The sequence below is a fragment of the Dama dama genome, chromosome 28 (genome assembly GCF_033118175.1).
Source record: "Dama dama isolate Ldn47 chromosome 28, ASM3311817v1, whole genome shotgun sequence".
NCBI lineage: Eukaryota > Metazoa > Chordata > Mammalia > Artiodactyla > Cervidae > Dama > Dama dama.
Window position 1 is genome coordinate 61,454,332 of NC_083708.1, and position 143,421 is coordinate 61,597,752.

At 40.9% G+C, this 143,421-nt stretch overlaps 1 long non-coding RNA gene and 1 other non-coding gene across 9 annotated transcripts; one reads left to right on the plus strand and one right to left on the minus strand.

Annotated features, from left to right (window-relative positions):
- The first annotated feature begins 57,420 nt into the window (after window positions 1-57,420).
- On the plus strand, window positions 57,421-121,483 carry LOC133048293 (uncharacterized). 8 transcript variants are annotated; one of them, XR_009690990.1, is made up of 7 exons: window positions 57,467-57,548; window positions 58,110-58,179; window positions 60,767-60,918; window positions 68,280-68,390; window positions 112,986-113,114; window positions 118,089-118,190; window positions 120,174-121,483. It is a non-coding gene; the product is annotated as an uncharacterized LOC133048293 (long non-coding RNA). The 8 variants fall into 8 exon arrangements; XR_009690984.1 differs by lacking the exon at window positions 58,110-58,179 and having other exon boundaries at window positions 57,421-57,548; XR_009690986.1 differs by lacking the exon at window positions 58,110-58,179 and having other exon boundaries at window positions 57,421-57,548; window positions 68,280-68,377.
- On the minus strand, window positions 60,764-60,926 carry LOC133048333 (U1 spliceosomal RNA). The gene has a single exon (XR_009690999.1). It is a non-coding gene; the product is annotated as a U1 spliceosomal RNA (small nuclear RNA).
- Window positions 121,484-143,421: the final 21,938 nt, after the last annotated feature.

Genomic DNA, 143,421 nt, shown 5'->3' on the forward strand with positions numbered 1-143,421 from the left:
TTTTAAAGAAATCATTCATGTGTTCATGTGTTCAAAAAGTATTTGAACATGTATTGCATTCCATGTACCATGCTGGTTGATATGGATATAAGAATGAGTAATATCTTACCTTTGAGATATTAGAAGGGCTTGCCAGGTGGCGCTAAGTAAGTAAGTAAGTGAAGTCGCTCAGTCATGTCCGACCCTTTGTGACCCCATGGACTGTAGCCTACCAGACTCCTCCGTCCATGGAATTTCCCAGGCAAGAGTACTGGAATGGGTTGCCATTTCCTTCTCCAGGGGATCTTCCCAACCCAGGGATCGAACCCGGGTCTCCCGCGTTGCAGGCAAACGCTTTACCATCTGAGCCACCTAACACAGAACAAATTGAGAGGATGCAGGTCAAACACCGCTGAGCTCCACTCAGCTCAAATCAGACGAGTCTACTGCCTCCAAAGCTGCTTTCCTAACGTGGGGGTTTCAGCAGCATAAGATAAGATTTGCTGAGCACCAGAGTAATCTTCCAAGACACTGATCAAAAACATGGTCCTATATTTTAAAAGCCCCAGAAGTGGTTTTAAAATGGCAGAAGCACCTCAGCCACTAAAATAAGCAAGATTCTAGTAAAATTACCCACACAACAAATCTTTTAACAGTTCAGCAACCAGTAAATGGAAAATGTTCCTTAAAATCTGCTATTTCCAATTATTACAAAGAATCCTTCAACTGTAGTTAAGCTCTATGAAAAATAATTAGTTGTCATAGAGCTTCTGACCACGTTGTGTGTTTCTTAGGAAAGAACACTGGTCTGAGCCAAGCATGGTGACCTTGGACCAGGCACACAGTAGGTGCTTCCAGTTCTGAGGCGGTGGTCTCCTCCTGAGTAGTGTCTGACAATTGGGCAAGTGTCACAAGACTGTACAGCCTGACATAAAAGCGATGCTAACACTCAGCTCTCCTAAAATCAATCCAAGAAAGAGATGACTAGTGTTAAAGGCGTACTACAAATACACAGGCCTGAAGCTTCAATAAATTAAAACAGCCCTTGTTAACATATACTGAACACATCAGCAAATACTGTTATATTGAAGTGTATATAGTCAGACAAATATTATGTTACCACCTTTAATATATTAGAAGGTCTTGCCAGGTGGCACTAGTGGTAAAGAACCCGCCTGCCAATGCAGGAGACATAAGAGGCATGGGTTTGATCCTGGGTCAAGAAGATCCCCTGGAGAAGGGCATGGTAACCCACTTCAGTATTCTTGCCTGGAGAATCCCATGGACAGAAGAGCCTGGTGGGTTACAGTCCGTGGGATCATGAAGAGTCTGACATGACTGAAGTGACATTGTGTGCACGCGCACACACACACACACACACACACACACGAATTAGATATCTCTGGGTAAGACATAAACAGGTTAAAAAAAAAAGAATTATAATCCCACATGCTAAGTACACACAGTTTAAAATGCCATTCAAATATCGTCCAGGCTACCTTTTATGATCATCTGTTTGTGGTGACAAGATAGCTACACTTACTCAAAACTTGGTTTGAGACTGATGGTGGGACATAGGCACCAATACGTTTTGAAAATGTTTGTTGCTTACATAATCAGCTTTCTGTGGGTAGCAGGGCAAGCCTCCTACCCTGGTAAAAAAAATGATTTGAGAGATCAAGGCAAGGAGGTGAGTTTGAGATTTTTATGGGATTTAAGGGGTATGGTTAGGGTGGCGCTATTGGTAAAGAACTTGCCTGCCAATGCAGGAGACAGAAGTGATGCAGGTTCCATCCCTGGGTTGGGAATATCCCCTGGAGAAGGAAATGGCAACCCAATCCAGTATTCTTGTCTGGAGAACTCCATGGACAGAAGAGCCTGGTGGGCTACAGTCCATGGGGTCGCAAAGAGTCAGACACGACTGAGCAACTTTCACTTTCACTTTTTCAGGGAAAATGTTCTTGAACTATCCATAACAAAGGAGGAAACACTCAAGTCTGCTTAGAAGTTTGCCCAGATGTGGGGCAGGGGGGAAATGAGAGGTGTTTGGCTTAAAAACTGTCAGCAGTAGTCACATAATGGAGTCTTAAGTCTTTTTTACAATTCACCCAGTTTACATTAGATAACTACCCATTCCTTCCTCTAAGGTTTTTATTTATTCCTTCCTCTAAGTATTTTATTATAATTGTTCATTTATATGCTTTTAAGGTAAAGCATCAGCTATATAGTAATCATTGTGTTCCTGGTTCAGTGACTGTTATGTTTAATATGTGTTTGTTGAAGGAATGAAGGAAGTGATAAGTCAATCAAAATTAACACTATCTAAAGATATTAAAAACCTAGGAATCAACTAAGAAAAAGAAGTCCCTTCAAGGGACTCAAAAAGCCCATGTGTTTAGGAAAGAATAAAAATGTCAGTGATTTGAAGTAATTCTGGGGAGATAAATAGAAATTTCTTCATGAAAAGGCTACTTTCTCTATTGAAAAATGTAAGCATGCCAGTTTCTAGTGACAATTACACTGCAGGGTTCTAACCTTGACTCCAGAGAACTAATCTCTAGTTTCAGGTGGAGTAAGCAGGTATCTGTAAGATGCCATCTGAGGGGGAATCAGAAGTTTCAATTCTTCAAATACTTTGCCAATTTGTGACAGTTCTCAAAATTTTTACCAATAAAACTCTTCTTTTCCAGTAAAGCATTAATTCCATATGTCATCAATAAAAATATTATAATATGAAAAGCAAAAATTAAGATATTAACTTACTATTACAATATACTATATTTTATTGCCTACCAAAACTTGGGACTGGGGTAAGTGGAACTTACAGGTGGGACATATTGGATCAATAGAAATATCTTTTTGGCAGTCAGTTGTAGTATGTTAAATTATCCATTTCTTCCTAACAAACTAACTCCAAAACATAGTGATTTATCATTTCTGGTAGTTCTGTCTGTCGGCTGGATCTGCTGGGCTCCCCTGGGCTCACTCGTGTTGCTGTGTTCCGTTGCTGAGTTAGCTGAGGGCTGGGCTTCTTCACAAACCTGGAAGTCGTACCATCCAAGACAAGGAAGGCAGCAGTCTCAAGGTCTCTTAAGGCTCATGATCGGGAACTTAAAAATGTCACTTCCACCACCTTTTTTCCACCACAAGTCCAGCTCAATTTTAAGAGACTGGAGAATGGAGAAACAGACTCCATCTCTGTGTGGGAGGAGCAGCAGAGCCACTTTGCAAAGGAATGTGCACAATGTTCATCGCAGCTCTGTTTATAATAGCCAGGACATGGAAGCAACCTAGATGCCCATCAGCAGATGAATGGACAAGGAAGCTGTGGTACATATACACTGTGGAATATTACTCAGCCATTAAAAAGAATGCATTTGAATCAGTTCTAATGAGATGGATGAAACTGGAGCCTATTACACAGAATGAAGTAAGTCAGAAAGAAAAACACCAATACAGTACACTAACGCATATATATGGAATTTAGAAAGATGGTAATGATGACCCTATATGCGAGACAGCAAAAGAGACACTGATGTAAAGAACAGTCTTTTGGACTCTGTGGGAGAAGGCGAGTGTGGCATGATTTGAGAGGGTAGCGTTGAAATGTGTATATTATCATATGTGAAGCAGATCGACCGTCCAGGTTCGATGCATGAGACAGGGTGCTCAGGGCTGGTGCGGTGGGATGACCCTGAAGGATGAGAGGGGGAAGGAGGTGGGAGGCGGGTTCTGGATGGGGAACACAAGTGCACCCGTGGCTGACTCATGTCTATGTTTGGCGAAAACCACTATAATATTGTAAAGTAATTAGCCTCCTATGAAAATTAATTAATGAAAAAACATAAATGTGGGCAGGACTGGGTTGATGAGGGTCCGTAGGCACTTGCAGCTGCACTCTGTGCTGAAAGGGGTACAGGAGGATTTGAAGGGGTCAAAGCTAAAAGTAGAGTCTGACCATTAGGGAGAAACACATCTGTACCCGCCAGGGGTCTCAGGCCACTAACTGCATCAGCAAAAGGCATTCTTCCAGTTTTCATATCAGATGAAGGCAGAGTAAAGGTTGCAGGAAACAGATCTCGGACACATTTCTTACTGGAAGGCTAAGGCTCGGTCATCTAGAAAGGGGTGGGTCCTAAGATGGAGCTGACAAAATGGAGACAGGTTAAGCCATATAAAAGAGTGTCTAAAATGTTTATGAGGTAAAATATAAATGATCAGTTTTGGTTTACCTCCTTCAAAATATTATAGTAATTTAAAGCCTAAAGCAACTCTGTGATATAGAAGGTTTTCCTCAAAGTTGTTCTTCTTAAACTCTGGTTAAGATAACCAAGGATTTGAACATTCTTTTTTGAAAATTCTAGGAATATCCACGTTTTCTTCTCTGTATTTATCTTTATGTGTATCTATTTATTCTAAGGGAAAATAGCTGAATTTATACACAATTTTGCTTTATTTTGTGCTTTCCCCCCTTCAGTGTAGTTAGTTTATGCTTGGGGGGTACTTTCTTAAAGTTAAGAAGTTACAGAGCTTAAAAGCATTAGTTTTCAAACCACAGAGACATTCTGAGATAAAAGTTTTAGACTATCATAGAAGATATGATATATTTAAGAATCTCTTCTCCTTTTTCATATAGATATAAAATAAAGATGAGATTGTAAGAAAAATATGACATAATATTACAAAGCTTCCCTCGTAGATCAGTTGGTAAAGAATCTGCCTGCAGTGCAGGAGACCAGGGTTCGATTCCTGGATCAGGAAGATCTCCTGGAGAAGGGAATGACAACCCACTCCAGAATTCTTGCCTGGAGAATCCCATGGACAGAGGAGCCTGGCAGGCTACAGTCCATGGGATCACAAGAGTCAGACAAGACTTAGCGACTAAACCACCAACCACCAAAGGTTTTGTGAAAACTTTTTATATAATTTTTCCCTATCATATAAAATGCTCAGATCCAATAATATGGGAAATGCTATGTCACCAAATATGTAGATGCCAATATGCAAGTGGTCCCTATTTTATTAAATTTCCCCAACATCCCAAAGGTCAATGACTATTCAAGATCACTGCAGATGGTGACTGCAGCCATAAAATTAAAAGATTTTTGCTCATTGGAAGAAAAGCTATGACAAACCTAGACAGCATATTAAAAAGCAGAGACATTACTTTGCCAACAAAGGTCCATATAGTCAAAGCTATGGTTTTTCCAGTAGCCATGTGAGTAGTAGATGTGAGAGATGGACCATAAAGAAAGCTGAGCACTGAAGAATTGATGCTCTTGAACTGTGGTGTTGGTGAAGACTCTTGAGAGTGCCTTGGACTGCAGGGAAATCAAACCAGTCAATCCTAAAGGAAACCAGTTCTGAATATTCATTAGAAGGACTGATGCTGAAGCTCCAATACTTTGGCCACCTGATGTGAAGAACTGACTCATTGGAAAAGGCCCTGATGCTGGGAAAGATTGAAGGCAAGAGGAGAAGGGGATGGCAGAGGATGAGATGGTTGAATGGCATCATTGAATCAATGGACATGAGTTTGAGCAAGTTCCAGGAGTTGGTGATGGACAGGGAAGCCTGCTGTCCATGGGTTCATAAAGAATTGGACACGACTGAATGACTGAACTGAACTGAATGACTATGGGAAGACAGCAACATAAAGACATGACCTAAAATCATAAAGAGATGACATATGAGAAGCGATAGTAGTATTCACACTATATAGGGTTTTGCTTTTGGCAGAGGAAACTGTCCCAGTCAGCTTGGGCTACTATAAACAAAATGCCACAGTAGGGGTAGCTTAAACAATAGGAATTTGTTTCTCAGAGTTGTGGAGACTGGAAGTTTGAAGTCAAAGTGACAGAGGATCAGTGTCTGGTGAGAGCTCTCTCCTTGGATGTGTTAAAAAAAAAGAAAAAAAAAAAAAAAAAAGGCTCAATGTGAGAGTTGTGAGTAGTTTTATTTGGGGCAAAATCAGGGCTGTAACCTGGGAAACAGCAACTCAAATAGCTCTGAAAGGCTGCTCCAAGGAGGTGAAGAGAGGAGCTAGAACACATAGGAATTTTGTAACAAAGGGGAGCTAGTCAGGAATGCCATAAGATTATTGTTAGTTAAAGAAAACCAGATATCTCAAGTTAAGCAATTTAGTGCTTTTCTATGTATGGGAAGATGCAAGAGTCTGGGCCCACTGAAATCATTTTTTAATATTCATCTCACCTATCTGGGGCCAATATCTTTATTATCACATCCTGAGTTTCCCCAGGATTCACAGCTGGGGGCAGCATCAGATATTCTTTTTCACCCTGCCTTTCCGCAGAGTTCACCAGCTCATGTAGGAGGGCTGCAAACTTTGATGACTGTGGCATCCTTTGTTTACTGTTATGGCAAGAACTGTTCCATTTTTCAGGTTTTTGGTGTCTGCCTTCTTCCTGTGTCCTCACATGGCCTTTCCTTGGTGCCTTCCATTGGAGAGAGAGAGGAAGCAAGCCCTGTGATGTCTCTTTTTATAAAGGCACAAATTCCATCATGAGGGCTCCACTCTAATGAAGGCTCCACATCTAAACTTAGTTTGAGGGCAGGAGGAGAAGGGAGAGACATAGGATGAGATGGTTGGAAGGCATCATCAACTCAATGGACATGAGTTTGAGCAAACTCCAGAAGATAGTGAAGGATAGAGAAGCCTGGTGTGCTGCAGTCCGTAGGGTTGCAAAGAGTCAAACACAACTGAGGGACTGAACAATAACAACAACAAAGCTTAATTAACTCTTAAACGCCTTATGGTTAAATATCTTCACATCGGAAGTTAGAGCTTCAATATATGAATCAAAAGGTTGGGGGGGGGGTGGAGCCCAATTCAATCCATAAAAGAAACTTCATCGCTTTCTCTTTTAAAAACAACCCATATATCCTGTACATCTGTGTCTCTTTTTCTTTTTGCATATAGGGTTATCGTTACCATCTTTTTAAATTCCATATATATGCATTAGTATACTGTATTGGTCTTTATCTTTCTGGCTTACTTCACTCTGTAAAATGGGCTCCAGTTTCATCCATCTCATTAGAACTGATTCAAATGAATTCTTTTTAATGGCTGAGTAATATTCTATAGTGTATATGTACCACAGCTTCCTTATCCATTCATCTGCTGATGGGCATCTAGGTTGCTTCCATGTCCTGGCTATTATAAACAGTGGGAGAAGGCGAGGGTGGCATGTTCTGAGAGAACAGCATTGAAACAAGTATACTATCAAGGGTGAAACAGATCACCAGCCCAGGCTGGATGCATGAGATGGGTGCTCAGGGCTGGTGCACTGGGAAGACCCAGAGTGATGGGGTGGGGAGGGATGCGGGAGGGGGGATCGGAAGGGGGAACAAATGTAAATCCATGGCTGATTCATGTCAAAGTATGGCAAAAACCACTACAATATTGTAAAGTAATTAGCCTCCAACTAATAAAAATAAATGGAAAAAAAATAAAATTAAAAACAACCCATATGTCCTTACTAGCTTAAGTTAGAAGCCTCAGTAAAATACAGCAAAGATTCCTTTCAAATTCTAACCAAAGCTCCATCTAACAAACTGCTAAGGTTCATGCAGCTCTAACTCATACTGAGGTGTTAAAAGAGAGAGAGAGTTTTATTCCCAGGGCTTGTATATAGCAGGAGCTATATATACGGGGGAGCATGTGTCTTGCCTTTTTTCCTTTCTTGATCTACTTTACTCCAAGTTGCCGAAGAGCTACTAAGCTGAATATAGATGATGAACACTTGGGAGAAGTGGCGCTAAAGAGACATTGAACAGGATTTTGTATTGGTCAAAATTGTGAAAGAGCCTTTTAAAAAACACAAACAATTCTAAATATCTATGCCAAACTGATGCTATGAATCTGTGAGTTTGTCAAATGGGCACATAATGGAGAAGGTCCAGGTCTGAAGGCCTACAGAATTGGCTGGCTTTGGATTTTACCATAGGCATTTATTCGCTGTGTGACCAACAGCACGTTGTCCTCAGTCAGCTCACAGGAAGACCATTCATTAAATGGGAGAATTAATGCAAGGCATTCAGAACATTTTCTCATCTAATGAATGGTTATTAAGCACACCAGTCATGGGCCAGGTTCCTTGTTATGTGTTGTGTATTGATTGGGGACTGAGAAGGAGCTGGAACCTGACTTTTACTTTATTATAGTAAAGAAGAGACAAAAATAAATAAACTGGAAAGTGCCTTGAGGAACTAAACAAGTTACCACCATGGTAGAGAAGAACACAGCTTGGAAGGAGGAGGAGAGAGGAGCAATTGACTGAGACAGTTGCGAACCTAACACTTCTCAGAGGAGATGATTTTAAGTGAAAATTTATGGAGAAGCGGGAGATACCCCCCCAACCAAAAAAAAAAATAAGTCTAGGGTGGGTGAAGCTGACACAAGATGACTCTAAAACAGGAAAACTCAGCGGCAAGAAAGAGCACAAGTGTTAAATGCTGAAAGGACAATAGCATGGCTTGAGGGTGATGGTGTGGGGGTGAGAACAGAACCTGGCATGAAGGAAGTATCTACAAATGCTTTTAGCTTTTTTTCTTGACATTTTTATGAGAAAGAAACAAGATAATGCATGAAAACTATCTAGTATAATGCTTGAAACATAATGGGTGCTCAATCAACAGAATTCATTGTAGCTGTTATTTTTAGCAGTCCTAGTAGCTTTGCTATTTTCTGAAAACAGTTTTTCTTGATTTGGGTCATATGCAGCAGTAAGCAGTGGCTAGAAGTAGGATCTTAGTTCCCAGATTGGAAGTCCTAACCACTGGCCCACAGAGACCAGCTGTGAGGGCCTGAGTCCCTCATTTATGCCTGCTTTGTCAAGAAAGAATTCAGGTGAGGAGGTAGAAGGTAAAGAGAAAAGTAAAATTTATTGGAAAAGAAAAGTGCATGTGGAGAGATGCACGGAACTCAGAGAGAAAGGCACCTTTGAGGAGTTTAAATCCTTTAAAAGTGTTGGGTAGTTAGAACAGGAGAAAGGAGTCCAGAATGGCGGTGGCTAAAAGACAAGGAAGGGAAAAACCCTCGAAAATAGAGCAAAGGAAGGTCTGAGGACTGGAGTGAGGACCTCAGGTAAAACAAACAGTACTCCTGGCTAGCCCAGTTTACATAGGGCAGACCCAGGGCGAGGAGAAAAAACACGTAAAAAGAGGAGCCAGAATTGGGCTAGGGACCTTTCTTCTCTTTGTGTCTTTTGGGTGAGCATGCCCTCATGCCTCGAGGGTGTATTTTCCTTTATTTTCTAAATAAAACTGAGCTCTAACACGGAGCTGTAACACTGGTCTGGCCGTCGCTTCAAATTTTTGCTACGATGAGACAGAACCGAGGAAACTACACACTCCCCCGACAAAAGGAGCAGCCTTCCGGATCTTTGTCTTCTTTCTGACCAATCATTCTGTTTTGACCCCTGTGGCTAATTTGCCTCTGGACCCTCCCCAGGGTGTGCTGCACCCCTCAGTTAAGATGAATCCCACTGTGGAGACTTACGGCAGGGGATAGCAAAACGTGTATGTCTGGCATCCCCTGCCTTTTTGACCCCATGAAGGATTTTGTGCATGCATAGTGTCCCCTTTGTGCTAAAGATGGGGAGTGTGTGACTTCTTGACCTTTCAACAGGGTTTAGTCCCACTCTGTCCTTGCCATTAAAATGCCCAATGTCTGGTCACTTACCCCATTAGTATTGATGGTTTTTATATCAGAGTGGGCTTGCTTGGAGAATCTCCATGGACAGAGGAGCCTGGCGGGCTACAGTCCATGAGGTCTCAAAAGAACTGGACATGACTGAGCGACTAAGCACAGCACAGATCTCAAAACATAGGCAGGAGTTCAGTCCTAAACACGACGTCCTGGAGTCCTTTGTCTTTTGCCTCAGGAAATGTAAACGGAGGGCTGGTAATAAATGTCCTGCCTGGAGCTCATCTTCTCACCCCAGGAGAGGTGACCAGGAGGCCAGTTGTTAAGTACCTAGCCTGGAGCCCATCTCTCTTCTGCCTCAATCTCACTTTGAATGTCTCCTTTTGATAATCCTCTTATCTGTCTGTCTGTCTGTCAGTCTCCATGACTCTCCCTCTTGCTTTTCGTGCTTACCTTCAGAGTATCTATCTTAAGCTATCATACCCTCTAGGTATTCTACACATAGTTGGTAGACTCTTTGGAATATTTGTTTCTCAAAAACATTTACACTTTTACTTTTTTATTTGTTTATTAAAACCTATTTTTAAAGAGAAAAGACTAAATAAAAATTTTAAAATCAAGTTAGTTTGATCAGATACCCTATATTTGGTACTGAGAGGAATGATCATAACTCTGATTATCTGACAAAAATTAGGAGCCTTGGTCTTGTGAGTGGGATTTGGGAACGCCCCCAAATTTGTCACTTTTCAAGCATAGGGATGCCTGCTCCTCTCTGCAAACTGTCATGAATGATTGATTTGAGATTCTGGATTCTTCAGAGCTTCTTCCAAATGAACAAAAGACAGTCATGCTTGGAGTCTTGATGGCATTTAGTCAGCCCTTTAATGTGATTCTAATGGTTTGTGTGTGTGTGTGTGAAAATTAACAGTAAATTCATTATGAAAACCTATTTACCACAGGGTTGACACCAGCAAAAGCCTGAGGCAGCTCAGCGAATTCTGGGACATGCCATCTGTTTCACTGAGCACAAGTCAGATCGTCCACATACAAGCTCACTCACTGGGGCTTAATAACTTCTTGCATAGCTCCTTCTCTCCTTGGGACATGCACATTCAGACACAGAAAACCATAAAGGCCAACTGTCTTCTTTAACCCTCCAAGGCTTAGTTAGATAAAGGGGAACTGTCAAGAGCCATAGCAACTAGCTATGTGAAAATAAAACAATAAGAAAAAGAAGAAAGAAAGAAGTCAATTTGATGATTTAATTCACGATCCTATATTTCCTTGTATTGATGCTTTTGCATCAAATTTTTATGTATATTTAAAATAGAAGGTATAATTTGATTATACCTACTTGTTATTTTTTACTGTTAATAAGTTTGTTGAAGTGTAAATGGCCTCATATACTAATTGGGTGTTCTTCCTGTGACATATGCAAACTGACTTAGAAACTAACATATGCTGTTATTACTCATAATACATCAGCTTTGTCTGAAATATTTGTGCCCAAAATTACCATTTGGCATGTCTCCAAATTCAAACCCACCTTCTGCCCTGAGATGAAATTCAAGGATTTGTTTTCTGTTTTATATATTTTGGAGAGGCTGCTTTCACTGCTATAATAAGGTGTGTTCAGTGTTTACATTATAATGACTATTTATGGAGGTTTAATATGTTGCTTGTTGCAAATCACATCCGACGGAAGCTTGGCAAAGCAGCGCAGAGATGTGGGACCACATTCAACTATATTTAATATCATATCATGCAGTTGATCTTTTGAAAATCTATTTGCATTCCCACTAGCAGTACAAGAGGGTTCCCTTTTCTCCACATCCTCTCCAGCATTTGTTTGTAGGCTTTTTGGCGATGGTCATTCTCACTGGGGAGAAGGCAATGGCAACCCACTCCAGTACTCTTGCCTGGAAAATCCCATGGATGGAGGAGCCTGGTGGGCTGCAGTCCATCGGGTCGCTAAGAGTCGGACACGGCTGAGTGACTTCACTTTCACTTTTCACTTTCATGCATTGGAGAAGGAAATGGCAACCCACTCCAGTGTTCTTGCCTGGAGAATCCCAGGGACGGGGGAGCCTGGTGGGCTGCCATCTATGGGGTCACACAGAGTCGGACGCGACTGAAGCGACTTAGCAGCAGCAGCGTTCTCACTGGTGTGAGGTAGTACCTCATTGTAGTTTTTATTTGTATTTCTCTAATAATTAGTGATGTTGAGCATCTTTTCATGTGTTTGTTGGTCACCTGTGTGTCTTATTTGGAGAGATGTCTTGGGTCTTCTGCCCTTTTTTCTTTGATTGGGTTGTTTGTTTATGTGATGCTGAGCTGTATGAGTTGCTTATTTATTTTGGAGATTAACCCTTTGTCCGTTGCCTCGTTTGCAATTATTTTCTCCCATTCTGAGGGTTCTCCTTTCATCTGGTTTATAGTTTTCTTTGCTGTGCAAAAGCTTTAAAATTTAATTAGGTCTCATTTGTGTACTTTTGTTTTTATTTTCATTACTCTAGGAGGTGGGTCAGAAAAGATTTTGCTGTGGTTTATATCAAAGAATGACCTTCCTATGTTTTTCTTTAAGAGTTTTACCATGTCATCTTACATATAGATCTTTAATACATTTTGAGTCTATTTTATGTATGATGTTAGGGAGTGTCCTGATTTCATTCTTTCACAGACACCTGTACAGTTTTCCCAGCACCACTTATGAAGGGGCTCTATTTTCTCCTTTGTGTGTCTTTCCCTGCTTTGTCATAGGTGCCCACAGGTGCCCGGGCTTATCTCTGGACTTTCTATCTTGTTCCATTGGTCTATATTTCTGTTTTTGTGCCAGTGCCATGCAGTCTTAATTACTGTAGTTTGTAGTACTCTCTGAAGTCAGAGAGCCTGATTGCTCCAGCCCCGTATTTCTTTCTCAAGATTGCATCAGCTATTCAGGGCTGTTGTATTTTCATACAAATTGTAAGATTTTCTTGTTCTAATTCTGTGAAAAATGCCATTGGTAATTTGATAGCAATTGCATTGAATCTGTAGGTTGATTTGGGTAGTACAGTCATTTTCACAATATTGAATCTTCCAATCCGAGAGTATGATATATCTCTCCATCTGTTTGGTCATATTTGATTTCTTTCATCACTGTCTTATAGTTTAATGAGAATAGATCTTTTGCTTCCTTAGGTAGGTTTATCCTAGGTATTTTATTCATTTCGTTGCAATGGTAAATGTGATTATTTCCTTAATTTCTCTATCTGATCTTTCCTTATTAATGTATAAGAATGCGAGAGAATTTTGTGCATTAATTTTGTTTTATTCAGCTTTACCAGACTTCCCTGGTGGCTCAGATGGTAAAGAATCCTCCTGCAATGCAGGAGATATGGGTTTAATTCCTGGGTGAGGAAGATTCCCTGGATGAGGGCATGGCAACCCACTCCAGTATTCTTGCCTAGAGAATCCCCATGGACAGAGGAGCCTGGCAGGCTACAGTCCATAGGGTTGCAAAGAGACACGACTGAGTGACTAACACTTTCACTTCCTTTAATTTTCAACTTTACCAAATCCATTGATTAGCTTTAGAAGTTTTCTGGTAGCATCTTTAGGATTTTCTATGTATGTCACCTGCAAAACGTTTTGCTTCTTTTTTCCAATTTGGATTCCTTATTTTTTAAAAAATTAATTTATTTCTTTTAATTAGAGGATGATTGCTTTATAATATTGTGATGGTTTTTTGCCATGTATGAACATGAATCGACCGTAGGTATACATGTGTCTCCCCCATCTTGAACCCCCCTCCCATCTCCCTCTCCGCCTTATACCTCTGGGTGGTCCCAGAGCACCGGCTTTGGGTGCCCTGCTTCATGCGTCAAACTTGCACTGGTCATCTATTCTACATATGGTAATGTACATGTTTCAATGCTATTTTTTCAAATCATCCCATCCTCGCCTTTTCCTACTGAGTCCAGAAGCCTGTTCTTTATATCTGTGTCTCCTTTGCTGCCCTTAATGTAGGAATTTGGCACTGTCTTTCTAGATTCCATATATATGCATTAGTATACAGTGTTTGTCTTTCTCTTTCTGAGTTACTTCACTCTGTATTATAGGCTTCAGGTTTGTCCACCTCATTAGAACTGACTCATGTGTTCCGTTTTAAAATGGAGTAATATTTTATCGTGTATATGTACCACAACCTCCTTACCTATTCATCTGCCAATGGACGTCTAGGTTGCTTCCATGTCCTATTTATTGTAAGCAGTGCTGAAATGAACTTTGGGGTACATCTGTCTCTCATTTCTGATTTCCTCGGGGTGTATGCCCAGCAGTGTAATTGCTGGGTCATAAACAGTTCTACTTCCAGAGTTTTAAGGATCTCCACACTGTTCTCCATAGTGGCTGTACCAGTTTTCATTCCCACCAACAGATGTAAGAGGGCTCCCTTTTCTCCACACCCTCTCCAGCATTTATTGTTTGTAGACTTTTTGATGATGGCCATTCTGATCAGAGTGAGATGATACCTCATTGTGGTTTGATTTGCATTTCTCTAGTAATGAGTGATGTTGAGCATTTTTTCATGTGTTTATTAGCCATCTGTATGTCTTTGGAGAAATGTCTGTTTAGGTCTTTTGCCCACTTTTTGACTGGGTTGTTCAGTTTTCTGGTATTGAGCACATGAGATGCTTATATATTTTGGAGATTGTCAGTTGTTTCATTTGCTATTATTTTCTCTCATTCAGAAGGCTGTCTTTTTCACCTTGCTTATAGTTTCCTTAGTTGTGCAAAATCTTTTAAGTTTAATTAGGTCATATTTGTTTATTTTTGTTTTTATTTCCACTTCTCTGGGAGGTGGGCCATATAGGATCTTCCTGTGAGGATGTCAGAGAGTGTTTTGCATATGTTTTCCCCTAAGAGTTTTATAGTTTATGTCCTTAGATTTAGGTCTTTAATCCATTTTGAATTTATTTTTGTGTATGTGAAAGGCAAAGGAGAAAAGGAAAGATATACCCACTTGAAGGCAGAGTTCCAAAGAATATCAAGGAAAGATAAAAAAGTCTTCTTAAGTAAATAGTGCAAAGAAATAGAGGAAAACAATAGAATGGGAAAGACTAGAGGTCTTCAAGAAAATCAGAGATGCCAAGGGAACATTTCATGCAAAATTGGTACAAGAAAGGACAGAAATGGAACAGACCTAGCAGAAGCAGAAGATATTAAGAAGAGGTGGGAAGAATACATGGAAGAACTGTACAAAAAAGATCTTAATGGCCCAGAATAACTACGATGGTGTGGTCACTCATCTAAAGCCAGACATCCTGGAGTGTGATGCCAAGTGGGCCTTAGGAAGCATCACTACAAACAAAGCTAGTGGGTGTAATAGAATTTCAGCTGAGTGATTTCAAATCCCAAAAGATGATGCTGTTAAAGTGTTGCACTCAATATGCCAGCAAACATGGAAAATTCAGCAGTGGGCACAAGCCTGGAGAAGGTCAGTTTTCATTCCAATACCAAAGAAAGGCAAAGCCAAAGAATGTTCAAACTACTGCACAATTACACTCATTAAACATGCTATTAAAATATGCTCAAAATTCTCCAAGCTAGGCTTCAACAGTATGAGAACTGAGAACTTCTGGATGGTCAAGCTGGATTTAGAAAAGACAGAGGAAGCAGAGATCAAATTGCCAACATCCGTTGGATCATTGAAAAAGCAAGAGAATTCCAGAGAAGCAGCTACTTTTGCTTCATTGACTATGCTAAAGCCTTTGACTGTGTGGATCACAACAAACTGTGGAAAATTCTTAAAGAGATGGAAATACCAAACCACCTTACCTACCTTCTGAGAAACTTGTATGCAGGCCAAGAAACAACAGTCAGAATTGGATATGGAACAGCGGACTCTATCAAAATTGAGAAAGAATTATGTCAAGATTGTATATTGTCATCCTGCTTATATATAACTTGTATGCAGAGTACATCATGAGAAATGTCAGGATGGATGAAGCACAAGCTGGAATCAAGATGGCCGGGAAAAATATCAATAACCTCAGATGTGCAGATGATACCACCCATATGGCAGAAAATAAAGAGGAACTGAAGAGACTCTTGATGAAGGTGAAAGAGAGTGAAAAAGCTGGCTTAAAACTCAGCATTCACCAAACTAAGTTCATGGCATTCAGTCCCATCACTTCATGGCAAATAGATGGGAAAACAATGGAAACAGTGACAGACTTTATTTTCTTGGGCTCAAAAATCGCTGCAGATTGTGACTGCAGCCATGAAATTAAAAGACGCTTGCTTCTTGGAAGAAAAGCTAGGACAAACCCAGACAGCATATTAAAAAGCAGAGACATTACTTTGCCAACAAAGGTCCATCTAGTCAAAGCTATGGTTTTTCCAGTAGTCATGTATGAATTGTGAGAGTTGGACCATAAAGAAAGCTGAGCACCAAAGAATTGATGCTTTTGAGCTGTGGTGCTGGAGAAGACTCTTGAGAGTCTCTTGGAGATCCAACCAGTCCATCCTAAAGGAGATCTGTCCTGAATATTTATTGGAAGAACTGATGCTGAACCTGAAGCTCCAATACTCTGGCCACCTGACTTGAATAGCGGACTCATTGGAAAAGACCCTGATGCTGGGAAAGACTGAAGCCAAGAGGAGAAGGGGATGACAGAGAATGAGATGGTTGGATGGCATCACCAACTCAGTGGACATGAGTTTGGAAGCCAGTCATGCTGCAGTCCATAGGGTCACAAAAATTCAGACACCACTGAGTGACTGAAGAACAACAACATATGATCTTAGAAAGTGTTGTAGTTTCAGTCTTTCCACATAACTGACCAGTTTTCCTAGCACCACTGTTGAATAGACTATCTTTTATCCATTGTATAGTTTTGCCTCTTTGTCAAAGGTAAGTTATCCATAGGTGCATAGATTTATCTCTGAACTTTCTATTTTGTTCTATGGATCTATATTTCTACATTTTTTTTTATTTCTTTCATCAGTGTTTTATAGTTTTCTCTATACAGGTCTTTTGTTTCTTGAGGTAAATTTGTTCTTAAGTATTTTATTCACAAGATGACTAGCATAGTAAATTTCAAATTAGAAGAGGGTGGCAGACAATGAGATGATTGTGTAGCATTACCAATTCAATGGACGTGAACTTGGGCAAGCTTTGTGAGATAGTGAGGGACAGGAAGGTCTCGCATGCTGCAGTTCATGGGGTTGCAAAGAGTCAGACACAGCTTAGTGACTGAATAACAACAACTCTGCCTATTAAGTAAATAAGCAAGTTGGCGATATACAGCCTTGATGTACTCCTTTCCCAATTTTGAACCAATCCATTGTTCCACGTCTGGTTCTGTTGCTTCTTGACCTGCATACAGGTTTTGCAGGAGGCAGGTGAGGTGGTCTGGTATTTCCATCTCTTTAAGAATTTTCCACAGTCTGTTGTGATTCACACAGTCAAAGACTTTAGTAGTTGTCAAAGAAGCAGAAGTAGATGTTTTTCTGAAATTCCCTTGCTTTTACTATGATCCAACGAATGTTGGAAATTTGATCTCTTGTTCCTCTGTCTTTTCTAAACCAAACTTGTACTTCTGGAATTTCTGTACCACGGAAGCCTAGCTTGAAGGATTTTGACCACTACTTTGCTAGCATGTGAAATGAGTGTAATTGTGCGGTAGTGTGAACATTCTTTGGCATTGTCCTTCTTGGAACTGGAATGAAAACTGACCTTTTCCAGTCCTGTGGCCACTGCTGAGTTTTCCAAATTTGCTGGCATATTGAATGCAGCACTTTAACAGCATCTTCATTTAGGATTTGAACTCGCTCAGCTGGAAATTGATCACCTCCGCTAGCTTTGTCCTTGGTAATGCTTGACTTCACACTCCAGGCTGTCTGGCTCTAGGTTAATGACCACACCATGGTCGTTATCTGGGTCATTAAGGTCTTTTTTGTATAGTTCTTTTGTGTATTCTTACCACCTCGTCTTAATCCCTTCTCCTTCTATTAGGTCCTTACCATTTCTGTCATTTGTTTTCTCCATCTTTGTGTGAATTATTCCCCTTTGCATGAACTATTCATCTTTGCATGATATCTCTAATTTGGTTTGCCATATATGGCTTTTATTATGTTGTGATAGTTTCCTTCCATGCTCACTCTGGAGAGTTTTTGTTCTTTTTTTTAATCATAAGTGGGTGTTGAATTTTGTGAAAAATTTTTTCTGCATCTACTTAGATGATCATTTTTATTTTTTGATTTGTTAATATGCTGTATCATACTGATTGATTTGTGTTATACTGAAGAATCCTTGCATTCCTATGATACATCTCACTTGACCGTGGTGTATGATCCTCTAAATGTGTTGTTGGATTCTGTTTGCTAGTATTTCATTGAGATTTTTTATGCCTATTGTTCATTAGTTATATTGATGTGTAATTTGATCTCTTTGTAATAGTTTTGTCTGATTTTGGACTCTACTTTTTTTTAACTGCTAATGCTTTGGTAAAAATATTCAGGGACACTCATGACTCCTGCCAGTTGCTTTCCCTGACAATATTATTTTCAAGAATCAACAATATTCCTTTGAGGTTAAACACTAGCTGGATATACTATTGTTTACATGATCTGATTCAGTGATCTTAACTCTTTCAAAATCTAGAACATTTAACCTGTTTACACAAATTACAGCTTATGAGATGATGAAGAATCTACTTCTTTTCCTATGTGTCTAAAAGTTTAGATTTTACAACTTAGTGCAATATTTCAAACTGGTATAGTATAATATAAACTGCTCTTGTACAAACCAACCATTTCATTTTGGCTATTGTATTATTCTTTCCCAAATACACATCCCCCACCCGCCCCTTTAGTTTCTGCCTCCATCTTTTACTCAGCCACAGGGGGATGTGCTAACAGATAAGACAAAAACACAAAAGTCCAATAACAGTCCACAAAGCAAGTGTCCCTGAATACTCCTGCCCTGTATATAAGCTACAGGGTTTATCCACGTTCTGACCCTGAGCACTCTTCTTAGTTAGACACACGGGCCACTAAGGAGGTCCAGATGACCCAGGTGGCCTCCTTCCTAGTGGAAGGGAACTGCTGCTCGCTCAAGGATTGCTGCTCCCTTGGCTGTGGGCCTCCATCTGGGCCCATGGGTTGCCCACAGGACTCGGGGGCCCAGGATCCCACACCACTGTGCTAATGTCCCTGCCATGTGCTCTGCTGTGAGTGATAAACTGTCTCATCTACATTTGACATCTATGGAATGGTAGCACCTTGTTTGTTCCCTCCCTTTCTCTTAAAGACTGAGGTTCCTCCCTGACAAATATATTTTGAAAGATCCTCCCTGCCTCCCAAATTTTGCGCCTAATTATGTAAGGATTGTACATTGGCAAACAAGTATAATAAACAATGGAAGATATTTTACAAAGAATATAGACATCACTCATTTTTAAAAAGCATTGTATAACATTTATTAGAGCAGAGTTAATGAATGAATAATAAATTTCCCATTTATTGGTGTCTATGATGTACATTTTTCTCAATAACCTCATAAGATCACTATTATTATGCTGTTTTTACATACCAGTTTGTATTATTTTTTTTTTCCTGCTACAAATTTTGTGTGCTAAAACATTTATTTTCAGGGATTCAGTCTGTCACCTCCAGGTGTGGCTGTTGTACACTTTTCATTCTACTGCTCTGCCATTCTGAAATCATAAGCTATATTTTTGAGGTAAAATCAGGATTAGAAATCATAATTTGAGCAAACATCACTGTCATGGGATCTGGACTGTTTCTAATAAATAAGGTAAGATGTTTCAGATAAACTTGATTGTTCACATTAGTAAGTAACTAAATAGTCCCCTAAAGGTTGATGTTATTTTAAATAAACTGATTTATGGTGAATTCAATTCACCTCAAATTTTTATATAATAGAATTTAGTTTTGCCAGACTCCTCAATGCAATCGATAAATGATAGAATCTGGGTTAAGTGAAGGGACCAGATGGTCTGAGGTGGATAGGATAGCATAGTCCCCTTAGGTATATTTGATATATCATGTTTAGGATTTTCCCAGTTCTAATGCTGCTGGCTGGATCTACTATAATAATGTAGTGAAAATAAACAAAGCAAGCCAGTTGATTCTGCTGTCACTGTGATTAAATTTATAAAACGTGACTTGCTGTTAAATCTTCTAACTGCAGGCAAATAAATTAATACATGATTGAACATCTACTAGGGCTCTGTAGCATTTAGCCAAAAACTTTAAAAACAGATTCTAGAATGTACTGGGGGAAGTAACAGTTGTGGACCCTTTTGTATCCTAACAAGGATACTTCTAAAATGTTGCTTTGGAAAATCACCATCTTCTGTGCTTAAAATGGGAACATTCTGAGCAGTTTCAATTCTCAGACTAATGCCTGAAGAAAGAAGAGGAAGTTCTATTTATATAAAATGGAGTCTGACTCTGCATACAGAAATAACTTAGGCTGGCCTGGTTGATTGAATCTACTGCCCTTAGGCATTGTAAATAATAAGAAAGTAGGTCTAGGCTCTGTGGGAACTGGAGTTTAAACTATGGGAAGTGACCTCTCAAATCCAGAAAAAAAGATTATGCTATCAGGTACAAAAATAAGTATTTATTCATATTAGGAAAAAAATTAAACAGTTTAAAAATGTGATAAAACTGACAAATATTATAAACACTCCCAAGCTTAGACAAATAACACTATTTTTAGTCAATTAAACCTCTGTATTTACTTCCATAATTTTTTTTTGGCCATGTGTCATGGCCTATGGGATCTTAGTTTTCCTCAGCCAGGGACTGACTCTATGCCACCTGCATTGGAAGCACAGCCTTAACCTGTGGACCACCAGGGAAAGCTCACTTCCATAACTTTTTAAAAGCATTTTTTCCCTGTATACTCTTTAATCACCACTTCAAAATGACAGCAATTATGTAAATTTTTAAACATTGAAAATTTATTATTTCTTTTAACATGGTTGAGTAGAATTTATATTCTTGTGTTGGTAATTTTGAAAATACTTTAGATTTGTAATTTGCATTAATAATGTCATATAGACATTTGGGATACTTGTCAAAATTGTGAAAAATCTCTATCAAAAATTTTTTTTTTCATGTATTAGCTATCTCATTTCAGATCATTTCAAGTTTTCTTGTGCGATGACTACTTTCAAGTGGTCTTTGAATTAACAAAGGGCATTAACTGGTTTGTCATTGGCATTTTTGTTGTACTGTAGAATTTTGAGTATTTTATTATCTTTCCCCTTGTTCATCTTGGTTTAATCAGAAGGTAATTTAAATCTTTTCTTCAAATGTATTAATATGATTTACTTCTTTTCATTAATTGAATTCTTAAATAAACCAAATGCTTATTCATTATTTCTATTTGGAAATGATCCCCTTATGTAAAGAGCTACTGACTTCAGTATTATGTGAGTTTTGTTGTGCTGAAATTCGTCTCTTGTTATAGAAACATTGTCTTAATTTCCTTGTATGTATTTTTATTCTGTTTCCTACTCCATTAATTTTTAATCTGAGCTTAAAAAGCATATTTAATAGGTAAATTATTGGGAATACATGTAAATCCATGGCTGATTCATATCAATGTATGACAAAACCCACTGGGAAAAAAAAAAAAAAGACAAAATATAAAGTCAAATCAATTATCTGTAACTTCCATGTATTTTACTGAAACCTTCTAAAACATCTTTCTCTATTTCGTTCAATATGGCATACCCCAGCTTACCTCTTCCTTAGCCAAATCCTAAAATATGGTCAGGGTATAGTCATAGCCATGCTAAAGCCACGGTCAAAGGTAAAATGTACGTAGGAGTCCTAGGAATGGAAAGATACACCCGTCTTAATCAAGTCAGGTTAAAAGGTCTGACTTTTGAAAAATGTTATTAAAAAGCGTTCCATCATGGAATACATTAATGAAACCTTTCTCAGGGACTTTGAAAGGACTCATGCACATGCAGGGTCTTGAAATTCTACGCTTCAGCAGCTCATGGTAAATGGGCCTCTGCTGCCCACCTGAGGAGGAGTCCAACCAGAAACCATCCCAGAGCACGGGGGCTCTGAAGTTGTAGGTGGCTCCCCTGGTAGCATAGCAACAACTTGGGCTCATTTGAAGATTGTCGCCTCTTCTGTTCACGACTGAGAAGCAAGTCAACAGGACAAAGTTAAAAATACGTGAGTTAGGGCCATTTTGACCTATGCTCCCCTAGTTCCTTACCAAGACAGCTGAAAACAGTCTCAGAATTGAGTAACTCTTGAGGTCAGAGTGCTGGGAGCCTCCAACCTTTCCTAGGTTACACCAGGAAAGGGTCACTTTGGCCTTCGCGTGTCTACGGCTACCTCAAGTTTACTGCAGGCCTGGCCGTGCTGCACCACAAAGACAAGAGGAGCCAGGATTAAGGTTTCTAACAGGCTAGGGGCCCACAGTACTGACTTTTCCAAGACTGAGGTGTTTCCTTGGAGAAAAGAGGCGCATCTCAGTTAAAACCAGGATAGTCCCAGGGGAATCAGGGTGATGGGTCATCTAAATCAGACAGGCTGATCCTTTAAATGGAACCCTATATCACAATATTTTCTAAACGGCAGAATGTGGATTTCGGAGTAAGCTACAGTGAGTATGAATTTAGTTTCTAGTCACAGAACTTGGGCAAGTGGCTTAAACTTTCTGGGCTTCATTCATAAACCGAAGATGACAATGTTCACATCATAGAATTTTTGTGATCAATAAATTACATACTAAATGCAAAGGTTTTAGTATGGTATCTGACACGTTGAAAGCTGGTGACTCCCACATCACTCATATCATCATCATCTAAGAAGTTAGAATTAGTGGGTGAAGCCGGCCACAGTTTCCAGGTGATGAAGACATTTTCAGCTAGGTAAATTGCAGTATCCGGACTCATAGAGTCTGTCCAAATAAAAGTTACTAAATGTAAGGGTCTCTGAGGATGTCTTGGGGGTACTGGTGAACAGGCTTCTGTCTTGGAGAAAGGAACTGGCAAGAATCAGGCAAATGACACAGGTACCAGCTGAATGGACTGGTTTCAAGGGAGCGCATCAACCCTGTTGGGGAATTAGTACCACACGCAGAAAGTTGAAGAAGTCATAATTCTGGTTTTGTGTCCTTGGGTGACAAAAACTTCTCTGTGCCTATACTGTAGAAGAATTTGTTAGTGGAGATTGGTACGAATGAATGCTAAATTCCTGGGACTGAGTCTGAGTCCTGGTAGGCACCAAATCAGTGGAAAAGAAAGGCGATGCAGGTGACCCATCCTCAGCCAACTTGGCTTCGGAGTTGTTACCCAGGTGCCTGAGTGTCGGGCATGCAGAGGTGTCCCGTGGCTGATTCCACATGGGTCCATCTATTCTGTATTGCCAATCGAGTGCCAGGGTGTCTGAGATCAGATCTGCTACCCAAACAGAACTTTGGGATAAAGTCCAAATTCTAGTGAGCAGTTGAGCTAGAGACTCAAGAGGGAGTGCCAATCAGAGCCTTAGCAAGCTCTAGACCTAGATATTTGAGAGGGTGTAAAGTGATAATGGTAGGTAACAGTGACCGAGCTAATCTTTCTGTTTGTTATCTCAACAATGGCAGTTCCCTTCCAGGAGGGCAATATTTGTTTGTTGGTATTGTTTCTGGTGTAAGCTGGGGTGTTTGGAAAGTGTCTATTAGAAGTTGGGGAAGGGAGAGGATGTAACTTCTGTTGGACACTTTCTTGGCTTCGTGGGATAACTGGGGACAGTGAGTACCTAAGACTCCACAGATTTCTTTAGATTGAGGATGGTCCTTTCGTTAAATTGTGGGTTCTGTTCTGGGATCTGGAAGGGCAGTTGGGTAAGCAATGTATCATTAGCGATAAGAGAGTCCAATACCAGAGAGCAGCCACTGTCCTTATATCTTTCTATTCTTGTGCTTACTGGTGTTGAGAATGCCAGAGAAGCACGCTTTGGGCAAAACTGAGGGAACCATTTGTGTTAGAGGGAGCTGAGACTTCCTAGGAAGAGCATCCCGAGACCTTTGGGGAAAAATATGTTACCTAGTACAGTGACAAGCTTGAAGAAGGGTCCATTTTTTTCAATGGTTGAACAGAAAATGAACAAATAAGTACTCTGGTTTTCAAATACCTAGGTGATTTTAGGCATAGTTTCTCCATTCAGTGATTGGTTAAAAACCCAGAAAAATCAGAAAACTGAACAAAAACATAAAGTTGTAGAAAACAGAAGGGAATCACATTCCAGCATTTCTTAGTTGTTTAGTCGCTAAGTCATGTCCAACTCTTTGTGACCCCATGGACTACAGCCCACCAGGTTCCTCTGTCCATGGGATTTCCCAGGCAAGAATACAGAGTGGGTTGCCATTTCCTTCTCCAGGGGATCTTTCTGACTCACGGATTAAGCCTGCATCTCCTGTATTGGCAAGAGGATCATTTACCACTAGCCACCAGGAAAGCCCATTTCTTCGTTGCCACACAATTGTTTGACTGAGTGAAATAGGCTGTCTGAAGTTGTTGTATAGATATTGGAACTGAAGAGTATTTCCACTTGAAATTATTTTGACTGATCTTATGAAGCCTTATAGCCACCACAGAATAAATCTCTGGTATTCTGATGTATCTAAGGGAGCAAGATTGGGTTTCTCAGGTGGTGCAGTGGTATAGAGTCCACCTACTAATGCAGGACACTGTTTGATCCCTGGGTTGGGAAGATCCCCTGGAGTAGGAAATGACAGCCTCCTCCAGTATTCTTGCCTCAAGGAAAACTCCTTGAACAGGGGAGATTGGCAGGCTATACAGTCCATAGCATCTCTAAGAGTCAGACATGACTGAGCAACTGAGCACGCAAGAGAGCAAAATGGGTTTGTGGTATATACGGGTTGGGGTTAGCCGAAAATAAAAGTGCAAAACTTCACCCATTATTTTACAATTTTTAAAAAAATGATTGCATTCTAAAACTTTTAAGGGTGAAGAACTTTGCTTTATGTAATTTTCCCACTGCTGTCTTTTATAAGGGCTTATAAAGTAACAATTTTCTCCATTAGAGAAAAACACAAACTTTCTAAATTAATTTAAGCTCTCTCTTTATTGTCCATCACCTTTGGCACATCATGTAGCAAACCTCATACTAAAAATCAGCACGTGGAGCATTATCACAATTTATAAAATCCTCTGGAGCATAACATGCAAAAACCACTTTTCACTAATCGAAGAATCATTGTGAACTTGACTGATGATCCTATGATAAATGACCTTCATTGTTTCTCAGAAAGTATATGCTTTGTAAATACAGTACATTTCACATGATCTGAAACTCAGTATTGAGGAAAGAGGCTCTTTTTAGTCCAGCAAGAGAATGAAGGATGACTTTTTACTTAATTTCTATGCCTTGGAACATGCCTCTAGCAAAACTGTTGGGACTTTCTGTGTTTACATTTGTAGAAGAGAAATCCTAACCTGATTAGTAAGAGTGCAAAAAGCATGAATTTGCACTTGTGATTAATTCAGAAACTTTCTTTGCAGAAACTAATTAAACCATAGAAATTTAGATAGACTGACCTACAAATTTCATTTAATCCAAACTGACCAAGAGTTCTAAATGTACACTATTTTTTTTTCTAGAGTTGGGAAATCCATTCACAATTCTAGCTAATAATGGTTTTGTATTGAAGATTATGAATATGAAGTAGATTAAATCATCAATAAACCATTATTTCTATTATGAGTTTTAAAAGCTAAATAAGAAATTCTCTTGTCTTTGGTCATGATACCTAAAGAAATTTACTTAGTAAGTGGGCAATTTTATCTACTTAAAGACAGATATTACTGATATTACTTTGAAATATATTAAAGAACCAAGATAAGCACCTTGGAAGACATATATTGGACAAATAGTTGACAACCAATATTATTTGTGTAGGATAAAAATGGGAAAAAATGGATTAAAAATATAAATCATTCAACACCCACATGAAAACGTAAGGGAGCATCTACACCCAGGTGGACCTAACTTCTAAGTCCAAGACTCTACCAAACAACCCAGGGGAGGTCAGAGTTCACAGAACTCTGAGACAATGCCATCACACCCTAGAAGAGCTAAAGCCATATTCTGAGTCAGAGTCCCCTTTCGAGAATAAAATATCAGGGCAACAGTGTTATAAAATTCTGAATAATTTTTCTGAGAATTGTATTCATCAAGAAAACAAAATGTTAATAAAGATGTTTCTAAGACACTAGAGATTAATAGTCATGTTGTTTTATTACATTCTTTTTGTTTCAAATGATTCATCTTTCAGAAAAGGAAAAACTCAAAATCCTCCAAATATGATCCATATTGCTGAGTTGGACTATAGAACAATCATTTAAACATGCTGGCTTACCATTTACTCTTTCAATTATGTAACAAATTATGACTGAGCAGTAACTAGGTCAGCTAAAAAGGAAGAAAGACACTCCCAAGGAGCTCACAGTTTACAGTTAAGAGAGGGCTTCCTGGGAAATAAACTGATTAGGAAGCTATGGTTTTGCTCTTGGGTTTGCAAGTCCAGGAGTTTCATTTTTCAGTTTACCCATGGGGCTTCCTAGGTGGCCCAGCAGTAAAGAATCCATCTGTCAATGCAAGAGATACAAAATACATGGGTTTGATCTCTGGCTCTGGAAGGACCTCGGAGGAGGAAATGGCAACCCTCTCCAGTATTTTTGCCTGGAAAAAATCATGGACAGAGGATCCTGGTGGGCTATCATCCATAGGATTGCAAAGTGTTGGACACAACTAAGCAGCAGGCGTGATATAGCATAGGTAAGCTGACTCAGGAGGATAAATGTACGAGACGCACAAACAAAGATAAAGAATCTTGAAAGCATCACAATAAAAAAAAGTCTTGGTATATACAGGGGTTCTTTCATAAAATTATTAGAGGATTTTGTAGCAGAAACATTACAAGCCAGAGGGAGTAGGATGATACAGTCAGAGAGCTGAAAGAAAAAAAAAGCAACACTTGCCAACCAAGAATGCTAAATGGAGTAAAACTGTCCTTCAAAAATGAAGGAAAAATAAGGAACTTCCCAGATAAAACCTGAGGGAGCTCATCACTGCTAGGCTTGCCTTAACAAGAGTTGCTAAAGAAAGTCTTTCAAGTTAAAATAAAAGACCCTAGGCAGGAACACAAAAGGATATAAAACTCTCCCTGGTAAGGGAAGTATATAGATAAATACAGAATCCTTTAATGGTGGTACATAAATCATTTTCAATTCAGATATAGAGCTTAAATTATAAAAATATACTTATGAAATATGTTAATGGATTAAAAATATTTTTAAAAAGATGAATTTTTGACATTGATAACAAAGGAGTGGTGAAGACTTAAAGAAGTAGAGTTGTTATGTCACTGTACTTAATTTGTTATCAGTTTAAAATTGATTATTTTAGTTATAATATGTTTTATATAATCGGTAAAGAAAATACCTGTAGAAAATGCACAAAAGAAAATGAGAAAGGGATCAAAGTCTGTCATTGTGTAAAAATAAACCACAGAGGAAGGCAGTGAGAGGAAAAGAGGGACAACATAATTATACAACATACAGAAAACAATAAACAAAATGACAATATAAAGTTCTTTTCTATCATCAATTACTTCAAATATAAATGATTTAAACTCTCCAGTCAAAGGACATAGAGTGTAGCAATGAGTGAAAAACAAGGTCAAATTATATACTATTTAAAAAGAGCATATATGTTCTTTAGATATAAGGACATGACTAGGCTGAAAGTAAAAGAATGGAGAAATATATATGAAGCAAATGGGAACCAAATGAGAATAGGGATGGATATGCTTATATCAGACAAAATAAATTTTAAGTAAAAACTGTTATAAAATACAAAGAAAGACATTATGTAATCATATATAATCAATTCACCAGGAAGACATAATGCTTGTAAATACTCATGTTCATAGTAGCAGAGGATCCAACTACGTGAAATAAACACTGACACAATTGAAGGGGGAAATAGTGCAGAGTAGCAGCAGATTGCCACACTCTACTTTTAGTAATGGGTAGGTCAACCCAACAGAAGATCAGCAAGTGAACAGAGGACTTTAACAATGCTATAGACTGTTGGACCTAATGGACATATACAGAATATCTCAACCAACAAGAGCAGAATAGATATTCTCATGGACACATGGAACATTCTCCACATATTAGACAACAAAACAAAATAGCTGTCCTTTCTGCCTCCTTATGCCTAGGCATATAAGGCATCTAGATATATGCCTTATATCTAGAAAGGCAGCTCCTTTCTGCCTCCTTATGTCTAGTAAGAGAATCACTAGCCCACTTCAACTGGAAATGTACCAAAAAGATAATGGGAATATAGTTCAGTCAAACAGGCAGTTTACAAAGTCAACAGTCATGCATTAAGTCTATAGAGTTCTATGCAATATGCTTCTTATATTCTCATTTTCACAACTGCAGATTCAACCAAACATAGACCAAAAATATATTTTAAAAAATCAAGAAAGTTTCTGAAAGCAAAACTTGAATTTGCCCTGCACCAGGAACTATTTATATTTTTTATTTCAGAATTTACTATTTACTATTTATTTCAAAATTTACCTTGTGTTTACAACTATTTGCATAGCATCTACATTGTATTAGGCATTATATTAATAAGTAATCTAGAGATAAGTTTAAGTATATGGGAGGATATGTGTAGGTTATATGCAAATACCACATGATTTTGTATGATGAGTTTGAGCATCTGTATGGGGTCCTGGAATGAGTCCCCGAGAATTTCAAGGGACAATTGCATTTTGTTCTCTTTTCTCGCCTTACATATTCTCCTGGCCACCTCAGTCTTCTCTATGACTTTGACTACCATGTCTAGATGAATATTCCCCAACTTTATATTCCCAGCTTGGATGACTATAGTCTTCTCTATAGTCTTAGATAACCAAGATGCTGATAGATATCACCTCGATATCTCACTTAATCTTCAATTTGTTCAGGCTGAATTTGTCTCTTTCCTCTTTGTCTCATTTTGGTTAACAGTACCATCATGTACCTAGCACTCAAACCAGAAATCTTCTAGTCATTCCATACAGTTTTCCTTCCCACACACATATGACTAGTGAGTACTAGTCCCATTTACTCAATTTCTCCTAAATTTCTACTGCTGTTATTCTGATTCAAACCATTATCATCTCGCATATAGATCAAGGCAACCATCTCCTGCCTCCCTACCCTCTCCTGTTACCCCATCATTCTTTGTGCTTTAAGAATAGAAACCAGATATATTACTCTTCTATTGAAAGCCCTTCACTGATCCCCTTTAAGATAATGGGTGAAATCCAAATGTTGCATAGCTTAAACCATTCTCAATAATCCGACTATGACCTACCTTACCTGTAATCATGTTTGGAGCTATTATATTTGCTTCCTTTTTTAAGACTCAGACTGGACCTATTTTATTATTACTCCTTCCCTGGAGGTTCTCATTCTGCAGCTGGAAGAGAAAAATCTTTCTTCTCTCTTGATGGAGTTATCAGCATGTGGGACTCTAACTCCCTGTGTTCGTGTTCTTCACCCTGTAGAGAGACCCCGGCAGAGTGAAAAAGAACAAACGATAAGATGCAAAACAAAGAAGAGATTAGAAACAAAGATGGAGAAACAGAGTACTAACAGAAGTTGTGTCTCTGGATCCCGTTGCCCTGAAGATTACTGTTGACTTTCTGCAGTTCAGATTTTTCTTATATGTTTAAGTTCACTTGAGCTGTATTTCTCTTGCATCAGAGTAGTGATTTATATACATAATTGAAACTCATACATTCAACGTGTAGCCATAAAGTACCACATGAACACATTCCCATTATATGTCACTGTGTCTGATACAGCATTTCTCTTCATTTTTTAGGTGAATGAGCTTGAAGAATAATTCTTCAAGATTCTGTTTAAACATCAAATCTTACCAAGTTACTTCTTGATAACTTCAGATTAAGCTGACCATTATATTTTGAGAGCCTCTTCATACATACAGAATTTACCCTTTTATATTTATTCATATCCTTTATTAGGTGGTAAAATTTTGGAAAAAAGGGACCCTTCCTTCTTCATTTTTGTCATTGATCATAGTGTCTGAGATAGAGAAAGTGCCAAATTAATATTTGTTAAATGATGGATGATTTTGCAATTAATGTTTACTATTTTAAATGGGAATTATTTTTGTGTTTGGGGATGTTTTATCAATTTGCTTTTGGACATACTTGTAGGAACCTTCATATTATCACTTTATTTATACACTATGGGAACAAAGAAAGGAACAAATGCTATTGCTTTCATTTTATACAAAGTATAAATAAGTCAATTTATAGTATTTTGTCAACATGTAAGTTAGAAAAATAAATGGGATTAAACCAAAAGGAAATCGCCCTTAGGACATAGGTTCCTAAGCATTGTGAAGGGAGACTGATATTAACAAGCAGCAATCCAGTGGAGACTAAGCCAAGTGTTGAGGTAAAGCTTTTAGAGTAGATACCCTTACAATTGGGCTTCCCTGGTGGCTCAGACCGCAAAGCGTCTGCCCGCAATGCGGGAGATCCGGGCTCGATCCCTGGGTTGGGAAGATCCCTGGAGAAGGAAATGGCAACCCACTCCAGTATCCTCGGCTGGAGAATCTCATGGATGGAGGAGCCTGGTAGGCTACAGTCCACAGGGTTGCAAAGAGTCGGACACGACTGAGCAACTTCACTTCACCCTTACAATTATCAATTTTTTTTCCATTTATTTTTATTAGTTGGAGGCTAATTACTTTACAATATTGTAGTGGTTTTTGCCATACATTGACATGAATCAGCCATGGATTTACATGTGTTCCGCATCCTGATCCCCCCTCCCCGCTGCCTCCCCATCCCATCCCTCTGGGTCATCCCAGTGCACCAGCCCCGAGCACATGTCTCATGCATCCAACCTGGACTGGTGATCTGTTTCACACTTGATAATACACATGTTTCGATGCTGTTCTCTCAATTTCAAATCTGGTATGTGCAATCACCAGACTTAAGCCTCATATTCATTTTTCAAAGATTAACAACAATAAATTGATGTACCTATACACAACTGGGGCTTCTGTCATAGCTCAGTTGGTAAAGAATCCCCCTGCAATTCAGGAGATCCTGGTTCGATTCCTGGGTCGGGAAGATCCCCTGGAAAAGGAAAAGCCTACCCACTCCAGTATTCTGGCCTAGAGAATTCCGTAGACTGTATAGTCCATGGGGTTGCAAAGAGTTGGACGTGGCTTTCACTTTCATACACAATTGTTCGTAGAAAGCTCTGTAACTTCCCAATTTAAGTCTGTTTTCTAATATTCAAAATAAAACTCTAAGTCAGTTTGCATGAACTTGCATCAGACAGCCTCTGTATTTCATTTTCAAATTATGTTGTATTGTTCACTTCAACCAACCTCCAAAAGCAATTTTAGTAATTTAATATTATTTTATTTTACTTGAGATAAAACAATCTCCAAATTGATAAATAGATGTACATAATTCTAGCCAACTAGATTGATAGCAAGTAATTGTAAACAGTATTTTAATTCTAATAGAAATAGAAATAGAAATATATATATACATATATATATATATATGCTTAGTTGCTCAGTCATGTCCAACTCTTTGCAACTCCACAGACTGTAGCCGACCAGGCTCCTCTGTCTGTGGGATTCTCCAAGCAAGAATACTGGAGTGAATTGCCATGCCCAGGGGATCTTCCCAACCCAGGGGTCAAACTCCGGCCTCCCGCATTGCAGGGAGATTACTGAGCCACCAGGGAAGCCCAAGAATACTGGATTGGGTAGCTTATCCCTTCGTCAGGGAATCTTCCCAACCCAGGAATCAAACTGGGTTCTCCTTCATTGCAGGCGGATTCTTTATCAGCTGAGCTACCAGGGAAGCTCACATATATGTACACACACATACACACACACACACATATATATATATATATATATATATGTATATATTCAAAAGTTTTTTATAATTTTAAAATATTGTCCTCTGTCTTAAGCCAGGTTGCTTCAACAAAAATACTGGGTGGCTTATAAACAACAGAAATTCATTTCTCACAGTTGTGGAGGTGGGAATCCCACGATCCAGGCTGGCAGGTTTGAAGTTTGGTGAGGGCCTGCTTTCTGGTCCATAGGTGACTATCTTCTCACTGTGGCAGAGGGGAGCAAGAGAGCTCTCTGAGGTCTGTTTTGTAAGGGCACTGATCCCATTCATGAAGGCGCCATCCCCGTGCCCTAATTACATGCCATGGGCCCCGCTTCCAAATACCATCCCCTTGAGAGTTAGACTTCAGTATATGAATTTTGGGGAGCACAAACATTCAGTCCGTAGCAGTTTCTGATCTATCATTTACTGAGAAGCTGCATGAAACTCTGCCCCCATTTGTACAGATTTCTGAACGAGTATTGTCATTCTATCCGTTTTAAATTTCATATATTTTGAAGCAATGAAATTGAATGAAATGATTTTTGACATTTTATGTTTCCAGATAATTGTTCCTTTTATTCTTATAGTGTCCACCTTTCTCCCTAGCAACGAATATTCAACCATTCCTTATCATAATAGCTAATGGTTATTTAGTGCTTCAAATGACTAGATGGGCTTCCCTGGTGGCTCAGTGGTAAAGAATCCACCTGCAATGCAGAAGATACGGGTTTGTCCCTGGGTTGGGAAGGTTCCCTGGAGAAGAAAATGGCAACCCACGCCAATATTCTTGCCTAGGAAATCCCGCTGATGGAGAGCCTGGTGGGCTGCAGTCCAGTGTCACCAGGAGTCCAACATGACTTAGCGACTACACCAACCGCCATATATTTGCAGGTTTACAGAGAGTTTTAGCCCAGTAATACAATGCAGTGCTGAGTTTGATGGAATCATAACATAAAATTTTCTTCATTGATTTTCAAAAAAAGCTGTGAATCAAACCAGTTCTTTCACTCATCTGTACTCAACACCATTGTGTCCATTTTCCTTTCTTTTGAGGTTTTTAGCCAAAAAAGAAAAAAAGATCTAGGACCATCTGATTTTAACCCCATAGGCAGAGATGACCATTTACATCGATGAACTCGGATTCTTTCCTTTGGTTGCTGTTCTTCAGTCACTCAGTCGTGTCTGACTCTTTGTGACCTCACAGATTGCAGCACTCCAGGCTCCCCTGTCCTTCACTATCTCCTGGAGTTTGCTCAGAATCATGTCCATTGAGTGGGTGATGCTGTTTAACCATCTCATCCTCTGCCGTCACTTTTCCTTTTCCTATAGGAAAGCTGAAAATCTTTGAAAAATCTATTTATAGAGCATAACATAACATTTCATTTTATTTAACCTGATAATTTGTTCCATTCCTTAGATATGTAGTTCTGATCAAACTGATAAATTCTTCCACCAACCCCATAAACTTCATTCTACTCAATGTGGTTCTGACTTGGCCTAAGATTTTATATCTCCTATAGCTCTGTGGGATAGTTTGGAGTTGTATATTCAAATAAGATTTTTTTTTTTGTTTTTTTTTTGGTTTGAAGGTATCAAAAAAGTCTATAACCTATTTGAACTAAATAGTAACTACTGTCTCATGAAACTTAGAATTCTTGGAACAGAGCCAACTTCAGATAATAGCTGCATCCTGGCAATCAGAAATTGTCATTAGGGTTCTCCTGTACTCTTTTGCTTGTCTCTACTTAATTTCAATCTGCAGGCAGGGGCTCTTCTTGTGATAGTCAGAACGACTTCCTGGACTCCCTCTTAGCTCTTAGGAAACACTATGACTGTTCCAGTAAAATCATATGACCATATTGGAATAACCAGCCTTGGTCATACCCTGTATATCCTGTGCCTAAGAGAAGATATGATATGCTTTTCCAAAAGAAAAGAAAAAACAGGATGATATAAGCAAAGAGGAGGAAATGGAAGCCCGTTCCAGCATTCTTGCCATCGACAGAGGAGCCTGGTAGGCTGCAGTCCATGGGGTTGCAAAGAATCAGACACGACTGTGCACACATGCATAAGCAAAAAAAGGGCATAGGATACACCCTGTGATGACCACATCATAGCTTTTATAAGATTACTGTTCTAGAAAACATTCATCTTATCTGTGCAGCCCATATATCCTGAACAAAATGGTACAAAGAATAATGTTAAAAACAGTCAGTTGGAGGAAAGATTGTTTAGGAAAACTATACACTTTTTGACTTATAAGATGTTTTAATGTCTTATACAAGATTTTGAAAAACAAACAAACAAACAAACTCATGGTCTCAGAGGTGCTCTTAAAATATACCTGATGAGAATTTACATTGGTATAACATTTCTGGAAAACATTTTTGCCAATTCGTAACCAAGATAGTAAAAGATCTAATAATTCTTAACCTAGGTATTTATCTGCTTCTAGGTATACAGCCTAAGGATAAATTAGAAATAAAGACAAATATGTATCAGAATGTTAGTCATAGAACATCAGTCCTTAAAACTGATGAAACATTCACTTCAGTTCAGTTGAGTTCAGTTGCTCAGTTGTGTCTGACTCTTTGCAACCCCATGGACTGCAGCACGCTAGGCCTCCCTGTCCTTCACCAACTCCCAGAGCTTGCTCAAACTCGTGTCCATTGAGTCGGTGATGCCATCCAACCATCTCATCCTCTGTCGTCCCCTTCTCCTCCTGCCTTCAATCTTTCCCAGCATCAGGGTCTTTTCCAATAAGTCAGTTCTTTGCATCAGGTGGCCAAAGTATTGGAGTTTCAGCTTCAACATCAATCCTTCCAATGAATATTCAGGACTGATTTCCTTTAGGATTGACTGGTTTGATCTCCTTGCAGTCCAAGGGACTCTCAAGAGTCTTCTCCAACACGACAGTTCAAAAGCATCAATTCTTCGGCGCTCAGCTTTCTTTATAGTCCAACTCTCACATCCATACATGAATACACAACAACTCTCACATCAGTACATTAAAACCATAGCTTTGACTAGACAAACCTCTGTTAGTAAAGTAATGTCTCTGCTTTTTAATATGCTGTCTAGGTTCGTCATAGCTTTTTTTAGGAGCAAGAGTCTTTTAATTTCATGGCTACAGTCACCATCTGCAGTGATTTTGGAGCCCAAAAAAATAGTCTGTCACTATTTCCATTGTTTCCCCATCTATTTGCCATAAAGTGCCGTGATCTTAGTTTTCTGAATGTTGAGTTTTAAGTCTACTTTTTCACTCTCCTCTTTCACCTTAGGAAGATTAAATGTACTACAGTAGAAGATGGTTTAAAAAAATCATAGCATATTTCAAATAGTGTAATATTATGTAACCATTGTAACTTAAATGAAAAGAAAAATGCTCATATAAAAACCAGATTTGAAGCTACTTAATACAAATTTAATCTTTATTTGGTGTTTGTAAATAGTTGTATCTATAGAGTTACACAAAAATTTCAAGTTTTTTTTTCCCTGGTGGTCAAGATTACATGTGGTTTCACATTCATATTTTTTTTTCTAAGTACATAATTTATTGTTACTATTGATTTTTTAAAGAAAAATCTTTCTTCCTGAAAACTGTAACTTATTTAAAACTCAATATTCAAAAAAAGAAGATTATGGTATCTTGTCCATCATGGCAAATCTATGGGGAAATAATGGAAACAGTGACAGACTTTATTTTCTTGGGTTTGCAGATGGTGACTGCAGCCATGAAATTAAAAGATGCTCACTTCTTGGAGGAAAATCTATGACCAACCAAGACAGCATATTAAAAAGCAGAGACATTACTTTACCAACAAAGGTCATCTAGTCAAAGCAATGGTCTTTCCAGTAGTCATGTATGGATGTGAGAGTTGGACCATAAAGAAAGCTGAGCACTGAAGAATTGATGCTTTTGAGCTGTGGTGTTGGAGAAGATTCTTGAGAGTCCTTTCGACTTCAAGGAGATCCAACCAGTTAATCCTAAAGGAAATCAGTCCTGGATGTTCATTGGAAGGACTGATGCTGAAGCTGAAGCTCCAATACTTCGGCCACCTGATGTGAAGAATGGCCTCAGTCGAAAAGACCCCAGTGCTGGGAAGGATTGAAGGCAGGAGGAGAAGGGGATGACTGAGGATGAGATGGTTGGATGGCATCACCGACTCAATGGACATGAGTTTGAGCAAGCTCCGGGAGTTGGTGATGGAGAGGGAAGCCTGATGTGCTGCAGTCCATGGGACTACAAAGAGTCAGACACGACTGAGCGACTGAACTGAAGTGAATTGACTATTAGACACTATGAATTAAGAGTTTTAAGCGCCTTTTTAGTAGCTATGTTACAATGCCAATATAACTAACTCCTTCCCATAGTGCAACAAAGAATATCTAAGAACTGCTCAGATAACATGAGATACTTAAGCGTGTTGGTAAACCAGCAGGGAGAGAGCCACTTGGACTCCTAATGGTGCCAAAGGATGTCAGCTTCCTGAGGCAGGGGCAGGGTCCACTGTCCCCAGCACAGTGGCTGACACAGACGCGATACTCATGGAATTGCTCATCAAACACATTTTCTCACTCATGCAAAATAACAACTCAACTAACTATAGCAGATAACTATGAATACAACTCACTGGCTACCTGTGTCTTTGAAATCTTTAAATGCTGGCACATATGAAGAGAGGCTTGTTAGTTGGCATTTATGGAGAAAAGGATGATACAATATGAGACCTGGAGGTTCTCCTGGAGACTCCCACCCCTTCTGATGCTGTGAAGTGATTGTCATACAAATGGCACTGAACAATAACTGCACCACACTAACATCAAACAAAAGCATTTTGGATTTTCTGACAAACCAGAAATAATTTTCCAGGTGTAGGCAATATACTCATGTTGGCATTTGTAAGTTCTTACATGTGGTAATAAATATTGGGAAGCAGCCATGCCAGTTGTCTTGGGGGTGGTGGAACCATAGTTATTGGATTTATGGTGTTCCAGGTCAAAGCAGAAACTACGTTCTTGCCTTAAGTTCATGCAGGGATTCTTGGTAATATGTGGGGTCAGAATGGAGCTTACACTAACCTGCTTTCCATTAACTTTTACTCTAGCATTTGGTTCTGCAAAGAAACTGAAAATGACTAAAGGCAGCAAATAAAACTTGCGGCTCGATCACAGCTCTGCAGTTGTTTGCCAAAGGTTAGGCACACCGAGTGAATAGCAAGAGGAAAACAACCTAGGAATCTACAGATTGAAAAGATTTAAATGCACTTGTTTCAGCATGTACCCTCATAGGCCTTCTGTTAATAGTAGGATAACTGGTGTGCAGGGTTGCATGTTATAGGGATATTTGGTATATATGACAATCGAGAGAAATGGCACCAAATCCTACTTGGAGTAAAGCCCGACACTCATTCTCTTTATTTAGCAGATTCTCAGCGTGCACATCAGAGTTGAGATGTCTCAACATCACTTAGGGGTTTGGAACAAAACTGAGAGTGGGATCATTTGATTTCAACAGGGTGTAAGGGAAACAGAGCTGCCCAGCCCTCAGTGACTTACTACTGATCTCTTGACTGTATTTAAACCACATGCTGCTGGTCAGGCCACAGAGGGAATGCCTGGAGTAACCCTGAACAGGATAAGGAGGGAATATGTGAACAATATTAATGCATAATGTCTGAAGTCTACAAAGTTAATGTTCCCCCAGGCTTATGGTCCTGAGGTAGAGTGAAGGAAACAGAAGATAAAAGTGGAAGTTACTTTGGCAGGTAATGGATCATGGGGAGAAGAGCCATCATACCTCTTCTACGGGAATGCTGCTTCCTGAAGGAACTTCTAAGGATTTCTGATGGACACTGGGGTCCCTGTGACTTTGGCCACACAGAGGATGCTAATGCAATGACAGCCAAGCAGACAGGGGAAAAAGTGAGAAAATGAGTCCACTCAGCCTTGAGTCCTCCACAAGCTGTCCTTGCTTTGCTCAGAATCACTCTATCATCTCCTTTGAGAGGTTCCCATCTTGGAAAATCTCAGTGGTTCCTTTATAGCAGTGGTTCTCAAACTGTACTGCTTCAAAGCAGTCTGGGTGACTTGTTAAAGCATCCATTTCTGGGCCCTTCCCTGAAGATTTGATTAAAAAGCTCTGTAGTGGGACTTGAAAATTTGCATTTCTAAGTTGCCAGTTGATAATGGTCTTGCTGGTCCTGGCAGCAAACTTTGAGACCCATTGCCTTACAGGACACTAGCTAAGATCACGGCATCTGGTCCCATCACTTCATGGTAAATAGAAGGGGAAAAAACGGAAACCATGAAATTAAAATATACTTGCTCCTTGGAAGAAAAGCTATGACAAAGCTAGTGAAAGTGAAAGTCAGTCATGTCTGACTCTTTGCGACCCTATGGACTGTAGTCTGCCAGGCTCCTCTGTCCATGGAATTCTAAAGGCAAGAATACCGGAGTTGGTTGCCATTCTTTTTTCCAGGGAATCTTCCCAATTCAGGGATTGAACCGGAGTCTCCTGTGTTGTATACAGATGCTTTACTGCGTGAGCTACCAGGGAAACTCTAGACAGCATATTGAAAATAGAGGCCTCGCTTTGCCAACAAAAGTCCATATAGTCAAAGCTGTGGTTTTTCCAGTACTCACTTATGGATGTGAGCATTGTGCCATAAAGAAAGCTAAGGTCTGAAGAACTGATGCTTTCCAATTGTGGCACTGGAGAAGACTCTTGAGATTCCCTTGGACAACAAGGAGATCAAATCAGTCAATCCTAAAGAAATCAAGCCTGAATATCATTGGAAGGACTGATGCTGAAGCTGAAACTCTAGTGCTTTGGCCGACTGATGCAAAGAACTGACTCATTGGAATAGCCTATGATGCTGGGCAAGTTTGAAGGCAAAAAAAAGGAGGGGGGCTGCTGCAGAGGATGAGATGGTTAGATAGCATCACTGACTCAGTGGACATGAATTTGAGCAAACTCTGAGAACCAGTGAAGGACAGGGGAGTCTGGTGTACTACAGTCTATGTGGTCACAAAGAGTTGGACACGACTTAGCGGCTGAACAACAACAAATTCTGCTGTCTCCCGTCTCTATCATGATGGTTTTTCTAGCTTCCCATCTCAAATGGCAGGACCAGATTACTGGAAGCTTGTTATGTCAAACCTCCAATCTTCCCTGTAACACTATTGCTATGCCACCAGAGCAGCAAAGAAAATTCAATGTGAATGACTGGCAAAGATTATACATTTCTCAAGAGACTCTGATGCATTTTTTGCACAACCAGCTTAATTAAGAATCCTTGGCAGTATATTAACCACAAGCTTATGGATCTCAATATGCCAATCAAACATAATAAGATAAATGCAAATGTCAAAGTACAGACTCTTTGCCCAGGAAGTTCCAATGGCTTAAAGCTGTGTCTTCAGTCAGTTGGCAGAAAGCAATGGGAATAGCTGGGTCTGGTGAGGCTGGGGTCTGCCCATTACAATTTAAATATATATGGCATGGCCTCCAGGACTGAGCTATGCTGTATCCACGTGGGGTTTCAGGGTGTGAGTATGCAGATAAAAGTCTCTGGCTCACAAACTCACGTTAAGCTGACGACGGCAACAACAACAGGAACATACCCCAAGAGACTTTTAGAAGACAGGCCTGTAAGTCAGGAGCCAGAATCAAAGCCTGCACCCAGGTCTGCCTCTATAAGATAACAGACAAGTCAAATGCCAGCTCTGTGTCTGAATGTCTAATAGAATAGAAATGATAGTAGCTGCCTGTGTTTGTTTCATAATAATTCATATCAGAAAAAGAGAGCAGTACATTTAATTATATTAATTTGTCTTTTCAATGACTGCACTAACAAACTGCTACACTATAGAACTGTTATCTACTTGGTGTATCTGGTTCTTGGCTAGATTTGATGATCTATTAACAGTTGAACAACTTGAAACTTAAAACAGGCTAACAGATGGTTGTTAACCTGGTGGTGTTTGCCATTCTTACTGAAGACCTGAATTGAAAGTATAGATAACACATTTATGTGTGACGCAAATTTGGAAGAGATGGGCACTATTTTCTATGAATAAATCAGGAGCCAAATATATTTTCTTTTTAATTTGACTATAAGGTGAATTTAATCAATTGCACTTTAATAGAGTAAATATAAGGATATTCACGAAGATACAGAAAAAGAAATTCAAACAACAAATTCCACCCTATGGACAGGTGACTTAAGAATATTTTAGGTGGAAGAGACTTTAAAATTTCACTGTGAAGCATTAATGTGTTTCAGATTCTAAAACAGTTAATGTGATCTTTGTTGTCTTTAATGGATTATAATGTACAGAATGAAAGAAGTGATGATGTTGCTGTAAATTAGACAGACTATCTCTGGAGTATCCTTCTTAGCTCTGGATACCATGCTGTTGAGTAAAGAGACAAGCAATCAGGTCAAGGAGACAATGGTTTCATATAACGTGCAGTTGAATGAAAAGGGAGGTTGTAGCCCTTATACATGCAAACTGAAGGAAGAAGAAGATATCTGGTTTAAAGTACTTGAAAGATAGTCAGGATGAAGAGAAACAATCAATACTTTTATATGTTGAGTCATAAGGAGGATAATTAGGACCAGAAGGTAGAGAGGCAGATAATAGGTCAGAATAAAAAAAAAAGGAAATTTTCTTTCAACTGCTTAATACTTAAAAAAAATGTTTATTAAAATAATTCATGCACACAGTTTACAGAGACAAATAACAGTGCAAAGCATGTAATTTAAAACAACAGCTATTTTCCTTCTCTTCATCCTAGTCCTTGCTTCCCAGAGCAAACATTATGGACTGTTTTCACTTATTCTTCCAATATTTCCTTCTGTTTTCTAAATGTTATGTATATTCTGCTCTAAAAACATTAAATCTAAACACTTTTACTATAGAACATGGGAATTTGGGTGTCTATCATCTCCCCTCCTTTTCTCCCAGCAAGTTAAATAACTGTTTCTGGTTAAATCAATATTTAGAATGTTATTTTATATAAATAGCTCATGACTGAGTCACATAAAGTATTGAGGATATTTTCTGTTTTACACAATGTTTTGTTTTTCTTAGAATTAATGATTATCCTATTTTTGCTATTTCCCCTGGGTGCTTTTGTTAATTCATCCTCCAGATTCTCCATCAGAGCTGTAGGGCTTCAATCAATGCAGTAAACATGTTGGTCAATCTTTTAATGCCATTTTTTTTCTCAGGAAAATGCTCTTTGGAGCCTTGAGCTCACTGACTCCTATCTGGCAGCTGTGGGTCTTTTCAACACTCCTTACTTCTTTCTGAAATATTACGTATCCTATGTCTTGTTCTATTTCCCTATTTCAAAGGAACATTTTCCCCAGTAAGCTTCCTCAGAAGGGATGTGTGATAAATAAAAACTTTGAAACCTGACAATCTGTTTCTGTTCTTTTCTGAAGTTGATTAAGAGTGTTCCTGGGACTAGAATTCTGGATTGGAAATTACAGTCTTTCAAATTTTAAAGGCATGGTTTGATTTATTGTTTTCTAACTTTCAAGATTGTTGTTTAGAACCTGAGAATATCATTTGCATATACATTACATTCATTTTTTTATTCTCCTGGAAATTTTTCAGTAAATAATCTTTATACTTTGTTATTGTTCAGTCTCTCAGTTGTGTCTGACTCTTTGTGACCCATGACTGCAGCATGCCAGGCTTCCCTGTCCTTCACCTCTCCCAGAACTTGCTCAAACTGATGTCCACTGAGTCGATGATGCCATCCATTTTGCTCTCTGTCGTCCCCTTCTCCTCTTGCCTTCAAATCCTTCCCAGCATCAGGGGCTTTTCTAATGAGTCAGCTCTTCACATCAGGTGGCCAAAGTACTGGAGGTTCAGCTTCAGCATCAGTCCTTCCAATGAATATTTGAGATTGATTTTCTTTAGGATACATGTTTGATCTCCTTGTTGTCCAAGGGACTTTCAAGAGTCTTCTCCAGCACCACAAAAGTATCAATTCTTTGGCGTTCAGCCTTCTTTATGGTCCGACTCTCACATCAATACACGACTACTGGAAAAACCATAGCTTTGACTATATAGACATTTGTCGACAAAGTAATGTTTCTGCTTTTTAATATGCTGTCTTGGTTGGGCATAACTTTTCTTCCAAGGAGCAAGTTTCTTTTAATTTCATGGCTGCAGTCACCATTTTCAGTGATTTTGGAGCCCAAGAAAATAAAGTCTGTCACTGTTTCTACTGTTTCCCCTGTTTCCCCATCTATTTGCCATGAAGTGATGGGACTGGATGCCATGATCTTCGTTTTTCTGAATGTTGAGTTTTAAGCCAGTTTTTTCACTCTCCTCTTTCACCTTCATTAAGAGACTCTTCAGTTCCTCTTCACTTTCTGCCACAAGGGTGGTGTCATCTGCATATCTGAGGTTATTGATATTTCTCCTGGCAATCTTGATTCCTGCTTGCGATTCATTCAGTCTGGCATTTTGCATGATGTACCCTGCATATAAATTAAATAAGCAGGGTGACAATATATAGACTTGATGTACTCTTTTCCCAGTTTTGAACCAGTCCATTTTCCCATGTCTGGTTCTCACTGTTGTTTCTTGACCTACATACAGATTTCTCAGCAGGCAGGTCAGGTTGTCTGGTATTCCCTTCTCTTTAAGAACTTTCCAGTTTGTTGTGATCCACACAGTCAAAGGTTTTAGCATAGTCAGTGAAGCAGAAATAGATATTTTTCTGGAATTCTCTTGATTTTTCTATGATCCAATGGATATTGGCAATTTGATCTCTGGTTCCTCTGCCTTTTCTAAGTCCAGCTTGAACATCTAAAAGTTCTTGGTTCACGTACTGTTGAAGAATCACTTGGAGAATTTTGAGCATTACTTTGCCAGCAAGTGAGATATGGAGATGACACAACCCTTACATCAGAAATCAAAGAAGAACTAAAGAGCCTCTTGTTGAAAGTGAAACAGGAGAGTGAAAAAGTTGGCTTAAAACTCAACATCAAGAAAACTAAGACCATGCCATCTGGTCCCATCACTTCATGGCAAATAGATGGGGAAACAATGGAAACAGTGACAGACTTTATTTTGGGGGGCTCCAAAATCATTGCAGATGGTGACTGCAGCCATGAAATGAAAAGACCCTTCCTCCTGAAGAAAAGTTATAACCAACCAAGACAGCATATTAAAAAGCAGAGCCATTACTTTGCCAACAAAGGTCCATCTAGTCAAGGCTACGGTTTTTCCAGTAGTCTTGTATGGATGTGAGAGTTGGACTCTAAAGAAAGCTGAGCGCTGAAGAATTGATATTTTTGAACTGTGGTGCTGGAGAAGACTGACAGTCCCATGGACTGCAAGGAGATCTAACCAGTTCATTCTAAAAGAAATCAGTCCTGAATATTCACTGGAAGGACTGATGCTGAAGCTGAAACTCCAGTCCTTTGGCCACCCGTTGCAAAGAGCTGACTCATTTGAAAAGGCCCTGATGCTGAGAAAGACTGAAGGCAGGAGGAGAAGGGGACGACAGAGGATGAGATGGCTGGACAGCATGACCGACTCAATGGACATGAGTTTGAGTAAACTCCGGAAGTTGGCAATGGACAGGGAGGCCTGGTGTGTTGCAGTCCATGGTTTTGCAAAGAGTCGGACATGACTGAGCGACTGAACAGAGCTGAACTGAGATGAGTGCAATTGTGTGGTAGTTTGAGCATTCTTTGGCACTGCCTATCTTTGGGATTGGAATGAAAACTGACCTTTTCCAGCTCTGTGGCCACTGCTGAGTTTTCCAAATTTGCTGGCATATTGAGTATCGCACTTTAAGCAGCATCATCTTTTAAGATTTGAAGTAGCTCAGCTGGAATCCCACCACCTCCAGGAGGCTTGTTCATTGTGATGCTTCCTAAGGCCCACTTGACTTCACACTCCAGGATGTTTGGCCCCAGGTTAGTGATCACACCATCATGATTATCTGGGTCATTAAGACATTTTTTGTATAGTTCTTCTGTGTATTCTTGCCACCTCTTCTTTATATCTTCTGCTTCTGCTAGGCCCATACCATTTCTGTCCTTAATTGTGCCCATCTTTGCATGAAATGCTCCCTCGTGTCTCTAATTTTCTTGAACAGATCTCTAGGTTTTTACATTTTATTGTTTTCCTCTATTTCTTTGCATGGATCACTTAAGAAGGCTTCTTATTACTTTTTTATTATATTGTATGTATATAATGTATTTTCTATAATATTTCTTATTATTTCTTATTCATATTATATTTTCTTTTTATTATTTCTCTCCTTGATATTCTTTGGAACTCTACATTCAAATGGGTATATCTTTCCTTTTCTCCTTTGGCTTCCCTTCTTTTCTCAGCTATTTGTAAGTCCTCCTCAGACAACCATTTTGCCTCTTTGCTTTGCTTTTTCTTGGGGATGGTCTGGATTCCTGCCTCCTGTACAATGTTATGAACCTCCATCCATAGTTCTTCAGACTCTCTATCAGATCTAATCCATTGAATCTATTTGTCACTTCCACTGTATAATAGTAAGATATTTGATTTAGGTCATACCTGAATGGTCTAGTGGTTTTCCCTACTTACTTCAATTTAAGTCTGAATTTGGCAATAAGGAGTTCATTATCTGAGCCGCAGTCAGTTCCTGGTCTTGTTTTTGCTGACTATATAGAGCTTCTCCATCTTTGGCTGCAACGAATATAGTCCATCTGATTTCAGTATTGACCATCTGGTGATGTCCATGTGTAGAATCTTTTATTGTGCTGTTGGAAGAGGGTGTTAGCCATGACGAGTGCTTTCTCTTGGCAAAGCTCTGTTAGCCTTTGCCATGCTTCATTTTGTACTCAGAACAAACTTGTTTCTTACTCCAGGTATCTCTTGACTTCTTACTTTTGCATTCCAGTCTCCTATGATAAAAAGGACATCTGTTTTTGGTGTTAGTCTAGAAGGTCTTGTACGTCTTCATAGAATCATTCAACTTCAGCTTCTTTGGCATTAGTGGTTGGGGCATACACTTGAATTACTGTGATATTGAATTGTTTGACTTGGAAATGAACAGAGACCGTTCTGTCTTTTTTTGAGATTGCACCCAAGTACTGCATTTCAGACTCTTTACTAGTCTGAAACTTCTTAGTGATTTGCATTAATGTGGAGTTTTTTGTTCATTGTGTGGGATATTTCAGAAACTCTTGGCCTGCAGTTTTGAGACATTTTCTCATGTTCTCTATTAGTTTTTTTTTTTTTTTTTTTGTATTTTTAAAATTCCTTTTCTAGTAAAATGCAGTGCCTCCTGGATCTAATTTTCTCATGCTCTTTCTTAATCTTTATCTTTTTGTAATTTGCTTTATATTCTGAAGAGTTACACAACTTTATCTTTCAATCTATCAGAATTTTTATTTCTATTAATGTGTTTTTGATTCTCAAGAGTTCTTGTTTGTTTTCGGAAAGTTCTGTCTTAGAGCATCTCATTTTTAATTTTATGAATAAAATTTACCTCTTTGAGAAAAATTTAGCTTAATATTCTCTGCGCTATCTTTCTCCTCCAAGTTCCTTTTTGTATCCTCACTTTGAATTGATTTGAACTCATTCTTTCATGTTAGAGTCTTTCCTAAAAATAAAGGCTGGGATGTCCTTTCAAATTCTAGAGTGAGTCTGTTAGATCAGGTTCCCTGGGAAATAGATTGTATAGTAAGTTTACTTGGGATTTTCTTGGGATCAACACCTGAGAGGATGAGAGAGAAATTGGTAGAAATATTGTTTCAATCACTTACCGGGCAATAACAGGGAAAGCTCTGGTACTGGGATGACACCTCAGAGATATACTAAATTGAGGCAAGTGTGCTGGATTTGGGTTTTCCTCTGGGAAAGATTGTAATCATCTACAAATCACTGGATTGGGTTTGTCCTCTGGGCAAGGCAGCTGTCTTCATTTGGGGTGATTTCCAGAAAGGAAATCAGCTATGATCCATAAGCCACTGATACATCCAACAACTGGGAGAATTGCCTCAGCCCTGAAGGGTGAATCCGGAATCCACGAGAGCATGGTAATTAAGTGCTGTGATGTGCATGAGCTTAGGCAAATGGTAGACCTCACCACAAGGTGATCATTTTGGGAGAAAGATCACGTAGGGAGATTCTTAATTGTCAGTATCAGAGATATTTCCCCTGGGCTGTTACATTCCCACAGATGAAATGGGGGAAGGAGTTGGGCGGTGGCTACCGTGTTAGCAGACCAGCTGAGGGGCTCAGTGTTCAGTATGCAGATCTACACTTAACCCCTTGTTTCCAGAAGATGCTTCACAGTCCTCTGTGCCTGGTGTCCAAATGACAATCTTTACAGTTCAACATCTTCAGAATGTAAATCCATATGCCTGGGTGGGAGGGAGAAGAGTTCACTGGCTTTATGAGGTGAGAGAGAGAATCTGGGTGTCTGACTTTTTTAAAAGCAACCTTCCAATAAACTCTCACTTTCAGCCCCATATCACCCCTCAGATGTACCTGAGCCTTTCCATGGTTTGTCTTCCCCCTTGCAGATTTAAAACTCAGCCTCTCTGTTCTGCCAAATCAGCTTCCAAAGTTTCACTAACATCCGTGGCTCTTGCGGGATTTTTCAAAAGCAATGCTATACTTGTTTTACTTGGGTTTTTGGTGATGAAAAAGGAGATAGACCGGTTGCTTAGTATTTCATGTTTGACTTTAGTTACAGTAATTACTTTCTATAAGATGCCATGTGCTATCTCAAGAGATGATGTTTCTCAACCACTGGAGGTGTTCAAGCAGAGAATGGACAATCACTCAAGAGGGATGCTGACAGGATCTTGCCTGATTGGAATTAGGAGATCATTTCACCCAATCCTGGGGCTTCCCTTGTGGCTCAGTTGGTAAAGAATCCACCTGCAATGCGGGAGACCTGGGTTTGATCCCTTGGTTGGGAAGATCCCCTGAAGAAGGGAAAGGCCACCCACTCCAGTATTCTGGCCTGGAGAATTCCATGGACTGTATAGTCCATGGGGTCACAAAGAGTCGGACACGACTGAGTGACTTTCACTCACTTACTAACCCAATCCTGAGCTTCTACAGTTCTGCATAATATAGGAGAAACAACTTTGTTACAGGAAATGGTACATGATAGTCAAAGAACAAGACTTTATGTATTAAACTTCTCCATTTGATAGATAGCCCTTAATATTCAAGGTCCTTTTTGATTTTTCTTCTATTTACCATGTGGGTTCAACTCACAATACTACTCAACACAGTTTATTCCCATCAATCAGATGTACCTAGTAATGTCTGAATATCAGTAGCGAGGGTAATTAACCAACACCCAAGGTGAGATCATATATGCATAAGAAGGGAAAAGTGAATTACGTATTTCAGTTGTGTATATAGACTCATTAATGGATAAGTTAGTCAAAGTGATCAGTGGCCATGGAACTCTCTTTTGGGCTATTTATACTCTAGGAAGTCTTCCCTGGTAGATCCGATGGTAAAGAAAGTGAAAGTGAAAGTCACTCAGTCGTGTCCACCTCTTTGCGACCCCACAGTTCACGGAATTCTCCAGGCCAGAATACTGGAGTGGGTAGCCGTTCCCATCTCCAGGAGATCTTCTGAAACCAGGGATCGAACCATGGTCTCCTGCACTGCAGGCAGATTCTTTCCCAGCTGAGCCACAAGGGAAGCCCAAGGATACTGGAGTGGGTATCCTATCCCTTCTCCAGCGGATCTTTCTGACCCAGGAATCGTACTGGGGTCTCCTGCATTGCAGGGGGATTCTTTACCAACTGAGCTATCAGGGAAGCCCCCAGATGGGAAAGAATCTGCCTGCAATGCAGGAGCCTGAAATGCAGGAGACCTGGGTTTGATCCTTGGGTCTGGACGATCCCCTAGAGGAGGGCATGGCAAGCCACTCCAGTATTCTTGCTGGAGAATTCCACGGACAGAGGAGCCTGGTGGGCTACAGTCCATGGGGTCATGAGTAAGCAACACAAACACACACGCACACACACACACACACACACTTTAGGAATCAAATTTAGATCAAGTTTTCCACTCACATCTCTTGAAATTATTTGGGAAAGTAGACCAAGTGTTCTGTCTGATTTCTGTGTTATTACATTTTAGATAATTCAGTACTAAGAGGTAATATTTATACAGCCCTTACCCTGCCAGACAGAGCTCTAAAGCTTTGCATGCATAAACACATTTAAACCTCACAATAAAGTCTCATAGTAAATTCTCATAATAAAACTGTATGAGATAAGATAGAGTTTTATTCTCATTTTATAGATGATGAAACTGGGTCACAGGAAAATTAAGCAACTTACCCAACACCACACAGCAAGTGAAAGAGCCAAGATTTGAACCACATTGTGATTTTGCTCTAGACTCCAAGCTCTCAACTGCTGGGTTGCTCTGATCTTTGTAATCAAGGTCAGACACTTTTACACAATGAGAAATATTTGATATAACATACTGTGTCATACAATGTATTATACAACAGTGTACAATTCCAACAAGTTCTGCAAGTACTGCTCCCAATTAGACCAGCCGAAAGCAGCGCTCAGTGAATAGCACCTGGCATTAGTCAACAGAAAACATACAGTCTGCCCTCAGGATACTGGAAGACCACATATTTCTTTGATGACCAGACAAAAGCTGTTACAGCTTGACAGGCAAGTTCTGATTCATCCGCCATATTCACCAGATATTGCACCTTCAAATTTCCGTTTATTTTTGTCTTTACCAAACTGTGTTAATGGAAAAATTTCAGTTCCATGAAAGACTGCAAAGGGCATCTGAAATAGTTATTTGCTCAAACAGATAAAAAGTTTAGGGAAGATGAAATTATAAAGTTGCCAGAAAAATGGCAGAAGGTAGTGGAACAAAACAGTGAATATATTGTTCAATCAGTTCTTAGTGAAAATGGAAAAAAAAAAAAGGAGACTTTCCCTGGTGGTCCAGTGGTTGAGATATGGTACATACACATTTTAATATTTGCACATTTATTATGGTCTAGATTAAGCCCTCATGAGCATTTTAAAAGCATGTTTCACTTTTTTACAGATTGACAAACCTCACAAATTTTTCTTGTGTATTACACATATGTAGCTATATTAAATATGTGATGTGTGGATAAATGATTAATACTAATATACAATATATGTCTGTATGTACATTGTATATAATATCATACATAATTGATATATGTGTGTATTATATGCACATATATTTATAGTTAATATAGTATATAGTTAAACATAATATAATATATATAATATGTAGTTAATATAGCACTATAATATATATATTATATAATTAATGGGCTATACATAAAACATATAACATATAATTAATATATGCATATACATAGATATATATATATGAGTATGTTTACATATCTCTGTATTACCATATTGCTTGTGACTTTCAGATTGCATTGCTCAAATAGCTAGAATGATAGAAGACACAAATCCTTGTAATCCGTTTTGGGGCTTCTTTTTTTTTTTTTAAGATTTATTGCTCTGGACTGAAGAATCTCCAGTTCCATTATAAAGGCACACTTTTTCTCTAGGGAAAGAATGTATGTATTTCAAACACTTATTTTGAGGGGATAGATATGTTGATGACTGTCTGTTTGGATAAAACTATTCCACCAGATGTCACTGTTTCCCTTTCAGTGGAAGTGACTTGCCATCAAATAGTTTCTAAGATACTTTAAATAAATTAAAATGAAGTAAAGAATTCCCTTGTATATGGGTGAGTCAGTCAGCACACATTTTGTCTACAAAGAAACGCCTGTTGATATCCAACACAGTCCTGCATGTTAACTTTAATATCGGTGCATACAGCTTTCTAAGCAAAGAGCTTGATGTATATGATATTGCTACACATTAAAGAGAGGGATTCAAGTATAATACAAGGATACCTTTAGCTTTTAAGAAAAATGTAGGTAAAAGTAATTTTCTTGTTAAAAAGTAAGGATTTCAATTAGTTCACGAAGCCTCACTGCCACCTTATTGCTTTATCCTTTATTCTGGGAGGTTGTTGACCCCTTCCCAACCTTGCTGACCCAAATATAGAAGATTTAGTTATAAAAACACCAGAAAAGAGAAATATGCAAATTTCCCAATCTTGTCCTTAAGACCCCTAAATTCATTTGTATCATCTTTCTGTGGGATTATCTGCCATCCATTTCAATTAACCAGATCAGGTATGGAGGGCTTAACTTGATTGTGCATGGGATAAGTATGAGGGTCAGTTTTATCTCAAGCTGTTTTCTTGTCATATTTTATTTTCCTGCCTAAAATGCCTTAGCCATGAGACCTTGAGGGCAGATAAACAGAGTGGGGATAAAACACAAAATAGAACATTTCAAATTGTGTTATTCTTTTTAGGAGTCAGTATTCTTTCTAACAGACATGTTGGAAGACACATAACTTGCTAAGTCAACATAAAAAGTAGTTTGATGATCTTGTGTGAATGGATGACATATATTAATTCTATGAGCAAGTACTTATTTAACTTTGCTACACTTCCAATATTTTGATAGGGAGTGAAGATGACATGAAGACATGAAAGATAAGCTCCCAATCCTCTGGGAGCTTCCAGTCTAATAAGGAAGAAGGACAGGAAAGGGTGTGTAACGTGCCCTTAGGGCAATGGCAGGTGTATTCATATATGTAACACTATAGACTGACTGGTTAAAGTGAGGGGTCTGAGTTCATATTCCAGGAGCCCTAGTTGCCCACTGAGGTTTGCTTATGACGTTTCACTAACAACAGACCTTGAAGGAAACACCTAGTTCAGGATATTAATAAACAGGTAAAATAAAGTTTAAAACAGGTACATTATATAACTGGACTTCCAAGAGACTTATTTCACAATAGTGTTTTATTCCAGCAGAAATAAGTTTATCTTTAGAGATTCCCTAATATGCTCATAGGTTTAACACCACCCCACCTGATTGAATTTAGAAACACACTCTTCTCCACAGTAAGGCATCTGTTTATTTTAATAACATAAATCTGACTGTGGGTAAAGAGAGGATGTCGAGTCTTCTTTTCCTCTGTAGATGCCTAATAGGTGTTAATATAAAATAGAGGATTATTGTGGAGAAGGAAATGGCAGCCCACTCCAGTATTCTTGCCTAGAGAATCCTGTGGACTGAGGAGCCTGGTGGGCTGCTGTCCACAGGGTCGCACAGAGTTGGACACGACTGAAGCGACTTAGCAGCAACAGTAGAGGATTATTGGTCATTTTATTTAATTTTTATAGCTAGATAACTACATAGATTTTAATCAAAAGAAATGACTGTTTTTCTTCCCATAGTAGTATTGTTTTATTTCTTGGCTAAGGTGAGGAGAGTCTTTACTTTAGTTTTGCATTGTTTATATATAATTATATATTTATATATACATATAAACAGTATATATTATATTAATATATAATATGTAAATATATTATAATATTGTATACAATAATATACAATATTATAATATAATATATAATAAAGAGTAATAATATAATATATAATATACTATATTATATAGTATATTATAATATATAATATAATATAAAATAATATATAAAATAATAATTATATAATAATGTATAATATTATATTAATATATACATTATATACAATAATATATTATAATATATAATATAATTATATAATACATATAATTATATATTTATATAAGTATATTATATTTTATATTTTATGATGTTTATATTTTAAATATATTATAATGCACAATATCATGTATTAATATTAATATATAATATATGTATAACTACAATAGTAGAACTATTTACTCAGATCACAATTGCTTTCCACCATTTTTCCTGCTTTGTGACTTTTTAATGTAAAATTGCATTTCTCCATTCACGTGTGTTTGCTCTCCTTTCTCATTTAAAAAAAATATTGGAACATCTAAATTGCCTGTATTTAGACATGGACTCAGAACTGTTTCATGTTGAATAGCTCAGGTTTGCAGGGTCCAATCCTCCAAGGATTTTCTGAACTGCTCTTGCTTTTTGGTGTGTTTTCCTCACATGAAGGAGTGACAGTAACATCTGTTCTTTTCAGAGTGTGGATGCTAATGAACCGACAGGCAACCTGAGAACAGTTGAGAGAACCCGTGAGAAAAAGATCAAAATCTAAACGAAGTGAGTATTCTGAACAGGGTGTCAGATGTAGAAGTATAGATTATATGTAGTACGATTATATGCTACAGAAGCTGGTGAAGAAAAAACATGTAACAGCAGAATTAGACTCACTCTTTTTATTTCTGTACCTCTAACTTTCTATTTTAACACTACAAACTGGCACAAACCACATTACTGAGGAACTGCACTCACTTAGATCACTTTTTGTTGTTCATTTGCTCCGTTGTGTCTGACTTTTTTGCGACCCCATGGACTGCAGCACTCCAGGTTTTCCTATCCTTTACTATTTCCCAGAGTTTCCTTAGACTCACGTCCACTGAGTCGATGATGCCATACAATTTTACAGTCATCTTATCCTCTGTCGCCTCCTTCTCCTCCTGCCCTCAATCTTTCCCGGCATCAGGGTCTTGTCCAATTAGTCGGTTTTTCACATCAGATGGACAAAATATTGGAGCTTCAGCTTCAGCATCAGTCCTCCCAATGAATATTCAGGATTTATTTCCTTCAGGATTGACTGGTTTAATCTTCTTGCTGTCCAAAGGACTCTCAAGAGCCTTCTCCAGCATCACAATCGAAGGCATCAATTCTTTGGCACTCTGCCTTCTTTATGGTCCAGCTCTCACAATCATTTGTGACCACTGGGAAGACTATAGCCTTTACAGCATGGATTTTTGATGGCAGAGTAATATCTCTGCTTTTCAACACACTATCTAGGTTTGTCATAACTTTCCCCCCAAAAGCAAACGTTTTCTGATTTCATGGCTGCAGTCACTATTCCCAGTGATTTTTGAGCTCAAGAAGAGGAAATTTGTCACTACTTCCACCTTTCCCCCCTCTATTTGCCATGAAGTAATGTGGCCAGATGCCTGATCTTAGATTTTTTTTTTTAATATTTAGTTTTAACACAGTCATTAAAATGGCCATAATCCATAACACTGGCAATACCAAATGCTGACTGAGGTGTCAGCAACAGGAACCCTCCTTTGTTGGTGATGGAAATGCAAAATCATTTAGACATTTTTGAAGACAGTTTGATTTTTTTTCTTTTTTACAAAACTAAGCACATTTTTACCATATAATCTTAAAGTTATGTTCCTTGGTATCAGCTCAAAAGAGTTGACAACTTACATCCAGAACAAAGTCCTGCAGACAGACATTCAGTTCAGTTCAGTTCAGTTGCTCAGTCATGTCCGACTCTTTGCGACCCCATGGACTACAGCATGCCAGGCCTCCCTGTCCATCCCCAACTCACAGAGCTTGCTCAAACTCATGTGCATCGAGTCAGTGATGCCATCCAACCATCTCATCCTGTGTTGTCCTCTTCTCCTCCTGACTTTTTCCTCTTTCCCAGCATCAGGCTCTTTTCCAATGAGTTAGGTCTTTGCATCAGGTGGCCGAAGTATTGGAGCTTCAGCTTCAGCATCAGTCCTTCCAATGCAGACAGATAGTGGGTTGGCCAAAATGTCAATTTGGTTTGTTAAGTAAAAATAAAATCATTTTTAATTTTCACCAAGAACTTTATTGAACAACACATTCATTGTTTTGTTCCACCACCTTCTGCCATTTTCCAGGCAACTTCATAGTTGCATCTTCCCAAAACTTAATCTTTGTGAGCAAAGAAATATTTCAAATGCCTTCTACAATCTTCCAGAGAAATAAATTTTTTTCCATTAAAAAAATTTTGTAAAAACCAAAATGAATGGAAATCCAAAGTTTCAGTGTCTGGTAAATAGAGGGGATGTATCAGAATTTACCAGCTAAGCTGCAAAAGTTTTTGCCTGGTCATCAAAGAAAGACACAGTCTTGCATTATCCTGATGGAGGATTATACATTTTCTGTTGGCTAACTTTGAGACATTTTGTTGAGTGTTACTTTGAGTTGGTCTGTTTGGAAACAGTACTTGTACTTTTTTTTCTTGAATAATTTTATTTTATCATTTGGTTTTGGTTTTCAAGGAAAAGAAAGTGTATAGCTTAGCATCTGGAAACAATATGAATATTTACAAAGCTATACTGAGAGGTAATTGAAAAGTTTTTTTGCCTCTTGAATTAACTCATATCTCCAAGTGAATCTTGGTCAAAGATGACTCAATGGATACCTTTGGAGTTAAAGGACATTTATAAATTCAGAAACACTTATCAATAAGCAACAAAGTACATGAATAAATTTTGTACAATACTGGAAGATGACCTTGAAACTAAGCTTAAAATAAAATAATATGCATTATGCTACAGTAAAGTTCTCCTTTCCTCTCTCCTCAGTCTTTCTTTTTTAAATTGAATTCATTTTTAAATGAAGCAAAGATGAATATTTTTAATGATAACAGGTACAGTTCACAAAGAAGATAGACATCATAAATCATTAACTAAAAAACAAAGAAACAAAGATACATAAATCAAAAATCAAAAGAAATGAAGGAAAAAGAAAAATGTTTATAATCATAGTGAGACATATTAACATTTCTCTGAGAATACTTTATCAAGTGCAGAAAAAAGTAAAAGCAACTTGAATTATGTCATTCATAATTTAAATGTAATAAATTTCTATTTCTATTAATTTATATTATTCTTACATACTACACAAAAATATTTAAAATTTTGTGTCTCATACATTATTATCAGGTGTCCATAGGACATTTAGAAAAACTGGCAAAAATATAAACAGTACTAAATTTCATAAAGTAAAATTTTTTGTGATTTAATTATACATATACATATATTATTTTTGAAATTATTTCCCATTATAGGTTATTATAAGATATTGACTATAGTTCCCTGTGCTACACAGTAAACCTTTGTTGTTTGTTGTGTATCTATTTTTCTAAATTAGAAAAATAGCATTTTATTCATAATAAGTCAAGCGAGTGGAATCAAAATGTCATAAATTTTTAGCTAGGCAAAATTCCTAATTTTCTAAAATAGACATTATTTATATGTATGCATACAGGAGATTTTCTACTTTGTTTAATAAAAGTTTGAGAAAGAACATAAAAAAAGTGATGGAGAAGTTGGAAAACATAAACTAAATTAAATGAGAGCATTGAATATGAAATGGGAAAAGTGAAACAGACTAGATAAAAGTAAAACGTCCTCATATTGTCCAGTTGTTTTTAAATATGGCTGCTCATTAGAAACATATCTGGAACTCCAGTCAAAAGAAGAAGCAATACCTGGATGTTTGTATTTTTTGAAAAAACTCCAAGATAATTCTGATACGCATCTGAATTTTAAAAAGTGATTACAGATTTTTCTATAAAGTGGTAGCTTTGATGATATAGAATTCTATTATTTTTCTGTTGACCAATCATGATAAATGGTATTAAATGAGTAATAGTTACGTAATCACAATAGTGAAAGATGTTTATCAGTTTTCACAATCAATAGCCAGACAAAAATAAAAGATAATTAGAATTGCAAGCCATAATAGAACATGATTAGCCTAACAATATAAAATAATTGCATGCAATTTGGAGAGTCAAGCAGAGCGATGGAATTGCATACATGCACATGTTTTCATCTGCTCAGCCAGTCTATGTCTTTTGGTTGGTGCATTTAATCTATTTACATTTAATGCAATTATTGATATGTATGATCCTATTACCATTTTTGTAACTTGTTTTGGGCTTATTTTCTATAGGTAAATATTTTCCTTCTCTTGTTCCTGCCTAGAGAAGTTCCGTTAGCATTTGTTGTAAAACTGGTTTGGTGGTGAATTCTCTTAACTTTTACTTGTCTGGAAAGCTATTGATTTCTCCATCAAATCTGAAGGAGAGTCTTGCTGGGTAGAGTTTTCTTGCTTGTAGCTTCTTCCCTTTCATCATTTTAAATATATCATGTCATTCCCTTCTGGCTTGTAGAATTTCGTTTGAGAAAACAGCTGATAGCCTGATGGGCATTCCCTTGAATATTATTTGTTGTTTTTCCTTTGTTGCTTTTAGTATTTTATCTCTGTCTTTAATTTTTGTCAGTTTGATTATGTGTCTCAATGTGTTCCTCCTTGGGTTTATCCTGCCCGGGACTCTATCCTGCCTGGGACTCTGTGATTCCTGGACTTGGTTGACTATTTCCTTTCTCACGTTAGAGAAGTTTTCAGCTATTATCTCTTCAAATACTTTCTCAGGTCCTTTCTCTCCCTCTTCTCCCTCTGGGGCACCTATAATGCAAATGTCAGTGTGTTTAATGTTGTCCCAGAAGTCTCTTAGGCTGCCTTCATTTCTTTTCATTCTTTTTCCTATAGTGTGTTCTGTGGCAGTGATGTCCACAATTCTGTCAACATTTCACACATCTTCTCAATCTTTGCTTCCATTCTTTTTCTGAGATCCTGAATCGACTTCACTATCATTATGCTGAATTCTTTTTCTGGAAGGTTGCCTCTCTTCCTTTCATTTAGTCGTTTATCTGGGGTTTTATCTTGCTCCTTCAAGGAATCTTCCCAGCCCAGGGATCAGACCCACATCTCCTGCACTGGCAGGCGGATTCTTTACCACTGGGCCACCTGGGAATCCACTTGAGTTGGGGAGTAGGACTAACAGGCAGAGGTTGATGAGGCTGCAGACTTTTAGTTATAAAATAAACAAGGTCTGACGTGCTAACTTTACTATATTTGATAACAATATTCTATAATCAAAATTCACTAAGAGAGGAGAATGTGCTCATTCTCACACACACAAAAAGGTAAAATTATGAAATGATAAACATGTTAACTAATTTGATGGGAAGAATTCTTTCACAATGTATACATATATCAAATCATCACATTGTATCCTTTAAATAACTTAGTTTTGTCAATGATACCCCAATAAAGCTGGAGAAAAAAAAAGAGATCAGGAGGAAACCTTTGGAGGTAATGAGGTGATGAGTATGTTTATGACATAGATTGTGGTGATGGTTCATGGATATCATATATACTTACCTCCAAACTCATCAAGCTCTATTTACTTGAAATATGCTTTTTGTATGGCAATCATACCTCAACAAAGTGATGAAAAAAAGAAACTAAAGAATGGGTGACTATAGATCTAAAGAAGGGAAGCGAACAATGAGATAGGTTAAACTGTGTCTACATAATTTCTAGAATGGATATAAAGCTTAAGATAAATGCAAAAATCATTTTTGAGGGCTAGATGCATGCTGTAATGGACAGCAATAATATTAAGTAAAATTTCACATGTTATACAAAGAAATATGTGTTTGAGGATATGCACATATTTATATATCCAAAAACCTATTTCAGGTAGACCTGAGTTAAAATCTTAGCTTTACCTTTCAGTTTTGTGTGATCTTGGACAAGCCTCAGTTTTCCATCTGTAAAATGAGAAGGCTGCAAGACGCGGGTCCACCCAGAAGCCGTCTCAGCCTTTAAGATGCTGCCCCTTTAAGGAGGGCGGGGTAGCGGAGAAGCGCGCCCCCTCCCTCTCCTCGCGGAGCCTTCCAGACCGCCTGTCTCCGGCCTCGCCCCGCCCCCTAGGGGAGGGGCGGGAGCAAAGGGGGCGGGGAAGGAAGACGGTTTATCTTGCGGGACGGGCGCGCGGCGCGTGCGAACGGCAGGACAGGCCCGCGGCGCTCACTTCCTGGCGTTGCCCCTTCCCCCTGCTCGCCGTTACCCTGTACATCCGGGTCATTTGCCCTCCCCGCTGGCAGGAGCCGCCGCCGCCGCCGCCGCCGCCGCCGCCTGGCTCTCGCGGCTCCGCCGCAGGGGCGGGTGCGGAGGGGTTCCCGGCCCGGCCGCCGCCGCCGCCGCCCCGCTCCGGGCCCGGGGCTCCCCCTAGCGCCGCTGAGGAGCCGCCGCCGCGGCTCGAGGAGGGCGGAGGAGCGGGGCTGAGAGCGCGCCTGGAGGCTCGCGGGGAGGGTGACTGGTTTATTTTTCCCCGTTTGCCTCGCTTCTCTCACAGCCCTGGCTCGTCTGCTCCGCGACCCCATTTTGGCGGAGAGGCGGGCGCGGTGGGGCCGGCGCCCACCCCGGCGCCCTCCCCTGGCGTGCGGCGGCATCTCCGCGGGCGCCCCGGGCCCTCCTCCGCGCCCCGGGCCGCCCTGGCGCTCATTCATTCGGCTGTGCCTTTCTCCGCCCCTGCCTCCTTCCCCTCGCGTCTCCCCGCGCGTGCCCGCCGCCCTTTCCCGTGGCCTTTGGCTCCGGGCGCTTTCCCCTCCCGCGTCTGTGGTCGTCCCCCGACCCGGAGGTCCCACGTCCTTCCCTCCCAGCGGCCGCCTTCCCTCCGGTGCTGGGCCCCGGATCCACACCCCCTTCTCCCTCGGACTCCACCAGGCCTCGCCCGGACACGCGGCCCTCCTGATCACCTGCCTTGAACTTGGTGCCACGATACCGCCCGATTCAGGTGTTGCGTGGACCGCAGATCCTTAGCATTTAAAGTCCCGGTTCTCGGTCCTAGGGTGTGGCCTTAGCTGTGTTTGCAAAACACACGTTTCTACTATAATTATCCAAATGCATGACTGCCAAACTGTAGTGGACTTGGCACTTGCTCTGTGTGTGTGTGTGTGTGTGTGTGTGTTCCTCATGGTTATTCTGTGTGTGTGTGTGTGTGTGGTCCTCATGGTTATTCTGGGTCACACCAAATCTCTCTCTCCTTTTTTTTTCCCCTCCAAAACACACGTTTCTACTATAATTATCCAAATGCATGACTGTCAAACTGTAGTGGACTTGGCACTTGCTCTGTGTGTGTGTGTGTGTGTGTGTTCCTCATGGTTATTCTGTGTGTGTGTGTGTGTGGTCCTCATGGTTATTCTGGGTCACACCAAATCTCTCTCTCCTTTTTTTTTCCCCTCCAAAACACACGTTTCTACTATAATTATCCAAATGCATGACTGTCAAACTGTAGTGGACTTGGCACTTGCTCTGTGTGTGTGTGTGTGTGTGTGTGTGTTCCTCATGGTTATTCTGTGTGTGTGTGTGTGTGGTCCTCATGGTTATTCTGGGTCACACCAAATCTCTCTCTCCTTTTTTTTTCCCCTCCAAAACACACGTTTCTACTATAATTATCCAAATGGATGACTGTCAAACTGTAGTGGACTTGGCACTTGGTGTGTGTGTGTGTGTGTGTGTGTGTGTGTTCCTCATGGTTATTCTGTGTGTGTGTGTGTGTGTGTTCCTCATGGTTATTCTGTGTGTGTGTGTGTGTGTGGTCCTCATGGTTATTCTGGGTCACACCAAATCTCTCCTTTTTTTTTCCCTGGAGGAGTGTGTGATTGATTTGCTCTGAATGTAAAATTTGGCCAAAGATTGTTACTCTTTGAACTCCTCCACATTCCTTCTCCCGCTGTTCCATGACTGATTTGCAACATTACCTGTTAATACTGTTTGTTGGTGAAGCTTCTTGTCGACTCATCTGTCACCAGCAGTTACTGAATGTCCCCCAGTGTGCAGAATACTGATGAAATGCCTGAATTCTTGCAGTGCTACAAAATGCCATTCTGGAGAAGACAAAGACTTGGGGCATTTGTTTTCACTTTTTCTCCCCTCCCTCCTGTAAATTTACTGAGTTTGAAATCTTTTTACTCCTTCATGTGTAATGTGGAGAATGTGTATCAGTTGTTTGTTCTTATAGTCTTGCCATTTGGAAGACTGGCATTCCAGAGGAGTGTTTTGTATAGCTCAAGGAATTTCAGTCACTTGGGTGTTCAGAGACTTATTGCAGATCGTTTTAGACTAATGTATCAAGAAAAATAAACTGATCCTTTTTATTCTTTAATTACACTTAATAATAGAAACAAAAGCTCTGTGTCTGGAACAACTTGGTAATTGGGGCTTATTTGATAGCCTGTTTGTAAAGTGTTGCCGTTAACTAAAGCTACCTGATTCAGCATTCATAAAATGAAATGACAGCAGTTTTTCTAATGTGACATTCATAGTTCATAATAATGAACTCCAAGGAAGGTACTTAATCCTGAAGTGCACCTTCCTGCGTGTCAGTTGGATACAATTGCTGTCAATATTAATAGCATTTGTCTAACAGCCCTTTCTTCTGGAGAGGTAGGTACTAAAAAGGTGGTTGGCTGTTTGTCCACTTTCAGGTTTTGGATGACCACTTGAAGCACTAAGATTACTTAACTTGGAGTCAAGATTGCATTTTTTTTTTTTTGGGGGCAGAGCAATTTTGCTGGGTAATATATATGTTAAATTCTTTAAAACTTTAACAGGTAGCTACTTGAGAAAAATCTTGTTTTGTAAAATGTAGGATAAAAAGTATGAATTCTAGATTGTTTGATGATTGCATTAAGGCTAGATTTTTCTCTCCTAAGAAAAAATGGTTGATCAAAGGAAGGCATGATTAGTAAATTGACCCTAGTTGCCCCAGCAAAAATTCACTTTCAGATGCTGAGTGAAACTGAGTGAATGTACTTTATTTCTGATAGATTACAAGTGACATGTAACAGCTAACTTAAGATTTTCTCAAAACTTTCTCCTTCAGATGGGTGAAAAATAGTGTCATTCTTGATGTTATTTGACTCATTTAAAGTGGTCATTTACCTTTACTTAGTAATTGAGCAGTAGAGACGGATGCTTATTTCATTTAATCCTAGTCTCCTTGGGGAAAATATTGTACTGTCACTTTTATGAAGTTACTTAACTCTTAACTATTAATGCACTCCAGTGTTGGAACATACAATTTACTCTTTTCACTGTTTAAGGAAAACAACATTTCAGGAACATTTAATCACAGTGTTGGTGGCGCCCACTGTCGCTGTGGTCTCGCCTTTCCTGTTACTTTGTAACAGGGTTTGGCCCAGTGCCTGCCTGTGCAGTGGACATGCAGTCAGTGTTCCGACTAATTGGATGAATGGCAGGTTTGCAACAGTTAGACTGTAGCACTTTGTAATTATGTGGCAAAAGTTTTAGAGAAAGATGTTGATTGCTCTCAGATGCAATTTTCTCTGGTAACCTGTAAGTTTTTTTTTTTTTTTCAGGGGAAAGCTCGCACGCAGTCCCCCACTACCATAAATTACACAGTCGAGTTTCCCCTATTTGAGGAAATCGCAGAGGTCAACACACCGGAGTGCAACGGGTGAGCCTCGCCCTGGGAGAACCACCTTCTTGATAATGGTGTCTCCTCTGCCAGGTAAGTATACTTGTAAGTTTTGAGAATTGCTATATATAATTATTTTAAACTGCTTTGAAATCTTTGGGGAGAAACTACAATAGACATATCAGTTTGTGATATGCTTTAGTTCCGTGAAGGGATATGTTCACTGAAAATGGATATTTGTTGTATGTATCTTGTCAACATTCATGACCAATGGTAATTCAGATAATTTCTTGTATATTTAAAGTTTCTAAAAATCAGCATAAAAACTCTTTTGAGTGTGTGAGTTCATCCTATATTCAGTTCACTAAATAAGGTTAATTTTCAAGGAGCATTTTTTCATATAGTAGAAAAGTAATGAATCTGATAATGTGGCAATGTTTACTTAACATTTCAGTGGTGGTGATGATAATGATGTTAATAGTAACTAACACGTAGCTAGTGTGTGCTACTTGCCGGGCAGTGTTGTAAGACATTTAATCTTTACAACACTCTAATTCTAAAAGGTGATAGTATTATAGACTAGGAAACTAGTAAGGTTAGGTAACTGAAGGGACACAGAGATGGAGGACTGGGTCTCTGCTCCTAATTGTTACTCTGTAATAGTGAGCACCTCTGTGCCACGTTCTCTATACGACCGTGCAAGGTGTAGGTTAATTCCTAGTTAATTCTTAAGTAGAATTAGCAAAGTAAGGCTCAAGCTGCTTAGGTAACTTGTCCAAGTACTTGCCCAAGTAGGATCAAGAAGGCTGGCATTTCAACGCAGGCCTCTGTGACTTGTAGTCTTCACTAAAATTATTTCAAAGTACTAATTTGAGGTCCTGTATTTTATGTTATATATTTAGAAGGCATACTTAAAACAGTGAGTCTCCAAACGTTTTCACCTGCCACACAGGATGGATAATGTTCACTCTTCTCTACTGTCTGTGAGCATATACGTTACATGTCAGTTGCATATAACATAACACAGGCAGAGTGAGATGTGACCTGGGGAGTCGCCTGGCTGGAGCACAGTCCTCAGATAAACCAAGGGCCCCTGTGCATGCACCCAGTGACTCGGGTGTGTCAAGAAGAGTTAATTACATCCTATTTAACTCTACATCAATTTAGGAAGCATAATTCATAAAATCAGTTAAAACACAGGCCTCAGATTTTATGCAGAGAAGGCAATGGCAACCCACTGCAGTACTCTTGCCTGGAAAATGCCATGGACGGAGGAGCCTGGTAGGCTGCAGCCCAGGGGGTTGCTAAGAGTTGGACACGACTGAGTGACTTCACTTTCACATTTCACTTTCATGCATTGAAGAAGGAAATGGCAACCCACTCCAGTGTTCTTGCCTAGAGAATCCCAGGGACGGGGGAGCCTGGTGGGCTGCTGTCTATGGGGTCGCACAGAGTCGGACACGACTGAAGTGACTTAGCAGCAGCAGCAGCAGCACCTGTCATTTTATTCAGTTCAATAGACTTTAAAAATAATTCACATCAGAAAATGTAAAAAACGCCACACCTCAGGGTGCCTGCCCATGGGGGAAGGAGCGCGCCCAGCTCCTGCAGGATATTCAGGAAAGGCATCCACACAGGGACCTGAGCACACCGCACACAGGGACCTGAGCACACCGCACACTGGCTGGTTCACAGGACTTATTATCCTATCCTAGACGTCCCGGTCCTATTAGCCCTAGCTGCAGGGACCGAAAGTTTCCTCTGCCCCTTCTGAAAATATTAGATAATGTCAGTGCAGGGGAATAATACACTCTTTCTGCATTTCTACCCTGCAGTGCAGCAACTGTTGCTCTTGGGGATGATTGTGCTAATTCTTAGCTCATTAACGCCAAGTACTACATGCCTACACACTACTCTAACCAGAGAGAATGCAAAAGAGAGTGTGATACATCTTTCTGGAGCATTGAAGTTTAATAAGATTGAACCAAGGAGTTGGCAATAACTATCCTCTCCCCCACCACATGGAAGACAGAAGTGTGGGGGATGGGGACATGCCCCAGGGGACAGTCCAGTCTCTGAAGTTTCACCCAGCAGGGGAGGAGGGGCAGCCAGGCCAGGGTGGTGCCTCTTCTGGTCGCCCAGGTCCCTCCAGAGCATCCTCTGTGCTGGTCAGGGTTTTGGACAGGAGGCTTCCTGAAGGGGTGGAGGTGTCTACGGCCATACCACCCTGAACACGCCCGATCTCATCTGAAGGGGTGGAGGTGCTGGGTTTGAGTCCCATCATCCAGGTGGGAACATGCCCAGGTCCCAGGGGGCTTGGCAGGTCATCCCCTAGGTGTTTCTGGGCTCACTTTTTTACCCCTCTTGCTGGGCAGCCCACAGCAAAGATGTTTAAGGACACCTCTCCATATTCTCCCAGCCACCCCCTTCTTCTTCTGGGTGAGGCCAGGGGGAGTGACTGGAGACAAATTCTGGGGCTGCCCAACAAGGGTGGAGCTTCCCGCATCAGGCACATCTGGGGGGCAGTGGGTTTTACCGCTGATGTCACAGGTGCCCCTGGTGTCCCGGGTGACGGTGGCATGAGGATCCTGGGTGCCGTGGGCACCACCGGTGTCACGGGCGCCTCTGGTGTCCCTGGGGACACTGGCGCTGTAGGCATCGCGGGCGCCACGGGTGTCTTCTATGTCGCAGGCCCCAGTGGCGTCCTGGGTGCTTAGGGCATCATGGGTGAGGCTGGTATCACAGGTGAGGCTGGTGTCGCAGGCGTCTCTGGTGTCCCGCGTGAAGCTGGTATCACGGGTGTGGCTGCTGTCACGCCCGCCGCAGGCGTCACAGGTGAGCCTGGTCCCGCACGTGTCGTGGCGGTCACCGGCGCGATCGGTGGCAGGGGCGCTGCGCTCATCACGGGTGTTGCGAGTGGAGGGGGCTGAGCTGGGGGTGACGGTCCTCGCCTCCGGGCAGGGTGAGGGAGTGGCAGGCTCTCTGGTCTTCTCCCTTGACTCCTGGTTCTCCTGCTCCATGGTCTCCCAAAGCCAGTCGGGAATAAGCGTCGACACTTCAGGGCTGGCGGGAGGCGTATGTTCTTGGCTGCTGAGGTCGAGGGAAACAGCCGGCCTCACAAAGATGGTGCGGGCCCGCACCTTGGGTACATTCCAGTCTCTGCCAGTGCTTGTATGCCTGCCCTGGATCTGGTCCCTCGACCAGCCCAGTGTCATCCCCATTGTCACCCCAGGGTAATCTCCATAGGCTGGCGGGAGTGGCCATTCCAGGCCCACGTTCAGCCAAGGATGATGCCGAACATCATCTAAAGTCGCCCTGTTGGCCAGGTTGAGCCTTAACATACGGCGTATCAAGTCTTTTATTTCACCTGATAGGCCTTCGGGCACACGGTAGTGCCCTGTGCGGATGCAGTCCCGCAGCTCCCGGAAATCTCGTCCCGTGAAGGGGACGGATCCCGTTACCAGGGTGTACAGCACCACGCCGAGGCTCCACACATCCACCTCTGGGCCTGTGTAGGGCAGCCGCAGGAAGAGCTCTGGGGCCATGAACGCAGGGGTGCCACAGAAAGTGTTCAGTTTTCTTCCTGGGTGCCACTGGTCGCTCAGGCCAAAGTCTGCGAGTTTGATCTTGTTCGCCTCCAGGAGAATGTTGCCCGGCTTCACGTCCCGGTGCAACACGCCCCGCCGATGGCAGTGCCGCAGGGCTGAGACCAGCTGGCGGAACATGCCTCGGGCCTCCCCCTCGGTCAGGTAGCCTTGGGCCTCCAGGTAGGTGGCTAAGTCTCCCCCACTGAGGTGCTCCATGATCAAAAAGAGAGTCTCTTCTGTGTCTATGATCTCCACGAGCTGGACAATGTTCCTGTGGTTGTTCATGCTTCTCAAGGCCCTGACCTCCTGAAAGAGTTGCCGGAGGTTGGTCTGCTCTGTCTTTTCGACGATCTTGATGGCTACCAGTGCCTTGGTGAGACGATGCTGGGCCAGTTTGACCTTGGCGGATTGGCCTTTGCCAATGGTATGAAAGATGTCATAATCTGCAATACAAGCCATCTTGTTCGTCGAGATGGCTGTGAAGTCCTGCATCCCTAACTATACTAACTACCACTAAGCTATACTAATGACCTAACTATACTAACTCTACCACTAAGCCCTCACTAAGAATGCTAACTGTTCAAACAATACTGCGTATGCTAACCGTGCTATACAACTATTCTAATGCTAACAACTATGGTAACAGTGCAGATACTAACTATGCTAGGAACCTGTTAACTATACCCACCACACTAACTATGGAGAAGACTAACTGCTGACACTAACTATACTATCTACGCTAGCAAACTAGTAGCTATACCAACTCTGCTATAACTATGTCAATGATGGTCTCTATGCTAACACTAGCAACACTAACTAAAAACAAATAATAAGATAAAATGAGAAAAAGAAGGGGGAAATGGGGAAAAACAAAAAATGGGGAGGGGAAACTAAAACTGAAAGAAAAATGATAAGACACAAATTAAAAAAATGAGAAAAAGAGAAAGAAAAAAGAGAGAAAGGAAAAAAAAATCAACGAAATGGCAAAAACACAGAAAAACGCTCGCTAGCTATAGGTCCAGCCGTCAGGTCACCAAAATCAGCTTCCAGGGCTCTGCGGACCTGCACCAGCTGAGGGCTTATGAAGGGGGTTGGTGAGCTTCCTCGCAGCGATGCCCTGCGAGGTCAGAGCAGGAAATGGACCAATCGTGGCTGGGATAAACCCAGTGGTTTTTCTCCCTTTTCAGCTTCAAGGCCCATTTACACTTAGGTAAAAGGTCCCAAAGAGATTTTTCTTTAAATATATTAGAGACTGGTATTCACTTTGTTAGAAATTAAAATCTGTAGGAGGCTTCAGCAACTTTTTCATTTCTAGTTTGAAAGTTAGTAATAATTCTAAAGACCTCATAATGTCTCCACTTGAAATATTCAATTCTTTTTCCTCAAACTCTGGTCGCAGTGTGATGACTTAACTGACTTGATGAAACTATAGGAAAATGTTCTATTGTGTGAGACACTGGTAAAGCACATTATTAATGTTTATGAAGCTGAGAGAAGATTTGCCAGGAGGATCAAGAGCAGATTTCTCATGGGGAGCCTCAGAAGTCAGATGACATGGGTCAGTGTCTTTGAAATGTTGAAGGAAAGAAGGAAATGTTAACCTTAGTGCTTACAGAAGCACTAAGACCAATTTGAGAATTTTCGAGGTTTCAGCAAATGATGGAGTTGTTCGATTTTTGCCAGTATAGTTTTGATTTATGAAGTGTGGGGGTTTTGTTTGGCCACAGCAGAAAACGAATGTTGTTTATCCTTTTCAAAGCCACAGCATTTCACCATGGTTGACATAAACAGGGGGGAGAATTCACAAGATGCAATGGAATCAAATTTTGCACAGGACGGTTTTTGGTCTGCGGCTCAAGGCTATGGATGAGTTTGCTCTTTCTGTGGGTTATTTGTATTTTTATCATGTATGGAGAGATGGGTGATTCATAGCTAGGTCAATACTCCTCGTTTAACTGCACAACACATCCATTACTTAGTAATACCCTTAGATTCAACTGGCACAAAACTTAATACCTGAAAAAAAATCCACATTTTTTATGTTTTCATATCTCTTATGGTGTATGCAGCCCTCTTTTCTCCTCATGTTGAGAGCTGAGACTAAGGGTTAGTAAAAGCAACCATGTTTTGAGTGCACAACAAATTCCTATCTGTTCCTCACTAGCTTCTGCTTCATGCACCTTCTTCTTTTGCATTAATTGACATGAAAGAGGATTCATCCTTCTCTCTGGGAGAGTTTTACCTGCTCCATGTTTGGATCCCTTTTCCACTCATGATTGTCCTGAGCTTTAACCATCACATTTAGGTTTTTAAGCACTGACAGAGTCTCGGCTATTGATTTGTTCTAGAGCTTTGAGAAAACCCGCAATCACTGGTACTTCAACAGAATAGTCCATCTCACAGTTAGAAAAAGACCACAGATATGGTCTCATAACAGATTCTCTTCTACACCATATTCTAGCACCCAGCGGAATCATCCAACTTTTATTTCAGCACCCTGAGCAAGCTTCTCCAGATATCTGCATATTACTAGGTATCAACACATTATAAAGCTCTAGTAATTAAGATAGGGTGAAGTAGGGGCAAGAATAGACTAGTATATCAATAGAAGAGAATCAAGAGTCCAGAAACATACCTATGTGCATTTGGTGATTTGAGAAAGGGGCGTGCAGTGGGGAATAGGATGGACTTCTCAATAAATCACGCTTGCTCAATAGGATATACACATGCAAGGAAAAAAAATGACCTTGCACATATCTATATACCAAATGTGAAAGGTGACATTTCAGAAGAAATAGAAGAATATGTTCAGGACTTTGAGTTAGGCAAACACTTCTTATACAAGATGCGTGGAATCCTAGCTCTAAAGGAAAAACCTTGCTAAGAGGACGACGTTAAAATTCTGTGTTTCTGTTCCTCATACAACACTGTCAACACAGTGAAAAGACAAGCCACAGAATAGAAGATACTGATATAATAGACATCTGAAAAATGATCTGTATCAAAGTTATATACATAATGCTTGCTGAACAACAAGAAAAAGACAACAGAAAAATTGGCAAGAAATTTACAAAGGTAATTCTTATAAGAGGCTCTACAAGTGGCTGATAAACATGGAAAAGGTACCTAAATTGCAGGTAGATGCAGATTAAAATGGTAATGTCCGTGTATAACTGAGTAAAAGTGTATATTATGATACACTCACTTGCTCAAATACAAAAGGGAGGTGTGGAGCAACTGGAACTCATATACATTATTGATGGGAGCATAGATTTGTTTTCACAAAATAGTTTGGCAGAATCTATGATAGGAAACTGTAAATAATGTGGCCTAAGAATTCCTTTCCTGGGTATATATGCAACGGAAATTCAAAAGTGTTCTCGTTAGTTATCTATTTTATGTCTCTTTTATTCATAATGGTGTACATATGTCAATACCAGTCTCCCTGGCAGTATTTAATTTCCTGAATTCTGATTACACAGGTGTTTTCACTTGATGAAATTTTCACCAAGCCGTATATTTTTGACTGATGCACTTATATGTGTGTTATACTTCAACAAAATTGAAAAATTAAATCTGTTGTGTGTCAGACGGGGAGGATATGGGGAAAGCCAGATTCTAATTAACATCTTCCTTTGCTCAGCATGGTATATTAAATTTAAGAGGGAAGAGTTCATTGACTTAAAAGGGAGTTGAAGTTAAAAAAAATTAACTATGAATCTTCTCTATATACGTAGGAAAATTCCTTTTCTATCTTTGAGTTTTGATGTGGAAGATATGGTGAAATGTAAGAACATTGGCTTTGTGGGGAAACCTGATAGATGGACTTATGTTTTAATAACATGCGTGCCCTTTCTTCCTCTCTAGCCAGATGGATGGAAGAAGACTGACCTTCTGCCAGCATGCATCTGTCCCTTTGGGTCACCTGTGGATGGCACTTAGTGTTCAAGATACACCTGAGCTTTGTAAGTTCACACTGTAAGTAACACATTGCTGCTTGTGTGTTAGTCTTATCTCCTCAGTTAGACTGTGAACATCATGTAAACCAAGACCTGGCATTTCTTATTTCTGTGCAGTCTCCACCATAATTAGGAGAGAATGGACCACAGAGGCTCAGTAAGCATGTTCCATTGTATTCGGTTGGCCAAAAAGTTCGTTTGGGTTTTCCTAATATCATACAGAAAAACCTGAATGAGCTTTTTGGCCAACCCAATAGAATGTCAGATCACTGAGTTTGTGAAATCTGAGGTCTAAGGAGGTAAGTCATTTGCCCAAAGTCACTTGGCATCGTTGTCTTCTAAGTTCCATCCTTGTCCAGCCAAGATCCCTGCACAGCCTTGGTGAGGAGAAACAAACCACGCGCCTTCTGTTCTGTTCCCTTGGTCCTTCCTTACTTCTTAGTGCAGAGATGCAGAAATACAGTAACTCAAGTTTGTGAATTCTGATTGTTCTGCTTGCTGATTCACAGAGCAAATACTGCCTAAATATGAGGCTCCTTGGCTTTGGGAAGGAGGAAAAATGTGCATAGTCTTAAAAAAGTCAAAGACAGTAAGTGACCTGGCTCAATTCAGTGTTCAGATCTGCAAAATGAGAACGTATCAAGCTTTTGTGCACCTTCTGTGCCTTTTCATTTAACTCCAGGGGTGATGATGAAATTCAAATCCTTATAAATCCCGAAAGGTGTTGAAATCTAATCTCAGTCTTTTGAAAAATTGCTTATTGTTTGCTAAGGGTCACTTGAGTTCTTTTCAACAAGAATGCTTCATCCAAGTAAGGATTATTAACATTGGTTTTCCAAAGTATAAAAATAAGGTAATTAGATAAGAAACAACCTGACTTTTGAGGCTCTATTCTGTAGATTCATTAGGGATCTAATCTATAGATTCATTAACTTAAATAATTACTAGCATCTCTTATAGACACAAACAATTAATAAGCACAGACAACACGTTAATAAGCACTATCCAGAAGTGTCACATATGTGTGTGTGTACCTCTACTTGGGGGGAGGTGAGAGTGAGGGATGAGGGGAGAGGGAAGGAGGAAGGGCAGGAGAGAGAATATGAATGTGAATGACTGTGTCTTTTACTGAGCACTTATTACATGTCAGGCACCATACTAAGCATTTTAAATTCCTTATTTTCTTTAACCTTCATACTTATTCCAAAAGTATTATCTTTACTTTATATATAAGGTGTAGCTGATTGCTTTTTCCAAATACCACCACTGCAACCTCTCCCATTCCACATGTTCTTCTTACAATGTGACTTTTGACCCTTGTCCTACTGAAAGGTAGGACAAAGGAACATATGTTCCTTCCTTTCTGATCTGGCTGGGCTGGTGACTCTGGCAGAAGTCTCGGGGTAGGTCATGAGATGTGTTACAGCTTTTGCCTGCTTCCTCTTGGTTGCTTGCTCTTGGGACCTGGCCATCATGCTGTGAGGAACCCCAGCAGAGCTTGCAGAGGGAATGTGTAGGTAGGTGGTCAGAGCAGCAGCCTCCATTGCCAGCCATGTGAGTGAGTGAGCCTGCAGGTAATTCCACCCCCCACTGCCAAGTGATCCACAGCCTTGTAGCTTCTCTATCCGAGGTCTCAGGCATCTGTAAGCAAGAACAAGCCATCCCACTGTGCCTGTATCCAAGTTTCCTGACCCAGGGAATCTACGAGCAGAATAAAAAAGCTGCTGTTTTGTGCCACAAATCCAGGCTTGTTATACAGTAACAGAGGCTCGGAGTTGCAAAGCTAGTTGCCCAGGATCACACAGCAAATTAGTGTAAGAAGCAGAGTTAAGCATAGGTCTCACTCCAGAGCTCATGAGGTTCTTAATTACTCTCTTGAAAAAGCCTCACATAGTTGCAAGTCCTGCAAAACCAGTGTCTGTCACTCTGGGATACAGAGGAAACCATCATAATGCTGACTGCTAAGGAACAAAACCAGGTACCCGGGAGATCAGGAGGGGACTGGTGGGCAGTGTGGTCCAGCAGGAAGAGTCACTGCCCCGGTGATGAGTTTTGCCAGGGAAGCAGGCAGGAGCTCAGATGCAGTTCCTGAGGCTTGAGCCATGGAGTAGCCCTGGGATGGAGTGATGCTGCCAGCGTGCTCGAGTCGTAACTGCACCTGGCAGCCTTCCCTCTCTCCGTGGGAACAGCCTCCAGACTTCCCTCTGGCCAGTGCTGGGCCAGGAGCACATAAAGAACTGCATGTCAGCGAGCGCTGGAAGCTCTTAGCAGAGAGTAAATGATTAGTGGGAGGCCAGGGACAAAGCTGAAAAAAGGAAAGTGGTAACACAAAAGAAGGGAAAGAAAATTAAAAATGTTTGAACTCCTGGTGTATGCCAGGTATTAGGCAACATGCTTTAGCTTCTCTTTGTTCATGTACTCTTATAAGATCCCATGATATTTGTATTAGTGGCCTCTTTTTAAAATTAAAAAAATTTTAATTGAAGTATAGTTTACTTACAATGTGTTAATTACTGTGGTACAGCAAAGTGATTCAGTTATACATACATATATGCATATATATACATATATATATATACGTATATATATACACACACATATATATATACAATATTTTTGTTATATTCTTTCCCATTAAGGTTTATCACAGGATACTGAACATCGTTCTCTGTGCTATACAGTAGGACCTTGTTGTTTATCCATCTCTGTTCAAAGCTTACATCTGCTAATCCCAACTTCTCACTCCATCCCTTTCCCAACTGCTCCCCATGGCAACCACAAGTCTGTTCTCTATGTCTGTAATTCTGTTTCATAGATAGACTCATTTGTATGATATTTTAGATTCCACATGTAAGTGACATCATATGCTATTTTTCTTTCTCTTTTTAACTTACTTCACTTAGTATGATAATCTCTAGTTGCATTTATGTTGCTGCAAGTGGCACTATTTCATTCCTTTTTATGGTTGGGTAATATTCCATTATATGTATGTACCACATCTTTATTTAATGGCCTCTTTTTTTAAAGAGGAAACAGACTTGGCAGTTAAGTTACTGGCTCAAGCCTTACTAGCTAAGAACTGATGAACTAAGATCATGGCTCAGTATAAAGTGTCTGTGTGCAAAGCAGGAGATGTGTGTTCCATCCCTGGGTTGAGAAGATCCCCTGGAGAAGGAAATGGCAACCCACTCTAGTATTCTTGCCTGGTAAATCCCATGGACAGAGAAGCCTGAGGGGCTACAGTCCATGGGGTCACAAAAGAGTTGGATGTGACTTACCAAACAACAACACCAAAGATCAAAACCCAGGTCTGAGTAATTAACAGGATACTTGGTCTTGAAACACAGTCCTACTCTGCTTTGCTTGGGCTCTCCTGCCACAAACCATGTCTTAGCCGAAGCTCCTTCTAGAAGTTCACCTTCATCCCTTGGGACCAGTCCAAGTCCCTCTTTTTCTTCAAAGCTAACCCAGACTATTTTGGGTCTCAGTGATTTTCTTTTCTATCTGTTGACTATAAATCCTGCACTTGGGAATTATTCAGATGAACATTTTGCTTTACTATCTATCTTTTTTCCTTGTTTATCTTGATTTTTGCAAAGTCCGAAGTCTGTACTCTGGTTTCTTTCTTTTTCACACTGGCCATAATGCCTACCACTGTGCCTAAGGCAAAGTTTATATCCTAATGGTCCTCAACGAAAACATTTGATTGATGAATCCTCACTTGAATCTGTAGGAAAACATACCTACAGTAACCAGAAACAAAGCAAGATAAACTCCCTCTTCATTCTCTCTCCCCATTCTCAGAATGGGTACTGCCACAGAGAACAGGGCATGAAAGAGGGGAGATGGATACCAGCTGAGTACCCAGTCAGACTTGCACAGAAGGGAAGGCATCTTTCTGCCTGACAGCCCCTTCTGTCTGCTGCTCGGGAGATGAATTACCTGGCAGCAGCAGTGGCAGGGATTTCTTAAGAGCCAAGATCCTCTGATTCAGAAATTAGACCCTCGCTGACATGGTTTCGTCCACAGTGGACCAAGACTTAACACCAATCAGTAAAGGTGCTCCATGGGGAGTAGGGAGTTACTTCCTGCAGCAACCGAAGAACTGGCCCAGCACTGCCCACTTTAGACTTTCTGTTTCTTGGGTGACACTCTATTGGCTATACAATAGCTTATCAGGCCCCCAAAGTCATGGTATTGAATGCGTCATTAAATCTTGTGAGCTCTGAACCCTTGGCTAATGAGTCCCTAGCGATGAGCGTGATTGACAGGTCCCCCGGCTCAACACATGCCCGCTTCAGTGCCTCTGCTCATAGTGATTCCCCCACCAGAGACTTCCGTCTTCATTTCTCTCTGCTTTTGTGGAAAATCTTAGCTCATTTTCAAGGCACAGTCCAGCGCTTCCCAGAGGCTCTTTGTACTACAACCCACACTAATGTTTCATTTCTCAGAAGAAAACCTAGCATGAGCTCTACATACCACAGAGTTTAGTCCTCAGAGACACATTCCCCTAGTTCCCCGTGTTCCAAAGAGGCAGCAGGATGCAGTGAAAAGAGCCTACAATTTTGGATCAGTGGGACCAAAACCCATTATTCCCCTGCTATGCAGTCCTGAAGATCTTTTCAGAGTAGCACAGGCATCCTTGTTCATCCACCCTAATAGCTGCATTGTCTGCCCCTGGATGATGAACCATCACTGTCTTCAGCTGATGGGCAGCAGGCGAGTTCCAGCTTTTTAAAACAACAGTGAGAGGAGATTGATTCAAGATGGTGGATCAGAAGGATGTGTGCTCACCTTCTGTGAGAGCACCAAAATTGCAACTAGCCGCTGAGCAGCCGTCGACAGGACACTGGAACCCACTCGAGCAATGAAAATTCTTATACATACCTCTTGCCACATGTGCACAACCGTTTCTAGAGGATAATGTGTCGACTCCAGATGGACCATAATTTTAAGGCCATTTGTAATCCTTTTTGCCTTGTCCTTCCTCCATGCAAGTCTAAAATACTACAGGGAAAAACATGCCCTCTCCAGCGTTTGGCTCTGACTCTGGCATCCACCCTATGCCCACAGTCACCTCCCAGCTGAAACCAAGAGACTGGCTCCTCCAAAGTGGCACGAGTTTCATCTTTGCTTTTGTCTGTTCCACCATCTCCCTCACCAGCTGGCCGGGCTGCACACGCTCTGGGTGGGGCGGAGTGCACTCCCAGGGGGCCACCTCTTCTTCCCCAGGAGGTGACTTTTAAGGAAAAAGATACTGTAAGGAATATTAATGGAAAAACTCAAAGCCAGAAAAGTCTGTATATATATTTTTAAAGCTAGAGAACCCCACAGAAGAAAAAGGATGTTTTTTATTTCCATGAAATCTGACAATCCATAGGGAGCCCTGAGGGACCATCAAAAGATTTCTGATCTTGGAAGACAATGGTATCTCAAAAATAAATCGCGAGTCTTTGAATCCAAAAGACACAGGTTATAATCCCAGCTCTGCTAGAAAACCATGAATAAGGGAGTTAATTGTTGTCTGCCTCAGTTTTCTCATCTATAAAATGGGGTTGATATCCCTGAACAGTGGTTGTCATGATAATTAGAGGCAACATCACATGACACTTAAGAGAGTGCCTGATACATAGTAGACAGGGAACTTTGTTTTCTGGATTGGTCTATTTCATTTCCTTTTCTCCCATTCTTCCTGCTTTTCCTCACATCTATTGAGATCCCAGGACTGACTTTCCCCATATTACACAGGTTAGTGACCACCAGAAATTCTCTCTTGAGTTGCTTTCTCTCCATTAAGTGAAAAATGTGACATGGTCCTTAGAAGGCTACTTGTGAAAGTGCCTATATCCATTCAACAAGCACGTGTTGAGTATTAAGAATGCCTAACCCCTGTGTCAGGTTCTGGATGAGTGGCAAGGATAGGTTTTCCGGTTTGTGTTTTGATAAGGAACAGAATTGGGCAACAGTAGCTCAGGATTGAAGATAGACGATGCCCCCAGAGAGGTTCAGATGACAATTTGGCAATAGCAGCAACTATGTCAATAGCATTTACTGTGTTCATCACCTCTGTGCAAAGGAAGAGCTTTCCACACATGATGTCATTTAATACTCAGAGAATACCCTTGAAGTCAGTGTTCTTACTATCTCCACCTTCCAGAAGAAGGAACTGAGGCACAGAGAAGTTATTTTCCTACGCTGACATGGCCAGTAAGTGGCAGAGCTAGGATTCAGCTGGAAGCGGGCCAGTTCCAGAGATCAAGTTCTGTTCCTGCAATGCATAGCTTCCCGGGAGAACTGGGGTTAGGAGGGGACCAATGGGACGTCAGTATTTGCTAAAGAGAGGGTCATTGAGCAAGAAGGATGATAGAAGCTGCTCCAAATAGAGGGAATGGCAAAACTATAAAGGCAGCTTGGAGCTGAGGGAACAGATTGATGCACAACCTGGCCTGGCTAGAGCCTTGTCTGGACCTGGGAATCAAAGGGACACCAGTCTTAGATGGGGGCTGGAGACATGCCAGGTACCATCCTTCTCCCATTTTGAAGAGGGGAAAGTGAGAGGGGTGGGAAGTGACTCACCCAGTGGGCTAGTAGACTGAGCTTTTTTCTAAGATCTTTTATCACCTCCTCCAATCCTGTGGGCACACCTCCTGTGACACAGCTGCTCCTGATTACCCCCTTGGAAAGGGCTCCATTCTGCTCCCAGCAGCTACTGTGTCTCCTCATTTTAAGGTCCTCTTTCCTAAGCCACCAGATTCACATGGTGACTGTCATCACGTAGATCTCTTGTTTCTGTGCTAGAGGAACGCGCTATTTTCTGCTAGCAACCTTGGGCTTCATTCACCTATGATCTTGCTTGAACACACTTGGGTAGAAGCATTCATTTGCCACAGGTGGATGGTGGTCCTTAAGTCATACTCAAACCATGGGGCTCCCCACAGGACTCTGAGCACACATTCTCCATCAATTCAATTAATGATGCTTTCATTGTTCTCTTTTTAGAACTCAGGACTTCTTTCCAGGTGAACGATTGGGTCTCTGGATCTCAGGGTGCTGTATTTCCGGAGGGGAATTAAAAAGAAACAGGGGTTCTCTCCAGGAAAATGTAGATCTCAGGAAGAGATAGGCAAGTCTTTCTGCATATAGAGCTGTGAGGGCTTTGTTTTAATGTAGTCCCATTCACAGCCTGGATTTTCCAAGGTACGTGACAAGAAAGAAAAACACAGCAATCAGATTTTTATCCTTGGAACCAAAAATGAGGGCTGAGAGAGAGGAGAATTCCTTTTAAAAAATCTATGAATATGATATTCTGAGTGTGTCTAAATGCATTAAAGGTACAGTGGTGTTTTATACTCCCCATCATTCTTCCAGGGGTGGCCAACTGCTGGCCCATAAGCTGAATCCAGGTGAACTTTGGCTTCATCTGCAGAGCTCTGCTGGAAGTGACTGTCCAGGGCTGAGTGGGAGTGGTCCCCTTTTAGCTGATGCAGGCTTGCCCAGGTCAACACAACCCCCAGCTGACCCCTGTTTTTGTGTTATTGAAAGTGTTAGTCAGTCATGTCCAACTCTTGGCGATCCCATGAACTGTAGCCCACCAGGCTCCTTCATCCATGGAATTCTCCAGGCAAGAATACTGGAGTAGGTTCCCATTTCCTCCTCCAGGGGATCTTCCAGACCCAGGGATCTAACCTGGGTCTCCTGCACTGCACGCAGACTCTTTACTGTCTCAGCCACCAGGGAAGCTTATGCTAAATATCTCTTCTGAGTCCCTTCCCCTTCCCTGTAAGCCAGAATCTTCATCTATGGAATTGGGATGGGGGTGTGATTACATTTTTTTTTTTTTTTTTTAACTGCCTGCCTCCTCTCACTGGAAGCTAAGCTCTAGGAGGATGGGGGTTTTGTCTGCTTTGTTTGGTGATGTCTCTTGTAGCAACCTGAACCATGTCTGAATGTAACAGGTGCTAAAGAAACATTTCAGGAGAGAAATTGTCCTAAACATCCTTTTCAGCTCGGGAAACACTTTCTGAGTGTTTTCATATTGTGATTTTGGAGGAAAACAACAAAACCAAACACCTTTCTCCTTCAATTAAACTGTTCAAACCCTGGACATCCATGACAGTCTAGAGATTTGACTTGCCCATTGCTGATGGCCAGAACTGCTGGCTGAGGGGCAGAAAATGGTGCTTTTCATTTGCATGTCCAGGGAAGCTTTTACCCTCCTGTCACTGCCTTCATTTGAACACTTGTATGTGGCTTGTGCAGGCTCTGAAAGTTCTACTCCTGTGCTTCTCCACGGTCTGAGAAACTGATCACTGTCAGAGCTTGGCTCTGGGTCTCGCCACTGGGTAGCAGAGGGTTAAAGTTGGAAAGGAAGGAGGCATGGAGCTGGAGTCCCCAGTGATGGAGGATCACTGTCTCTGCCCAGATCACCCTGTCACAGCTGCAGCTCCTGTTACCCGGGGAGATGTACTCTGGTGAGTCCTATAGGAGCTCCTCCCAGGAGCCTGGCCTGTGGAGGGAGCAGGGTCTCTGCAAGGCCTCTGCCTTCAGTGGCCATGCCCAGGGTCTCACTCCTTTGGCAGATAACACATGCAGGGCAGGCAGATGCTGGGCTCAGCGATTGTGGCAGTTGACTAGCGTGATTTCTGGCTGAACCATGGACCTCACTTCTTACACTTCAAACTGACTTAACTAAACAACATCCTAGCTCAGTGGCTTTCCAATTTTAATGCCCACCTGCCCTGGGGGATGAGGAGGGCTTGTGAAATGTGTATTCCTCTCTCTAGATGCAGAATTTCCAGTTCCTCAGACTTAGGGTGGGGCCTGGAAATCCATGTTTTGACAGGCATCCCAGGTGATTGTGATGCAGGAGTCCCAGCAGAAACCCTCATACCTAGTCCTAAGAGCATCAAACACACATTTCTTGCATCATCGCTGTGCACACATCCTTCCTTACAGCACCCAGTCTGTGTCCTAAATGAGGCTTATGTTTTCTAAAGACGATTAGGATTGTGTGTGTGCTCAGTCATGTCTGACTGTTTGCAATCCCACGGACTGTGGCCCGCCAGGCTCCTCTGTCCATGGAATTTTCCAGGCAAGAGTACTGGAATGGGTTGCCATTTCCTACTCCAGGGGATCTTCCTGATCTAGGGATTGAACCCACATCTCCTACATTGACAGGCAGATTCTTTACCACTAGCACCACCTGGGAAGATGAAATATTTTATAAATTCAGGCTGCTTCCATCAACTTCCTTGAATATTTGCCCCCTTTTCTCCCCCGCAACACTTCAGTGACACGAGTATTGGCCAGAGGAAGGGGTTTGCATGACTGTCTCTGGGAGGGAAGTGGGGAGAACAAGAGGTGGAAGGGGGAGATTCCTCATCACCCGTGTGTGCACTATAGTCCTGGTTGCTGTGGATTTGTGTGTGAATGCGAAAGTCAGACTGTCATTGGTTATCAGTTTAGGCTCTGTTCATTGGCTACTCTGTTCCCATGGTGAATCAGTCTCAGGGCCCTCAGCAAGCACATTAACCAGGGTTTGGGGGAAGCAGAGTGGTAGTACAGGGTTCCTGGAGATCTCCAAAGTGCCACCACTCCCCTGCTTTAGAATTCTTCTTGCTGAGAGTGATTATCTTCCCTAGGTGAAGATAATTATCATGCATTCTGTCACATTCTAAGATCAGGAGTAAGAGTTCTGAAAGCTGGAATCATCATTTCCTATTTTCCTCTCTTCCGCTAGGACCTTCCACACCCTTCTCCTTTTTCTTACTAGGTCATCTGATCCCAGGAAAGTGGAAGCCAGTGGGGAGGGGAGAGGGCCATGGGAATAAAGAGTTGAAAGGCTCACTCTCAGTCCATTTGCAGGTGGTGGAGCCTGGGAGGACACTGGAGGGTGGGCAGCAACAGGCCAGAGGCGTTGCCTTGGGGACCTTAGAGAAAATCCCTTCCCGCTTTGGGGCCTCAGTTTACTCCTGTGTAAATGGGGTAGATGAATTAGATCCTTCTCTTGATCAGAGCCAGACCTAAAGGTCCCTGGAAGTGTGGTGCCATGTTTTCCAAGTGCCCCCTTTCTCTTGGAGGCACCACTGACTCTTCCTCTCCTCCCCTTCAGATATCCAATCTATCAGCCAGTGCTGTCATTTCTAGTTTCAGAGTAGACCGCTAATCCATCTCCATGACCATCATAATTTCCATCACTGTAATTGCCCCTAGACAGCTGTGAGAGCCTGCTGCTCAGTCCCTCTGCTTCCCCTCTTGACTATTTTCTTCTTTAATTCATTTTCCTCATAGCTCCCCAGAGTAGCATTATAGCATGTAAATCCATCCTTCTCTTACTTAAAACTCCCCGGGGCCTTCCTATGTATTTAGAGTAAAACTTTCAATCTATGCTATGGCCCCGAGTCTCTGTGAGATCTGGCCTCTGCCTGCTTCTCTAATGATACAGTTCTGTGTCAGCCTAGCTCTTCCTTACCTCTCTGCGCCTCGGAGAAGCTTTCTCAGGACACCCTAAGTAAGTCCCCTTTAATTCCACTTCCTCTATTATCTGTTGCCGCAGCAGTTTCATTTTATTCATAGTGCATCACAGTTTGTACATTCACAATTGTTTATTTAACATCTGTGTTACCTCACTGTACTTGCCAGCTCCCTGAAGCAATGAATCCCATACCCTCATACGCCATCATCAACATATCTTTATATCCTCAGCATCCTGTGCTGTACCTTACAGGCAATTAGTAATATCTGTTGAATAAATAAATGACACAAATAGGGGACACAAATGGGTGGAAAGCTATAGAAATGAAAGTTGTGGGAACTGAAGATAAATTTTGCCTGGGGTGATTTTTGTTCTTTCTTTCTTCATATATCCCTTCTGAAAATGTTCTTATCTATGAAAAAAGAAATCTAAAATATCTATTAAAAATAGGTATTTTGGGCACAAGACATAGGCCTGCAAATGCAATTCATGATGGCATTTCTATCTTACCATTAACCAGATTTAAAAAAATTATTTCTTGTGATCACAGCTCAACTGAGTTTTAACTTTCAAAGTTAAAATAGGCTACACAAAGACAATTTCTCATATAAATATTTTAAAGGGAGGAGGGAAGAATCTTGAAAGCCAATCAGTAGCATTTCCTGGTATACATCATTGAAAGTGCTAATGACAGATTATTTTGTCTGTTTGTGGAACTGGTGTAGAAAACTTCAGCTTGAGGGCATGGCAACCCACTCCAGTATTCTTCCCTGGAGAATCTTCATGAACAGAGGAGCCTGGCGGGCTACAGTCCAGGTCACGAAGAGTCTGAGGTCACGAAGAGTCTGAGGTCACAAAGAGTCTGAGGTCACAAAGAGTCGGACATGACTGAGCGACATAGTACAGCCCAGCATAGGCACCGTGGCCCATGCTGTTGGCTCACTCATCAACGTCCATTCTCACCCTCCCCATTTTAGAGGCTGAAAAACCTTATTCTTGTCTTTCCTACCTTCAGTGCTACTAGAAGTGATCACAGGCCACTGTTCTGACTAATGAGGTGGATAGGAGACGTCTGCTTAGGGTGGGAAGTATATTGCTCAGCTTTTGTTTTCCTGATCCAGAGAGGCAGAACGGGCTGCAGTACTTCCTCCCCGTCTTCCTGCTTGAACCTGGACACGGCACCTGGGAGCTGCCACCTTGTGCATAGGAGTAAACGCCGGGGCAGCCACACAATAGCAGATCCTCATTTCACTGAACCATGAGCTACTGTCTGCCTCCACTTTCCTTTTCATCTAAGAAAGATAGCTCTCCATCTGGTCACATTACTCTGGTCAGATGATTGAGCTACTTACAACTAACTGTATTTGGCCACATTTCATTGTTTTTTTTTTTTTAAATTGTTGTTAATATACATTAATATAAATATTGAACAAATTAAGGGGAAAAAACCAAAGCTACTTGTGTATGCATGCAGATATATGCAATTTAGGTGGAATTTAGTCTCCCAAATTCTAAATTCTGAGAATTTATGATACACTGTTAATAAATAGCAAGAAAAATTAATTGAAGCTGATTTGAAAGGATGTTTGAGTATTAAAAAAAACCCTTAAAAATATAATACCTCCTACTGTAACCCAAGGGTGTCTAGTGCTATGTATATCAGAGGCTCTTAAAGCTCCATGGACTTTGATGTTGTTTGTGTCAAACATATAAACAAAAATAACAGAAGCTTCTAGTTGTCTGCTTGGCCCTGGCTTTCATCACTGTCTTAGCATCCTTGTGTTTTTGTCTGGTCCTATTGACAAGTATGTGCCTTTTTTTAAAAGCATATATTCCCATCAAATGTTGCGATGCACATTCTGACTCTTAGCAGGGTTTCTACAGGCTGCTAAGTGCTGGAGTTGGCCAAGCTAGGCCTGGTAAGCATGAGTCCATCTCACGTGGCTAAAACTCCTTATTCTGGCAGGTTGACTCCTCTCGCTGCCTGTCAGACCCTCAAAACCAAAATGACAAATCCTTCTGCCCAGTCCCTGTTAGGGGCGTCTCAGGCATCCAGGAGTGAGTCACTGCGCCTTTTTGTTTGTGGGTTTGCCCAGGAGAGAGAGGTCCTTTGGCTTTTCATCGTGAGCCATGGCATCCTTCCTTCTAGTGAAGTTTACAATACAGAAATTTGATAGAAGAACTGAAGTAGCTTCTCGTTTATTTTGTTTCCTATGTGTTGTCTAAATAGTGTGTTTCGAGTTCTACATGTTTCGGTCTTCATTTGTTGTCGGGTCATAGTTGTGGCAGCTGGGACCTTCGCTGAATTGTGCTGGAACTTTTATGGTGTACATGGACTCTAGTTGTGGCCCACGAGCTCAGCAGTTGGGGCGCCTTAGTTATTCCATGGCACGTGGGCTCTTAGTTCACTGACCAGGGATGGAACCCATGTCCCCTGCATTGTAAGACAGATTCTTAACCACTAGACCACCAGAGAAGTCCCTGTATCAATCTCTTTTAAACCTCACAACAATCCTAGAGGTTGTTTGCCATTTTACCAGTGAAAATACAGAATCACAGAGAAGAGCTGTTTTATCAACAGTGAGGAGGAAGGAGGCTGGGTACTTTCCTGTTGAGTCTCATCTTCACCTCAAGGTCAGTTCCTAAGATAGCCTCACAGAACCCTCAGGAGCCCTGGAAACACCATATGAAAACCCTCTTCTAGCCAGAAGTCACAAACTCACACGCCCTCTCAGGGGCCAGCTGAGCCACTGAGGAGTGAAGCGGCTCACTGGGGGCTGCGGTCCGTGGGGATGTCATGGATCAGCTCCAGAGGGCAGCTGTCACTCGGTTTTGGAGCGTCATTGGCAGATTGTGCAGGTTATAGAAGCATGCCTGGTAGCAGATTCAGTTTGTGGGTCACTAACTTGAGATTTCAGGAGGAACAGTGGGGTGTGTGAAAACACAGCCTGAGGTCAGACCACACGGGTGCCTCTAGGAGGTAAGATGCCCAGCCAAGAAGGGAATACAGGAGAGAAAATAAGCCCATGGGCCTTCTCAGACACCTGCATGTTTGGATGGCCCGTGACGCTGAATCATTGCTTCCCACAGTTTATCTACTGGCCTGAGTTATTTTTAAGCAAGCCTTTCCCCTGCTGGGTTCTCTCTGCTCTTTACCATGTGTCTGCCAGCACTGGCCAGGCAGCCAGTCTCACACCTCTTCTCCCACACAACGCCCCCCTCCCCCGACTGTCTTCTTATTTAGAGAAAAACAAGATTATAATGGTGACTGATGAGATGATCTAAATTATACAGCAGGTGAAATGAGTCCTGCGGGAAGCTCCTTAGGAAAATTTTATTCCACTGCCACTTAGGAATATTGGCCCTCACTGACACTCAAATGTGAGCCAGACAGGTGGTACCGATGCCTCCGGCACATGTGTATGAGGCCTTCGTATTTATGCAGTTATGCCCCCAGAAAGTGAGAGTGTGTGCAAATCTATTCGTGCAGCCAAGTGCTAAGCCATGTCTCCCCGCATGCTTTAGAAGCTTGGTAATCGATAAGGGACTGCCTGATTAAAGAGCTCATAGATATTAAGCAACTGTAAAAGGAAGTACAATCAGTGCTTATTTATCAGGTAAATTGGAGGGGATTTGTGACATGCACATTCCAGAATATAGCTGAAAGAACATTACACAGAGAGATGGAAAGGGGGACCAGTAACTATGGGAACTGATTTAGATGAAAGTGAAGTGTGTCCGACTCTTTGCAACCCCAGAGACTATACAGTCCATGGAATTCTCCAGGCCAGAATACTGGAGTGGGTAGCCTTTCCCTTCTCCAGGGTGATGGTCAAATTTCTTTTCCCCCCTTCTCCTTTACCTTTTCCCTCCCTCCCTCTCTCTCTTCTCTTCTCTTTCTCCCTCCCTTCCTCCTTTCCTTCCTTCCTCTCTCCCTTCCAAAAACCTTTCTCAAAAGAAATTGTATTCACAAGTCCAATATGTAAAACAGATGAAAATGGAGCTACTCATGTCCAATATGAGGGCTGAAACCTCACTAATTTGGCCACCCCAGTATTCTCAATATGATATCTGAGGCATTTCCAAGAAACTTCATTCCCCAACCACAAGAAATGAATTTACATCACCATTGGAACTAGACAGTTTCCAAGATCTTACTCAGAACCAAGAAAAGAAGAACCATTTTCTCTTAGAGATGAAGACACCAAGGTCTACAAGAGTCAAGTGACTTGTCCAGAGCCACACAGAAAGTGCTAGAACCAGAGCAAGAACCCAGTCAGAATTCAGTGTTCCTTCTGCCACTCAGAAATAGTTTGGGATTGTGGTCTGAGTCTTGACTCACCTAACTACCAGCTGTGTAACCTTGGAAAGATATTCCACATTTCCATGGTTCCTCATTTGTAAAAGGAGGTATCACAAGTGTCCCCACCTAATGCTTCTGTGAGGATTCAGTGAAATAAGGCATGAAGAGGACTCAAAACCTTGCTTAGCATGTGCTCAAAAATGTTACTGGTACAATACCGCCCCCCCCCCCCCCCCAAATCCCTTTTCTGTACTATAACTACAGAGCACTACACAGTGTATGTCAGACAGTGGGGGTGCCAGGGGAATACAATACTGAGAACCTTCCATCATGGAGCTTAGGATCTAGAGAAGGGAGAGAGATGATGTACATGTGAGTAAGATCGTTAGGATCTGAGAAGTGTTAGGAAGGCAATGATATGAGATGACGGGAGTGTGACTGATGGGGCTACTTACATACAGGGTGAAGGAGACCCTCTCTGTGGTAGTAACCTTTGAGCTGAGAAAATGAATCATATGGAGGAGCTGGCCAGGCAGAGGGCCAGGGAAACAGTTTCAGGTGGAAGGAACAGGAAGTAGAAAGGCTCGCAATAAGGTTCAGGAAAATATTGGTGAAATTGAGAAATAAAAAGAAGGCCAGGGTAGATGCAGTGCAGGCCAAAGGAGAAAAATAGTAGCAATGGAGGTGAAGGAGGACACATGTAACTTTCTGAGTAAACCTTAATGCTCCCCTAAGGCACCCAGCACTTCATGTGTGGCTCGGGTACCTGCTGAGCTCTAGAATATCACCTTGTTCAGAGATAGTCTAGGTCTGATTTTAACTGAGCCCTCAGCTCTAACATCCTATAGATAAAAGCAATGGAGAAGAGACACAGTGGAGGGAAAGCTGGTTCTGATCCAGTGCAAAATGGGAAAAGGAAATCTGACTTAAGTGTAGGGGGCTACAAACATGGACCGGTGAGTTCATGGGGTTTGAGACTTCTGCCGTTTCCCTCTACAAATTCTTTCCAATCTTTAAAGGTTCCGCTTAAATGCCACCTCTTCCATGAAGCTCTCATGCTTCCCTTTTCCTAACTGTAGTCTATAAAAGTCTCCATTCCTCTCTTAAATGTCCACAGAAATATATGCCTCATCAATTTTTATGCAGCCCGCATGCTTTATTAGTTTGAGTTCTTTGATTGCAAGGACAGAAATGAATGCATCCTAACTGAAGACAAAAGAAAGGAGGGGGGACCGCCAGCATAAAGACTGAACCTTAGGCAGATGGAAATTGCATGAGATTGGGGAATCTAGGTGTGAGAATTTCATAGATGGTGTCTTCAGAATATCACCGTTGCTTCAGCCATTTGTGATCACTGCTCCACACGGCTCCAGACAGGCCTTTTTCAGAGTAGGAGTCATCCCTTGGTCAAGGGAAGGCAGAGAAACTAGCTAATTATCTTCCTAAGATTAGGTAACCATCTTACTAAGAAGGTATCAGCCAAAGGAAAATGAATGTGTTGTGGACAGAGAGAAGACGGATGTCAGGCATATCAAACCAACTGATGTCCACTACATTTCTATCTGCCAGTATTTTATAATACAAGTCGAAGTCTAAGACCATATTAGGAGCTCCATAAATGTCACAGTCATCTAAACACCACGTCTGTCTGTTTCAGTCATTATTGCCTCTCTACTATGGGTTAGACGCTGTGCAACAGAGTGGTGAATAAGATACATGGTGCCTCTGCTTTCATAAAGCTCATTTGATTCTTTACAATCCTTAGAGGGCATCACACAATGACTACACAGTATTTCTGGTAAATGAGAGACTAAAGACTGATTGAATGAATGAATGCCTATCATTCACTTATACTACTTGGTACTCTTTTTGACAATTGACCTAATCTTGCTTCCATGGCATTTCTTACATTGGGTAGACTTTTCTTTGTATTATCAAATGACTTTTTGTATATGTACATTTTTCACCAACAATTGAGGTGTAAGCTCTCTTGAAGGTAGAAGCCTCTCAACTCCTATGATTTTTCTCGGCATGTTCAATGTGATGTGTCCTGTATACAGTTGGATAGGGAATAACCATAAATGCTTGGTGATATTGCTTTGTTTCACAGTCTTCTAAATGAAGATGACCATCTAGCAACCATGAACTTGGGGAATATCCATTATGCCCCCACCCTTGGTCCAAACTCCCCCTGCTTCAGCCCACTGAACTGTGTCACTCCCTGTTATCTTAGGCCAATAGAGAATGAGAGAACTTCTCCTAGGCTGGTGTCCAAAACTCAGCCACCCTTAATGTATTCCACCTGCAGCAGTCAGTCTCCTTAACCAGTGCTCCCCAGGCAAGAAGATTTACATCCTATTATATGACTCAACCCTTAGGTTTTCTAAAGGATTCAAAACGAGGGCGTTTTTCACCCTTGTATAGCAAACTAGGTAACCATTTAGTATTATGGGCAGAAGAGCTTTCAGAGATAGTTCATATAATCACACACACACACACACACACACATATGTGCTGTTCTCCTTGCCTCTAACTTAACCCAAAAACTGTTGTAGGATTGTTAGAGCTGAAAGGTACTTGGTCTTGAGGGCCTTTTAACCTAGAGAGAAGTCTCCTAAAAGATGTCTGTCTGCCTGACTCCACTTTGAAGTCTGTAGAATTTAAATGTGCTTGGAATATGTAAAACCTGATGTCAAGGTCACCACTAGCCACAGCTAGAACCTCCTGAAAATGGTGGCATCCTGGAGACTTCTCACTACCTATCTGTTCCGGGTGGCTGTCCCTACTTGGGGAAAATTACTGTTCTTCATCTTATTTATTATTATAGTTCTGTCCCCTATTGAGGGTTTACTATGCACCAAATCCTGGTCTAAGCACTATCATTTACTTCCCACAACAACCTTATAATTTTTTTTTTGTCCTATTTCATGCATGAAGAAGCTGAAGCTCAAGGAGGTTAATTAATCTCTCACAAGTCATTCGTGTGATAAGTGGCAGAGTTGAGATATGAATCCAGGTCGGTTCCCCTCCCCTGTGCCTTGAACCATATTAACTCTGGTCCCCAGAAAGTCTGTCATCACAAACCAGAGCTCTCATTTCCCTGATAATAGTACCAGGCAACACTGAACGCTTACTGTACGCCAGGGACTCTGCTACCTGCTTTCTACGAATTACTCATTTACTGCCATTTCACTAGTGTAGAGGGACTCAGTTCTTATTGCCATTTTATGGAGATTAAAAAACTGGGGCTAATTTACTTGCCCAAGGTCACATAGCCACCAAGTAGAAGATTCAGCCTCTTAAACACAGGAATTCTAGCTTCAGAGCCATTGCTCTGCTCCTCTATGCCGGGTGACAGCAACTTTTTCTGCAAAGGAACAGAGTATCTTAGGCTTGGTGGGCCCTGCAGTCTCTGCCACAACTGTTCTATGAAGCTTGGTAGCACAGAAACAGCCAAGGACAATAGGTACATAAAATGAGTGTGAAACTTTATTAACCATGTAAACCTTTGTTTACAAAAGCAGACATTATGCTAGATTTGGTCTGTGGCCAGCTCCTACTCTGTGGGCTTCTGCTACTGGACAGCAAGAAGGCTGAAATGTTGACATTTTGAGCAGGGGTAGTAAAAGTTCACAGTGCATTATATGAGCTTTAAATCTCTCTCATCCACTACCTGTTGAGACTACCCATTGGGGCAGGTAAGGCAGGATTGATGACCCTCGAGCCCACATACAGATGAGGAACCAGGGACACAGGTGTGAACCCGTGTCTTCCTTTCCACATCTTGTGGTTCTTCTGCAGTGGCTCTGGCAAGGGAGACCTGGGTCTCGAGAGGCCAGGGGCTTTCAGAGGCTTCCTTCAAAGGGGACGCACGTCACTGTGGCTGCACCCTTCAAGGCCAAGGCTCAGGCACACAGAGGGGCTGAGGCAGAGCACTTGGTCCAGGGCTGGGGGAGGGGCTGGACAAGGTTGGGACTTGGATTTGAGGATGAGGTCAGGGCTCATTCTTGGGTCGAGTTCTGGGGCCAAGGTCAAGGCTGCAGAGCAGCGCTAGGGCATGTGCTCGCTCAGCCTCATTTGTGGGTAGGAGGTAGGGTTAACTCAAAAGTCCAGGTAGAGATTACATCTATCTAGCTCTGCTGCCGTGCAGCCTTGGGGAACTAGCACAGAAACCCACTAGAGCAGAAGGAATGGGAGTGAGACACTAGCCAAAGGGAAGGGGTTAGCGGAGAGATCAGCCTCATAGCGGCCTCTGCCTCTGGCCCCGTCACCCCCCTGTGCCACCTCCCCCCGCATCACAAAGCATCTCTGATGGTTCATGAATGAACAGTCCCTGCAAGGAACACCAGGTAAATCATTTCGGAAATGAAGCTAGACCCACCCTCCGACGATCTTGATTGTGTTCCCTGGGTGAGTGGGAAAAATATTTTCTCGCTTGCTATTCTTTTTCTATGAAAATCATGCATATAAATAGGTGTTCCTAAGCCAAGTGGCAAGCCTGCAATGCACTGCACACCACAAACTTGACTGGCACCTGCCCATCAAGGCAAACCTTCTTGAAAATCTGCAGATGACTGCCTGAGGGTGCCCTATATCAGTGAAATTCATTTTTCTAGCGAGGGTATATCTACTGAGGAGGGGAAGGACAAAAATGAAGGAGGAATAAGGCTATAGAAACAAGAGGTTCCAGCTCTCAAAACTATATGACTCCACCAGGAATCAAATTCTACCTTGCCTGATATCTGAATCCACTCCTGACTCTGCCCCTGGCTGAATTCTTGAGCTGAACCCTAAGCAAGGGGAGAGGTGGATACAGAAGAAAAGCTCAACATTTTATTTTCTCTCCTGCTCGTCTAATCCAGGTCTCAGAAAAGCATACTGAGAATAGTGAATTTTAAACAAACCCTCAACCAGTAGAGTCCAACAAGGACGTGAAGGTCCATCAAGGATTTACCAATAAGGGCACTTTGAATTTTAAGCTCCCTGCCTACCTCTCCTTGGGCTTCCCAGGTGACTCAGTGATAAAGAATCTGCCTGCAATGCAGGAGATGCAGGTTCTATCCCTGATAGAGAAGTTCCCCAAGAGAAGGAAACGGCACCCACTCCTGTATTCTTGTCTGGGAAAGCTCATGGACAGAGGAGTCTGGTGAGCTACAGTCCATGGGGTTGCAGAGAGTCAGACACAAATTTAATGCTAAACAACAAACTATCTCTCCTGCCACATCTCCTACCCAGGCCATGTCCCTTTTGTCTATCCACACACTGGGCTTTCTTTCACCTTTCAGGACAGTCCAAACTTTTTTTGCCCTGGGGCTTTAGCACATGCAGTTCTCCCCTAGAAAGTTCTTCCAAACCCTCTTCAAGTGGCTGAGTCTGTAGTCTTTAGGTCTCCACTTTAGGTTCTTTCTTCAGAGAGGCTTTCTCTGTGCTTTTGCCCTTTTGTTCTCTACACCAGCGCTGTGTTTATTTACATCATAGCTTATCTCTGTCTTTAATTATCCTCTTTAACGTTTTGTTTATTGGCATCATTTCATTTCTCCCAACACAGCAGAGATCATGATTATTTCATCTCCTGCTTTAGTCCTGGCATCTCGCAAGGTACTTGGCGCCGGGGACTCACCAAGACATTTGCTGAATGGAATGGATGAGTGAATGACCTAACAGACTGCCCATTCTCTATATTACCTTTAGCAAGTTATTCCCCCTCTCTGGAGTTCATGTCCTCATTTGTTTAAAAAAAGTGAGATTCATTTAGCTATAACACTGTTCCACCTCTAAAACTACACATTTTCTTATTTGTCATTGTCCAGATGGGAATGTTGAGGCATGAAAGCATGCTGTGCCCAGGGATGAGAACTCAGGTCTCCTAGACAATTTCCAACTGACACTCTTTAGCAAAAGCCCAGCCTCCTCCTCTGCAGAGATGCCTCCCCTCCAAAACCAACTCCCTGGTATTTAGTTCCCTTTGTTCCAAAATTTGAGTCCCTTCTCAAGGTTTCTCAGAACATGAAATAGTTTTGATGTCCATCCATGAAATAGGATGAAATGGCTCCTGCTAAGAAACAGTCCAGATTCCTTGATTTCTAAAAGAAATTCTGAGAATAATAGCAGTTCTTACTGACTAGGGGTGTTCTCTTTGTATGCTTCCCGCCCCCCCGCCCCCCGCCCCGAATTAAGATCCAGGAGTGTGTGTGGGAGGGGAGAGGCTGAGATTCAAACTCATTCTGGGGAAAATAGTAAGTGAGGAAGGAGAGAGTAAAAGACACAGATACAATGCAGAACTGCTGAGAGCTTTTGGAGAAAACATACTCATGAAGCTATTGTACTAGATTGTTTTTGTTTTTTTTTTTGCTTGGGTGTAATGCACCCACAGGGCTCCATGTGGGAGAGCCTCAGTGGCCCTGATCCACCCCCAGCCTCATTTCTTAACAGCCCACTGAATGCTGGAGACCACAATCACACGGCTAGGTCTTCATACCTCTGTAGACATTCCTTACAAACGCCCCTCTGCACCTGAAAAACTCCTACACTTCCTTCAAGACCCCAGTTAGATGTTGCCTCCAGTAGGAAGTCTTCCAACCTTTCCAGAAAAAAATGAGTTCCTCCTCTGAGCTTCTACTGTGCTTTCTTTCTTAGCACTTCTCTTGATATTCTGTAATTTCATGTCTGTCTCTTCACCAGACTGTGAACTTCTTACAGGGTGGGGCTGGGTCTAATTTGTTTTTAAAGTCTCAGGGCCTAGCCCTGGTCTTGATAGAGTAGATGCTCAGTAACTGTTGAATATATTTGGGTTTTCTCACCTGTGAAGTGAAGGCAATAAAATCTGCCTTACCAGTTGTAAGATTATCCAAGTTCTTAGATTCACTATAAAGGGTAGTATACACATCGATGTAGTACATCATCTTATTCAAATTGCATAACTTAAATATAATAGAGACTGGAGAGGATATTATTATTCTCTTTATTCAGATGAGCTTCCAAGGGTTCAGAGTCTTGCTTTAAGTAGCACAGTCAATAAGTATCAAACTAGGAGAAGAAAACCAATTTACTTGACTTCTGGGTTCCCCCCTCCCCCCAGATTGGATCATAAATACCTTTCAAAAATTAGCTGTAAGTTTGGCCATGCTGATTGATTGACAAGAGAAAACATGGATATACGTCCTTCTAAAGATGCCACGAACGCATCTCCTATACCCCCGGCCCCCAGCGGCCTAGTGCTGCTTCACTGTTCACCATGCATAGTCAGTTCTCGTACCTGTGGGTTCCATGTCCACGGACCAACCAACCATGGATTGAAAGTACTCACAAAAAAGAATTGGGAAAGCTGCAAAAAGCCAAATTTGAATTTTCTGTGTGCCGACAACTGTTTACATAGCACTTACATTATAACTGTTTCACAGAGTTTACTTGCATCAGGTGTTATAAGTAACCTATAGATGCTTTAAAGTGTATGGGAGGATGCACATAGGTTATATGCAGAAACTGTGCCATTTTTACATAAGGACTTGAGCATCCAGGGATTCTGGTATCTGAGGAGGGTCTTGGAATCAATCCTCCACAGATACTGAGGGATAGCTGTATTTACTGCTTTCTTTATCACTTTCCTGCATCGCTGCCTCCATCTTGCTCTCTTTCTCTTTTCTCACCCTCCTCCATTCTTCACATAGCAGCCAGAATGTTCTTTTGAAAATGGAAATGGGGTCCTGACATAGTCCCCTTGAGCTTTGAGAGGGTCCTCAGCATGTGTTCAGTAATTTTTAAATATTTATTTATTTGACTGTGCTGCGTCTTAGTTGTGGCCTGTGGGATCTTTAGTTGCAGCATGTGAACTCTTAGTTGCAGCATATGGGATCTAGTTCCCCGAAGAGAGATCAAACCTGGGCCCCCTGCACTGAGAGAGTGGAATCTTAGCCACTGGACCACCAGGGAAGTCCCTGTCAGTAATGTTTATATTGCCTTGCATGACCTGTCAGGGGCCGCCTTTTGACTGAACCCTGGTAATCTGAACAGTTTCATTCATCCTCTCCCTTTCTCTATCCACTGTTGCACCTTCTTCAGCATACTAAGGCTCCCTGCTAGGCTGTGCCTTCTACCTAGAACTCTTCTCTCCTACTTTTGTCTGGCTGGCTGCTTTGCATCTTTCAGTGACCGCCCTAAGTAGGTCATCCACTGTGCTCTGTCACCTCACTCAGCTGGCTCCCCTCACAGCACTTTACTCAAGTTGTAATTGCAGCAGAAATCCTTTCATCTGATACAGTAAGGGGCTGCTATTAGATTATTTGGAAAAGATGGTTAAAATGGAGAATTACAAAAAATGATTCATCACGAGGATTTTCTTCTAACTTAAAACACTTAAGTGCACACGCATTTGTCAAACTTTTGATGTAGTGGGAACTTGAAGACATAACATAAATGTAAGCACAGAATTTTTGTTGTGTCCCCCCCGCCAATCTTTTCTAGTTTCCTTGCCTACACCTAGCATTGTAATGTTTCTAGTGATTCATCTTTGAGCCTTTCAAAAGCATATAACTGACTTTCCAGAGAAGTAAATCAACTTTCTTTTTGCACTCAAATTTTACATAACTTCTAGTTACATGGCAAAAATTTAAGTAAAACACAGAAGTATAAATAGGTTTGGAAACAAATGGAATGGATTCCTAGTCTATCTTCAACAAAGCTAAAGTGAACAGAAATACAGGGACTGATCAGAGAAGAGGCTGCTGTCCAGAAGGAGTGGGATTTACAGAGATCATGGAGAATACAGGTCAATCCAGAGACATGGTTGAATAGAAGTTGGTCACGAGAGACTTCACTGCATCTGATGGATTGTTGGCTTGTTGATTATCTGTCCCTCTTTTAGGGTGTACGTTTGTGAGGGCAGGGCCTCTTTCCCTTTTTCTCGGCTTGTATACACAGCATATAGCATAGTCCTTGGCATTAAGTGGTACAGTCCGTGCCTAGTAAGTGAATAACCAGGTAGGTGGGCTATTTCCCTTCTTAAGTGAAGAATTTTGTTTCCTCAGCTGTGAGAGGATAGGCATGTACTATACAAGCACGGTCATTTTCAGCTCCACATTCTGTTACCACTGACTACATCCAGTAATCATTTCTGTGTTTCAGATTCTGTTTTTCTCCATACTTTCTACACACACGTTAGAGCATCATGCTAGTGACCTTCTTTGCACCCACACGCCTACTCACCACTACAGCCACGCCAGTACCTACTCTCCCACCTGGTTTATGTTGGTTTAGGATAACCCACTCCCCTTGCTCCTCCCCTCAAAGCGAGTAAGGAGGTCGCATGACCAGTGTGGGCCTTGGTGCCACAGCTGCTGGCTTTGTTTCTTTGACGTGATAGGCAAGCCTGGGGCAGCTTTGAGTGTGGGTAGGATGGACCTCTTTCACCCTGAAGATTTGAGTGGAAAGCTTGGACTGCCTTATTTGAGGAATTAGGCAAAGCTTCTCCCCTCACCCCTTCATTGCCTTGTTGTTTGTTGTTTAGTTGCTAAGTTGTGTCTGACCCCTGGCGACCCCATGGGCTGTGGCCCACTGGACTTCTCTGTCAGTGGGATTCTCCAGGCAAGAATACTGGAGTGGGTTGCCATTTCTTTTTCTAGGGGATCTTCCTGATCCAGGGATTGAACCCATGTCTCCTGTGTCTCCTGCATTGGCAGGCGGATACTTTACCAGTGAGCCACCTGGGAAGCCCCTTCATTGCCTTAGGTTAGTCTTTTCTTGTCTCCAGAGGGCTGGCATCCACAGAGCCAAGGTTAGGGGAGAGCCTCAGGAAAGAAGCTTTCAGGGACCCTTCAGCGCACAGAAGCCCACCGTGTGGTTTGGTGCGGCAACCACAGAGTAAGAAGCACTGGGTTTGTTTTCTTTCCTTCAGTTTATTCCTTTGCATCTCTCCCTCTCCTATCTAAGGAAAGACAGGAACTGATTGAGGATTTGGGGATTTTGGTTACCAGCATAATAACTGTCAACAAACGATGATGGTGATGATGGTGGTGATCTCTGATATTACTAATAGCTGCTGCATATATTGAGCCCTTTAATGCTAGGAACTAACTACACATTTTAAAGTAATAAACAGTTTAAAATCTGTGTGGCAGTCCTATAAAGTATGCACTATTGTTATTATTTTATAAATGGACTGAGGCATAGGTAGGTAGAAGTCAGAGAACTGATAAAGGCAGAGCTAGCATTCAAACCTATGTCTGATCCTCCCAGGTGAGTTCTTACTATTAAGCTAAAGCACCTTGTAGTATATCTAACCATAATATTCACTAAATAATTAACATCATATAATTAATGTCATAATAAAACATCATATAAATAACATCATAAGCACATTATATGTGATTCAATACAATATTGTTGTATCATGTATTACATATGATACAATGCAACTGTATTGTATAATTGTATTGTTGTATCATATGTGATACAACATACAGTCAGGGGGCCTACCTTTAAGAGGGATGTTCTTTTTTTAAAACTTATTTTAATTGGAGGATAATTGCTTCATGATGTTGTGTTGGTTTCTGCAGTACAACAGCTTGAATCAGCTATAAGTATACATGTAGCCCCTCCCTTTTGAGCCTCCCATCCCACCCCTCTAGGTCCTCGCAGACCACCGAGCTGAGCTCCCCGTGCTATACATCTGCTTCCTGCCCCTGTTTTGTACACGATAGTGTTATTGTTTTGTATGTGTGTCAGCGGTACTCTCTCAATTCACCTGCCACCTCTCTTTCCCTTGCTGTGTCCACAAGGCTGTTCTTCCATCTGCATCTTAAGAGGAACGTTCTAATGTGAAGAGGAAGACAGACCCATGATCCATGAATAAAAACTGGACATGAGAAAATGAAATAAATTCCAAAGTAGAAGTATAGCATGTTCTGTATATTCAGAGGAAAGGGTGAATGCTTCTCGAGCGGGAGCCTGGGGCAGACACAGGATTCTACCTAGCCTTCTTGCCTGTGGAGCCCAGGCGCTGCTTTGAAATTTTCTGCAGCCTGGTCACCAGCACCAAACAGCTGGGGCTGCCGTGTGAGATGAAAAGCCTTTATATCCTTGATCTCAGGGGAGCAGAAGGCAAGCGTTAAGGTCTCCTCATTTTTATCACTTCTCTGTGATGTTGGTCATCACAAATGTTTCCTGCCTCCCTTCTCACTTCTTTAATTCCAAGGCCATTTAAAGTGTTTTCGGTCTTCTTGCCTCTCTTCCTGTCAGCTGGTCTCCAGACTGTGAGGCCCCAAGTCAGTACGTGGTATGTAAGCGGCATCCAAGGATGCTTGTGGGAGTGGTGTGTGTGTGTCCAAATGGACCTCTAGGGGGCTTTACCCAAAGTCAGGAGGGAGGGCGAGGCGGATGAAGGGAGAGAAGGAAATGCATCTTTGACCTTATCAGAGCCCGGGTCTGCAGAGCAAAGGCGCAGAGGTCATGGGAAGTCATTCAGGGCGCACTGACCTGTGAGCTCCCACACTTGGGGTCTAGTGTGCAGACCCACCCCTGCCTGCCTCTCTGCAGGAACTTGACAAATGTCTTCCTCTCTCTGGCCTGCGTGGTGCTCCTTGGTGAAACAGAAGATTTGGCTCTAGTTGCCTGCAGTTCCAATGTCCTCTGTTGATTCTCAATAGCATGGTGATAAACAGGAGACAGAGCAAACTTGGCTATGAACAAGACAGGACTTTACTCGAGAAGCTGACTGTGATAATGGCTCTTGTGCCTTTACTGCTGGATCTGAAAGTACCTCAAAGAGTGTACCCTCCAGTGTAGAACCTTACTGCATAAAGAAGTGAGAAAACTAGACCCAGTAATTTAGTCCATTGTATGGATAAGAACACCAAAACACAAATCAAAAAGGCAAAACTATGATTCAGGAGTAGACAAAGGGGCTGGTTGTGCAAGGGTCTGGGGAGAGGGAAAATGCACACAGGATGAAGACAAGTGCCAAGGAATATGCAGGTGCATTTAGTTAATTCTGGAAGTTGTCTGAATATCCAGCAGTGGCTAAATAGTCACATGTTGTCCAGATGAGCTAGATAATGTTCAGTATCTAATTTGAAACCTTAGAGAAGTGCTGGCTCTCTGCTTGTGGTTTTTAGTTTGTTTGTTTGTTTGGTTTTTTAACCAGTTCACTTCACATCAATGAATATTTGAGCATTGTCCTCCTGAAAAGGTCTTCCCTGGTGGCTCAGATGGTAAAGAAACTGCCCACCACAATGCAGAAGACTTGAGTTCAATCCCTGGGTCAGGAAGATCCCCTAGAGAAAGGAATGACTACCCACACCAGTATTCTTGCCTGGAGAATCCCATGAACAGAGGAACCTGGTGGGCTACAGTCTATGGGATTGCAAAGAGTCGGACACAACTTAGTGACTAAAACCATCTGTGAAACAGTGGATGAAGACCTTGAGGGCATGAAGACATGAAAAGTAGCCTAGACCTCTCTTTATTCCCTCCATTGCCGTGTAGGGGAATTATGGACTTGTGTGCATGCTCAGTCGCTAAGTTCATTGTTCTCTCTGGAGTGTTCTACTGATGACTGGGCCCTTTTCCTTCACATAATTTCAAATCATTTGTCACCTCTTCAGAAAAGTCTTTTCAGATCACACCATCTAAAGTAAACAGCCCATGCACATATTTTTGTAATCACAAAAATAATATGCGTATGTAAAGTATCAGTTCAGTTCAGTTCAGTCGCTCAGTTGTGTCTGACTCCTGACTCTTTGTGACCCTATGGACTGCAGCACTCCAGGCCTCCCTGTCCATCACCAACTCCCAGAGTTTACTCAAACTCATGTCCATTGGGTTGGTAATGCCATCCAGCCATCTCATTCTCTGTCATCCCCTTCTCCTCCTGCCTTCAGTCTTTCCCAGCATCAGGGTCTTTTACAATGAGTCAGTTCTTCACACCAGGGGGCCAAAGGATTGGAGTTTCAGCTTCAGCATCAGTCCTTCTAATGAATATTCAGGGCTTATCTCCTTTAGGATGGACTGGTTGGATGTCCTTGCAGTCCAAGGATGTCTCAAGAGTCTTCTCCAACCAAAGCATCAATTCTTTGGCTCTCAGTTCTCTTTATAGTCCAACTCTCACATCCATACATGACCATGGAAAAATCATAGCTTTGGCTAGATGGGCCTTTGTTGGCAAAGTAATGTCACTGTTTTTTAATACGCTGTCTAGGTTGGTCATAACTTTTCTTCCAAGGAGCAAGCGTCTTTTAATTTCATGGCTGCAGTCACCATCTACCATAATCTGGGAGCCCCAAAAAAAACAAAGTCTGTCACTGTTTCCATTGTTTCCCCATCTATTTGCCATGAAGTGATGGAACTGGGACTTCCTCTGCATCCCTGACAAGTGAACATTACTGTCCCCATTTTATTAATGAATAAAATGAGCTGAAAGAGGCTAAATGACCTGCCTAAGGGGTAGGATTGTGATTAGAAAGCAGGTCCAAGGAACTCCATCCATCCTGGTTAATGCTGGCTGGTACTAACCTCTCTCTCCTCTGCAAAGGCTTAAGGTTACCTGGGGGGCAGCTATACCAGCACCCACCTGGTTTTTAACTCAACATTAAAAAACTAAGATCATGACATCCAGTCCCATCACTTCATGGCAAATAGAAGAGGAAAAAGCGGAAACAGTGACAGATTTTATTTTCTTGGGCTCCAAAATCACTGTGGATGGTGACTGCAGCCTTGAAATTAAAAGATGCTGCTCCTTGAAAGAAAAGCTATGACAAACCTAGACAGTGTATTAAAAAAGCATAGATATCACTTTGCCAATGAATGTCTGTATAGTCAAAGCTATGGTTTTTCCAGTAGCCATGTATGGATGTGAGAGTAGGATCATAAAGAAGGCTGAGTGCTGAAGAACTGATGCTTTTGATCTGTGGTGTTGGAGAAGACACTTGAGAGTCCCTTGGACAGCAAGGAGATCAAACCAGTCAATCCTAAAGGAAATCAACCCTGAGATATTCATTGGAAGGACTGGTACTAAACCTGAAACTCCAATACTTTGCCTACCTGATGCGAAGAGGTGACTCATTGGAAATGACTCTTTTAAAGTCATCCTCATATGAAGAGGATGAGATGAATAGAGGGAGTGGGTGATAGTGGAAGACAGGGGAGCCTGGTGTGCTGCAGTCCATGGGGTCACAAGGATCTGGACACAACTTAGCCACTGAACAATGACAATTGTTAGTAGTAGCATTATCATAAAAATCTTACGCTTACTCTGTGTTAGGCAGCATTCTCAGTACTTTACAGATTTCTAATCATTGAATCCTCTCAACAAGCACCTTGAGGAAAGTACTATTATTATCATCATTTCATAGTTGAGCAAATAATATTAACGGTGATGATTTGGAATAAAAAGTAAAAAAATAGTAATAATCTGCCATTATTAGTTATTGCTGCTAAGTCACTACAGTCATGTCTGACTCTATGCGACCTCATAGATGGCAGCCCACCAGGCTCCCCCATCCCTGGGATTCTCCTGGCAAGAACACTGGAGTGGGTTGCCATTTCCTTCTCCAATGCATGAAAGTGAAAAGTGAAAGTGAAGTCGCTCAGTCATGTCTGACTCTTAGCGACCCCATGGACTGCAGCCCACCAGGCTCCTCCGTCCATGGGATTTTCCAGGCAAGAGTACTGGAGTGGGGTGCCATTGCCTTCTCCATATTAATTATTAGTTACATATAATTAATTATTATAATGTCATTCCATAGATGATAAAGTACCCTCCCTTGGTCTTGCATGATCGTATTTAATCATATAAAGTCTATGAAACAGAAAGTGGGCAGGTTCCACCAAGCACCTTGTGTAGGAACTGCCCTTGGCAACTGGTCATCTGAACCTTCCAAGATGATCTTTCCCACTAGAGCATGTCTCCAAACACCAGGAAGTTCTTTCCTCTGTCTGAAACCTGTCTCCCTTTCACTTCCTCCCAGCAATCCTGGATTCACCCTCCTGGGCCACATTCCCTCAGTTTAATCCCTTTTCCACTTGATGCCATTTAAATGCTTTAAGGTTGTGATTCCCTCTCCCCGAGTCCCCTTCACTCCAGGCCAGATGCTGTCGGTCCCTTCAGCTGTTCCTCATGCCACGTGGCGATGGAGTCACTAAGCATTCCGGCCACACTGTTGAGGGTACTTTCCAGTCAGTCATGCCCCTCTTCATTTGAGATAAACAGGGCTGAGAGTACCAACCTGGACGGACAAAGAGCTTCGGGAAGGGAGGGAGTCATCCATCTACTAGCTGTCTGACACTGGGGAAAGGATGGACCTTTCTGAGCCGATGTATTCTAGGCTTTGCACCAGGACTGCTAGAATGTCTGTGATAAGATATGACATAATCAATTATGTGAAGCCCCTGAACCTAATATTCATTCATACATTCATTTATTCATTCTACAACGATAGAATAAAGACTATTCTACAGAGAGTTTAAGGAGCCAATACTACATGTTATTGAGAATACAGAATGAGAAGTAGAACCTGTAACCTTGTAGGACACAAATTCCTATATGTTTAAGGTAGAATAATTTGTATTATATCAAGATTCCTTGATATGTAACTGTCAATCTAGCATTATGATTATTTATTTTACACAATCTATCCATTTCCAATTCTCTTTTTGAAACCAGGTGCTGAGCTTTGCTTTTCCCCATTTTATAGGATCTGAGATCTGTGAACAGACCACCTGTATTGTATCTCAGGCAATTAGCTGCATGATTTGGGACAAGTTCCTTCACCCACATCTATAAATTAGGGAAACTAACAGTACATTCCATTAAGATTGTAGTGAACATTAAATCAGAAAATGTGTACAAGATTTGATCAGTGCCTGGCACATAGCAAATTAGTTCAAGCATTAATCACTGTGATAATCATTACTGATATTGGCAGTACTAATATTATATTGGCCAATTATTTCAGTCCGTTGGTACATTGTATGTTTGTTTTTTTAATCCAATTGCCAAATATTTACAGAGCATCTTTGAGGGATTCTGTTCTCATCTTGGTAGGACAATAGCTTTTTTGCTGATTTCAATAAACTCAGAATTTAGTGGAGGAGATGCACACACAAGTAACATACTCTACTACCATGTTGTAAAGACAATACTAGCAAGCGTACAGTGCACAGAAGAAGAGGGGCCAGGGAAAGGGTAATCTAACTCATGGGATGGCCAGAGGAGACTAATTACAGCATCATGCCTGATGTGTGTTTTAAGAGATAAACTAGAGATAGCCCAATTAGGCTATTTTTTTTTGATCCAATAAATAAATAAATCACATAATAATATAAACATTTTCAAATACATATTTTCCAAATGCTCTCTTCATAATATGATTTTCCCTTGGGAGCAGTTCTTTCACTGTGAAATGCCACTCCTACCTCACAGGGACAGATCGAGTGGGTTTATTTTTACAAACGTTTCTGCTGGCTACCGACAATCACTTCTCATTACAGAGAAGGTCAGCAAATTTGGAACATTGGCCTTTATTGTAAAAGAGGAATGCACATCTCTCTTTATTGTTCTGCAGCCCCTTCAACATTTTTGCCATGAGGTAATTTCCACAATAAAATCTGTAGTGTAAAAAAGATTGCAGTCATTTCCTATCTTATGGAAAATATTACTTATTCTTTCTTGTTTTAGAGACTTTGACAGCATTAAGTGCATTCCATATGTAAAGCATTTTTTTTGGTTTTCACTCAACTTTGATGCAATAGCGTCTCCATAACTTACACAGTAAATAACTTTTAAATCTGGTGCCCTCTTTGTGTTAATTATGCAAACTCATAGCTTCTAATGTGAGAGCTTCTGCTCCAACAATGGTAGCATTCAGACACTTCTTCCATAAAGCACTGTGTTCATTAAACCAACTACTGTCTGTGAGGGTATTTTTGCTTTCTAGGATCACACTTTTTTTTCATACCCTTTAATATTACATAAGAATCCAGAAAAGTCTATAAACTGAAACATGTTGGAAACATTTGTACTTTCATTCCACTGTAAAACATGCATTCTGTTGTGTAATTGTTTGAATGTTTATTTCTATAAATATTTAGCAGCATCATAGTATTTGTTGACAAAGGAATACATCTGGCTTGTTACTATGTTGTTTTCCAGTTACTGCATCAGCCTGTTTCACTGGATCAGGAGATAGCCACAGAGATATATGACTTTTTGTCTTTTAAAAGACACATGTTTGTCTATGACCAATTCATACTGATGTATGGCAAAAACCATCACAATATTGTAAAGTAATTATCCTCCAATTAAAATAGATACATTAATTAAAATAAATAAATGAAAGTCAATTTAAAACTGAAAGGTTTATAAATTATTTTTAAGTTTGTTGACATTTCATGAACCATTAGGATAAGTAGTGCATAACTTTAAACATTCCTGAAAAAAGTACTGTTAACATTTGTCCTCATATTGTTCATACTTTCTTATCGAATGCCCTGCTCATTGCAGTGGCTTTGTGCTCTTATTCACTAACATCTCAAGGCACAGATACACTTGAAGTGAGGTTCACAGTCAGTGTGAGTGATTATATAAATCCATATTTCACATAGACTGTGATCATGTCAACGTTTGGGGCTAACTTCCTGTCAGATCTGATTTTATCATTCTTATTTTTCCTTCAGAATTTGGAGAATAAAACATTGCAGGGTTAGGAGTGATGCCAGCTTGGCTATTTCCTCATTGTTGTCTGGTCTTGCGTGATTAGTGTTTTGCGGTTTCTTTACAGGAAGATTTTCAAGGCACTCATCCACTTTGTGAGGGGCAGTTTAATTAAAACTCCATAAGATCATCTCAGTTCCCAGAGCAGAGCCCAGGAAGCTGCAGAGAGCTGGCAGAGCATCTGCTGGAAGGCTGATCTGGGGACCCTGGGGAGGGAAGGAGGGAACCTGCCACGGATTGAGCCCAATGTTCCCAACCAGCTGAGAGTTCCCCTTATGCAAAGTTTAATTATAAGACAGTTTACATCTGTATGTTTTTTGGCAACCGAGGAAATTTTGGTCCCAGTAAATGCAAATTTTGTGACCACTATCATAGTTAGAAAAAGAGGGAGAAGGTACAGGAAATGAAAACAAAGCCAGTGGCAGGGCAGTTAAGAGAATTTTGTCGGAAGCTTTGGGAAAGGCCACAAGGATGAGGAAAAATACAACCTAATTTTAGAATTGCAATAATTTTAGAATTAGAGTAGGTTTAAGAGGAGCTATTGGGGCAGGACAGAGGGGAGCAGCAAACAGTGGGCGCGGCGACTGAGGGCAGCAAGCGTTCTTGGAGGTTCTGGATCCCATATGGAGAGACTGGAGGGTCAGCCTTAGGGAAACACAAGCAAGGGTGCCAGTCTGTGCATTGCCTCAATCAAGCTGAGGATATGAAACAATGTAGGAGTTATTTCCTGGAGAGTTTCTAGCTCAGTTCAGTCGTTCAGTTGTGTCCAATTCTTTGCAACCCCATGGACTGCAGCACACCAGGCTTCCCTGTCCATCATCAACTTTTGGAGCTTGCTCAAACTCATGTCCGTCGAGTCGGTGATGCCATCCAACCATCTCATCCTCTGTTGCCCTCTTCTCCTCCTGCCTTCAGTCTTTCCTAGCATCAGGGTCTTTTTCAATAAGTCAGTTCTTCGCTTTGGGTAGCCAAAGTATTGGAGCTTTAGCTTCAGCATCAGTCCTTCCAATGAATATTCAGGACTGATTTCCTTTAGGACTGACTGGTTTGATCTCTGTGCTGTCCAAGGGACTCTCAAGAGTCATTTTCTAACACCACAGTTGAAAAACATCAATTCTTTGGCACTCAGCTTTCTTTATGGTCCAATTCTCATATCCATACATGACTACTGGAAAAAATCATAGCTTTGAGAGTTTCTAGTGACAAGGAATTCTAAATGCCCATGAATAGTGAAGGATTTACTACTGCCCCTTTAAAATGTGCAAAATGTTAGCATGGTTTTATTTACTATATAATCAAGGAGTTGGCTGCATTCCTTCTGGAGGCAGCAGGGAACAGTCTGCTTCTCTGCCTTTTCCTGCTTCCAGAGGCTGCTCATGTTCCTTAGCTTGTGGCCCTTTTAGCACTGTGCCACCTGGGAATCCCCAAGAACAATCTGCATCAAAAAGCATGGAGGGCAGAGAGATCAGAATGTGGAAGGAAAGGCAAGCAGTCTTATCAGGTTGCAACTCAGGGGTGGGAGGTCAGTGGTGCAGGAAAGAAGGGAGACAGAAATGTAGAGGTGAGACGAGAGAGGAAACACACAAGGGAAGTGGAGCGCATGTTCCTCGGTCACATGGAGCTGGGTAGTTTTGGGTCATTGCTAGCTCTTCCTGGGAGAAAAGTCAACTCATCTCTCCACTTCTTCAGCAGAGAGAGAGAGAGAGAGTGTGTGTGTGTGTGTGCATGTGCATGCACACACACTCTCTGAGTCATGTCTGACTCTTTACGACCCTATGGAATATGGCTGCCAGGGATTCTCCAAGCAAGAATACTGGAGTGGGGTGCCGTTTCCTCCTCCAGGGGATCTTCCCAACCCAGGGATTGAACCCGTATCACTTGCACCTCCTGCATCAGCAGGTGGATTCTTTACCACTGCACCACCTGGGAAGCTTCTTCAGCAATGCCACTACCTAATAGTCCAGATGACCAGAGTGTCATGACTTTCCCTCTTTTTGAAAGTGAAGTTTGAGTTACTCCTGTTTAGAAACCTTGCTCATAGAACATTAATGGTAGCAAGAGATTGACTTTTGTGGGACACAATTTAAATCATCAAGTCCCCATTTGACATTTCAATGATATTCTTGCTTTTAAAGCGTTGGGTGGATCTGTATCTTCATATGGCCAAGGAATTACAAAGTCGTCTTGTGTCCCTTCTGTGGACAAAGGACATGGCAGAAACAAAGCTGATGGAAACAGTCACGTCGTTTGCGCAAACGGTATCTGCAGCCTCTTCAGTCTGCCTCATCCTTAATGTCATCAGCTTGGAGGGGCAGCTGCCACGTTAGAAGAGGCTGGACATTCCTTGAAACAGGTGTCTTCTTTTCCAGGACTCAAGCAAGAGCTGAAGATGCTTTCATTAATGTCAGAAAGCACATCCTTAAAAAACAAACAAACAAAAAAAAAACATTAGAATCTCTGAACGGGGACACTCGGTCTCAGTTCTCTAACCTGTTTTTGATTTGGGTTCACCATCAGAAATTGTGACAATATTTAGAAAATCTCGACTTGAGGGATCCAGAGAGGAATAACTAGGAGATTAAAATAAAACCCTATGGTCAGAAGGAATAAGTTATTTGTATAATGGAAAACTGACCACTTTATGCCACTTCTTCAAACGCTTAGTAAATATTCATTTCAGTTAGAATACAATCTAATCTTTTTGACTCCATTACAGAGCCCTCCACGCTACGACATTTCTATGCCTTCTATGCCTCAGTGCATCACTCTTCTTTTTGAGACTGCTCCATTATTCTCTCTCACCTCCCATCCCCGCTCCCTACACACCCTGACCTCAGCACACATCGTGGCCTCTGCCTGAAACACTCTCCCTGCCCCTTGATTGACCCTACTGACTCCTACTTGGCTTCAGCTTAGATGTCATTCCCACTGGGAGGTGTTCACCATCTCCTCCAAACTGGGTGAAGCGTTACTCTGTTCTATCACCCTATATTTCTCTAATCAAAGCATTTATCACCCTCTATTAGAATGTGCCTCCCCCGTAAATCAACTATATTCTAATAAAAATAATAAAAAAGAAAGGGAACTGATGGAATCAAGAGCAAAGAGGAATTGTAGTTACTTAGTGATTGTGTGGTCTATATAATGAGTCTGAAGTGATAGGCTGAAATATAATGGTGAGGAGTGCAAGGAATTGAATACCAATGTTTGGAAAGACTTTAAGTACATATTAAAGTTGTAGGTATTTAAGATGACGGGTAGTTAATTTTTGTCGTATGGGCGCTACAATTTATGAAGCTAAAATAAACCTGGAGAAATCACTAAGCAAAAATACAAGTGCCTCCTATCGAACTCTAAGCACCAAGTAGAATGCTAGGATTTGTAGTTATTCTGTTCAGCATCACATCTTCAATTCTCTAAAAGTACCTGGAGTGTCACTGGAACTTATATTTGTAGAAATGAAAGACCAGTTGAATGAACAAATAAATGGAGAAATGGATAAATGATTGGGTGAATTAATACAATCAAAGGAACTGGATAGTTTCCCTGAGGTGAATACCAAAAAAGAACTCATAATTATTTTAAGTATGGGAAAGAGGATTTTATAAAGGAATCAGTAGGTTTGTTTTGTTCCAGGCCGAAGAGTTAATGCCTGAAGCTAGGAGATGCTTGGAGTGAAGTTTCTGTCCAGAGAATTTTACTGAAAATAAAGTAGCCTAACAATGGAGCAGATCACCTGAAAGGTAGATATGCCCACAGGAGAAAAGATGCTGTAGGGGATGTATGGGATGCTGTGTGGGGATAACCAGGGACTGAGGACAGGAATACAGAAAAAACCCTAGAGGAGATAGTTTATTTAATCATCATTCATTCATTCGGTGAGCATTTACTGAGCACCTGGGTTCCGGGTGCTGAGGTAGAATTGGAGATTTATGGTTGTATGAGATCCAGTCACAGGGACCCTGATGCCAAAGTACATATATTCTAGAGAAAAAGGAAAAACACACAGCCAAGAGTGTATACAGCTGCTTTGATTAAGGTATGTGCAGGATAATGTAGAGGTTAGAAAGAGGGGAACTTAACCCACCTGGTGGGGGCAAAGGAAGGGAGGAAGATATCAGGGGGCCTTCCTACAAGAGGAACCAACTGAATTAATCCCTCAAATGTAACAAAGTAGGAGCCTGAGTCAGTTAACAGTTCAGTCACTTAGTCGTGTCCCACTCTTTGTGACCCCATAGAGTGCAGCACGACAGGCTTCCTTGTCCATCACCAACTTCTGAAGTTTACTCAAACCCATGTCCATTGAGTCAGTGATGCCATTCAACCAGCTCATCTTCTGTCATCCCCTTCTCCTCCCACCTTCAATCTTTCCCAGCATCAGGGTCTTTTCAAATGAGTCAGTTCCTCGAATTAGGTGGCCAAAGTATTGGCCTTTCAGCCACATCATCAGTTCTTCCAATGAATATTCAGGACTGATTTCCTTTAGGATGGACTGGTTGGATCTCCTTGCAGTCCAAAGGACTCTCAAGAGTCTTCTCAACACCACAGTTCAAAAGCATCAATTCTTCAGCCCTCAGCTTTGTTTATAGTCCAACTCTCACATTCACACGACTACTGGAAAAACCATAGCCTTGACTAGACGGACCTTTGTGGACAAAGTAATGTCTCTGCTTCTTAATATGCTGTGTAGGTTGGTCATAATTTTCCTTTCAAGGAGTAAGTGTCTTTTAATTTCACAGCTGCAGTCACCATCTGCAGTGATTTTGAAGACCAAAAAAGTAAAATCTGCCACTCTTTCCCCATCTATTTGCCATGAAGTGATGGAATCATATGCCATGATCTTAGTTTTCTGAATGTTGAGTTTTAAGCCAACTTGTTCACTCTCCTCTTTCAATTTCATCAAGAGGTTCTTTAGTTCTTCTTCACTTTCTTTCAGATTGGTGGTGTCATTTGCATATCTGAGGTTATTGATATTTCTCCCAGCAATCTTGATCCCAGCTTGTGCTTCATCCAGCCCAGGGTTTCTCATGATGTACTCTGCATGTAAGTTAAATAAGCAGGGTGACAATATACAGCCTTGATATACTCCTTTTCCTATTTGGAACCAGTTTGTTGTTCCATGTCCAGTTCTAACTGTTGCTTCTTGACCTGCATACAGATTTCTCAGGAAGCAGGCCAGGTGGTCTGGTATTCCCATCTCTTGAAGAATTTTCCACAGTTTATTGTGATCCACACAGTCAAAGGCTTTGGCATAGTCAATAAAGCAGAAATAGATGTTTTTCTGGAACTCTCTTGCTTTTTCGATGATCCAGTGGATGTTGGCAATTTGATCTCTGGTTCCTCAGCCTTTTCTGAAACCAGCTTGAATGTCTGGAAGTTCATGGTTCACGTATTGTTGAAGCCTGGCTTGGAGAATTTTGAGCATTATTTTACTAGCGTGTGAGATGAGTGCAGTTGTGCGGTAGTTTGAGCATTCTATGGCATTGCCTTTCTTAGGGATTGGAATGAAAACTGACCTTTTCCAGTCCTGTGGTCACTGCTGAGTTTTCAAAATTTGCTGGCATATTGAGTGTGGTGTTTTCACAGCATCATCTTTTAATTCCATCACCTCCACTAGGTTTGTTTGTAGTGATGTTTCCTAAAGCCCACTTGGCTTCACATTCCAGGATGTTTGGCTCTAGGTGGGTGATCACATCATCGTGATTATCTAGGTCATGAAGATCTTTTTTGTACAGTTCTTCTGTGTATTGTTGCCAACTCTTCTTAACAGCTTCTGCTTCTGTTAGGTCCATACCATTTCTGTCCTTTATTGAGCCCATCTTTGCATGAAATATTTCCTTGTTATTTCTAATTTTCTTGAAGAGATCTCTATTCTTTCTCATTCTGTTGTTTTCCTCTGTTTCTTTGCAGTGATCACTGAGGAAGGCTTTCTAATCTCTCCTTGCTATTCTTTGGAACTCTGCATTCAAATGGGTATATCTTTCCTTTTCTCCATTGCTTTTCACTTCTCTTCTTTTCACAGCTATTTGTAAGGCCTCCTCAGAAAACCATTTTGCTTTTCTGCATTTTTTTTTTTTTTTCCTTGGGGATGGTCTTGATCCCTGTCTCCTGTACAATGTCATGAACCTCCATCCATAGCTCATCAGGCACTCTGTCTATCAGATCTAGTCCCTTTAATCTATTTGTAATTTCCACTGTATAATTGTAAGGGACTTGATTTAGGTCATACCTGAATGATCTAGTGGTTTTCCCTACTTTCTTCAATTTAAGTCTGAATTTGGCAATAAGCAGTTCATGATCTGAGTCACAGTCAGCTCCCAGTCTTGTTTTTGCTGACTGTATAGAGCTTCTCCATCTTTGGCTGCAAAGAATATAATCAGTCTGATTTAAGTGTTGACCATCTGGTGATATCCATGTGTAGAGTCTTCTCTTGTGTTGTTGGAAGAGAGTGTTTGCTATGACCAGTGCGTTCTCTTGGCAAAATTCTATGAGCCTTTGCCCTGCTTCCTTCTGTATTCCAAGGCCAAATTTGCCTATTACTCCAGACATTTCTCGACTCCTACTTTTGCATTCCAGTCCCCTACAATGAAAAGGACATCTTTTTTGGGTGTTAGTTCTAAAAGGTCTTGTAGTTATGTCTTCATAGAACCATTCAACTTCAGCTTCTTCAACATTATTGGTCAGGGCATAGACTTGGATTATCGTGATATTGAAAGGTTTGCCTTGGAAACGAACAGAGATCATTCTGTCGTTGAGATTGCATCCAAGTACTGCATTTCAGACTCTTTTGTTGACCATGAAGGCTACTCCATTTCTTCTAAGGGATCCTTGCCCATAGTAGTAGATATAATGTTCATCTGAGTTAAATTCACCCATTCTAGTCCATTTTAGTTCACTAATTCCTAAAATGTCAACATTCACTCTTGCCATCTCCTGTTTGACCACTTCCAATTTGCCTTGATTCATGGACCTACCGTTCTAGCTTTCCATGCAATATTGCTCCTTATAGCGTCAGACCTGCTTCCATCACCAGTCATATCCACAAATGGGTGTTGTTTTTTCTTTGGCTCCATCTCTTCATTCTTTCTGGAGTTATTTCTCCACTGATCTCTAGTAGCATATTGAATCTGAGTAAGACGTGCCAGTGGAGACAGTGGGAGTCATGGTGAGAAGAAGGAGGTAAATATGGGAGAAAAAGAGGAAGGGCTTTCAGACAGAGATGAATGCTTATAAAAACAGTTCAGTTTTACTGTAGTGAAAAGGTCAAGGCTAGAAAGAAGTAGCTTCAAAGTTCACTTAAACTTTCAGTTCTCTGAAAAGCAGATGGAAGTCAAAGATGGAAGCTCGAAGTATAAAGAGCTGGTTCTCACAGGTCTGGATCTTGAGGGTTCAGTGGACAAATGCATTAGGGCAAAGCCTTTGGGCAGAACTGCTCCACGGGGGCCACCACAACCTTTTTAGGATTCCTGCCCCATGCTCTCACTCTGCGGCCGTGTGTCTGAGGACAGGATATCCTAGTGCTATTTGTGAAAATAAATCCTTTTGGATAAAGGCCACAGCAGACCAATGCTGCCATTCATACCCTACAGCAACCCAGTAGCAGGGCGAATGCCTAGAGATCAGTGTTGTCATTTGATGTCAGCTGTTCAGTGAGAGGTTGGGGAGTAATGACAAACAGACTTTTGAAAAAATTAAGTAATTGTATTTTTGGCTGTTCTGTGTCTTTGTTGCTACATTCAGGTTACTCTTTAGTTGAGGTGCTCAAGCTTCTCATTGTGGTGGCTTCTCTTGTTGCAGAACACAGGCTGTAAGCGTGGGCTCAGTAGATGGGGCTCGTGGGCTTAATTGCCTCATGGCATGTGGGAATCTTTCTGGACCAGGGATGAATCAGTGTCCACTGGACCACCAGGGAAGTCCAATGAAGAACAGTGTTCATGGTGAGACTGATAAGATGAAAACTTAATGATTTGTCAGAGCAGTGACTCTTTGACAGTGTGGTTCAAGTCAGAGCTAACCCTGAACTAAAATAAGTGATAGGCACCGTTCCAAGTGCTCTGAACACACCAGCCACTTAAAAGTAGATACCACTCCCCCCGTTTTATACATTAGGAAGCTAGTGCCCAGAGAACACACATGGCACAGAGCAGACCCACTTTTCAGACTCAGGCCATCTCGGTTCAGAGTTCAGCTTCCTGATTGCTACTGTATTCTGTTTTTCAAAGGGCGGGGAGAAATGAAATCTCATGAAAATTTCACAACAGATTGGGAAAGAAAAGAAGAATCCGTCTCAAGAACCTTGGGGGACAAGCCTTATCTTATGCCATTTCCACCCTTGCTTCCTCTGCTGTCACCCTGGCAGCCTTCTCATAGATTCTGGAATGTGCCAGGCTCTTCGTTGCTTCTGAGCCACGATTCTTGTTGTTACTTCTACCTGGAGTAGTTTTCCTAGTCAATGCATGGATCCTTCTCATCATTTAAATATGGGTAATGTGTCACCTTCTGAGAAAAAACTTCCCTGATGACTCTGATAGGATTGCCCCCTTAAACTCACCCCCATCATATCACCATTTTTATTCCTTTTGCTAGTATACTTCATAATATATGTTTTCTTTTGAATATGACAGTTTGTTATGAACTAAATGCTTGTATCCATCCTCTGAAATTCATATGGTGAAACTTTAGCCCCCAGTGTGATGAAATTTGGATGTGAGGCTTTAAGAAGGTTTAGACAAGATCATGAGAGTGGGGACACTATGGTGGGATTAGTTCACTTATTGACCAAACCAGTCAATCCTAAAGGAAATCTACCCTGAATATTCATTGGGAGGACTGATGCTGAAGCTCCAGTACTTAGACCACCTGATGTGAAGAGCCAACTCATTGGAGAAGACTCTAATGCTGGGAAAGATTGAAGGCAGGAGGAGAAGGGGATGACAGAGGATGAGATGGTTGGATGGCATCACCAACTCAGTGGACATGAGTTTGAATAAACTCCAGGAGATACTGAAGGACAGGGAAGCCTGGTGTGCTGCAGTCCACGGGGTCACAAAGAGTTGGCCACAACTTAGTGACTGAACAACAACATAAGAAGAAAAGAGAATGCCAGAGCACTTTATATCGTGTAAGAACATAGAGAGAAGCTAGCTATCTGAAAGCCAGGAAGAGAATCCTTTCTGGGAACTGAAGCTGCCAACACCTTCATCTTGGACTTCCCAGCTTCCAGTGAGAAACAACTGTCTCTTGTTTAAGTCACCCAGTATTTGATATTTTTTTTTTATGGCAGCCCAAGCTTATTGATACACAATTTATCTGTACCTTGTTTGCTTCCTCCTTTGTAATATAAACTCCCCAAGGCAGAGACCACATAATTCTTTAAAGGAAGACTTCACAATTATAATTTACCACGATTTCCCCATCACCTAGGAAGGAAGAATGACCAGCTCCTGGGGAGTTTGTCTTAGGGGTTTCTCCTAAAATATCTAGTTGTCTAGTTATATCCTTCACTTCTCAAACAGCAAAAATTTTAATAATGTTTACATTTTAAAGTATCTGTTAATACGAGAGGGATAGATTAGATAATTGCTATGGCACTTTCAACATCCCTTCCACAGCTTTCCAATCGACCATCCATTCTCAGACCTTTCCAACGTCAACACATCTTACTTTTACTTCATGTCAGCCATTCTCACAACAGCCTACTCTTGCCCTGGTTACCATCCATTATTTCCTTAGAGTTCTCAAGCACTAGTATCATAGTTATTTACTTCAACTTCCAACTCTTACAGGTCTCTCAAGTCCTCACTCATTGAACCCTTATCTTTTGTTCTCTGAGAAATTTCAGGTACTTTCCAGTCCACTCTGAAAATCAGGTCTCTTCAAATCTCAAATTTGAATCCAAACTTTCAATCCAAATTTGGCTCCATGATTAATCAGCTAAATCAAAGTTAACTAACTATGGAACAAATCTGGTCTGCATCTGTTCTTGCAAATAAAGTTTTATTGGCACACAGACCTACTCATCTCTATACATATATTTTATGGCTGCCTTCATGCAGTAATGGCAAAATTGAGTAGTTGCAGGTGAGGCTGTGTGACTCAAGAAGCCTAACATATTTACTATCTGTCCTTTATATAAAAAAAATTCCAATCTCTGGTCTCAATTATAATCTTCAGTGTGAACAGTGAAAGACGATTACTTGGTGTCAAAGAGAAAATTTAGTTATTGCTGTCCAAAAGAAGAAAAGCAAGTTGAGTTATTTATGTTTATATTCAATTAGACACGCTCTCAGTTCATCTTCCCCAGAGAAGACACCTGCTGGGAAGAGGAGAAGGTCCGCAGTCTGAAGAGGTTTCCAGAACAGCCTAATTCAGTCAGTCACTACCAGCTCCTTATTACACTGTCTAGTTTGTCTGTCCCTGGTGTGACTTGATTTAGATAAAATATTATCTAGCACTACCTTAAGTAAACTTCAAAATGGACAGATATCTTTCAAACACTCTTGCAAAAAGTGATTAACGATTATACTAATCATGTAAAGAACTTGCAAATAATAAGAACTTGGAAGGGCACAAGTGATTCATCAGCCTTATTATGAGGTATATAAAACAATAGTGATGTAATCATATATGACAAGAAGTCTGTGAAAAAAGTTCTAAATTATCAGGAAGGCTATTTGATACGCAAACCTATATCTACTAGCATTAATGTTGGAATTGGCCCTACTTGTTATTGGTGCCTTGAGCAAGGACAATAGGAAGATACTATTATTAATAAGATATTTACATTTCAGTATCCACAATATTCATGTGACATAGTAAAATCTACTTTGAAGGCAAATTCTGAGCAATGAGTACCTTTCCCACTTAGAGAGTGAGAGAGTGAAAGTCGCTCAGTCAAGTCCAACTCTTTGTGACCTAGAATTCTCCAGGCCAGAATACTGGAGTGGGTAGCCTTTCCCTTCTCCAGGGATCTTCCCAACCCAGGGATTGAACCCAGGTTTCCCGCATTGCAGGCGGATTCTTCACCAGCTGAGCCACAAGGGCTCCAAAAATCACTGCAGATGGTGATTGCAGCTGTGAAATTAAAAGACGCTTACTCCTTGGAAGGAAAGTTATGACCAACCTAGACAGCATATTAAAAAGCAGAGACATTACTTTGCCAACAAAGGTCCTTCTAGTCAAGGCTATGGTTTTTCCAGTGGTCATGCATGGATGTGAGAGCTGGACTATAAAGAAAGCTGAGTGCCAAAGAATTTGATGCTTTTGAACTGCGGTGTTGGAGAAGACTCTTGAGAGTCCCTTGGACCGCCAGGAGATCCAACCAGTCCATCCTAAAGGAGATCAGTCTGGGATGTTCACTGGAAGGACTGATGCTGAAGCTGAAACTCCAATACTTTGGCCACCTCATGCGAAGAGTTGACTCATTGGAAAAGACCCTGATGCTGGGAGGGATTGGGGGCAGGAGGAGAAGTGGGTGACAGAGGATGAGATGGCTGGATGGCATCACCGACTCAATGGACATAAGTTTGAGCAAACTCCGGGAGTTGGTGATGGATAGGGAGGCCTGGCGTTCTGCGATTCATGGGGTCGCAAAGAGTTGGACACGACTGAGTGACTGAACTGAACTGAAATATGAAAACAAAATACTATATTTGAGGGTGATGTTAAATAATTCAGCGTTTAATCCTTTATTTAACTTTTCAATATTTGATCCTTTACTACATTTTACTACAGTTTGTGATATTTAGTGGTGTTTTTAACAATGTAAGATAGAAGTTTCGTATCATCAGTTAAACATTTTTTTCTTCTTGTCACAAAAAAAGGAGTTAAAATAATAGGTGGAAAGTAATATTATGATAAACTAAAATTCATTTATTTTTCAACAAATACTTTTAGGAAATAATTCGGTGGGGGTTTTATTCTGTATGCATTGTGTGAAATTACAGATGTTTCTGAATGTCTCAACTAAAGATATTTTTTCTAAGTTCTACTTCAGAAGTGAAACAAAGAAAGTGCTTTTCAGAAGGCCATTAAAATAATGAATCAGACTGAAAGATCTATTCTCTACAGAAAACTATTAATACTTCTATAATAACAACAACAATTACAATGATACTAATAATGTTTTCTTGCACAGACTGTGCTAAGTTCAATCACCATTGGAGCAGCTGAAATGGAAACAACAAATTACAAAGCACAAGGATTCTGGAGGATATATCTGTAATTTCTCTAAAAATTGCTCCCTGCATCACTCATATTCAAATGAGTAAGTCCGTTTTTTTATGCCAAAAGGAGCCAGAAGCATTCAAATGATATATTTGTCCTTATAATGGGAGTGATGATCATCAGGTAATGACAGTGGTGATTTAGGACCCTTAACATACAGGATATCCTAAATACGGTTTGCAAAAACCATAAGAAACTGATAGTGCATTTTGATTATTTCAAGATTTCCAATCGAGTCCCAAAAAAATGCAATTAAATCTAGAAGATTTATTTGCAAAAAGGTTTAATACTATTGCAGCGTACCTAATACGATTCTTAAATTAATCTTTGAAAGATCCAACATTCTAAAGTCTGATTTCTTGCTGCGATCCTGAATATTTTGTGTCATTTGCCTTATCACAAAGCTTTTAAAACTTAAGTTTTTGTTTCTCTCTGTCTCTGTCTCTTCCTCTCTCCTTCCTCTTTACTGTGGACAATTTCAAGCAATCAAAGAAAATATGTAAAAGAGTTCAGTAAGTCCTCACATACCAGCCTACCAGGCTCCTCCGTCCATGGGATTTTCCAGGCAAGAGTATTGGAGTGGGGTGCCATTGCCTTCTCCTGTTCACATAAAACCACCCATCAATTCACAACCCCTCTTGCTTCATTTGTACCCACATATATTCCCTCGTATTGGGGAAGGAAATCCACTCCAGTGTTCTTGCCTGGAGAATCCCAGGGACGGAGGAGCCTGGTGGGCTGCCATCTATGGGGTCGCACAGAGTCGGATATGACTGAAGTGACTTAGCAGGAGCAGCAGCAGCAGCAGCATATTCCCTCATCCTAAGATCGATCTGGGCTTTCCCTGTGGCTCAGTGGTAAAGAATCCACCTGCAATGCAGGAGGCAGAGAAGACACAGTAGATGTGGGTCTGATCGTCGGTCAGGAAGATCCCCTGGAGGAGGAAATGGCAACCTACACCAGTATTCTTTCCTGGAAAAATCCCACAGACAGAGGAGCCTGGCAGACTCCCAGCTGAGTGACTGAGCATGAAAACAATGAGCAAAACACAGGTCTATTTGAGGTATATCTCATACATACTGACATTGCAGTCAGAGACATTTCAGTGTATATACTAAAAGATAGAGGCTTCCTTTAAAAATATAACCATAATGTCATTATCACAAGAAGAAAATTAATAATAATTGTATATAGATCTCTTGATCAAGTATGTATATTGTTAATACCATAAGGTTATGCTCCACCAAAATTTGCATTTATATTACTACCAAAAAATCACCAATACTCTTTTTATCTTTAATGCTAGACTCTTATTGAATTTGCAACAGCAGTCATGATAATGTAAAATATCTCACTTTGAGCAGAATGCACTTCCAAACACTCTACTTTTGATTCTATAAATTGCACAAAAGGATCAAAAAATTATTTCAATTATTTTAACTGATTTTCTACCTAAAGGCTCTGATGACACTAACATAAAGCTGACATCACTTCCTGGTTTACTAAGTTTTTCCTACACTCATGAAACCAAAACACATATATTAATAGCAATTATTTCAGGTTTTGTAAGTGCACAAGAAAATGTGGAATTGACAATAAGTGAAATTAAACAGAAAATGGAACCATTTGATCCAAATGAAAAGTCATGTTTTTTATAATAATACATAAACACAACTCACTCAAGCAGGGGATTTCTGAAATAATGTCTATCTTTTGAAGTAGATGCTGACATTTGTTCTGCAGATCTGAACAGTTTGGATTTCAAATAGCCTATGATATAACAACTGCTGCCCTAAGATGGGACCACGGCTGACTGGAAGAACAGAATGGATGGCTACCAAACCCATCATGACTTAATTCAATGCACATTAACAACAACTTTACACTTCACAAAAGGAAAACTATGGGACAAATATAAACCAGAGAGGGCACTAGAACAATAGGCATGAATGGGACTATTTCACGCAAACTAGAATGTATGGTCATTTACTCTTCCAATTTCCATGGATAGAAATACAGAGAGTTCAAACCAACTTGTTTGGCTCTTGGAGAAAAGAAGCTAAAAGTGAAAGCCATTGTTTAAAAGGAATGTTAAAATTTCTTTAATTGATTTCATTGAAAAAAATGGTCAATTTTGACTAAATGTTAGGTATTAAGGGAAAACAATTTGAATACATTACTTTTTACTATGGTGAGAATGACTAATAGATAACATTCTTCCCAGAGTCAGCTTCTTTCTAACTCTATAATTCAATAATTTTTTCCTCATTGGTGTGTTGTCATAATTTCAGGATTAGTTATAAAAATAGTTCTTACTGAGTTCTTGAAACCATCTCACTTAAGACTTTTATCTGGGGCTTTCCTGTTGGCTTAGATGGTAAAGAATCTGCCTGCAATGCTGGAGACAGGGGGTCAATCCCTGGGTCAGGAATATCCCCTGGAGAAGGAAATGGCTACCCATTCCAGTATTCTTTCCCGGAGAATTCCATGAAGAGAGGAGCCCTGTGGGCTATAGTCCATGCGGTTGCAAAAAGTTGGACATGACTGAGCAACTAACACACTAGGCTAATATCTATGTTTTCCAAAATAAAATAACTGCACTAAACCCCCCAGATATTTGCATCTTCTACTCTGCTAGTAGCAGTTAAAAGAAAATTGTTTTCACCTGCTCTGCTCTTCTCCTTGTCACCCCTGAGCTCATTAGACATGGTTCTTAAGGCACCGCCTTAGCTGGTCATTTGAGTTCTTCCTGCAGGGGTTGAGCTTTGTCTGGGCTGTCGCAAGTATCATGTGGCTGAGGAGGGCTGATCTCTTTGGAGAGAGGGGAGGAAGAAGGGACAGAAGGGAAGAGAAGGAGAAGTAGAGAAATGGGGAGGGGAAAAGAAAGGACTGGGTACCCAGTTTCTTCTCCCGTATTCATTCAATCACATAAATCACCTCTTATGGGAGTGAAAAAGTGCAGGTTCAGCTGGAAGCCAGGAATAAAACTTTAGCAAAACTCCCTGTGTGTGAAGATGAGGGGGATACCCAGGTGCCACTAGAGGTAAAGAGCCCACCTGTAAATGCAGGAGACATAAGAGACTATGGTTTGATTCCTGGGTCAGGAAGATCCTTTGGAGAAGGGCATGGAAATCCATGCCAGTATTCTTGCCTGGAGAATCCCATGGACAGAGGAGCCTGGATGGTTACAGTTTATAGGGTCACAAAGAGTTGGACACAACTGAAGCAATTTAGCACACACACACACACGAACACACACAGGACCCATCTCACAATGAGACACTACAGGTTGTCAGTCTGGAACATTTACCTCTGGTTTCTCTGATTCAGCCCAAAGTGCTTCAGCTCCTCCTACCTCTCTCCAGGAGCCTCTCCTTAAATGCTCCCATACCTTGGACTATAGGGAGTGCATCAAGGTTAGATTAGAGTACACAAGTGTTTATTCTCTGAAATTAAACTATGAGGCTGAAGTCTCCTTTCCCTCCACCAGGGTTCCCTCCCCACCTCAGCAATCAGAGGTATCGTTATAGGTTCAGATGATTTCTGAGATGATAATAATAATCAGATGATAATCATATGCTAATTCTGCTGCAAAAACAGACCAGATGTTTCTACTGCATTAACTGTCTCTTGATACTCTGTTTAGTTCTGTGTTCCCATCATTGTTGAAAATATCCATTGCAAAACTGTCCCCATGGACCATTCTGTCATTATCAAGCAGTATCTAAAGAAAACAGATTAATCAGAAATCTGTAGTTAAATGCTTCTTTGGGTAGTCCCCAGTGATAGGACACTAGAGAAGGGGAAAAACTGTCAGAGAAATAGTAAGATTCCATTTCTTTGGAGGGAGAAATTATCATTCTCAACTCAATAACTTGTAATTTAATAATTTGGCAATATACAGGATCAATTCAGGTGCTTTGACAGTAATAGTATCCATGATTTGGGATTTAAAGAGATACAAAGGAAGGAATATGTGGTATGTATTTCAGATTATTTGATTTAGTAAAAAGTAACACAAGTTTTGGGAAAGAATAGATGTTGGTGTAGCACCTGAGTCAAAGATTGTAAACCCTGGGCAAGTCTGTTTAATCATCTCTAGAATACATTTCTCTGTGCATGAGTGCTAAGTCGTTTTGGAGTCTGAGTGACGGCATGGGCTGTAGCATGCCAGGCTCCTCTGTCCATGGAATTTTCCAGGCAAGAATACTGGAGTGGGTAGCCATTCCCTTCTCCAGGGGATCGTCCAGACTTGGGAATCATTTATTAACAGCTCACGCCTTCTGAACCATGTGCTTTATCATATACATGTGCATGTAGGACACACACACACACATAGGATATAAAAGCCCTGAACACAGTGGGTCCTAAAATAATTTTAGTTTCCCTTCTCTTTATGAAGGGAATTTGAATTGAATACTTACAGTTGGCTAAGAGGATTTAAGAGCATCTTAAATGCTCTCAACACACACACACACACACACACACACACACACACACACACACAGACACACACACACAGATGAAGACTATGGGAGGTGATGGAAATGGAAATGTTAATTTGTGACAGTCATTTTACAATGTATAAATATAACAAAACCTCACATTGTACTCCTTAAATATACATAGCCTTTGTCAATTATGCCTCAATAAAGCTAGAAAAATCAAATTATAATTTCAAACCAAAAATAAGAAAAAATTTAATTTTGAGCTTCTAGCTTCTAAAATTCTGAGACAGTAAATTACTTTTGTTTAAACCACCAAATTTGTGGCACTTGGTACAACACTCATAGTCAATTAATACAGAGTAATAAAGTGAATTACCATGCTGGGTTTGAATAACTTGAACCAGAACCAGAAGACTTAGTTTTAATAAGATCCAGTGTACTTTTTCTGGTAACTTGGATGCCTTCTGTCTAACAATTCATTAATTCTCCTCTGTTTTCCCCCTTCTGATCCATTTATTTTTTTTTAATTCTACTGAAGTTGATTTATCATGTTGTGTTACTTTCAGGTATACGACAAAGTGAATCAGTTATACATCCATCCACTTTTAAAGCGAGGAGGAGCTTCCTGATTTGGAATGTTCTGCATAAGGCAAATACCACAGGACAAAGTAAGAGTTCACTGTATGTCTGTCGGTTGCTCACATCTGCATCAAGGATACTCCTTAGTGTGTTCTAACATGAGATGTGACATTATTGTGTAGGAATAACAAAATCACAGTCCTGGAGAGTTTGCACGTGTGCAAGCTCAGTCATGTCTGACTCTTTGCCACCCTCTGAGCTGTAGCCTGTCAGGCTCCTCTGTCCATGGGATTCTCCAGGCAAGAATACTGGAGTGGGTTGCCATGCCCTCCTCCAGAGGATCTTCCCAACCCAGGGATCAAACCCAGGTCTCCCACATTGCAGACAGATTTCTTTATCATCTGAGCCACCGGGGAAGCCCAAGAATACTGGAGTGGGTAGACTCTCCCTTCTCCAGGGGATCTTCCCTACCCAGGAATCAAACTGGGGTCTCCTGAATTGCAGGCAGATTCTCTACCAGCTGAGCTACCTGGGAAGCCTTTAGAGAAATTAGATGCCCACAAAAACATTATTCTTAAAGCCAGCCTCTTCAATCATTTCCATCTCTTAAGTTGTTCAGGTGTCACTCAAGCTGAGATTTCTCAGGATGTGTACCATCCCCCCCACCCCCTCCACCCTGCAATGACTCTAGTTCACCCAAGGAAGTATAGATAAGGTGAAGGAGCCAGCATCTCTCATCTCCTCCTCATTGTCTGAGGATTCAGGCCCGAAATGCTTTATAAACCACAATTCTATACAAGTACAACACAGTTTTCACAAATGCACATTCAGACATTGAAAATTATATAATATAGACAGACTTAGAAATGATTAATGGCTGGCTAATGAGATCGTATAAAAGTATGCGGTCCATAAATAGAGTCTTATAAAAAGTGAACTGTTAGTCGGAAGATATTGCATTTTGCCAAAATGCCATTCCTCTAAGGGCATCGTGTCCTATTAACAGCTCAGCAGCATCCATCGTGTGGACACCACTGTCAAAGGTGTGATTAGAATGACTCTAAATTCTGATAAGCTACCCCAGTCCTTTCACGGGGCTTATTTTAAGCTGTCTTGATTCTTTGTCTCATTCTGGATTTTCAAAGCGTGTCTTAGAAAAGCAGTCTTTCTGCATGGTCCAGGACCTAAAATCATTCTGTGGTCTTGAAAATTTTTCCAATATTCAGCACACCTACTCCTGTTCTAGAAAGGAGTCTATATTGTCCATGTGGGACATATTATTGACTTCTAGGATTTATTACTCACATTTCCAAAGAGGGTTAGGCTTGGTTACTAGTATGTCATGACACTTGACCTAGGGGTCAGAAGTTAGGGTTCTTCAGTAGCTTCAGGCCCAAGATCTATGGCTGTATTACCCAACTTCAGAAACTTGGATTCTCAGCTCAGCACTGTCATGTTTGACTCTACATATTTAGTAAATCATTTATATTTTCTGAAATAAGGAAGATAAATTTATTGAGTTTTGTCATATGTATTTTTTAATCCATGCTGTTACATGTCCAGTCATTTTTCATTTTTTTACCCTTTTATTATTGAGTAAAAGTCCTTTGTATAAAAGTATACATATACCTTTTTATACATACAGTATTAATTTACAAAGTATATACATAAAGTATATTACCTTTTCAATAATTTATATAAGTATAATATAAAATATAATGATTATTATTCATTATGGTTAATAAAATGAATAGAATACTTTGAACTTGGGACCTAGATCCACTACAACTAGCTTGTGATTTTAAGTAAGGCATTTGGTTCTTTTAACTTGTTTTTTTATGTCTATAACATGCAGAATGACCACATTCCTCGCTCCTAGTTTATCAGTTTGCAATAAGAATTTATACGTACTGAAGCCTCATGCAGACTAGTCTAACCACCATCCACTCCTGCTTGAATTACTGGTAAACCCCACACAATCAATGCATAGAATATCATGTATCTGCAACATATAGAAATCAATGTATAGTACAGGATATACTCTTTCATGTCTGACTTCTTTGGTTCAACAGGTCTGTGAGATCAATCCACACTAGTCTGCCAACTGATCTTTCAGCTTCCACCATTCTCCAATCAGAAGCCAGGATGAACTTTTAATTATAAATTAGAATATGTCATTCGCTTCCTTGAAACACTTCAATGGGGGCTTCCCTGGGTGGTCTAGCAGTTAAGAATCTGACTGCCAATACAGGGAACGCGGGCTCAATTCCTGATCCAGGAAGATTCCACGTGTCACGGAGCAAGTAAGCCCAAGTACCGCAACTGCTGAGCCCACACAAATTAGAGCCCTCCTTCGCAACAAGAGAAGACACCACAGTGAGAAGCCTGCACGGCCCAACTATGCGGCAGTCCCCACTCACTGCAGCCAAAGAAAGCCTGTGCGTAGCGACAAAAACCTAGTGGAGCCAAAAGTAAATAAAAAAATCTTAAAAAAAAAAAAAAAAAGCCACCTGGAGCATTCCCATTTCCTTAGAATGAAATAGAAATTTTCACCAGGGCTTACCCAGACCCACTTCCCCTTTGCCCACCCGTCTTCACTTCTTCCCACTCTCCCTCTGGTTGACATACTTTATTACCATGTTTCCAACATGTTCCCTTCAGTCCCACCACCAGAGGATCTGAAGAAAGCTTCCCTTCTCTGTTGCAATTTTGTGGGGTTTTCACATTTGGATCTCGGCTTATAAGTCATCGTCTCAGAGAGGCCCTTTCTGCCTTCTCTGACCAGGCAGAGGATCATGTAGGGCACTGACAAAGGGTTCAACAGTGGTTTATTAGGTTAGTGAGAAAGGGGAGTGAGAGTGTTTTATACACTATTAAGCATAAAATGCATGTGAACATTTGTTAGTTGTTTTTTTTTAAGTAACAAATGCATGTAATAAAATGTACACTAATAAATGAGACCATGTCTTCATGGTCACTATGAGAGAAAGACTGCTCTAGACCTTGTATTCCATAAGCATACACTTAAGATGTGGAGTAAGACGGAGAACGCTGGAAATTATCTAATTGTCCAGAAATGATAACTAAAAAACTCATTAGCCGCATGTCTGAGTGTGAATGCCTGGCAAGTAGGAGGCTTCTTACAGAAGGGAGGTAGAGGCAAGTCTTGAGATCTGTACAAAGACTCGATTTACGTTTCAGGAGGTAATGTGAGGGTGAGGACAATAAAATTATTGTTGCTGATTTCTTTTTCATTTTCATTTCTATGAATCAGAATGTTACTGTATAAGCTATATAAGTGAATACGATTTAAGATATTTCATAAATAGATTCCATTTTTCTTCTCTTGAAATCAGCGACGTTCTATTCCCTGGCTATTAAACGTGCAGGCTGATCCCCAAGGCGCAGTCAGTACTCTGGGTCCGGCAAACAGCTCGTCTCCTGCTCTCCTTCACCTCCACCAGTCTCATCAAGAGAGACTTGTGTTTGTTCCCAAACTTATGTATTCATTTGTACTTATTTATAAATTAATAAAATATGGTTCCAAAAAAAACCCCCACAACTGTTTCTATGAAAACTAAGATGAATCTATTGAAAAAATTCAATAAGGGGGATTTGCCTTTTTTTGTTGTTGTTGTTGACATGGGTGTAGGTAACACCGTTATAGAATATTTGGATAGGGTTGTAAAAATCTATAGACATATTCTGCATTAAAATAGCTGTAGGTGTCTTCTTATTTTTCCATAACTTAAGGAAATAAAAACTCAAATATTTGCCTTTAGGCAACTTATTTCTATGCAAAAAAAAAAAAAAAAAATGGATCTACATCAAAGGATTGGCAAAGTAATGTCTCTGCTTTTTAATAATAATAATATGCTATCTAGGTTGGTCATAGCTTTTCTTTCAAGGAGCAAGCGTCTTTTAATTTTATGGCTGCTGTCACCATCTGCAGTGATTTTGGAGCCCCCCAAAATAAAGTCTTTCACTGTCTCCATTGTTTCCCCGTCTATTTGCCATGAAGTGATGGGACTGGATGCCATGATCTTAGTTTTCTGAATGTTGAGTTTTAAGCCAACTTTTTGACTCTCCTCTTTCACTTTCATCAAGAGGCTCTTTAGTTCTTCTTCTGCCATAAGGGTGGTGTTATCTGCATATCTGAGGTTATTGATATTTCTCCCAGCAATCTTGATCCCAGCTTGTGCTTCATCCAGCCTGGCATTTTGCATGATATATTCTGCATATAAGTTAAATAAACAAGGTGACAATATACAACCTTGACATACTCCTTTCCCTATTTGGAACCAGTCTGTTGTTCCATGTCCAACTCTAACTGTTGCCTCTTGACCTGCATACAGATTTCTCAGAAGGCAGATCAGGTGGTCTGGTATTTCCATCTCTTTCAGAATTTTCCACAGTTTGTTGTGATCCACACAGTCAAAGGCTTTGGCATAGTCAATAAAACAGTTCAGTTTAATTGCTCAGTCATGTCCGACTCTTTGCAACCCCATGGACTGCAGCATGCCAGGCCTCCCTGTAAAGCAGATGCTTTTCTGGAACTCTCTTGCTTTTTCAATGATCCAAAGGATCAATATCTGTTGGATCCTTGGACTATAAGGAGATCCCACCAGTCAATCCTAAAGGAAATCAGTCATGAATATGCATTGGAAGGACTGATGCTGAAGCTGAAGCTCTAATAATTTGGCCAACTGATATGAAGAACTGACTCATTGGAAAAGACCTTGGTGCTGGGCAAGATTGAAGGCAGGAGGAGAAGGAGACTATAGAGAATGAGATGGTTGGATGGCATCAATGACTCGATGGACACGAGTTTGAGCAAGCTTTGGGAGTTGGTGATGGACAGGGAAACCTGGCAAGCTGCAGTCCATGGGGTCTCAAAGAGTCGGACATGACTGAGCCACTGAACTGAACTGAACATCAAAAGATTAGCGAAGTACAACTCTTCTGATCAGTGAACCAACTGAAGGTTCTGACTCAGGGAGAAAAACATGCTTCCACTGAGCTGAATATTGTCTTTTTTCCTTCTTTTGGGGGCTTATAATCAGTCATCAGAATGGAGAAACTGAGACTGCCACTCAATTTAGTAACTGACCACTGCTACATTCGGTGATAATTTCTCAACCTTCTGCATATGTGAACTTAAGCTTTTGAAACCGTTAATTCCCTCTTCCTCCCTGAAATAGTTTCTTCATTTTTATCCCCAGGAATCACTCTTTTTGTCTTTTTGTTCACTCCTTAACCAGATGACATCTCCTCATCAATTTTGTTTTTTGTCCCTCCTCATCTTCTCTATCCCAAGGGCTCAATTTTTAGGCCTCATCTCTTATGCCTCTAGACTAACCCCCTTGGTGATCTTGTTTGATGTCATAATTTAAAGTTTATGTACACTGTCTCCCACATTTGCATCTCCAGCCTAAACTTCTCACCTGAACTCTTGATTTATATAGCCGTTGCCTACTCTCCATCTCCATGTGAGTGTTTAATAGGTATTTCAAACTTAGCATATTAAAAACCTCATTTCTCATCTTCCTTCACCCCAAACTGCTTCCCCACTGTCTTCTTCATCTTGATAAATAACAGCTCCATTCTTTTAGCTGCTCTGTCCAAAAAACTTGAAGTAATCTTTAATTTCTGTCCTTCACAGTGTACAGTTGTACTATCAATAATCTGTTTAGCTCTACCTTCAAAAACCATCTCAGATCCAACCTCCTCTTACTTCTCATTCAGTTCACCATCATCTTGGATCTATAGCCTGCTAGACTCTTCTGTCCATGGGATTTCCAGACAAGAATACTAGAGTGGGTAGCCATCTCCAGGGGATCTTCCTGACTCAAGGAAAGAATTTGTGTCTCCCATATTACAGATGGATTCTTTACCATCTGAGGCACTAGGGAAGGCCCTATCATGAACCTACATTTATGCAGCAAAGTTTTCTATCTCCCTTCTTCTACTGTTGGTCTCCTCCATTCTAGTCTCAACACAGCAGCTGGAGTAATAATAAAAAGAGAAATAATAAAATATCTTCTTTCTAGGATTGTTGTGAAACCTAAAGACAAGAGATTTAGAAGAGTGTATGTGGAGAGCAAGCAATTATCTTCTCTAATGTTTTGTTATTATAGGACATACCAACACCAGTTTTTCCATGCCTCCCATGATTCTTTAACAAAATTCTTCCCTGCATTCATAAATATGTTCATGTCTCCAAGAATATTTCCTTGAACCACATTACTCTTTAACCTTCTGGTCCAACTCTGATCTCCCTTTAGCAAGCAAGCTTATTTCAAAACTAATACACTTTCCTAGCAAAGCTTCCTTATCTTGCATATACTTGCATCAAAGAGTACTCTTTGATGCAAGTATATGAAAGAGATGTATCTTTGCATATATGTATTTATGCATACAAGAGATGCATCCTCTTTTATGAGCTGTCATTCACTAAGTCACTGATGCTACAATAAACAAATCTACTCCAATGTTCTCTACTTTCTAAAGTGTAGACTATAACTTTCTTTAGAGTCTCTTCCAGTGATTTCCTTTCTGTGACTCCCTCCAGGGTATTCCCTTACTGTTGGGCAACTCATTTAATCTTTATACCTTCAAATGTTAAATGTTAGTGTTTGTGAGAACTATGATTTCAAAGCTCGGCCTTCCTCTTTATGCTCATGTTGAATCACATCAGTCAAGCTGGTGGTCTCTGCTGTGTTAAGTCACTTCAGTCTGCATCTTCTTTTCACTGAAGGCTCAGACTAAGAACAGTCTTCACGGAGTTACCATTGGCTACCTCTGTGCATTCATCATTTTTTCTCCTTTGCTCCCATTGCTCTCTGCATATCTGTATCACTGTACCAGCATCATTGTTTAAGTTCATTCAATTCTGATGTTTTTTCTGCCTCCCTAACAAGACCATTAGCTTCCTGAAGATAGAGAGATGGTCTTGTCTTATTCATCCCAGTATGTGTCATTCTGTGTGTATGGCATTAATGATCCCCAGTCTTCAATGAGTGTTCCAATTTCAATATTATGTAACTGAATGATTGACTAAACTGTCAACCATTTATCCTGATGTCACAAGATAAATACAATTTCAAAAATCTTAACTTACTTATTTCTAGGAAGTTCCAACTGGACATAGCATATTACTAGGAACACATCCATGGATATTATAAAGGTTCATTCTTTATGAATGAAAGTATGCCTACGTTGGTGAGAAAGACTATGGGGATGAGGAAAGAAACTGATACATATTCATTACCTAGTATGGCCTCTTTTACACAATTTTATTTAATTTTTCCAATAATCTTTAAGTGCAGACATTGCATTTTTCATTTAGTTGAGATGATAATGAGGCTCAGGGAGCTTAACCACCTCACATAAGATTATATAGTGTTTGTATTTGTAAACAAGGTTAGGTTGAGTTCTGTTGCACCGTGACTCAGATGGTAAAGCATCTGCCTGAAATTCAAGAGACTCAGGTTTGGTCCCTGAATTGGGAAGATACCCTGGAGAAGGGAATGGCTACCCAGACCAATATTCTTGCCTGGAGAATTCCATGGACAGAGGAACCTGGCAGGCTGCAGTCCATGGGGTCACAAAGAGTCAGACAAGACTGAGGGACTAACACTTTCACTTCAACACTAAGTTCTGCTGCAGTAAAGAGCAATTCCCAGAATATTAATGTCCTAAAACACTTCTTCCTCACTCATTCTATACGTCCCCTCTGGGTTAGCAAGGGTTTTCCGCTCAGCATAGCCACTCTGGGATCTAGACTGACCAGCCCCTTCTCAAACATTGTCAGACACTACTCTTCACATTTCGTTGGCTCAAGCTCCCCCTGGCTACATCCACCTCCAAAAGGTCAGAGAAATACAATCCTAGTATTTTTCCCAGAATGAAGAAATCAAGAACTATTTTCCAGACAACACTAATGACCACCCCAGTTTCGAAATTAAAAATTAAAACCACATCTGATTAAATTGTAAGTTTTTCCCCATTTCTACCGCACCAACCATTTCATTTCATTTCTTTATTTGGAAATGCATTGAACTGAATTTTAAAATGAAACCTGATATACAGTCTTTGAGGATAGTAAGGTATATGGTCTCTATAATAGTAATTCTCAAAGTGTCAGTGTCCATCAGGATCACCTGTAAATTCTAGGATTCCGCATACAAAATGAGAATCTCTTAGGGAGAGGAGCATGCGCTTGTATTTGGGACAAGGTCCCAGGGTGTGTGGGTTGCTGGTCGGGGGCCACATGGGGAAGAACAGTCCTCTAGGTCTAAGCTTTTTATCTTCCACCAACTTACTTTAGATTGTCTCACTTATTACACACACTTTCCTTCATCTTCAGTGCAAAGTGTAACACAAACATGCTTCTTATGAACACATGATCTTCTCAAAGTCTCTTCTAAAACAGAGTCCCTTTTTCTCCTAAATTTCTTTGGGCACTGGAGAGGACAGAGCCTATTGAATAATGCATTTCATCACTAGACAACTTGAAAGGGGTTCTGCTTAATGCAGTAGAAATTTTCAGATGATTCATTCTGAAGCCACTGATCAAAAGTACAGCTAATGGGAACAGGTGAGCTCCGATGATTGATGTCTTTCAAGGGACAAGGAGCAAAACCCCTATCACTAGCAAAGAGGCTGAATACTGAAATCAAGTGTCAGACAGGCAGAGAAACCATTTAGGCTTTAAAATAAATTTAGTCATAGTCCCCTATAAGCCTCAGACTAGATGTTACCATTTCCAAATGGATTCTACAACATTGGCATCATGTTTCTGAGTCTGAGCTGGTAGAGCCTCCTGGTGTTGGTGAATGAGGCAGGCAAGGAATGAAACTGACAGGGCCAGCAAAACATCAAAAATTCCTCAGAAACACAGTGAAGGGGAAGAAAGTCAGCCCTCATCAGACAGAAAGAAGGCGATTCTCACAGAACTCCTGCATGGATGTACCTCAGAGGGAGTGCTTCGTTTCACTTGGCTTCCGTGCCAATCAAAATGCCCCCATTGGCAGTGGATAAAATCAAATAAAGAAGGCAGAAATAAATGCCAAAACAAATTCATGCACAGAATGACCTTCCAAATGCTGCATGGCCCTGCTAAGCTGTCCTCTACCAAAATGAATGGAAAGGGCAAAGAAAAAAAAAATCTATAATTTATCTTCAACTAGAAAAATCTTTAAAATGAGCTGAGGCACTAAAATATTTGCCCATCCCTTCTTTCTGATGATGACCTAACATTCAATGAATGTCTCATAATGTGTCAGGTGTTTTATATGCATTTTCTCTTAGTATTTCATAATAGCAGTGTGAGATAGATGTCATTGTCTCCAGTTCATGTTTGAGGAAATAAAGGTTGAATAAATGATTCAAGGTCACATTGGAAAGAAGTGAGTCTGAGATACTTATTTTACTCTAAAATCCATTACATGTTTTACCCCACACAACTCTTCAAAGTTGTATTAGGATAAGAAAACTCCATCTGATGCTTCTAAAATATCAATGTCTTCTCTGTCCTTTGTTTGGTGTCAAGAAATGTGATTCATCCACAATAGTTGGCTGGATTTAAAGTAGCTGAAGATAAATGTTGTAAAAGCATACAAATGCATTTTTCACATCTTTAGTTTAATTGAGGTACAAGAACTTTGGTCCACAAGACTAGACTCTGATCTTCAGAGGTTATTCACGAGATTTTAGGCTTCATCTCACTCTGCTTGAGTGCTTACTAGCAAGGACAGTACAGTTGAGCTCCCAGAACCACCTGCTAAGACATACAAGGATCTTAAAATAATCCAGTAGATAAAGCCATAAAGAATCCAAGGGCAACTACAGAAAGCAAAACCTCGTATCACCAGACCTATTGCATCATGTCAGCCTTGGAGAAAGAAGGCCATGTTTCTCTCATTATCCCAACATAAGACCTTGGCAGAAATTCACTCTGAGAGAAGGGACTGGGTACCGTTACTTCGCCCCATAGGTTCAGATGGGACTAATCACTGTAGTACCTGCCATGGTAATACTGGAACTGACACAGCCCAGAAGGACTCTCTCCGCAAGACACTTTCTCACCCACATGGTGCTATTTGATAAGAAAAGGTATCCATCCCCTTCCTCCAATCCCCTAAGCAAGAATAAAACAGAGCAAGAAGTTTGAAGAAGGAGGTAAATCTGGAGACTCTAGTAGTGATAGGTTATTAGATAAAAAAATGAAAAGCACACAGGTTCAGAGATCAGACAGATCTGGGTTGTAATCCAAACTCTGCTGCTATCTAGAGTGGTGGTCTTGGGACAAGTTACTTACCGAGAACCCACTTCACAGGGTTCTTGTGTAAAACAAACTACATAATATTTCCAAAGGGAAGAGATAAACACGCACTGCTCTATTTAAAGTAGATAACCAACAAGGACCTACTGTAAAGCACAGGAAACTCTGCTCAATATTCTGCAATAACCCAAATGGGAAAAGAATTTGAAAAAGAATAGATACATGTATATGTATAATGGAATCACATTGCCGTTCACCTGAAACAAACACAATATTGTTATTCAATGATACTCCAATAAAAAATGAAAATAAAAAAGAGTAAATACGCATTACCAAAAAAGGGAAGCAATATACTGGAATATTCAGGAATACTCTCTCTGGAAGAAAAGATACCTGAAGACTATCTCTACAATTTGATATCCTTGTGATGCTGTTAAGCAATTAAGATTACTTTCTTTCATCTTGTAAAATAGAGCTGGTAAATATACAGCTTGTGTTAGCGGTACACGGAGAAACATCAATGGCACTAAAGACAAAGCTCCAGTGAAAGAGAAACTCAGGTTACACACTATGTAAGACCAAATCCAAACAAAACACACAGATCAGTACAATAAAAGTTCTCTGTGAAATGGAGGGATGGGAATGGAGTGTGGAATAAAAAGGGATAAATAAATCTGTTAAAGGGGGCCTGTAGAGATAAATAATAAAAGAATGCATCCACCAGGGAGTATGATTAACTCCACCCTCTGAATCAGAGGTCTTCACAAACCAACAATAAATTCAGAGGTAATAACGAAGCATATTTCCCGGGGTTGTTTGAAGGTTAATTGTAAAAAAGCTTGGGGAAAGTTTAGCAGATTATCTACAATATGCCCAAGGATAGTGATGACTTTGTTGGATCCTTAATATGTAGCAATCCTTCCTTTTTTCCCATTATGAAGCTTGGACTATCTTTTTTATCTATCTATCCATCTATCTATTTTATAAATGGGTGTGTGTGTTAGTCACTCAGTCGTGTCTGACTCTTTACGATCCCGTGGACTGTAGCCCACCAGGCTCCTCTGTCCATGGAATTCTCCAGGCAAGAAGACTGGAGTGGATTGCCAATTCCTTCTCCAGGGGACCTTCCCGACGCAGGGATCGAACACTGGTCTCCTGCATTTCAGGCAGATGCCTTGCCATCTGAGCTACTAGGGGATTTATTTATTTCATAAATAGATAAAATTAAATATATATCTACATACAGTTGATTTACAATATTAGTTTCAGGTGTACAACCTAGTGATTCAATATTTTTTTATATACTTCAATTAAGTTTATTACAAAATAATGGCAATGTTTCCCTGTGCTGGACAATACATCCTTGTTGTTCCCAGTTTCTTTTTTTGAGGTTACTGCCAAGGATGTCTGCCAAATGCAGTTTTTCATCTTTTTTCACAATTTTCACAATTTTTCACAACTTTTTCCAAAAGTGGGAAGCCACCTCCCCAAAGTCACTATTCCTTTTTGCAAAGGACACAAGCAAATAACCCTCTGGTGTAACACAGAAGACTAGACTTTGGCCTGTATAATCATGAGGATGATATCAGCTAAAAGGGAATTATGTTAACTTGATCATTTCTCATCTTTGAAATTCAACATGACTTGGCCTGGTTACATTTACTTATGCCTCAGACGATTAAGGGGGCACAGTGGTCTTGTCCCATCTAATCCTTTATTAAGCTAAAATTAAAAATAATTTCTGAATTCCATTATTAATATCCTCTCTCTGTGAAAAGGATCTCCCTCAGCAGACCCTATTGACATTCCGTCTAGACACTGCTGGGGGAAATCACTTCATGAATATCAATAAATGTGTTGCATAGAGATGGGAGGATATTAAATTATTTCTGAGCCTTTGACAGTTGACAAAATGTTAGTATAATAATTACAAGTGCAGGCTGTTTAAATGCTAGGTAGGTGCTCCTTGGTGCAACAGTGAGCACTGGTCATACAAGCACAGCATCTTTGTTGGAAGGTAGCTTAGGGAAGAAACTTAACCTTGCTTTCAGCTCATTATGGCCTTATACCTTCTGCAAATCCTACACACACACACACACACACACACACCAGAAAAGGGCTTCCTTTCAAAATACCATTGACAGATCGATTACACTTTTGATTTAGGAAACAAAAATTAAAAATATTTTATATCATTTCTTGCCATCATTTTCTTTGTCCTCCAATGGCAGATGAATTTAAAAGCTAATGGATTAATGAGAGGGCAAAAGAGGTCTCAATGATCACTGTTTCCCCCTCCATTCCCACCATCCAGCTATCCTAACCCTTATCCGATGTCTGCCCCTGATCTGATATTCTTATTCAGTTCTTCAGGGTAGAAACTTGGGCTTTGATATTTCCCAAAAGTTCCCAAAAATATCATATGTTAATGCATATATATGGAATCTGGGAAAATGGTACTGATGAACCTATTTGCAGGGCAGGAATAGGGACACAGATGTAGAGAACAGTTTTGTGGACACTGAGAAGGAGTCAGTTCAGCATCAGTCCTTCCAATGAATATTCAGGACTGAGCTCCTTTAGGATGGACTGGTTGGATCTCCTTGCAGTCCAAAGGATTCTCAAGAGCCTTTTCCAACACCACAGTTCAAAAGCATCAATTCTTTGGCACTCAGCCTTCTTTATAGTCCAACTTTCACATCCATACATGACTACTGGAAAAACCATAGCTTTGACTAGATGGACCTTTGTTGGTAAAGTAATGTCTCTGTGTTTTAATATGCTGTCTAGGTTGGTCATAACTTTTCTTCCAAGGAGCAAGCATCTTTTAATTTCATGGCTGCTGTCACCATCTGCAGTGATATTGGAGCCTCCGCAAATAAATTAAGCCTGTCACTGTTTCCATTGCTTCCCCATCTATTTGCCACGAAGTATTGGGACCAGATGCCATGATCTTAGTTTTCTGAATGTTGAGTTTTAAGCCAACTTTTTCGTTCTCCTCTTTTAGTTTCATTAAGAGGCTCTTTAGTTCTTCTTCACTTTCTGCCATAAGGGTGATGTCATCTGTGTATCTGAGGTTATTAATATTTCTCCCAACAATCTTGATTCCAGCTTGTGCTTCATCCAACCTGGCATTTCACGTGATGTACTCTGCATATAAGTTAAATAAGCAGGGTGACAATATATGACCTTGACGTATTCCTTTCCCAATTTGGAACCAGTCTGTTGTTCCATGTCCAGTTCTAACTGTTGCCTCTTGACCTGCATACAGATTTCTCAGGAGGCAGGTCAGGTGGTCTGGTATGCCCTTCTCTTGAAGAATATTCCATAGTTTGTTGTGATCCACACAGTCAAGGCTTTGGAGTAGTCAAGGAGAGGGAAGGAGAGGGTGGGACAAATAAAGACAGTAGCAGTGACATATACACACTACCATTTCTAAAATAGATAGGTAGAGGGAAGTTGCTATATAACATAGGGAGGCCAGTCTGGCACTCTCTAAAGACCTAAAGAGGTGGGATGGGGGTGGGGTGGGGTGAGAAGAAGGATCAAGAGGGAGGTGATGTATGTACACTTATGGCTGATTCGTGTTGTTGTAGAGCAGAAACCAACACAACATCAAAAGCAATTATCCTCCAATTAAAATTTTTAAAAAGTTCCCCAGTTCTTTCTAGTGTATTATCAAGGCTGAAACCAAAGAACAATGGTTCCCAAATTTTAGTTTACCTGGGGTTCTCACACACAAAAAAACAGTTTCTTAGGATCCATCCCTGGAAATCTTGGGTAGGTCTCAGGAGTCTGCATTTTTAACAGATGCCCAGAGATTTTGATTCAGGTAGTCCGAGAAACACATATTGAGAAAACTAGGCTGGTCATATTTTTCACTTTCAGCTTAAACAGTCCCATCACTCCAGCTGTTGAAGGAATGCGGATCAAAGGGCAGGACTGCACTCTGTGGCCTGCAAACAAGATATGTTTGGTGCAGACAGCCAAGTACATTTTGCTGATAACAAAAGAATATGGGGAAAGAGATGTAATATTTACCAAGCACTTGGTATGCTCCAGGCATTTTACAAATGCTCTCTAATTTAAATCTCAAAGCATACAGGTAGAAAGAAGTTACATATTCTTCCCAGACCTCTTACTGAGAAGAAGACACCTGGGGTTCATCTGATGTTCTAGCTGCAAATTTCCTGCAGACGAAGGGCAATGGGCCAGGGGTTGGGATGTCTACATACCAGTCTCCGATGCCGACACTCCCTCCTTCCTGTTGGTTACGAGGCAATCACTCAGACTCTCTGTTACTATCCCAACATCTGTCCAGGTAGGAAATGGGGTGGGGTTGGGCTGGGGGCTGCTACTTGCCTCTGCCTGCTTCAGAAAGATCACATGAAGGCGAAGAAGCATGAATCGTGACCCATGAAAGCATTTGAGGCTTACTGGAAGAAAACTAGTCTGTAGACAATAAGATTTTGTGTATCAAAGGGAAAATGCTAACATAGTTGGACACCATTTTTCAATTTCTTAATCTGACTATTCATTTATCAGACATTATATTGTAAGTGTCTTATATCGTAAATATCGTAAATGTGGCTTCCCTGATAGCTCAGGGAAGTTGGTAAAGAATCCGTCTGCAATGCGTATAACCCTGGTTCGATTCCTGGGTTGGGAAGATCCCCTGGTGAAGGGATAGGCTACCCTCTCCAGTGTTCTTGGGCTTCCCTTGTGGCTCAGCTGGTAAAGAACCCGCCTGCAATGCAGGAGACCTGGATTTGATCCCTGGGTTGGGAAGATCCCCTGGAGAAAGGAAAGGCTACCCACTCCAGTATTCTGGGCTGGAGAATTCCATGGACTAGTCCATGGGGTCAATAAGAGTCGGACACATCTGAGCAACTTTCACTTTCACTTCACATATTGCTTTCAGAACCATGAAAATTGAGAAGGTTACAGGTTCTCTGCAGACAATATTTTCAGTTTGGTGGGAAGAGCAGGAGGTGAAGTGGCTGAGAGACGGTGAGAAATAAAGGAAGTAGAGCAGAGAGACAGGGAGCAGGGAGAAGAGAAGGAAGAATGTAGGTGGGAGAAAGTTGGACAGAAATAGAACACATTTGTTTGTATAAATGTTTTAACATTTACAAAATGCTTATTTATCCATTGCATTACTTAATTCCATTCCTCTCAGACTTTCACATGCCAAAGAATAGTGTTTAAATATATTTGTTGCCTCCACCTCCAGAAATTCTGATTCAATGGTCTGGGCTGAGACTGGGGGTCATGAGATAGATGGTGGCCCACGGACAGATCATGCTTCAAGTGGCAGTGATTCAATCATCAGTCCAACTTTATGCGGCAGGCAAGGCTGGCATTGGGTGCCCCATTTATCATTCTCATTTTTTTAAAAGAGAGGAAACTGAAGTTCAGAGAAATTACAGAGCTGGTTTAAAGTCCCAAAGCTACCAGGACTTTCTGATGCTAAGCTGTGGGTTTTTCTCAGTGTGGGTGATTTAAGCTTGATATTCTTCAAGGTAGTGCTTGGGGAAATCAGAATAATGGTCATTGCCTTCAAAGCAGAGGGAGTTGCCATGGATACAAACATTGTCTTAATGTCTTGCAAAGAATTTCCTTTAACCATAAATTCTATAAGAAATAGTCCCAGCAAGATAATAATCTATTCTGCTTCTTAAAGAATCAACATTCCCACAGCAGAAGAAGTAGATAACAGTTCTCTTTGTGAATATTGGCAAGATTTATAACCTCCTCATAGGTAAGTTTTAACCACCTTTTGGGATTGTTATAAGGACTGAATGAGGATCAAGTTGACCTACCTGGGCTACCCAGATGGCACCAGTAGTAAAGAATCCAGCTGCCAAAGCAGGAGACAGAGGAGATGCGGGATTGATCCCTGGGTTGGGAGGATCCCCTGGAGGAGGGCATAGCAACCCAGTCCAGTATTCTTGCCTGGGGAACCCCATGGACAGAGAAGCCTGGTAGGTTACAGTTCATGGGTTCGAAGAGTCAGACACGACTGAGAGACTGACTACAACACACAACCTGACCTAAAGTATTTTTGGCAGTTCCTGACACACAGTAGGTGTTCTGTGAGTGCTAGTTTCCATTTTTCCCTTTCCATTATTAATCATTGAACCACTAATAAAATCGTGAGAACTTACATGATGGGATGTGAACCATTAATTTACATTAATTTGTTTAAGTCTCATCATAATCCCAGGGAGCTGGTTCTGTTAGCATCCCCACTTCATGAACAAGGAAACTGAGGCTCATAGTGCTGAAGGTCTTCAATTCTCACAGGAACTAGAAGCGGAGCTAGGAGTTGATCCCAGGCAGCCTGCTTCCTGAGCCTGCTCTCCTAAGCATGTTGTAAAGTTGCTTTCCCAGCTTGTCAATCAAGAGATCTCAATTAGTTAAAATGGTGAAAGTGAAGGGACAAGACAAAAAGAATACTCTCAGAACTTGACTGCCAAGCCTGAATTTTTCACAAGCACCAGGGCATGGTTGATAAGACAATGGCCACTGAATGTTGCTTATGCTACAGAAATGGTGCTTTGTCTATTTTTCCGGGACAGGACAGAAGAAAATGACTTTCCCCTTACTCCTATTCTCACTTCTTTTGGTCCTGAGTCTTTCTGGCAAGAATTCACTATTTTATCCCTATTCTGCTATTTGATCCCTGCAATTGCTTGTTACCTTGCTTGTCAGCTCTTGTGTTGACAAATGGACCTCTCTGCCATTTACTTATTCATCCTGATAGTTCTTGGATGCAATTAGTTCTTTCATCCTTTCTGTGTGCAGGCCCTGTGAACTTCTGGAGGTGCGAGGCACTGTGTGCCTGTTCTAATGGTGCTTTTTATCTGGTGAGGGAGGTAAAGAGACCTACAAAAGAAATAATTGCATTTCTGACTATAGAATTCCAAATTTATGTGAGTCCTGAGTGACAGAAACATGGTCTTGTAAGAGAGTAGAGGGAAAGAAGTGGACTTGGGTTGTCCATATAGGGGACAAGGTCTGCAGCAGATGTCAAAGAAGGAATCTATGTGTAAATGGTCTTTGAGTTGAGATTTAAGGGGTGAATAGAAGTCCGCTAGGCTAAGAAAGGTGGGAAGAGGGATAGGAAGGGGTGTGACATCTCTGTGGTGAGAGGAGCAGGGCAAGTTCAAAGAACTGCAAGAACGTGAACCCTCAGAACAGAACACTGACAGACCCTAGAGATGTCCGACTCAAGAGAAGAGAAAAATCAGCCTCAGAATAGATATCTGTGTGCTGTCGGAAGAACATGAAGTCACTCGTTGATGGAACAAATGTGAATTGAATTTCTATTATGAGCCAGTGTCCGTTAAAGATATAGGAGGTACGACAAAGATGAATAAAACATGTTTCTTGTTTAGTGGTTAAAAGTCATTGCAAATTCCTTTAGGATAAGGCCATGTTTTACTCAGCATTATATCCTGTATGTAGCAAGTATTCAGTGAATATTCATTAAATAAAAGCAATTTTAGGTCAGTAATTTTTTTTTATTATTGATCAAATAAACATCAATGCATTAATATTACCATAAATTTTAGACATGTATATATACATTTATATGTATATATGTGTGTTTGCATATGTATGTATACACATACACACACAAACACACACCAAAGGCTTCCTTCAGAGTTAATAAAGTACAATCCTCAGGCAAGGGACTTTGGCTCCAGAATTTTTTAAGAAAGCAGAAGTGATTCCCATGTATAGTTATGGTTGAGAACCAGGTTGATATCAAGGTTAAATGAATCAGTCTAGGCTCCCACTGTAATATACAAGAATTAAAATTTAAACATATTTCAGCATCAGTATGAAGTCACATTTTTTTCTCCTCCCTAAACCTGAAGAATGCCACTAAAGAATGCCTATAAAAATAATGAGCTCGCTATCTCAAATGGAGATTGGGGAATGTGACATCCTTAGGAAGGTATATCAGAACAGTTTGAACTCTGTGCCCCTGACTCCCATAACAAATCTGTTAAGACCCCTCAAAGGGACATATGCTCTGGTTAAGAATTATTCTTGTGGGGAAATTTACTTGATTGATCATTTGCTTCTGCAAATGATAACATTAATCTGGTAACATTAATGAAAGCAAAATTCATGCCAAAGGAACAAAACGATGAGCTTTGACAATACATGATAGCTGAAACTTAGTGAGCCTGCTTTTTGGTGATGACCTTAGCCTCCACTTGGTCATTAGCCAGGGCAGGTGAATGTTTATATGTAGTTTAATTAGTTAATGATAGTTAAGTGCCTCAAGAGCCCATCAACTTGGCATTAAAGGACAATTACCCATCATCACTGAATTCCCAGGCTATTTGATGAAGCTGAATCATAGATCTGTCCCTGAGTGAGGGAAATTCGTCAAAGGCAGAGAGAGTGTTTTGCTAAATCCCTGAAGCTCTTACAAACACAGAGAATGGTCTAACCAACCACTGAAGCTTTCAAAGCCAATGGAAAGGAATCTTCACAATAGAGAAGAATGAAGTGAAAAACAAGCAGGAACTCTTTCTTAACCCAATCTCACCTTAGCCGTGTAAGCTGTAATAACCTGGACTGGATCCACCAGAGATTGGCTCCAGTTGTTTTACAGGAAATCTTTCTTTTTGAAAGTGAGATGCTAAGCTCTTCACTGCCTCCAGCAGAACATGTTAGTGCCTTGATTCCAGGGGTGTGGATCACATAAATCTGAAGTATCTCTGGTTTCGGTGGGAATAATGAAACCTTTCTCGGCTGACACATCTAGGAATTAAAGAAGTGTAATAGCTTTGAACCATTGTCAAAAGCCGCGTGGAACCTCATTGCTGGAAAGGGTGTTTCATTTTTTTTTGTGATTTAGCTTGGAAGTATCTCCTTCTTAAATACTTTCCTTCTTTCCTCCACCTACTTTATCTCTACTCCTTTTTTAGCTCTGCGCCCCAAAAGTTTATAATACAGGAGTTCAGAGACAGAAAGTAATTTGGGGAATCTGACGATCATTACATTGTGCTGGCAAGACACACAATTTCAATTGATTTGAGAAGATTGCTATGTCTACACATATATAAACACATCTCATTTTCTGGGGGTCTTTTTGTTTGTTTTCACAACAGGCATTTGCATGTTTGAGAAAGAAATCTTGTAATTACAGGTGACTGAAGATTTTTCTTCTAATTGGTATACTGAGTCTCCTGTTGGGTAAAAGTATATTGTTGAAGGAATGTACTGACTTTACAAGCCCAGCTGAGTCAATTTCCAACTTATCATGGTGGTGTTACTGAAGAAAGCCCTGATGTTTTGTGTTCATTTGTTGCTTCATGCACTTAGCCGATCTGCATTTGAGGGTACTCTATAGCAGGACCAGTGTCTAGGGAATAAAGAGAATAAAGAATAAATAAACTTTGCTTTTATTTTTATTTATTTATTTAAATAATTTTTATTGGAGTAGAGTTATTTAAAATGTTGCATTAGTTTTTGTTGTGCAGCAAAGTGAAAGAGTTATGCTCACATCTTTCTTAGATTCTATTCCTGTGTAGGTCATTTCAGACTGTTGAGTAAAGCTCCCTGTGTTATTCAGTAGGTTCTTACCAGCTATGTATTTAGGGTACATATGTCTCTCCCGATCTCCCAATTTACCCTTCCTCCTTCTCCCCGCTTGGTAACCATAAGCTTGTTTTATACATCCGTGACTCTATTTCTCTTTTGTAAATAGATTCCTTTTTACCTTTCTTTTTTAGATTCCACATATACATGACCTCATATGACATTTGTCTTTTTCTGACTTGCTTCACTTAGAATGACCATCTCTAGGTCCATCCATGTCACTGCGAATGGCATTATTTCATTCTTTACATAGCTGAGTAATTTTCCAGTGTATATATGCTTTACATATTCTTTATCCATTCCTCTTAGCAGCTTACAAAGTTGTGAAGGTAAGAGCTCTGTACAATATGTTCCTAGGAGGAATGTGTAGATGTCCCAAGAAGTAGCAGCAGGGAGGCACTGGGTATGGCTGGCGATTCCAGTCAACACTTCAACGACAAGGCAATTGGCTGGCCCTTGAAGTATGATAAAAGCATGAATATATCGAGATGGTGAAGGAAAGGAGGCAATTAGAGAGAGAGCACCAGGTCAGGAAGCAGAATTGAGGAACCAGTTGTTGTTGCAATAAAGCAAAGCACAATAAAAACAGGTATATTTGGAAATTTATGTTGCTTTGAACTGCTGAGCTTGTGGTAATATTTTTTACAAGAGCAATAGGAAAGGAATACAGTGGGTTTAAGTGCAATGCTGGCAAACTTGTTCTCAGGTATCAGATGTCTGCATTAGCTGGTGCCAGGTTAGACATAGGTGACGGTGGGCATAGGGCTGGAGGAACCGAGTTAGGTAGGCACAGCAGCAGATGTAGCAGTAAGCGAGACAACAGGGGTAAAATACTAATGTTTCTCTCAAATAGATGCTCTTAGAGAATGGGGAAAAACTATTTAGGACAGTAACCTGGAACGTAAGTGCTTAATATACAGTTGGTTAGAATATTGACTCCTCTGGGCGAGACAATCCATCGGTGGGTAAAGACCTCAGAGAACACAATGTTCTGTCATCTCTGAAGACAGTTTTCTACAGGCAAACTTGGATTATGTTGACCCTCAAGGAAGTCTTTAAGTGGGGAAAAGATCTGTGCATGAACAAGAATGGTTAGAAGCATGGCAGCCTGCTCATCCTGGTCCTACCTGTTTGCCTGGCTGACTGTGCTCGTAAAAGCTTCAGGGTGTGTTAGTACCAGCTGAACATGCTGCTTCATTCCACCTCCAGCCGCTTGCCTCCCTGAGTCACGGCCCTGTCTTCCACCCTGGAGGAAGGACCCGAGATCACTTTAAGATAGATCCTGTGCTTACTCATCTCTATACTGCCATCACCTAGTGTGATGCCCAGAAAGCAGCAGATGCCCAATAAATCTTCATTAAGTGAATGCACAAAGGGACAGAGTTCTACTCTTCACACATTTAAAGATTCATTGCAGGGTAGTGGGTATTACAAGGCAGTGAGTAATCTTATACTCAGATCTGCGGTCCAGAAAAATGGTTTCCAAAAGCTGATCCACACCAGTCCACCAACTGATGTCAGGTCAGTAAAGATGGTTGGTCTCCACCCTCTCCATTATGATTCAGCAGGCTTGGGCATTTGTTTCTTTAATAAACTCCACAAGGATTCTGCTTTTCAGGCAAGTCTGTGAACTGTTGGTCTTGACCTCAAAGAGGACAGAGATCAGGCTTCTCAGGTGGCTCAGTGGTGAAGACCTGCCTGCCAAGGCAGGAGATGCAGTTTTGATCCATCATCTGGGAGGATCCCACATGCTATGGACCAATAAGCCTGTGCGCCACAACTACTGAGCCTGTGCTCTAGAGCGTGGGAGCTGAAACTACTAAAGCCCGAATGCCCCTAGCCTATGCTCCACAACCAAAGAAGCCACTGCAATGAGAAGCCTACATACCGCAACTAGAGAGTAGCCCCCACTCGCCACAACTAGAGACAAGCCTGCACAACAACAAAGACCAAGCACAGCCAACAATAAATAAATAAAATCATGTACATAAATAATGAGGACAGAGTTCATTCTGAACCAGGGTGATCAGAGAAAGACTGAGAAGGGGGGCAGTGATCTGAAAGGAGCCTTCAAGCATGGGTGGTTTTGGGTAAATGAAGATAAGGAAGAAAAGCCAGAACAAAGGTACAGAGAGACAGACACTGTAAGAAACAGCATTCTGTATCATTTGGGCTTCCTACTCAAAACACCATTGACAATGTGTACCACTTATTTCTGCATAATATATTATCCTATAACTTACTTTCTTAAACAACAATCAGCATCTATTACCTCTCAGTTTCTGAGGGTTAAGGATTCAGGAACAGTTTGGTTGAGCTTTTCTGACTTGAGGTCACTTAAGAGGTTGCAGCCAGATGGGGACTGGGCAGAGGTCAATTCAAAGGATTCTTTGACCTGATGCTTGGAACAGAAAGACCTTTGAAGCTAGAGACTGGAAGAGTTAGGGCCCCTCTGCATATTCTTCTACCTATTTTCTCTTTTTGTATATGATCTCTATAGCAGGGTGGCTTCAGATAGCTGGACTTCTCACATGGTGACTCAGTGCTCCAGAAGCATGTGGTCTGAGAGAGTGCCTCGTAGGAAGAGACAGGCAGGGTGAAGGGGAACTAGGTAGTGGTATATGTGTGCAGTGCAAACATGTGTGCAGGTGAAGAGTTAAGTATTTATAGTAGGTGGGCAAGGGAGCCATGATTTCAGGATTTCAGGAGTTCTTCATTTAACTTTAGCCAGAGACAAAGAGGTTATTCAGTGTTTCTTATTGGAATATGGATTGTATACCATAGAGAAGAATTACATAAAAGATACCAACTTCAACTATATGATTGAATCTAACTTTACCACAAAGAATTGCAATGCATCTTTCAGCAATGTTCAGTAGTCTCTGAAGGTCAGGGATCACATTCATAGAAGAATTAGATTTGTGTAGTTGCCATTTTCCCATAATCAAAGGCAGAAGACTGGTGTCCCAGACCTCATGCTTGGTAAACTGTGATCTTGGGCAAATATGTAACCTCCTTCCTCATTGAGCTATTTATTTCTCTAACTTCACTTCCTTTGATATATTCCTCAAGCTTCACTCTCCCAAATTTTGGATTACTTGCTTTTTCCCAAAGCATAGAACTCTTTTAAGACTCCCTACTTTGCATGTAGTGGTCTTTCTGTTTGAGACACTGCACCTCCCCACTTCTGTCTCCTGCAAGTGCCCCTTCCCCTATCTTTCAGCTTCTCAGTAGAACTGTCAGATTCTACTCCTGGCAGAAACCACCCTCTGAGTTCTCCCAGCACCCTGCATGTATCTGTATCATCATCCAAGTCTTGTTGTTTTCACTACTAGACCAAGAGTCTCTTAAGGAAAGATTTATGCCTTGTTGATATCTGCTGTGTCTGCCAAGAGCATGATGTCTGACATACAATAATCTATCAGTAAATAGTTATTGTGCTTCAGTGAATAAATAAATCCATGAAGGCAGGAAAAAATATTTTAAAATGTGAACTGTCCATTCTTTGGCTTGATTGGATGGTACACATGGGACCTTCAAAGGACATTAGCTAAAGTATCTTTTCATGATCATCAAGTTGTCAAGACTGAAAAAATGAACAATAAGAAACAATTTTATTGTCTCTGGATAATAGCAAAAGCCTTAGACTTTTGAGTCTATTGTGTTCTTTCTCACTGAGAATCCTGTGCAAAGATGAAGTTGAGCTTAGAAAGCTCCAATTTTTATCTCTTTGTATCAAGAGTATAGCTCCTTCTACTTTTCATCTATTATGAGTGGCGGACACCTTTTCTTGCTCCAAAAAGAACTGCAGGCAAATTCATTCCTGCTGGGCTGTGGATGCCTATCAAGTGAAGGTCAATAGCAATCTGACTCTCATCTCACACTATCTCACAGGGACAGGGACAAACAGGACTTGAGGCCTGGCCTTGTTGCTTTCCCACTCCAGCAAGAGACTGAGCTAAAATATGGACCTGTGGCTGCATAGATACCACTGAGACCTTGCCCCTGTTATTAGCCAGCAATTTGATTTCACTTTTCTGAGTTCCTGTTTCTCCACTATAATTTGAAGATTGTGACCTCATAATGCTCAGCTCAAAAAATGGGAACTCTTCTGAAGATTGAAAAAAACCCTCAGCAAAATCACCCAGCCTGTTCTCTAATGTACAGTAGGTGATTACAGATGTTCATCTTTTCCCTTCTCCCACTGGACCCTCCTAAGAAGAAAATATTCTGGCCATCCATGATAAAGAGGTCATTACTGGCTCCTTTTTTCTGCTTAGTAAGGATAGGGTAGGGCTCCGGTATCTCATGTGTATTTCTCTGGCTTGCATACCCAGGCACACCCATCTACCAGGCTTTGTTTCCTTAACCTCAAGTTATGTAATGAGTAGGTGTAGGGCCCTGGATCCATTTCCACAGGGACCCGTTTCAAAATCCCCGCTGATTGCTCTATGTTGAATGTGTGTATGAAAGAGAAAGGCCCACACATGTTTCCCACTTGAACATCCCGGCCTGAATTAGGTCATACAATCATTGCATTTTTCACTATTTCACAAGCTGCTGTGATGGCACAAAGAATAAGACAAGAGCAGGGAGTTGCTTAACCTTGCCCTGTATTTACACACACACGTCGGCAGGGAAACCGTGACTCATTCCCCTCACTGGAATACAGCGGGGAGGCCGGCTCTTAATGACTCTATTTTAAAAGCCTACTTTCCCTCACCTTCAGCTAAATCCTCTACAGCTGAACTTAACCTCTGGAAGTACAGGACAAGTTAGGAAGAGCATTAACCTGTTCTGACCCCTAGGGTACCATTGGGTAACATTTAGGGAATACACAGGCAGTATCCAAGGAACCCTCCCCCAAAACTGTGGGAAGTGAAATTGACAAAAGCTGACGACTCAAAGATTGGTGACAGTGTCCTATAGAAGTTCCTACCTACTGTGTGCCAGGTGCTTTGTCTACATTTTCTCTAATCCCCACGTCAAACTAGCTCATCTTGTAACTGATGCAAATCTGGCAAACTCAGCAGTGGCCACAAGACTGGAAAAGGTCAGTTTTCATTTCAATCCCTAAGAAAGGCAATCCCAAAGAATGCTCAAACTACTGCACAATTGCACTCATCTCACATGCTAGTAAAGTAATGATCAAAATTCTCCAAGCCAGGCTTCAGCAATATGTGAACCGTGAACTTCCTGATGTTTAAACTGGTTCTAGAAAAGGCAGAGGAACCAGAAATCAAATTGCCAACATCCACTGGATCATTGAAAAAGCAAGAGAGTTCCAGAAAAACATCTATTTCCGCTTTATTGACTATGCTGAAGCCTTTGACTGTGTGGATCACAATAAACTGTGGAAAATTCTGAAGGAGATGGGAATACCAGACCACCTGACCTGCCTCTTGAGAAAC